The sequence below is a fragment of the Magnolia sinica genome, chromosome 4 (genome assembly GCF_029962835.1).
Source record: "Magnolia sinica isolate HGM2019 chromosome 4, MsV1, whole genome shotgun sequence".
Lineage (NCBI taxonomy): Eukaryota > Viridiplantae > Streptophyta > Magnoliopsida > Magnoliales > Magnoliaceae > Magnolia > Magnolia sinica.
This window is the reverse complement of record NC_080576.1, coordinates 96,351,846-96,496,024: the sequence shown is the minus strand read 5'-3', so window position 1 is coordinate 96,496,024 and position 144,179 is coordinate 96,351,846. Positions and strand designations below refer to the sequence as shown.

At 40.5% G+C, this 144,179-nt stretch overlaps 3 protein-coding genes across 6 annotated transcripts; all 3 read right to left on the bottom strand.

Annotated features, from left to right (window-relative positions):
- Positions 1–8,247: 8,247 nt before the first annotated feature.
- Positions 8,248–11,595, bottom strand: LOC131244223 (probable LRR receptor-like serine/threonine-protein kinase At3g47570). The gene is made up of 3 exons (XM_058243866.1): positions 11,438–11,595; positions 9,452–10,477; positions 8,248–8,702 (listed from the first exon to the last, which is right to left on the bottom strand). Exons 1-3 carry the CDS (start codon positions 11,478–11,480, stop codon positions 8,263–8,265), a joined length of 1,509 nt encoding a protein of 502 aa, XP_058099849.1. The 5' UTR covers positions 11,481–11,595; the 3' UTR covers positions 8,248–8,262.
- Positions 11,596–25,614: 14,019 nt separating this feature from the next.
- On the bottom strand, positions 25,615–28,105 carry LOC131243434 (putative receptor-like protein kinase At3g47110). The gene has a single exon (XM_058242802.1). It carries the CDS (start codon positions 28,092–28,094, stop codon positions 25,761–25,763), a length of 2,334 nt encoding a protein of 777 aa, XP_058098785.1. The 5' UTR covers positions 28,095–28,105; the 3' UTR covers positions 25,615–25,760.
- A 47,825-nt stretch (positions 28,106–75,930) lies between these two features.
- LOC131243433 (tRNA-dihydrouridine(47) synthase [NAD(P)(+)]-like) lies at positions 75,931–134,784 on the bottom strand. Of its 4 annotated transcripts, none has more exons than XM_058242799.1 (10): positions 134,394–134,782; positions 132,603–132,719; positions 132,248–132,481; positions 131,447–131,708; positions 130,658–130,914; positions 110,267–110,539; positions 89,259–89,540; positions 89,043–89,094; positions 76,449–76,618; positions 75,931–76,355 (listed from the first exon to the last, which is right to left on the bottom strand). In XM_058242799.1, the coding sequence occupies exons 1-10, from the start codon at positions 134,646–134,648 to the stop codon at positions 76,257–76,259; spliced, it is 2,001 nt and encodes a 666-aa protein (XP_058098782.1). In that variant the 5' UTR covers positions 134,649–134,782; the 3' UTR covers positions 75,931–76,256. The 4 variants fall into 4 exon arrangements, with proteins under 4 accessions (XP_058098782.1, XP_058098781.1, XP_058098783.1 ...); XM_058242798.1 differs by having other exon boundaries at positions 88,974–89,094; positions 134,394–134,780; XM_058242800.1 differs by lacking the exon at positions 110,267–110,539 and having other exon boundaries at positions 88,974–89,094.
- Positions 134,785–144,179: the final 9,395 nt, after the last annotated feature.

Genomic DNA, 144,179 nt, shown 5'->3' with positions numbered 1-144,179 from the left:
CGGGTGAGCTTTTAGAAATATGGTTAAACTCATGTCATGCATCTCATGATTGAAATGGATTTCATGTACACAATAGGTGGGCCCACCCCAGCTCTCCCAGCCTTTCCTGCCTGTCCACGTCCTTGTGCATGCTGACTCTTTCAGCAGCTACCTCCTGCTGGTGAGTACTGAAAGTGTTATGTGAGCCCCATTATAACATGTGTTTTATCCATATTATTCATCTATTTTGCTGGATTATTTTATGTCATTAGATCAAGAACAAGGCAGATCCAAAGCTTAGTTGAACCACACTATAGGAAATAGTGGTGAATGAACGCCACCATTAAAAATTTCTTTAGGGCCACAAACGCTTTGAATCAAGCTGATATTTGTGTTTTCCCTTCATCTAGGTCTACATGACCTAATCAACCGGTTGGATGACAAATAAATATTAAAATGGGCGATAGAAAGGTTTTAATGGGGGTCATTCAGTAACCATTTTTTTTTGTGGTGTGGTTTTACCTGCATCATTTTTTAAAACAGGTCATAAAATGAGTTGGCAAAATAGATGGACGGAGTGGATATAGAGTACATACATCAAGGTGGGCCCATGGTAAGTGTGGCATCCTCTTGGGTCAGTCCCAGATATCACCTAATCCACTCCTCGACATGTAGAGGTGGGCATGTCTGACCCGATCTGGTAGATCCAACCCAATCAAACCCGTTCTGAACAGAACCGATGGCCTAGATTGGGCCTGATTGAGTTTGTCCATCCAGATTCGATCGTTTTTTAGGTCAAGTTCGGATAGTGGTCTATCTAGACAGATTCGATCTGAAAACCCGAACCGAAATGATCCAAACCGATCCGATCCGACCTGACCTGGAGTGGATAGTCGGGTAGTATAAATATTATTTTTACCCTAAACCCTAACCCACCCAAATCATTTTTACCCCTCCCTCTTTTTTTACCCTACCCTCTCCCGTCTTGAACGAACGACCGCTGCCTTGCCTGCCCGATCTTCTTCCTCTCCTCTTCTTGTTGTGTCTCTCAGCTATGTCGCGGTTTTGTCGATATTTCACGCCAATTCCTCCCAAAACTTCGAACCCGAGAATCGGCCAGTGTCGTCATGTAGGACGTTCGATATCCTTCTCTATCCTTGCATACACGAAGATCCACTAAAAAGAGCTTTTGTAAGGACCTTTTATCTCTCTAATTAAATTTGATGGCTCCAACTGCGGAAACAGCACCGACGCAGGAGAAATGATCAGATGCAGTGCCTATACCATAAGATACGATAAAGCCATTATTTTCCGCCAATATGTCTTATAGATAGACTATCCTATCTGTAGAAAAGGTGGGCCACATTATCATCATTAGTCCATTGTATAGCAATGTGATAGAACCTTACGGTGGGACACATTATTACTGCAGACCATTAATATCATTTCATGTGCTGATGTGGCGTACCCAATACATATATAGTTCTAATTTTTCACAGGAGAAAATCACCATATTGTTTCTCATTTTTTGTACAGATTTGATATTTATATCAGTAATCAGTTGACGACGAAAAGATATATGTATCTTAGGTTACGATACAGCCACTGTATCTTGACCATTTCTCAATCCAGCATGTCTTCAGTAATAAATACCACCCACAGGTTTCCTCTTCAAAAGTAGTTTTTAGCCTTAGGCCTTATATGCTCCTCGGGAGCATCGAAACCTAATGTATGGACAAATAAATCACTAAATCCATCGATTGGGTGGCTGTGATTATCCCAACAAATCAATATTCGTTCAATTACCTGCACGTCGTGTGGGCCACACACGAAACCCGAAAGATAACAAGGAGAGCTATGGATAAATTTTTTTAATCTAGACCGATCTGTATCGTGCCCAATCCGATCCGACTTGGTTTTCTTGACTAAATCGGAGTCAGATCGGATTAGGCCATATATAGTTCGGAACGGTTCGATTCACGTAGCCTAGACTCGGTCTCGGAACGGATCAATTTCGGGTCAAGCCAATGAGATTTCAGATAGGATCGAGTTGGACCGAATCCGATCCAACTCGGTCCGATGCCCAGCTCTACCAACATGTAACTCGCCGGTCTTGTTGCAGCTTGCTAACAGGGTGGGGCCATCTTAATGTGTGTGTGAAATCCATTCTGATAATAAGATGTGTGACAATAATTTATCAATAAGGTTAAAAAATCACCCACATTCATAATTTAATTGGACCATATAAGCAGAAACAATGAAGGGAACGCCCACTGTCTAAATTGTTTGGCTTGGTATGGCCCACATAAATCACATAAAGATCTAAAATTTGATCCCTATGCATATATTTTCATGAGGTGTCTAATGGTTAGAGTAGATTTCATATAAAAGTCATTGTAGGCCTTGTAGAAATTCAACAGTAGGCATATCCTTCTCCTAGTGTTCCTCTTAGCATGGTCCACTTGAATCATGAACCTATCTGTTCTTTGGACCTACCATTAAATTACTATAAAAAATAAAAACTTAATGATTAGAGTGGATTTCACCAACACATCATTGCAGAGCCCACTCCAAGCCTACTCGCTCACACTACATTAGCTTGGTGCGCACAAAGGTTTCCTGCGGTATGTGCGCAGGAGACCATTCCTCTCTCTCTCTCTCTCTCTCTCTCTCTCTCTCTCTCTCTCTCTCTCTCTCTCTATATATATATATATATATATATATATGCTGCGCACTCGTTCTCGTACGTGAGAACTTTTTGAAAACTTTTCATACATACTGTGAGCCCAAAATCTGAACGGTCTACGTGAGGAAGCACCCCATGAAACCTCTGAGGCCCAACTTTTATTCTGATTCAAAACTTTGGTGGGCCATGACAAAAGAAAACAGTTTCCTTGCTTGATTTGCATCTCTCTTTGCTATGACCGACCAAAGTTTTGGATAGGGGTGAAAATTTGTCCTCAGGAGTTTCATATTGTGTAGCATCAAATAGACTGTCTAGATTTGGGATCCATGACATGCGTGCAAAGGTGTGCATGTGTGCATGCCACACACACACATATGGGAAAAGGTTCTATGCCGTCGAGTTCATGGGAACTTCCCATGAGGTTGATCTGTGTGGCCCCACCGTGATGCGTGTCGAGCATCAACCCCGTGCATTTGATGGGTCCCTTTTAAATTATGGGATATCCCAAAAATCAGCCGTATACAGAACTCAGGTCAGCCATACCATCTAAAATTATGTGAAGACATGCCTAAAACATATAAAAGCACTTAGTGGGGCCCAACTGAAATTTGGATCCATTTGAAACTTGGTCCGACCCCTCATCTAAGTGGGACACACATAATGGAAGGGCTGGATTTGTGAACCACATCTCGGTGGACCCAACAAATGATTATGAATGTTTTAATGGAGGGTAGCCCCTCTCAACTTTTGTGTGGTGTGGCCCACACAAGTCATGGATTGACTTGATTTTTAACCCCTAGGCCTATCATGGAATGATGCATCTAACTGATGGGGTAGATGTTCAACATGCATCACGGTGGCCTATATCATATATATAAGTCATGGTCACCTGCGCACCTTTGCACATGTGTCATAGGAAAATAATCTAAAAGGTCCATGTGATGTGAGCCATGACAAGGAAAAATGCAAATAAAGGGAGGAAATTGTTTCCTTTTACAATGGCCAGACCAAAGTTTCGTATCGAGCTGAAAGTTGGGCTTGTGTGGTTTCAAGGGGTGCCACATCACGATTAAGATTCTGTGCCCATGATACATGATTCTGTGCCCATGACACATGTGTAAAGTTGCTCATGGGTGCTAATGTAAGAAGGTGCGGAGGTGAGCATTCCTCTCACACACATGATGTGAGCCCAAAATCTGAATGGTCCACGTGATGCAGCACCCCATAAAATCCTCAATGTCTAACTTTTACCCAAATTTTGGTGGGCCATGACAAAAGAAAACAATTTCCTTCCTTGATTTGAATCTCTTTGGTATGGCCCACCAAAGTTTTGGATAGAGGTGAAAATTGGTCCACAGGAGTTTCATGGTGTGCCACATCACATGTACCATTTAGTTTTGGATCCATGACCCGTGTGCAAAGGTGTGCACCTATGCGTGTGTGCGTGTGCGTGTGTGTGTGTGTGCGTGTGTGTGTGTGTGTGTATCAACTATACTAGTTCTTATAAGAACTTGTGAGCATTTTTTTTTATACTTGATGTGAGCGCAAAATCTGAACAATGCATGTAATGCACCATCCCATGAAGCACCTCAGGGCTCAACTTTCTCGGGGCTCAACTTTTCCAAAACTCTGGTGAGCCATGGCAAAAGGAAATAGTTATCTCCCTTGATATGCCTCTCTTTGTTATGCCCTTCAGATTTTTGGATCAGGTTGAAGGTTGGGCTTTGGGCCCTGAAGGTTTCATGAGGTGCCGCATCACATGGACCATTCTGATTTTGTGCCCATGACACGTGTGCAAAAGTGCACATGAGTGCTCACTTAAGAAGGTGCGCAGGTGCCAGGTGAGCATGACTCTCTCTCTGTATATATATTGCTTTGGCTGCGGTATTGACAGGTAAGATCTTCCGATCTAGGAGATTTTTGGGCTATAGGTAGGTGTGGCAATGGGCTGGGCCAGAGCCGGAGCTAGTTCCCTCCAAAATGTGGCTGGCCCATCCGGGTTGAAAAGCCTCTATCTTATTTAAATGATCAAGGCTATAAATAGCCAAATCTTAAATTTTAATTTTAATTTTTAATTTTTTTCCCCCTCTTAAATCCTCTGCCTACGATGATAACGATATGTCCCAACATATAAACATTTCTATCACTGACCCCTGACCCAGAGCCACCCAGCACCTTCCTACAACGCGTGCACTAAGAATGGGAACTGCTCACAAGGGATGCGAAGGTGGCGCCTACTTCAATGCATGCATTGTCTATATACACCGGCAATCCTTTTTCCGGCTTATTTTAGGGCATGATTCAAAAAATGAAGGAAATAAAAATCTTAGGAGGACCACGCCACAGGAAACTGTGCTCATTGAACACTCACAATTAAAAACTTGTTAACGTCCAATGGTAATGATTATTTGCCATCCATCCTGTTAGTAAGGTCACACAGACCTGGATGAAGTGAAAACACAAATATCAGCTTGATCAAAACTTTTGTAGCCCACAAAAAAGCTTTTAATAATCAATGAACACTGTTTCCTGTGGTGTGGTCCACCTGAAATTTTTGAGACTATGCCCTAAAATAAGCTGGAAAAACGGATGAATGGCATGGATATACAATACATACGTCAGGGTCCCATCCAATCTCTGGTTCCAGGTTGCAGCTAAGCAGCGTCCGCTCAAAAGTGTCCTTGAACCATCCGTTCTTTTTAAATAATGGCAGCCCACATGTGATGATTGAATTAGGCCAACAGGCCAGTCTGGACCATTCATCATTGTCCCAGCCCATATAAGGGGCTAAATTTCAATCCCAGGCCCGCCCTTCGGGTTAAAAAAAATTAAAATTTCATCAGATTGGATCTATACATGATGGTAACAGATCAACATGCCTTTTGCACAATGGGATGATTGGATCTACTTCATCCAGCCAACAATGAGACATATCAACAGATCTGAACAGTTCACTTGTTGGAGAGCAAAGGTCACATCTAAGAGACTCGTTCCAGGATGATGACTAATGGATAGATTTTTGGACGGGTTGGATGTCACACACATGATAAAATATAATAGACTGTATATGATCATAGATTCCTCTCCATAGTTTTGGCCAATCTGCTGATGATGAAATTAACCAATGAGAAAGATCTGTGCACCTTTGGAAGCACCCAAGAGGTACATGCTATCACTCGTCATTTTTCCAACTATTACCCAACCTTGTATCAATCTAAGCTTGCCATGGTCCAGAATCATAGGACCCATCTCCAACTTGGCTAGAAAAAGCTACGAAAGTTAGCCCAAATCTGCCATTTACCCTACCCAAATCTAACCTATTGGGCCAAGCTATTGACCATCCTAGGCCATAGGCCTTTTGCAATTGGGCTTAAAAATCAACGCCCAAGCCCAAACCAAACTTAGACTACTTTCTAGGTGGGTTGGAAATCAAAAGCCGATTGGCTCCTGATCCTGCCTCCATGGAAACAGTGATGTACGTGTTTTATTCACGCTGTTCATTTGGATGAACGGAAAACAAAAACGTTAGCTTCATTCAAAACTTCTGTGGCCCTCAAGAACTTTTTAATGGTGGGCATTCAATCCCCACTTTATGGTCCACTTGAGCCTTGTATCTGCCTCATATTCGGGCTTGTATCCTAAAACGATCTGAAAAAAATGGATGAACGGCGTGGATAAAACCCATACATTACGGTGAGCCTCACATGGCCCCTTCCTAGACCGATTCTGTCCAGGAGGGATAGGACGGATATAATCAGCGCCGTTAAAGAGTTGAAGTCTTTATTTTATGTGTAATTTGTAATGCAGCATGAAGATGGAGTCAAAGTAATGTTAATGTTGATACCATAAGAGCAACCGATTCTTTATTTTTATTTATTTATTTTTCTTACTCTCATCCGTGTGAAACGGAAATTAATGGAAATGGATTGCACCTCAGAATTTATGTGGGGCCCACCATGATGTATGAGTTATATCCACACCGTCCATCCATTTGGAGAGATCATTTTAGATCATGGAAGCAAAAATGAGATAGATCCAAAGCTCAAGTGGGCCACACCACAAAAAGCAGTGGGAATTGAGCGTCTACCACTGAAAACTTATTGAGGGTTATGGAGTTTTTGATCAATCTGATATTTATTTATTTCTTCCCTTCATCTAGGTCCATGTGACCGTATGAACAGTTTGGATTGCAAATAAACATCATGGTGGGCTTTAGTAAGGTTTCAACGGTCAGCGTCATTGTCCCACTTCTTTCTGTGGTGTGGTCCACTTGAGCTTTGGATCTGCCTCAATTTTATTCCCATGTATTAAAATGATCTCACAAAATGGATGGATAGTATAGATATAACATATGGAGACGATGAAGAAACAAAATACACCAACACTCCAGTCCATGTTCGACTTAAAAACATCCAATTTCGGTCACTAGAATCTTCCAAGTTGAGAGCATTTTGGGGGAATGATCAGCCAATGGGTCCCACACAGGTACAAAGGAATCCCATTTTAGGTCATTTTGGAGTCGAACTCTACAAGGATGTTAGCTTAGGCCTAAATTTTCACAAAACCTAAGCCCATCTACCATAGCTTTGGCTTCCGCCACATTTTTTGAAACGAAGCTATAGCAGTTGTGGAAGGCAAAAAAATTTCATCTTAGCTGTCCCAAAGTTTCCTTTTATCGCCAGATTTTCCAGAGTTGCAAATTCTAAAAGGGATATCCTCGGAGACTTTTGCTATTGTTGCTGATGTGGAGAATTTCTTTTCCTCGAACCTACAAGCATTTCACCAGAGCCATATCTCCCATACAATAAAACTGGGAGCCAGACCTCTTAGAACCTGGAAAATGGTAGAGTTTTTTCGCTCTAAATGTCCAGAATACCAATCTCTGGGCGATGGACTGGTTCCTTTGCAAATGCAAATCCCAAACCTCAGAGGCGATGAGTCCACTACAGAACAGATGGTCCAGATCTTCTACCTCATATTGAGGGATTGAATCCCTGAATATGAGATTGCGAACAACTGGATCATTTTATTTTTAACCGTACATTAATCAATCATGTTGAGATATCGGAACCAAGCTACCAATACGATCTTTAGCATGGGATCATGCGATCAAGATCATTAGCCACTTCAATTTTCTACTCATTCTTTCCTTCCATAATTATTTTTGGTGGGAAAATCGTTTCCAATACAATACAATCCTTTTCCAAGCATCTCTAAGAGATGAGGAACACAAATGTGAAAAACTAAATAAAACTCATAGTGCAACTTTCAACTACTAAGTATCTTCTCTTCTTCTTTTTCTTTTCCCTGAAAGGTGGGAGTAGGAGCACACTACTTGTAATTTTATTGATATGGAAAAAAGAAAAAACCATTTACATCTACGAAGGGGTGCCAAACCAACTAACCCCTCCAGTACACAACCACTAAACAAAGCAAACACATACCGAAAACCACAGAGAAGATCAAAACATAGAAAGAACCAACTTAACACCACCCAACAGCTGCTGGATGCATACAAACTTCACTTATCCCTTAGTGGGATTAGCAGCTCAATTCACACCTATTGTATCTTCCACTCCATGACTAGCCACAACTTGTTAATAATGACTAAGATACGATGAACTGTCGCCCAACAATCGTTCCCTATTTTGCTGATCTGGGTGAATTCCATCCCCAAGATACAAGTCCCTTATTGCATGCATTTCTTTGACAATCTCTCTCATTTGCATCCGCTCGTTTGGAGATTCTACAGAACAAGTGATGCCAATTTTGGCCACAGAAGACAAAAACTCTCTCATTTTAGTCCTTGCAATGCGTTGTCGTTCTCCATTGTTCAGTGCTTGAACGTCTTCGAGCAGTCGCGGGTCTACAATCTCCATCACCTGATCAGGTAAAGCCATCTTAACAAATTGATGGAGGCTTAGATCGTCTTTAAACATGTCATCGGTTGGTATTTTTCCTGTGAACATCTCTAAAAGAAGGATACCATAACTGTAGACATCTCCATTTGTAGACGCCTTTCCGCCCATTCCATACTCTGTCATTTACACATCTCGAATTTTCGAGATATAAAGGTTTCATGAATTCCAACAATTAAATAAAAATAGGGATTAGTTTTTGACCTAACACAAGTGACAATCATTATAGCATAGGAAACAATCATCGTATTAATTTTAAACTTTTGAAGCATGAAGTTATCCAGGTATAACTAACAAATTAGTCCTACTACAAACAATTAGTACTAATTACTTATCCATTGACCTTGTATGCAAAACTGTTCCATGCACCGTTAGTTGAAAATTATCTTAACTCAAATTAGAAAAAAAAAAAAAAATACTAAAATGAATTTTCCATCCTCCAATGCTTCATTCTTACTAGGAGTTTCATACAAATGATTTATTCTGAGAGTTATAGGGTGTGTTTGGCATCCACTGAAAAGCTGAGTCCATCTCAATTTATATAATCAGGGTTTTTCACAGGGATTAAAAATAGTCATGATAGCCAACAATTTATATAATCTCCAGCACCTAATTAATATTAACTAAAATAAGATGAACTCATTTTTCAGTGGCTCGGAAACAGGCCGACATTACTGTTGTTGTTATTTATGAGAAATGATTCATTTCTTACTGTGTATTCTTACTATAGCCACTATAACAACATTAGCTACACCACAAGCAATAAAAAGAAGTGACAATTCAAGCTTCATATTTAAAAATATTTGGAAAGCATTAAAAAAAGAAGAAGAAAAGATTAAAGAACAAAGAAAAAGCATGAAATTGTTACCTGGAGGAATATAGCCAACAGATCCCCTGATACCAGTTGTGCTGGTTTGATCTTGAGAGGTATTACTGGCAGCATTAGAAAGGAACCTTGCTAATCCAAAATCGCCCACATGGGCGCACATGTCATTGTCCAGTAGAACATTGCTTGGTTTTAGATCGCGATGAACGACCGGTGTCCCGCAATGGTGATGAAGATACTCCAATGCAGAGGCGACATCAATGGCTATATCTAATCTTTGAATAACGTTCAAGCTCCGCATTTCATATTGCCCATGTACATTTGGATGCAACCATTTCTCTAGACTCCCATTAGGCATGTACTCAAACAATAGAGCTTTGAAATCATCGCCTTTAAAATCGATGCTTGAGCAAGCAGTTATGATTTTAACTAGATTCCGGTGCCGGATATTTCTCAAGGCTTCACATTCAGCAAGGAAACTCCTTGAAGCTCCTCGTTGATGAAGATTGAGAACTTTCACTGCAACAAGTGTTTCATCTCGATCTAGAATTCCTTTATATACAGAACCATAACTTCCCTCGCCAATCAAATTATCTGAAGAGAACTCGCCAGTTGCTTTAAAGAGATCCTTGTAAGAAACATTTAAGTATTTACTCTCTAGGAAAGATGCAGGCAAAGGGTTCTTGCTGGCCTTTCTTCTCGCCCGATAAAGAGTAACAAAGATAGATGATAAAAGAATCAAACCTAAAACTGCACCGATCACTGAGAATATTACTGTAAGAGAAATAGACCTTCCATGTTTCTTAGAATCTTTCTTCAGGCACGCAGGCAGCTGTAATTGTGGGATACCCCCACAAAGCCTCTTGTTTCCAAGAATTGAAAATGCACTGGAATTTTTGAAAATCCCTTGCTGTGGAACTTCACCATCAAGATCATTGGATGACAAATCCAAGTATTCCAGGATCGGAAATTTCTCTAGAGCAACTGGAATATGCCCAGACAAGTTATTATGAGAAAGTTCTAGCAGTTTAATACTTTTCAAGTTCTTCAAATCCGGAGGAATGGCTCCTTGAAAGAAATTATTGCTCAAATTAAGGATTTTCAGGTTCAGACAATTTCCTAGCTCGCTAGGAATTTCACCCATCAATTTGTTGTTAACAGCATATAATTCTTAAAGTAGTTCCATATTACCAACTTCCGACGGTAAAGATCCAACTAAAAAATTATCATCTATATAAAGTCCGATCAGGGAAGGAATACTTAGAACCTCTTTTGGAATGGTACCGTTGAGCTCATTTGCATAGAGGGATAATCCTTCAAGATGACGGCAGTTTCCAAGACTTGAAGGGATTCTTCCATGCAAACGATTTCCAAATAAAGAGAGTTTAACCAATCCAGTGATGTTGCCAATGGAGGATGGAATTCGTCCAGAAAGTCTGTTGCTGTACAAAAACAAACCTTGCAAATTTTGAAGCTTCCCAACGCCAATAGGAATGGTACCCATGACAAAGCTCCTAAATATAGCTAGAACATTTAAGTTGAAGAGATTGCTAATATCTGTTGGGATGCTTCCGTATATCGGGTTTCCTCCTAACCCTAATATTGTTAAGTGGGTAGAGAGATTGACGATGGTGTCTGGTAGTGTTCCTCTTAGCTGATTGCCAGATGCATCTAAAAATTCCAAACGGCTACAATTAGTTAAAGAAGTGAGGAAACTCAAGTCATTGTCACCTTCTCCACCTCCAAACTTATTACCTATATTTAATTGACGAAGATCATGTAGTCTTCCCAAATTTTCAGGCAAGGGTCCACTAAAATAACTAGAACCAAAATCAACAGCAACTAGTCCTGAAGCATTGGGTAATGAAACTGGCATCGATCCTGTAAATGCATTTCCTCCTAGCAAAAGATATTTGAGATTAGGAAGGGTGAGACCCAAACTGGCTGGAATGTTTCCATAAAGTTGGTTAGCTCCCACTGAGAAACCAACGATGGATGAGAGGTTGTAAATCGATGGTGGGATCAGACCCGACAGTTTATTTGAGGAGAGCTGAAGATATTGTAACTTCATTAGATGGCCTAACTCATTTGGAATGCTTCCTTCTAAAATATTAAAATGTAAGCTGAGAGAAACAAGAGACGAGAGGTTCCCGATTGGTGGTGGAATGTTGTTGATGAGATTGTTACGACCAAGATTCAACGACATTAGCTTTGACAGAGAGCTAAGCTTGACAGGAATACGCCCCTCGAGCTTGTTACTCTCTAAAAGGATGGATCTGATTTCTGTGCAGTTGGACAGGTTCTCAGGGATTTCTCCTTGCAGTCCATTATAACTAAGATCAAGATGCCGAAGCCGGAAGAGATGGCCGATTTCAGGTGGGATTTCGCCATGGAAGCTGTTACTCGAGAGGTTGATACTCCTGAGGAAAGTGAGGTTTGATACGCGAGGTGATATGGACCCCACCAATCTGGCGGACACAAGATTTAAGGAGGTGACCCTTTGAGGATGACGTCTACTGCATGTGACTCCTTCCCAGTTGCAGAAATGGAGGGAATCGTTCCATGAGTTCAAGAACCCGAATGGATCTTCAGATATCAGATCCTTGAATGAGACCAAGGCCAGTCTATCCGTCTCGTTTCTTAAGACGGGGGATCCAATTCCAATGCCGTTCATGCATAGGAGAAGGAAGGCTGAGAGGATTAATGACCAAAATGGCCTTGAACGTAAATGTCCAAGCTCCATCCTCTTATTGTTGGGATGGGATTGGGAGGGTTTCAGAAAAAGAAACAAAAACAAAGGGCAATAGCTTGCGGTGGGGTGTTTTGCGTTCTAAGTTCTAACCTTTCCATATTTATCGTGAGAGTTGGCACTGCATCCGTCGTGCGACTAAGAATTCACCATGTGTTGCCACACTCAAGGACTCGTTCAAACCATATACATAACGAGTTCGGATCCTCTGTTTCCAGCGCACCCTGGCTCCCCGTATTCTGGAATTTAATTGGTCCACGTCATTCGTGCTGACATCAGCACAGCGCTTTAATGAAATAATGATCAGTTTACAAAATACTGCTCAATTAAGAAGAAAAGTTACGTTTCCCATGTCTGACTCAACAACGCGTAGCTGCCGCACGCACGTGCATTTCGGAGGAAGTTCCTGCACAAGGATCTTGGTTGGGACCCACCGCTATGATTTTGAGAAATCCACTCCGTCCATCTTTTTTTGCGAGCTCATTTCATGAGAAGAAACCAAAAATTAGTAATATTACAAACTCAAGTGGGTAAATAGTGGGTTTTTAGCGAGCACCGTTGAAACATTCTAATGGCCATAAAAGTTTTGCATCAGCCTAAATTTGTTATGTTTTAACTTCATCCAAGCCGGAATAACCTTATAAGCCGTTTGGATGACATATAAATATCAAGATGGAGCCCAGAAAGGTTTCAACAGTAGGAATTTCTTTTCCAAATTTTACTCTCGTGCAACCCACTTGAATTTTGAATCCTCATGATTTAAGTAATATAAAAATACCATGATTATGATTTTACTACTCATAAACTAAACATAAGAATCAACGGTTAAATGCAGATTTTGTGTGAGGAAACAAGTAATTAATTTAGAATCATTAAACATTTTTCTTATATTACATAAGCAACTGGTGAAACAAACACACCATATCAATGATCTTTGGATCATTGTACTATAGGAACTAAGGGTACAACATAAATGTTTGGACTGTCCACTGTATTATCAATGGTTTGGATCACCAGACTACGGGCCCCATCGGTGCATACTAAAAATCTAGACCATGTTTCATAATCTCAGTGGCTTGGATCTTTGTACTAGGGCCCTATGGGTATAAATTAATAATCTAGAACATCCACCATAATTTCAACGGTCTAGATTACTGTACTATGTGCCAATGGGTACAAACTGAAGATCCAGGTTGTGTTCCTTAATATGAATGGTATGGATTTGTTGAACTAGGGTCCCCAAGAGTGCAAGTTAAGTATTTGGATCGCCACCCAAATATCAAAGGTTTTGGATCATCATAAAAACCATGGACCCATGCATACAAATTACAAAGTGAAAATCTAAGGGGTTATTTATTTATTTATTTTTAATCAGCAGTCTAAGTCTGATTTGCGTCATGTGTATCGTCTCAGGTGAGTATTGCATTATTCAAATGTGATTATCAGTGACTATAAATAATTTAGTTATTTTTATATTTTATATGGCTTTTTGGTTATTTTAGAAGGTAAAGGTATCAAGTGGACCACAAGTGTGGATAACTTCCAACCTTTAATGTGCTTTATCCAATCCATGCATAAATAAGATCGCAAGAATCTCCTTATCTAAAAATCAGCCACATCTACTAATTGAGAAGGTGACCCTTCTATTTTGTTATTTATTAATGGCTAGACTTTATTTTTTAAGTGTGGTCCATCTGATGAAGAGATGGAGCTAATTTTTGTACTAGGTACTTCTCATGTACTGCGGCCTAACTTATTGGAAAGGGATGGATGACGCATTAACTTAATAGGCTGGAAGTTATCCCCCAGGTGGGTGGACTATAGCGTGTGGTCCAACCAGTTGTACTTAAGCATTCTCTAAGTCAAAGGAGGGATATTTTCATCATTTTTAAAGAAGGGATATACACAGAGAGAGATTGGAATGCTCAGCGCACCCATTCTCAACAGAACTCATGGGAACTTTTTCACAACTCATCACACGTGATGTGCGCCCAAAATCTGAACCGACCATGTGATGTAGCACCCCATGAAACCCGTAGGGCCTTACTTTTACTTTGATCCAAAACTTTGGTGAGCCATAGAAAAAGAGAGACAAATCAACGGAGGAAACAATTTCCTCTTTCCATGGCCCAATAAAATTTTGGATTAGAGTAAAAGTTAGGCCCTGGGGTTTCATGGGGTGCTGTATCACATGGACTGTTCAAATTTTGGGCCACATCATATATGATCAGCTGTGAAAAAGTTCACACCAGTTATCGTGAGAACTGATGCGTAGGTGAGCATTCATCTCTCTCACCTATGCACGTGTGGATGAGTGTACCTTTTCACACGTGTCATGGGTGTCTAATTCGAACGGTCCATGTGATGCGGAATCCCATGAAACCCCATGGTATTAATTTTCACCCTGATTTAAACTTTGGTGGGCCATAGGAAAGAGAAATACAAATCAAGGGAGGAAACTATTTTATTTTTTCATGGCTTACCAAGTTTTGGATAAAAGTATAAGTTGGGACCAAGGGCCTTCACGGGGTTCTGTATCACATGGACCGTTCAGATTTCGAAATGACATAGCATCTGACGAGTTCTCAAAAAGTTTGCACGAGTCATGTACGTACTGGGGTACATATATGGGAAATGGTTCTACGCGGTCGACCTCATGGGAAGTCCCATGAGGTTGTGGGCCCCACCGTAATGCATATCAAACTTCAATACTGTGCATTTGATGGGTCCCCTTTAAATTATGAGATATATCCTAAAAATCAGCCATATACGAGAACTTAGGTGGGCCATACCATCTAAAATCATGTAAAGACATGCCTAAAATATCTTGGTGGGCTCAACAAATGATTATGAATGTTTTAATGGGATGGTAACCCCCCTCAACTTTTTTGTGGTGTGGCCCACATAAGTTTCAGGTGACTTGGCTCCATTTCTTGTTGAGTCGAGTTGACCCGTCTGAGATTTGAGTCAGATCATCGAGTTTTAGAACCATGATATTTTCTTTTTTACTTACCCATTTATTAATGGGCCTGTGATCAGACTCTTGGGATCTTCCAATCTAAGAGATCCCCAATCAATAAACCGCCGGCTCAACTTGTAGGAATGGGCCCATCTCTCCGGAGCATGCATCCCTCAGGGCCTACACAAACAGTTAAAACAGTAACAAAAGGCTCATGTGCATGATCAACTGACCAAAAAAGGTCCATGTCTATGATCAACTGAAACAATAATGACGACCCTTCAGTATTCATTGATATAGGCCCCACATGAACCCTATTAATCTACTTTTTGGACTTCTAAACCTTCCAAAATTACTATCACAAAAGCAGATTAGGGTACCTAACCTTGTAGTGCACGTCATATTTCTTGATTCAGATGGGCCTCACATGAGACATGTGGGCCGTCTTTATAAGGGTGAGTTGGAAAGGGTCAGTCATACCCAAACCATTGATGCCAACTTATAACTCTCCAATCTGACTTTAGAAGCAAGTCATGAAGTTCCCAAATCTGGACATCAACTTGCATTTCAAGATTGCTGAAAGATCACATCCAAAGGAGTTATGGCCCACCAAACTGTCAAATCTATCGCTATGAATGTCTTACCTATGTAGAATGTTAATATTAAACAATAACTATATTACCCCTTACACACTCTTTCTAAGTACAAAAATTGGTGACTGCTATGAATAAACATAGTACATCTTGTGTGAAAAGAGGAATTATAGGATCCAGGGTCTGAGGCATTGTGCAATGTACTCTGGTTTTTTCAGCTGTGGCAAGTGGGGTCCACGGTTTCTTAATCTTGACCACTGGTTTGTCTGGTCCCACTGTTGGTGGACCAAGCTCGGAGATCTCTGTACGAATTTTGTGTGTGTGTATATAAATAGAGAGAGAGAGAGAGAGAGAGAGAGAGAGAGAGAGAGAGAGAGAGAGTAACGGTCTCCTGCACACCATACTGCATGCGATCTTTATGCGCACCAAGCTATTGGAGTGGGAGTGAGTAGGCTTGGGGTGGGCTTTATGGTGATGTTTTGTGAAATTCACTCCAACCATTAGGTTCTTGACAGTAATTTAACTAGAGGTTTAAAGGAATAAACAGATTCGTAATTCAGGTGGGCCATACCAAGAGAAACAGTAGTACAAGGATATGTCTACCGTTAAATTTTTACGGGGGCAACTATGATATTTATGTGAAATCCACTCAAACCATTACCTAATTCCTAGAAATACATTCACGAAGACAAAAAATCATGCCCATCCTAGATTTATGTGGGGCCATACAAGTGAAATAATCTGAATGGTAGGCGTATCATGCACTATTTTCACTCATATGGCCCACTTGAATTGTGTATGCGGGTGAGCTTTTAGAAATATGGTTAAACTCATGTCATGCATCTCATGATTGAAATGGATTTCATGTACACAATAGGTGGGCCCACCCCAGCTCTCCCTGCCTTTCCTGCCTGTCCACGTCCTTGTGCATGCTGACTCTTTCAGCAGCTACCTCCTGCTGGTGAGTACTGAAAGTGTTATGTGAGCCCCATTATAACATGTGTTTTATCCATATTATTCATCTGTTTTGCTGAATTATTTTATACCATTAGATCAAGAACAAGGCAGATCCAAAGCTTAGTTGAATCACACTATAGGAAATAGTGGTGAACGAACGCCACCATTAAAAATTTCTTCAGGGCCACAAAAGCTTTGAATCAAGCTAATATTTGTGTTTTCCCTTCATCTAGGTCTACATGACCTAATCAACCGGTTGGATGACAAATAAATATTACAATGGGCAATAGAAAGGTTTTAATGGGGGCTGTTCAGTAACCATTGTTTTTTTGTGGTGTGGTTTTACCTGCATCATTTTTTAAAACACGTCATAAAATGAGTTGGCAAAATAGATGGACAGAGTGGATATAGAGTACATACATCAAGGTGGGCCCATGGTAAGTGTGGCATCCTCTTGGGTCAGTCCCAGATATCACCTAATCCACTCCCTGACATGTAGAGGTGGGCATGTCTGACCTGATCTGGTGGATCCGACCGGATCAGACCCATTATGAACAGAACCGATGGCCTAGATCGGGCCTGATTGAGTCTGTCCATTCAGATCCGATCGTTTTTCAGGTTAGGTTGGGATAGTGGTCTATCCGGACAGATCTGATCCAAAAACCTGAACCGAAATGATCCGGACCGATCCGATCCGATCCGACCGGGAGCAGATAGTTAGGTAGTATAAATATTATTTTTACCCTAAACCCTAACCCACCCAAATCATTTTTACCCCTCCCTCTTTTGTTACCCTACCCTCTCCCGTCTTGAACGAACGACCGTTGCCCTGCTTGCCCGATCTTCTTCCTCTCCTCTTCTTGTTGTGTCTCTCAGCTACATCGCGGTTTTGTCGATATCTCGCGCCAATTCTTCCCAAAACTCCGAACTCGAGAATCGGCCAGTGTCGTCATCTAGGACGTTCGATCTCCTTCTCTATCATCGCATACACGAAGATTCACTGAAAAGAGCTTTTGTAAGGACCTTTTATCTCTCTAATTAAATTCGATGGCTCCAATTGCGGAAACAACACCGACGCAGGAGAAATGATCAGATGTAGTGCCTGTACCATAAGATACGATAAAGCCATTATTTTCCTCCAATATGTCTTATAGATAGACTATCCTATCTGTAGAAAAGGTGGGCTACATTATCATCATTAGTCCATTGTACAGTAATGTGATAGAACCTTACGGTGGGACACATTATTACTGCAGACCATTAATATCATTTCATGTGCTAATGTGGTGTACCCAATACATATATAGTTCTAATTTTTCACAGGAGAAAATCATCGTATTGTTTCTCATTTTTTGTACAGATTTGATATTTATATTAGTAATCAGTTGACGACGAAAAGATGGATGTATCTTAGGTTACGATACAGCCACTGTATCTTGACCATTTCTCAATCCAGCATGTCTTCAATAATAAATACCACCCACAGGTTTCCTCTTCAAAAGTAGTTTTTAGCCTTAGACCTTATATGCTCCTCGGGAGCATCGAAACCTAATGTATGGACAGATAAATCACTAAATCCATCGATTGGGTGGCTGTGATTATCCCAACAAATCAATATTCGTTCGATTACTTGCACGCCGTGTGGGCCACACACGAAACCCGAAAGATAACAAGGAGAGCTATGGATAATTTTTTTTAATCTGGACCGATCTGTATCGTGCCCAATCCGATTCGACTTGGTTTTCTTGACTGAATCGTAGTCGGATCGGATCAGGCCATATATAGTTCGGAACAGTTCGATTCATGTAGCCTAGACTCGGTCCCGGAACGGATCGATTTCAGGTCAAGCCAATGAGATTTCAGATAGGATTGAGTTGGACCGAATCCGATCCAACTCGGTTCGATGCCCAGCTCTACCAACATGTAACTCGCCGGTCTTGCTGCAGCTTGCTAACAGGATGGGCCATCTTAATGTGTGTGTGAAATCCACTTTGATAATAAGATGTGTGACAATAATTTATCAATAAGGTTAAAAAATCACCCACATTCATAATTTAATTGGACCATATAAGCAGAAACAATGAAGGGAACGCCCACTATCTAAATTGTTTGGCTTGGTATGGCCCACATAAATCACATAAAGATCTAAAATTTGATCCCTATGCATATATTTTCATGAGGTGTCTAATGGTTGGAGTAGATTTCATATAAAAGTCATTGTAGGCCTTGCAGAAATTCAACAGTAGGTATATCCTTCTCCTAGTGTTTCTCTTAGCATGGTCCACTTGAATCATGAACCTATCTGTTCTTTGGACCTACCATTAAATTACTATAAAAAATAAAAACTTAATGATTAGAGTGGATTTCACCAACACATCACTGCAGAGCTCACTCCAAGCCTACTCGCTCACACTACATTAGGTTGGTGCGCACAAAGGTTTCCTGCGGTATGTGCGCAGGAGACCATTCCTCTCTCTCTCTCTCTATATATATATATATATATATATATATATATATATGCTGCGCACTCGTCCTCGTACGTGAGAACTTTTTGAAAACTTTTCATACATACTGTGAGCCCAAAATCTGAACGGTCTACGTGAGGAAGCACCCCATGAAACCTCTGAGGCCCAACTTTTATTCTGATTCAAAACTTTGGTGGGCCATGACAAAAGAAAACAGTTTCCTTGCTTGATTTGCATCTCTCTTTGCTATGACCCACCAAAGTTTTGGATAGGGGTGAAAATTTGTCCTCACGAGTTTCATATTGTGCAGCATCAAATAGACTGTCTAGATTTGGGATCCATGACACGTGTGCAAAGGTGTGCATGTGCGCATGCCACACACACACATATGGGAAAAGGTTCTATGCCGTCGAGCTCATGGGAACTTCCCATGAGGTTGATCTGTGTGGCCCTACCGTGATGCATGTCGAGCATCAACCCTGTGCATTTGATGGGTCCCTTTTAAATTATGGGATATCCCAAAAATCAGCCCTATATGGAACTCAGGTCGGCCATACCATCTAAAATTATGTGAAGACATGCCTAAAATATATAAAAGCACTTAGTGGGGCCCAACTGAAATTTGGATCCATTTGAAACTTGGTCCGACCCCTCATCTAAGTGGGACACACATAATGGAAGGGCTGGATTTGTGAACCACATCTCGGTGGACCCAACAAATGATTATGAATGTTTTAATGGAGGGTAGCCCCTCTCAACTTTTGTATGTGGTGTGGCCCACACAAGGCACGGATTGACTTGATTTTTAACCCCTAGCCCTATCATGGAATGATGCATCTAACTGATGGGGTAGATGTTCGACACGCATCACGGTGGCACATATATATATATATATATATATATAAGTCATGGTCACCTGCGCACCTTTGCACATGTGTCATGGGAAAATAATCTAAAAGGTCCATGTGATGTGAACCATAACAAAGAAAAATGCAAATAAATGGAGGAAATTGTTTCCTTTTACAATGGCTGACCAAAGTTTTGTATCGAGCTGAAAGTTGGGCTTGTGTGGTTTCAAGGGGTGCCACATCACGTGGACCATTAAAGATTTTGTGCCCATGACACATGTGTAAAGTTACTCACGGGTGCTAACGTAAGAAGGTGCGGAGGTGAGCATTCCTCTCATACACATGATGTGAGCCCAAAATCTGAATGGTCCACCTGATGCAGCACCCCATAAAATCCTCAATGTCTAACTTTTACCCAAACTTTGGTGGGCCATGACAAAAGAAAACAATTTCCTTCCTTGATTTGTATCTCTCTTTCGTATGGCCCACCAAAGTTTTGGATAGAGGTGAAAATTGGTCCACAGGAGTTTCATGGTGTGCCACATCACATGTACCATTTAGTTTTGGATCCATGACACGTGTGCAAAGGTGTGCACCTATGCGTGTGTGTGTGTGTGCGTGTGTGTGTGTGTGTGTGTATCAACTACACCAGTTCTTATAAGAACTTGTGAGCATTTTTTTAATACTTGATGTGAGCGCAAAATCTGAACAATGCATGTAATGCACCATCCCATGAAGCACCTCAGGGCTCAACTTTCTTGGGGCTCAACTTTTCCAAAACTCTGGTGAGCCATGGCAAAAGGAAATAGTTATCTCCCTTTATATGCCTCTCTTTGTTATGCCCTTCAGATTTTTGGATCAGGTTGAAGGTTGGGCTTTGGGCCCTGAAGGTTTCATGAGGTGCCGCATCACATGGACCATTCTGATTTTGTGCCCATGACACGTGTGCAAAAGTGCACATGAGTGCTCACTTAAGAAGGTGCGCAGGTGCCAGGTGAGCATGACTCTCTCTCTGTATATATATTGCTTTGGCTGCGGTATTGACAGGTAAGATCTTCCGATCTAGGAGATTTTTGGGCTATAGGTAGGTGTGGCAATGGGCTGGGCCAGAGCCGGAGCTAGTTCCCTCCAAAATGTGGCTGGCCCATCCGGGTTGAAAAGCCTCTATCTTATTTAAATGATCAAGGCTATAAATAGCCAAATCTTAAATTTTAATTTTAATTTTTAATTTTTTTCCCCCTCTTAAATCCTCTGCCTACGATGATAACGATATGTCCCAACATATAAACATTTCTATCACTGACCCCTGACCCAGAGCCACCCAGCACCTTCCTACAACGCGTGCACTAAGAATGGGATCTGCTCACAGGGGATGCGAAGGTGGCGCCTACTTCAATGTATGCATTGTATATCCACGCCGCCAATCCTTTTTCCGGCTTATTTTAGGGCATGATTCAAAAAATGAAGGAAATAAAAATCTTAGGAGGACCACGCCACATTAAACAGTGCTCATTGAACGCTCACAATTAAAAACTTGTTAACGTCCAATGGTAATGATTATTTGCCATCCATCCTGTTAGTAAGGTCACACAGACCTGGATGAAGTGAAAACACAAATATCAGCTTGATCAAAACTTTTGTGGCCCACAAAAAAGCTTTTAATAATCAATGAACACTGTTTCCTGTGGTGTGGTCCACCTGAAAATTATACCTACTTAATTTTTGAGACAATCTCCTAAAATAAGCTGGAAAAACGGATGAATGGCATGGATATACAATACATACGTCAGGGTCCCATCCAATCTCTGGTTCCAGGTTGCAGCTAAGCAGCGTCCGCTCAAAAGTGTCCTTCAACCATCCATTCTTTTTGTATAACGGTGGTCCACTTGTGATGATTGAATTAGGCCAACAGGCCAGTCTGGACCATTCATCATTGTCCCAGCCCATATAACGGGCTAAATTTCAATCCCAAGCCCTCCCTTCGGGTTAAAAAAAATTAAAATTTCATCAGATTGGATCTATACATGATGGTAACAGATCGACATGCCTTTTGCACAATGGGATGATTGGATCTACTTCATCCAGCCAACAATGAGACATATCAACAGATCCGAACAGTTCACTTGTTGGAGAGCAATGGTCACATCTAAGAAACTCGTTCCAGGATGCTGACTAATGGATAGATTAGTAGATCTGAGTCGTCTGTATATGGTCAAACACATGATAAAATATAATAGACTGTATATGATCATAGATTCCTCTCCATAGTTTTGGCCAATCTGCTGATGATGAAATTAACCAATGAGAAAGATCTGTGCACCTTTGGAAGCACCCAAGAGGTACATGCTATCACTCGTCATTTTTCCAACTATTACCCAACCTTGTATCAATCTAAGCTTGCCATGGTCCAGAATCATAGGACCCATCTCCAACTTGGCTAGAAAAAGCTACGAAAGTTAGCCCAAATCTGCCATTTACCCTACCCAAATCTAACCTATTGGGCCAAGCTATTGACCATCCTAGGCCATAGGCCTTTTGCAATTGGGCTTAAAAAGCCCAAACCAAACCTAGACTACTTTCTAGGTGGGTTGGAAATCAAAAGCCGATTGGGTCCTGCTCCTGCCTGGATGGAAATCGGTCCACGAAGGGCTTTGTGGGACTGACAGTGATGTACGTGTTTTATCCATGCTGTTCATTTGGATGAAGGGAAAACAAAAACGTCAGCTTGATTCAAAACTTCTGCGGCCCTAAGAACTTTTTAATGGTGGGCATTCAATCCCCACTTTGTGGTCCACTTGAGCCTTGTATCTGCCTCATATTCGGGCTTGTAGCCTAAAACGATCTAAAAAAATGGATGAACGGCGTGGATAAAACCCATACATTACGGTGGGTCTCACCTAGCCCCTTCCTAGACCGATTCTGTCCAGCGGGGACAGGACGGATATAATCAGCGCCGTTAAAGAGTTGAAGTCTAGCATGGTTTTTATGTGTAATTTGTAATGCAGCATGAAGATGGAGTCAAAGTAATGTTCATGTTGATACCATAAGAGCAACCGATTCTTTATTTATATTTATTTATTTTTCTTACTCTCATCCGTGTGAAACGGAAATTAATGGAAATGGATTGCACCTCAGAATTTATGTGGGGCCCACCATGATGTATGAGTTATATCCACACCGTCCATCCATTTGGAGAGATCATTTTAGATCATGGAAGCAAAAAGGAGGTAGATGCAAATCTGAAGTGGGCCACACCACAAAAAGCAGTGGGGATTGAACATCTACCATTGAAAACTTATGGAAGGTTATGGAAGTTTTTGATCAATCTGATATTTATTTTTTTTCCCTTCATCTAGGTCCATGTGACCTTATGAACATTTTGGATTGCAAATAGACATCATGGTGGGCTTTAGTAAGGTTTCAACAGTCAGCGTCATAGTCCCACTTCTTTCTGTGGTGTGGTCCACTTGAGCTTTGGATCTGCCTCAATTTTATTCCCATGTATTAAAATGATCTCACAAAATGGATGGATAGTATAGATATAACATATGGAGACGATGAAGAAACAAAATACACCAACACTCCAGTCCATGTTCGACTTAAAAACATCCAATTTCGGTCACTAGAATCTTCCAAGTTGAGAGCATTTTGGGGGAATGATCAGCCAATGGGTCCCACACAGGTACAAAGGAATCCCATTTTAGGTCATTTTGGAGTCGAACTCTAAGCCCATCTACCATAGCTTTGGCTTCCGCCACATTTTTTGAAACGAAGCTATAGCAGTTGTGGAAGGCAAAAAAATTTCATCTTAGCTGTCCCAAAGTTTCCTTTTATCGCCAGATTTTCCAGAGTTGCAAATTCTAAAAGGGATATCCTCGGAGACTTTTGCTATTGTTGCTGATGTGGAGAATTTCTTTTCCTCGAACCTACAAGCATTTCACCAGAGCCATATCTCCCATACAATAAAACTGGGAGCCAGACGTCTTAGAACCTGGAAAATGGTAGAGTTTTTTCGCTCTAGATGTCCAGAATATCAATCTCTGGGTTATGGACTGGTTCCTTTGCAAATGCAATTCCCAAACCTCAGAGTCGATGAGCCCACTACAGAACAGATGGTCCAGATCTTCTATCTCATATTGAGGGATTGAATTCCTGAATATGAGATTGCGAACAACTGGGATCATTTTATTTTTAACCGTACATTGATCAATCATGTCGAGATATCGGAACCAAGCTACCAATATGATCTTTAGCATGGGATCATGCGATCAAGATCATTAGCCTCTTCAATTTTCTACTCATTTCTTTCGTTCCATAATTATTTTTGGGGGGAAAATCGTTTCCAATACAATACAATCCTTTTCCAAGCATCTCTAAGGGATGAGGAATACAAATGTGAAAAACTAAATAAAACTCATAGTGCAACTTTCAACTACTGAGTATCTTCTCTTCTTCTTTTTCTTTTCCCTGAAAGGTGGGAGTAGGAGCACACTACTTGTAATTTTATTGATATGGAAAAAAGAAAAAACCATTTACATCTACGAAGGGGTGCCAAACCAACTAACCCCTCCACTACACAACCACTAAACAAAGCAAACACATACCGAAAACCACAGAGAAGATCAAAACATAGAAAGAACCAACTTAACACCACCCAACAGCTGCTGGATGCATACAAACTTCACTTATCCCTTAGTGGGATTAGCAGCTCAATTCACACCTATTGTATCTTCCACTCCATGACTAGCCACAACTTGTTAATAATGACTAAGATACGATGAACTGTCGCCCAACAATCGTTCCCTATTTTGCTGATCTGGGTGAATTCCATCCCCAAGATATAAGTCCCTTATTGCATGCATTTCTTTGACAATCTCTCTCATTTGCATCCGCTCGTTTGGAGATTCTACAGAACATGCGATGCCAATTTTGGCCACAGAAGCCAAAGACTCTCTCATTTTAGTCCTTGCAATGCGTTGTCGTTCTCCATTGTTCAGTGCTTGAACGTCTTCGAGCAGTCGCGGGTCTACAATCTCCATCACCTGATCAGGTAAAGCCATCTTAACAAATTGATGGAGGCTTAGATCGTCTTTAAACATGTCATCGGTTGGTATTTTTCCTGTGAACATCTCTAAAAGAAGGATACCATAACTGTAGACATCTCCATTTGTAGACGCCTTAATGCCCACTCCATACTCTGTCATTTATACATCTCGAATTTTCGAGATATCAAGGTTTCATTAATTCCAACAATTAAATAAAAATAGGAATTAATTTTTGACCTAAAACAAGTGACAATCAGTATAAGCATAGGAAACAATCATCCTATTAATTTTAAACTTTTGAAGCATGAAGTTATCCAGGTATAACTAACAAATTAGTCCTACTACAAACAATTAGTACTAATTACTTATCCATTGACCTTGTATGCAAAACTGTTCCATGCACCGTTAGTTGAAAATTATCTTAACTCAAATTAGAAAAAAAAAAAAAAATACTAAAATGAATTTTCCATCCTCCAATGCTTCATTCTTACTAGGAGTTTCATACAAATGATTTATTCTGAGAGTTATAGGGTGTGTTTGGCATCCACTGAAAAGCTGAGTCCATCTCAATTTATATAATCAGGGTTTTTCACAGGGATTAAAAATAGTCATGATAGCCAACAATTTATATAATCTCCAGCACCTAATTAATATTAACTAAAATAAGATGAACTCATTTTTCAGTGGCTCGGAAACAGGCCGACATTACTGTTGTTGTTATTTATGAGAAATGATTCATTTCTTACTGTGTATTCTTACTATAGCCACTATAACAACATTAGCTACACCACAAGCAATAAAAAGAAGTGACAATTCAAGCTTCATATTTAAAAATATTTGGAAAGCATTAAAAAAAGAAGAAGAAAAGATTAAAGAACAAAGAAAAAGCATGAAATTGTTACCTGGAGGAATATAGCCAACAGATCCCCTGATACCAGTTGTGCTGGTTTGATCTTGAGAGGTATTACTGGCAGCATTAGAAAGGAACCTTGCTAATCCAAAATCGCCCACATGGGCGCACATGTCATTGTCCAGTAGAACATTGCTTGGTTTTAGATCGCGATGAACGACCGGTGTCCCGCAATGGTGATGAAGATACTCCAATGCAGAGGCGACATCAATGGCTATATCTAATCTTTGAATAACGTTCAAGCTCCGCATTTCATATTGCCCATGTACATTTGGATGCAACCATTTCTCTAGACTCCCATTAGGCATGTACTCAAACAATAGAGCTTTGAAATCATCGCCTTTAAAATCGATGCTTGAGCAAGCAGTTATGATTTTAACTAGATTCCGGTGCCGGATATTTCTCAAGGCTTCACATTCAGCAAGGAAACTCCTTGAAGCTCCTCGTTGATGAAGATTGAGAACTTTCACTGCAACAAGTGTTTCATCTCGATCTAGAATTCCTTTATATACAGAACCATAACTTCCCTCGCCAATCAAATTATCTGAAGAGAACTCGCCAGTTGCTTTAAAGAGATCCTTGTAAGAAACATTTAAGTATTTACTCTCTAGGAAAGATGCAGGCAAAGGGTTCTTGCTGGCCTTTCTTCTCGCCCGATAAAGAGTAACAAAGATAGATGATAAAAGAATCAAACCTAAAACTGCACCGATCACTGAGAATATTACTGTAAGAGAAATAGACCTTCCATGTTTCTTAGAATCTTTCTTCAGGCACGCAGGCAGTTGTAATTGTGGGATACCTCCACAAAGCCTCTTGTTTCCAAGAACTGAAAATGCACTGGAATTTTTGAAAATCCCTTGCTGTGGGACTTCACCATCAAGATCATTGGATGACAAATCCAAGTATTCCAGGATCGGAAATTTCTCTAGAGCAACTGGAATATGCCCAGACAAGTTATTATGAGAAAGTTCTAGCAGTTTAATACTTTTTAAGTTCTTCAAACCCAGAGGAATGGCTCCTTGAAAGAAATTATTGCTCAAATTAAGGAGTTCCAGTTTCAGACAATTTCCTAGCTCGCTAGGAATTTCACCCATCAATTTGTTGTTAGCAGCATGTAGTTCTTGAAGTTGTTCCATATTACCAACTTCCAACGGTAAAGATCCAACTAAAAAATTATCTTCTATACGAAGGCCGATCAGGGAAGGAATGCTTAGAACCTCTTTTGGAATGGTACCGTTGAGCTCATTTGCAGAGAGGGATAATCCTTCAAGATGACGGCAGTTTCCAAGACTTGAAGGGATTCTTCCATGCAAACGATTTCCAAATAAAGAGAGTTTAACCAATCCAGTGATGTTGCCAATGGAGGATGGAATTCGTCCAGAAAGTCTGTTGCTGTACAAATACAAACCTTGCAAATTTTGAAGCTTCCCAACACCAATAGGAATGGTACCCATGACAAAGCTCCTAAATATACCTAGACTATTTAAGTTGAAGAGATTGCTAATATCTGTTGGGATGCTTCCATATATCGGGTTTCCTCCTAACCCTAATAGTGTTAGGTGGGTAGAGAGATTGACGATGGTGTCTGGTAGTGTTCCTCTTAGCTGATTGGCAGTTGCATCTAAATATTCCAAACGGCTACAATTAGTTAAAGAAGTGAGGAAACTCAAGTCATTGTCACCTTCTCCACCTCCAAACGTACTATTACCTATATTTAATTGACGAAGATCATGTAGTCTTCCCAAATTTTCAGGCAAGGGTCCACTAAAATAACTAGAACCAAAATCAACAGCAACAAGTCCTGAAGCATTGGGTAATGAAACTGGCATCGATCCTGTAAATGCATTTCCTCCTAGCAAAAGATATTTGAGATTAGGAAGGGTGAGACCCAAACTGGCTGGAATGTTTCCATAAAGTTGGTTAGCTCCCACTGAGAAACCAACGATGGATGAGAGGTTGTAAATCGATGGTGGGATCAGACCCGACAGTTTATTTGAGGAGAGCTGAAGATATTGTAACTTCATTAGATGGCCTAACTCATTTGGAATGCTTCCTTCTAAAATATTAAAATGTAAGCTGAGAGAAACAAGAGACGAGAGGTTCCCGATTGGTGGTGGAATGTTGTTGATGAGATTGTTACGACCAAGATTCAACGACATTAGCTTTGACAGAGAGCTAAGCTTGACAGGAATACGCCCCTCGAGCTTGTTACTCTCTAAAAGGATGGATCTGATTTCTGTGCAGTTGGACAGGTTCTCAGGGATTTCTCCTTGCAGCCCATTATAACTAAGATCAAGATGCCGAAGCCGGAAGAGATGGCCGATTTCAGGTGGGATTTCGCCATGGAAGCTGTTACTCGAGAGGTTGATACTCCTGAGGAAAGTGAGGTTTGATACGCGAGGTGATATGGACCCCACCAATCTGGTGGACACAAGATTCAAGGAGGTGACCCTTTGAGGATGACGTCGACTGCATGTGACTCCTTCCCAGTTGCAGAAATGGAGGGAATCGTTCCAAGAGTTGAAGAACCGGAATGGATCTTCAGATATCAGATCCTTGAATGAGACCAAGGCCACTCTATCCGTCTCGTTTCTTAAGACGGGGGATCCGATTCCAATGCAGTTCATGCATAGGAGAAGGAAGGCTAAGAGGATTAATGACCAAAATGGCCTTGAACGTAAATGTCCAAGCTCCATCCTCTTATTGTTGGGATGGGATTGGGAGGGTTTCAGAAAAAGAAACAAAAACAAAGGGCAATTAGCTTGCGGTGGGGTGTTTTGCGTTCTAAGTTCTAACCTTTCTATATTTATCATGAGAATTGGCACTGCATCCGTCGTGCGACTAAGAATTCACCATGTGTTGCCACACTCAAGGACTCGTTCAAACCATATACATAACGAGTTCGGATCCTCTGTTTCCAGCGCACCCTGGCTCCCCGTATTCTGGAATTTAATTGGTCCACGTCATTCGTGCTGACATCAGCACAGCGCTTTAATGAAATAATGATCAGTTTACAAAATACTGCTCAATTAAGAAGAAAAGTTACGTTTCCCATGTCTGACTCAACAACGCGTAGCTGCCGCACGCACGTGCATTTCGGAGGAAGTTCCTGCACAAGGATCTTGGTTGGGACCCACCGCTATGATTTTGAGAAATCCACTCCGTCCATCTTTTTTTGCGAGCTCATTTCATGAGAAGAAACCAAAAATTAGTAATATTACAAACTCAAGTGGGTAAATAGTGGGTTTTTAGCGAGCACCGTTGAAACATTCTAATGGCCATAAAAGTTTTGTATCAGCCTAAATTTGTTGTGTTTTAACTTCATCCAAGCCGGAATAACCTTATAAGCCGTTTGGATGATATATAAACATCAAGATGGAGCCCAGAAAGGTTTCAACAGTAGGAATTTCTTTCCCAAATTTTACTCTCGTGCAACCCACTTGAATTTTGAATCCTCATGATTTTTGGTCGAATGTCATGAAATGATCTCGCAAAACGGATGGTCGGAGTGGATTTCTTACAAATATAGCAGTGGGTCCCACCCAGCATCCTTGCGCAGGAACTTCCTGCCAAATGCTTTTGCAGGAAATCCGCGTCCCTGCCCCACCCAGGATCGCTGACGTTGGAAGCGGATTGCATAGTGAATTTACTGAGTAGACTCAGTGACGTCCACCTTGATTTATTTATTTTATCCGCTCCATCCATCCATTTTGCCAGATAATTTTAGTGCTTGAGCCCAAAAATGAATCATATAAAATGTTCAAATGGACCACACCACAGGAAACAGTTGATTTGAACATTTACCGTTGAAAATTTCTTAGGAGCCACGGAAGTTTTGGATCAAGCTTATATTTGTGTTTACTGTTCATCCGTGTCTTTATGATAGCATGAACAGGTTGGATGACAAATAACTGTTTATTTGTATGCTGGGTGGGAATCATTATACCCACTGTTTCCTGTGTGGGATGATCTACTTGTTCTTTGGATATGCTTCAATTTTAGAATCAGCCCCTTAAATTAGATGAAAAAATGGATGGACGGCATGGATAGTCCATATACAGTCAAGGTGGGCCCAACTGAGTTTACTCAATAACTCAGTAGGCAATCCGATTTTGGTGACGTTGGTGGGACCTGACCGTGGCCCCCCTTAATGTATTCTTTATATATCTACACCCTCCATACGTTTTTTTTTTTTTTACATTAATTCTCCAAAAAATAAAGAAGATACAAATCTTAGGTGGACCACATCACATGAAACATTGGTCACCGAACAACCACCAGAGAAAACTTCCTAATGCCCATGGCTATGTTTATATGTCGAGGCTTGCGTCTGTTTCATTTTTTTTTTTATTTCTTTTTTCCTGATCTTTAAAATGAGCTGGCAAAACAAATATATAACATAAATATACACTACATACATCAAAGTGTGCCCCAAGATAATGTCCCACTCACATCCTGGTACCTGGGATTACAAAAAAGCTGCATTACTTTTCCAAGACGAGATTGCATGGTGTAGCAAGCAGCACCCATGTGATTTGTTGTGTACTAATACACAATCTCCATTGGCATACCATGATAGATGTGTCTTATCCATGGTGTCCATACATTTGTCCACCTCATATGAGGGCATGAGGCTAAAAATAAGGTAGATCCAAATCTCAAGTGGATCACACCAAAACAAATAGTGATTAAAAGTTCATCGTTTAAAACTTCCTAAGGCCCACTTTAATGTTTATTTGCCATCCAACCTCTTGATAGAGTCACAAAGTCATGGATGAAGAGAAAATACAAATATTAGCTTGATCCAAACTTTTGTAGAGCCACCAAGAAGTTTTTAATGGTGGGCGTCCAATCACCAGGTTCTTGTGGTTGGTCTACCTGAGATCTAGATCTATCTCAATTTTGTGCTCATGCACTAAAATGATCCATAAAAATGGATGGACAACATGAATAATATGCATACATGATGGTAGGACCTACAAAGTTTTTTCGGTAGCACGCAACCCTCCACGGTTCATGCTGCCCTAGGCAATCTAAGTATCATCCCTCACAGCCACTTGCAATAGCAAATGGTTAATTGGTGTATCAAGTTGGACTCAATGTGATATTTATATAAAATAAACCTCAACCACTAGGTTTTTGACCCCATGTTAGGCCATGAGCCCAAAAATCAATTCCATTTAGCATTCACAATGACTTAGATATAATGTAAAGGGCTCTGCCAAACTATTTCCATTGGTGTGGCCCAAGTGATTCATGTCCAGTTACAATTTTTAGGGCATAGGCCTTTTTTTTTTTTTTTTTTGTTCCGCAATATAGTGGTTGGAGTGAATTTCATACATGTATCATGTTGAACCCTTTAAAAATCAAGGGTGTACATCTCTCTTGCAACCATTTCCTTTAGAGTAGCACACGAAAATCACATGTCACTATGATTTTTTGTCTTTAAGCCCAATAGGAGACTTAATAACAAATGGTTATAGTGGATCTTACAAAAACATTATGGTGGGCCCTATCTAAGTCAATAGTTATGTCCATAAAAATATTTTTTTGTAAGTAAACTCCATATACAATTGAAGAAGTTCTATTAGACAAAGTAATGAGTACTAGATAAGGTGATTGGATTGCCGAATAAAGTGATGAAGTTTCATTAGACAAAGTGACAGAGTTATCGGACAAGGTGATAAGATTCCATTAGACAAAGTGATGGGATTCTGCAATACAAACTGATGAGGTTGTTGGATAAAATGATGGAGTTTCACTAGAAAAAGTGACAAGGTTACACTAGACAAAGTGGTAGGATTATGGGTTAAAGTGATGGAGTTCTACTAGACAAAGGAACAGAGTTTCCAGACAAAATAATGTGGTTCCATTAGACAAAATGATGGAGTCTTACTTGACAAAGTGGCATGATTCATTAGACAAAGTGATGGAGTTGCTAGACAGTTACAAAATTCTCCTAGACAAAGTGATAGGACTGTGAGATAAAGTGGCATGGTTGCAGTAAACAAAGTGATGGGGGAAGTAGAAAATGGTGGGCCCCATGGTGATTAGTCGACCCATCCGATCCATCCAGAAGCATTAAATCTGAAGATGGGACGATGCATAAAAAGTTGTCATAGTTGGCGATTTCATTTTCTTCATTCGAGCGAAAGACCCATCGTGATGAATTAAGCCCCATTGCTCGACTTGAAGCATTCATCCGATAGACCCTACTACAAGGAGTCTATGCCAAACACTGGATTAACCCCATGCAAGTAGGATATTAGCTTACTCCCCTTAACGCAAGACATAAAAAGCTCAAGACCATTAAACTAATCCCTTAATTAGTTACAATTATAGCTTTGAGAAGGAGTCCGAGAGCTATCAAAGCTCTTTTTTTTTTCTATTTTTTCCATTTTAGGAAATCATCCCCTCCTCCATGCAAGTCAAGTAAGTATAATTGTAAGCTTTGATTTGGAATCAATGTCCTAACATTTGAATCGACTTAAATTCAAGCATTGCTTGGGTCTAGTTAACTCATTCCCAACAATTGTATGAGTTATCTGAGTAACCTTCAATTTCCTATTGGATAGGAGAGCTGAATTCAACTAATAAATTATCAACAATCGTCTATCCAAGCCTGATCTGTTAATTGTGCTCCATTTCGCCAAGAAATGGTCGCAATCGATGCTGGTGTTTTTTTGAGATTTTAAAAAGGATTCAGTCCATCGAATCACAAATCGACGGTCGTGATCGATGTTGGTTTTTATTGGAAGATCTAGTCCATGGGATTGGGAGTTAACGGTCGCAATCGATGCTGGTGTTTTTTCAGATTTTGGAAAAGATCTGCTCCATCGAATCGTAATAATTGGTTAGTGGTGACTCTAGCTAAATACCCTTTTTACTCATAAACAAAAGCCCTCAAGCGAGGTAACTAGTGGAAAGAAGAGAGTCACTCTCCCGTCCCCTCAGAAAATTCGCCCTCCAGTGTACACAGTATTGGTACAATTTTTTGGCAACATGCCTTTAAAAAAAAAAAAATCCAAGTGTTTGGAGTGGATTTTATATATAGAAGTTTCATAAAACCTCATCATTTTACTTAGGAGAACCCGACCACTTTATCTAATAGAACTCCGTCCATTTGTTAAATGGAACCATATCACTTTTCCAATAATCCCATACTTTGTGTAATGGAATCCCATTGCTTCGTCTAATAACCTTGTCATTTTGTCCTGCAACTCTGCCACTTTATTTTGTGGAACTCTGTTAGTTTATTCGGTAACTCCGTCACTTTACCCAATAAAACCCCGTCAAATTGTTTGGTAAAACCTCGTCATTTTATCTAATAAAACCACATCACTTTGATTAGTGTAACCACACTACTTTGTCTACAATTCCATCACATTATCTAGTGAAACCCGTCACTATGTCTAGTTATTCTGTCATTTTGTCTAGTTGAATCTCGTCAATTTGTCTGACAACCCTGTCACTTTGTCTTATGAAACCACTACACTTTTTTCGGCAACCCGCCAGTCACTTTATTTAGTAAAACCTCACCACTTTGTCGAGCAACCCGGTCACTTTTTCTAATAAAACCCATCACTTTGTCTACTGTAACCACGACACTTTATCTCATAGTCCCATCACTTTGCTTACTGTAACCACGACACTTTATCTCATAGTCTCATCACTTTGTCTGATAGAATTTTGTCTATTTGTCTAGTAACTTCATCACTTTTTCTAGTGAATCATGTCACTTTGTCCACTAATCTCATCACTTTGTTAAATAAGATCCCATCTCTTTGTCTGGTGGAACCACATTACTTTGTCTGGAAACCCCATCCCTTTGTCTAGTAGAATTCCATCACTTTGACCCATAATCCTGTCACTTTGTCTAGTGAAACCTTGTTACTTTGTCCAACAATCTCGTCAGTTTGTCTTGCAGAATCCCATTACTTTGTTTGGTAGAATCTCATCACTTTATCAGGTAAGCCTGTCACTTTATCTAATAAGCCTGTCACTTTGTTTAGTGGAACTCCTTTGTTTGGCAATCTAGTCACTTTGTCTAGTGGAATCCATCACTTTGTCTGGTAGAACCTCTTTAACTGTATAATGAATTTACTTAGAAAAAAATATTTGTATGGGACATACCTATTGACCTAGATAAGGCTTACCGTGATATTTTTGTAAGATCCACTATGACCATTTGTTATTAAGTCTTATATTGGGTTTAAGACAAAAAATCAGATCGTATTATGATTCTCGTAGGCTGCACTAAAAGAAATGGTTGGGAGAGATGTATACCCTTGATTTTTAAAGGCTCCACCATAATACTTGTATGAAATCCACTTCAACCACTAAATTGCAAAAAAAAAAAAAAAAAAACACACACACACACTTAGGCCTGTGCCCTAAAACTGTAATTAGACATGAATCACTTTGGCCACACCAATGGAAATAGTTTGGCAAAGCCCTTTACATTATGTCCAAGTCAACGTGAATCATAAATGGAATTAATTTTTGGGCCCATGGCCTAACATGGGTAAAAAACCTAGTGGTTGGGGTTTATTTTTCATAAATATCACAGTAAGCCCCACCTGATCCACCAATTAACCATTTTCTCTTGCAGGTGGATGTAAGGGATGGTACGTAGATTGCCTAGGGTAGCATGCACTGTGGACAGTTGTGTGCTACTGGAAAAGCTTTGTAGGCCCTACCATAATGTATGTGTATTATTCATGCTATCCATCCATTTTTATAGATCATTCTACTGCATGAGCACAAACTCAAGGTTGATCGAGATCTTAGGTAGACCACACCACAAGAAACTGGTGATTGGATGCCTACCATAAAAAACTTGGTGGCTACAAAAGTTTTGGATCAAGCTCGTGTTTGTATTTTCTCTTCATTCATGACTTTGTGACTTTATCAAGAGGTTGGATAGCAAATACACATTACAATGGGCCTTAGAAAGTTTTTAATAGTGAGCTTTCAATTACTTAATGGTGTGATCCACTTGAGATTTGGAACTACCTTATTTTTGTGCTCATGCCTTAATATGATGTGAAAAATGGATGGACAACATGGATAAGACACATCTATCATGGTGGCCCCATGGAGATTGTTTAGTAGCACACAATACTGACATGGGTGCTACTTGCTAGACTATGCAATCTGGTTTTGAAAAAGTTATGCAACTTTGTTGGCAATTTGGATGCAAGTGAGACCTGAGCATGGAGCACACTTTGATGTATGTATCATATATTTACGCTGTTTATTTGTTTTGCTACTTCATTTTAAGGAAAAAGAGAAAAAAAAAAAAAACAAAATTGATGCAAATCTTAGGTTGACCACACGGCAAGAAATGGTAGTCACTTATTGTTAAAATTTTTCCTCGGGCTACCGAGGTTCTCGATCTAGCTGATATCTGTATTTTCCCTTCAGGTGCTCTGTGTGACCTCGTCAACAACAGGTTGGATGACAAATAAACATAGCAGTGGACACCAGGAAGTTTTCAATGGTGGCAGTTCGGTGACCAATGTTTCCTGTGATGTGGTCCACCTAAGATTTGTATCTTCTTCAATTTTTGGACAATGAATGTAATAAAAAAAAAAAAAAAAAAAAAAAAACAGGATAGAGGATATAGATATATAAAGCATATATCCAAGTGGGCCACGGTCAGGTCCCACCAACTTCACCTATCCTGGGTGGCAGCTACACGCCCTTGAATCCGCGGATTAGCTAATGACAGGTTGGAGCAGCGAGAGACTCCCTGCTGAAGTGACGTCACCAAGTTATGTGGGCCCCACCATGATGTATGTTTTGTATCCACACTGTCCATACATTTTGAGAGATCATTTTAGGGCATGATACAAAGAATGAGGCAGATCCAATGCTGGAGTGGACCCCACCATAGAAAATAGTAGAGAGAGTGACGCCCACCATTGAAACCTTCGAAAGGTCCACCATGATGTTTAATTGAGATCCAAACTGTTTATGTGTTAAAGCAGACATGAAAGAAATAAGGGAAAACAGAAATATCAGCTTGATCGAAGACTTTTGTTGCCTTTAGAACTTTTTAATGGTGGGCGTCACTCTCCCCACTGTTTTCTGTGGTGGGGTCCACTCGAACTTTGGATCTAACTCATTCTTTGTATCATGCCCTTATATGATCTCTTAAAATGGATGGACGGTGTGGATACAAAACATACATGATTGTGGGGCCCACAGAAATTGGTGACGTCATTTCAATAGCAAGTCTTGCTGCTTAACCCGTCGGTAATCCGTCCCCTTGAATCAGCTGCTGGAAACCGTAACCTTTCTTCCTAGACAGGCAGTATTTTGTAAACTGTTTTTATTTTATTTAAGTGCTGTGTTGATGTCGGCATAAATGACGTGGACCAATTAAATTCCAGAATACGGGGAGCCAGGGTGCGCTGGAAACAGAGGATCCGCACTCATAATGTGGTCTCTTCCCAACGCGTGAGGCTAGTGCCAAAACAAAAGTGACTCGCTGTGGCGACGACTCATACGTGTAAAACGGGAGTGGGTTAGGTGAGACCTCGGACTTACCGGAGACGGCTTACCGTGGGGCATGTATGTACTTTGTATCAGTGTATATATATACACACACACCTGCACCCAAACTCACGAGAACTTTTTCAGAACTCATCACAAGTAATGTGGGCCCAAAATCTGAATTATTCATGTGATGCATCCCCCTATGAAACCCTTGAGACCTGACTTTTACCCTTATCCAAAACTTTGGTGGGCCATAGCAAAAGAAATAGACAAATCAAAAGAGGAAACTGTTTCCTTTTTCCATGGCCCACCAAAGCTTTGGATCAGAGTGAAAGTCAGGACCTAAGGATTTCATGATGGGGTGTTGCATCACATGGATGGTTCAGATTTTGGGCCCACATCACGTGTGATGAGTTTTAAAAAGCAGAGGTGAGCATTCCTCTCTCTCTCTCTCTCTCTCTCTCTCTCTATTATATATATATATAGTCATGCCCACCGGCGCACCTTTGCACACGTGTCATGGGTGTCTAATCTGAACGGTCCATGTGATGCGGAATCCCATGAAACCCCAAGGGACAAATTTTCACCCTAATCTAAAATTCTTGTGGGCCATAGCAAAGAGAAATGCAAATCAAGGAGGAAACTGTTTTCATTTTTCATGACCCATCAAAGTTTTGAATCAAAGTAAAACTTGAGCCCGGGGGGTTTCATGAGGTGCTGCTTCCCATGAACCGTTCAGATTTTGGATCCACATCCCGTATGATGGGTTCTCAAAAAAGTTCGCACCAGTTCTGTGCGAATTGGTGCGCAAGTGAGCATTTCTATATATATATATATATATATATATATCACTTATGTACCGAGAATGCTCACTTGTGCACCAATTCTTCTCATGAGAACTCATGAAAACTTATTGAGAACTTATCACCTATTATATGAGTGCAAAATCTGAACCATTCAGGTGATGCAGCACCCCATGAAATCCTCAGGGCTCAACTTTTACACTGAAAATTCTTAAGAAAATCCACGTCCCCTCTGCCTCACTAGATTCGAGGATAGCGTACCTACACCAAGACCTAGCCAGAGACAGACAATCAAGAGCTTTGTAGGGCCTACCATGATGTATATATTTTTTCCACATCGTTCATCCATTTTTCTATATCATTTTAGAAAATAAGACAAAAAACAAGGCAGATATAAGGCTTAAGTGGGCCACACTACAAGAAACAGTGGAAATTGGGTGCCTAATATTGAAAACTTCTTGGGGCCACAGAAGGCTCTCATCAAGTTGATTTTTGTGTTTTCCCTTCATCCAGGTCTGTGTTACCTTACGAAGAGGTTAGATGGCAAATAAGCTTCACGGTGAACCTCAGTAAGGTTTTAACAGTAGTTGTTTCATTCCCACTACTTTTTGTGGTGTGGTCGACTTGAGCTTTGGATGTGCCTATTTTTTGTGATCATGCTTTAGAATGTTATAGAAAAGTTGATGGGCGGTGTGGATGTAACACATAAATCATGATGGGTCCATAGAAGTGTCACACGTTACAAGTTGGGTTGTGTATTAAGTAAAGAAGAAAATCTTTGTCATATAGGACAATTTTGGATTTTATATATATATAAAAAGTTTGTGGAGCACATTATGGCTTCATCATTAAGTTGGACCTCGGTCATAGAAAAATTTTGGCATAAAATGACGGAGCGCTTTCCTCATTCAGCGTTAACAAACACCACTAAACATCAAGCGCTTTCCAGGTTCCGCATTAAGTAAAAAAATTCAGTGAAATTAGCAATCTGAAGTCTGAATATGAAGTTTGAATATGAAGTCGAAAAACTATTAATGAATCTAGAACAACCGCTTTGTTAACTAATGTATGAAATATTTGAAATATATTAATTTGACATATTTACCCATATGAAACAATCGTGATTGAATCTCTACCATTAAAAACTTCATGGATTCCACCGGAATGTTTATTTGCCATCCAACCATTTGATATGCTAGGTGGGGCTCACCGTGATGTTAGTGAGAAATCCACCCGTCCATTTGTTTTACGAGCTCAATTCAAGACACATGACAAAAAATGAGGCTGATCCAAAACTCAAGTGGGCCACATGAGAGGGAAAATTGGAGAAAAAAATGCCTACCATAGAAACCTTTCTTGGCTCCACCTTGATGTTTATATGACATCCATACCATTTATAAGGTCATGAACATTGGGATGAAGTGAAAAGATAAATTAATTGGGCAGATACGAAACTTTTGTGGCCATACTAATGTTTCAATGGTGGTCATTGAATCTCTACTATTTCCTCCTATGTGGCCCACTTAAGTTTTGGATCCACTTCATTTTTTGTATTATGGTCTAAAATGAGCTTGCAAAACGTATGAACGGGGTGGATTTCGCACAAACGTCATGGTGGACCCCACCTAACATCTAGTGCAAGTTCCTATAAAATTGTATGGCATAAATTCGTGTCCACCGGGAGCGGATTAGGTGGGACGCGGATTTCCTGCGAAAGCCTTTCGTAGGAAGTTCCTACGCTGGGCTGCAAGGTGGGGTCTACCGTGATGTTTATGAGAAATCCAACCAGTCTATCCATTTTTCGAGCTCATTTTAGGACATGCGACCAAAAATGAGGAGTATCTAAAACTCAACTTGGCCATATAAGATGAAACAGTGTGGAAATGAATTCCTACCATTCAAACCTTCCTAGGATCTGCTTAATGTTTATATGCCATCCAAACCATTTATAAGGTCATTTTCACTCAAATGAAGTGAAAACACCAAAAACTTAGACCAATACAAAAATTGTGTAGCCATATAAATATTTCAACGGTGGTCACTAAATCCCCACTGTTTCCTCTCGTGTGGCCCATTTAAGTTTTGGATCCACCTTATTTCAATGGGTTGGATTTCTCACAAACATCGTAGTGAGTCCCACACAGAATCCTTGCACAGGAACTTCCTGCGAAAGCCAGTGTCCGATAAGGTGAGATCCTGGATCCACCGATGCCTGTAAGACCCTGACTGTGGGGCTCACAGTGATGTGTGTAGCTTAAATCCACACCGTCCAACCATTTTGAAAGTTCATTTTTGGACGTTGTCCCAAAAATGAAGCTAACAAAAATTTTAGGCGGACCACGCCATGGGAAACAGTTTGATTTAATCTTCACCATTAAAAATTTCATGGATTCTACTAAAATGTTTATTTTCCATCCCACCCGTTGATAAGGTCACAAACAACTAGATGAAGAGACAACACAAATATCATCTTAATCCAAAGCTTTTGTGGCCCACAAGAAGTTTTAAATGGTCAATCACCATTGTTTCCTGTACTATGGTCCATCTAGGATTTGGAGCTACTTTATTTTTTAGATCATACCCTAAAATGAGCTTTCAATATGGATGGACGGTGTGGATGTAGTCACATATATCACAGTGGGCTCCATAGTTAGGGGTCCCACCCACCTCGGTGGATTGGGGGTTGCACCTATTTCGCTCCCCCAGATCCAGGATGTGGATTTCCCCTTTCGTAGGAAGTTCATGTGTTGGAAACCTTAGTAGGGCCTGAAATTGCGGCTTTACCGCTACAAGTGAAGCTTGGAAGTATGTTTAATGTCTTAAAGGGGGGTGAATAAGACTTTTCAAAATCATCGAAACTAATAACATGCACTCACTTCTAAATACACAAGTAAAGAGTTCTAAATGATAAGAAGTGCATAATCATAGTCTAATCAATGAAATACATCATTCATGCATTATGACAAACATGTTTGCTGTAGAAATTAAACATAGTATAGAGTTCAGCCAAACATCACAAATATGGAATTAAAACATTCACCATAATGCACACGATGTATAATGGTTCGGTTACATGCCTACTCCACTCCTAGCTGACCCACTCTCTCCTAGAGTATACCAGATTTCATTATTCAAATGGTTTTAAATGAGGTTCACCATAAACCTTTACAACCTATATAAGGTTACTGTTTTCCATCCGTCGATGGCTTACACAAGGTCTTATCAAGTCCTACACAAGAACTTGAGACGTTCTACACGAGGACATAAAATGTATTCTCCCGTCGGAGGCCTACGCAAGGACTTATCGAGTTTGGGATTACAAACTCTGAAACCCAATCCTACACAAAGAAAGGTTTTCAGACACAAATGGACTCCTTGTACTTACCTAGAAGTGAGTGAGCCTCATTAAGCATTTAGTGAAGATCTTCTTAGATAATGAAGGATCTTCAGCTCCCTTAGTTGATTCCAAAATTAAGTTCATTTTGTTAATATTCAGTTAGAAAAGTTTTAAACATTCATTGAGTCATGATTTCACATTTCACGTCTAGCTTACATTTCTAAAGTCTAAGTGTGATATTGTAGTATTAGCTTGATGATTATTTAGAATGCTAGGAACCAAGTCTGAGGAATTTGTCCATCATGTTCATGTTTTATTTTTTAAAAAAGTAATACTTGCCTAAAAAAATAGTTGTCATAAAAAAGGGTTACATATTGATTGTCCAAGTAAAGTTTTGGTATGTGAAAAGAGAGAGAGAGAGAGAGAGAGAGAGAGAGAGAGAGAGAGATGAAAGTATGAACAACAAAAAAACCACAATATTGTAAAAGTCGTCGATGAAAAAAATCAAAAGCTGGAAGGGTAAAGTGATAAACTATAAGACAAGTTTCTTGTTAAGGTTTTAGTTGATCCAACTATTCCTTTGATTACCAATGGTAACATAGAAGTAAAGAGCTAGACCTTTGGTTGTGTTAAATCTAGATTCCACTATGCATGCATGGAATTAGGATCTTTACCAAGTGTTAGGTTTTAGGTGGAAGTCATTTACAACATTAGTATACTTTGGATCTCTACAATTTAGATTATTTTTAAGGATTACTTGAGTTTATAGAGACAATCCTTTTAAGAATTTCTATTTGAACTTTATAAAATCTTTCATATGTTTTGATCGGAACTAGCAAACTGTTGGTTGGGGTGTGTTAAGACTCAAATATTGTATATTTATCCTCTCAATTGAATGTGTTTCCCATGCATTTATGTGCTAAATTAATATACTAGTGGATGTTTTGTGCATGCGAGGTAATTTGGAACGTAAGGATAGAAATGTGCTTAAAACAATGAATTAAAGCTCAAAAGAGGACACAATGAAGAATTAAAGCTTCCAAGGTCATGAATAAAGATTTAAAGTGATAAGAGATTAAGGAAATCAAGTGTAAAAAAATAGAGAATGAAAGATCAAATGAAGAAATGAAGAAAAAGAAATCTTGAAAATTCATGGCTATGACAATAATGTCCTAAAATTACAGGGTCAGAAAGATAAAGTATAGAAACAACCCTTCAATTCAATCGAGAGGACAATTTTGATCCAATCGAAGATGGCTTCGATATGATGGAGAAATTAAAGAATTTTCAAGTTTAGTTGTTGGACAAACTCTATTTCCAAATCAATCCCATCGACACTTATCAATGATCTGTTGATTAGATCGAGCTCCAATTGACAGAGGCAGTGATTGTGTAAGTTCCTGAATTTTTTGAGGCATTATGAAAGTTAGATCTCCAAAACTTAAAATTAGGTTGTTTTAGATGCCCGAAATCATTTTCTAGGGTTTGGGGAGAGAGAAGGCTTTGGTGCAGCACCGACAACGTCCTTCCGCTTCGATTTCTTTATGAATTCTACTAGATCTTTAGTTTTTCTTTTGTTCTTGAGTTAGCCATGCTAGTCTAATATCTTAGCTAAGACTAAGAGGTGAAGCCTTCTAGTTTATTTCGATGTTTTAGGTTATGGATTCATACTTTTGAATTTGAATGATAATAGTTAATTGAAATATATTTGAATTTACTTTAAAGCTTTTGTGTTGTTTCATCTTCAATTTATTATCGACTCGGGTTACTTTGGATTCTTGGAAGTACAATTACAATTGATTAGAGAATGAATCAATCTGTAAAATTTATTGATCTATTATAGACTCCCAGCTTAATAGATTGTTGAATTCCTTGTGATTGATGTTCGAGTGCTTCATGAGAGAATCATTCAATTAAAATTGTATATTGTTATATGTTTGTGATTGGTTTAACTGCTTGATCTTCCGATTAGAACAAATTGGAATTTAGTTCTAATTGAGTTATAGAAGAAAAAACGATGAATTATACATTGTAATTGCTATAAGTAAATCCATGAATCCTTAGTGCTTTGTTATTATTGTTTTCATCCTCCCTTATTCACTGGATTTTCTTAAGTTCTAGACCTTAATTGTAGACTATTTCTAGTTGTGTTTCACCCTCCTCGTGGATCGACCTCGGTCTCACCGAGTTATTACTACATTACAGTCATGCACTTGGGGTTGTCAACCCTTAAGTTTGATCAACTATAGGAACGAAGAAATTGGCTAGTGGTGACTCTTGTCAAACTTAAACTCTCTTAAAATGTAGCCCCAGAAAGCCCTCGAAAGAGGCACCGATAGAAGCAGTAAGTCAATGTCACCCGGGATCCAACGTCCACAGAAAGTTGATTTTACTGGGGATGTGCTAGCCACATTAGTTGTGATCTTACTTGAAAAACAAGAATTCACTTGTTCTTGAGGTTGATAGTTTTCAAACACTTGCATCCTCATCTGCATCCATTTCAATTTTAATATTAAAAAATATATATAAATCTAAACAATTGCGCCTCTACGAGTTAGGTGCTCTCGAAAAAACCTTTCCTTTTGAAGCATCATCCGTACCAGGTCACAAACAACCATGACCAATCATGAGGAAGAAATCTAAGTCTTCCTTGTCCTCGATATGACAGAAGACTAGCTTATATAGCTATAGAAAGCAGAAATTACGCTAATTGCCTACATCCAGGAATTGACACAAGGGATGAAAGCAACGTAGGAGATGCTCTTGCAATTCATGCCAGCACAAGACACTGCAGCCAGTAAACAAGTTGGCCTAGCATAACAACAACAACAACAGCCAGCTCAAAGACTCTTCCCATCTTCCAACTCCAATCAAGAACAACCATCAGAATCTTCATAGGACTACCGACACAGCTAGCACACCCCTCGACCATGGGACATTTCTTTTAATATCCTCTCACAATTTGAAGTCATTTTCAGAACAATCCATGAACATGGGTTCTCAGTCAATTTCAAAATAGTTCCACAGCTGTGACTTCCTGTAATAGCTCATGCCCACACTGTATGATATTGTCCGCTCTGGGCACAACCAGCACAGTTTTGTTCTCGGAGTTTCTCCCAAAAGGCCTCATACAGTATAAGGTGGCAACTCCACATATAACCACCACAACTTCAAACAACTCTTCCGATGTGGGATAAGGTTCTACCCCCACTGTGTGCACAGTAGCCTGCCAACCACTGGTAGCTCGCCCAGGCCTTTAGGCCCCGCCCACATCAGCGTCCGCCCACGTGTGCCCGCCCACATGTGCAACAGTGATGGGGCGTCACACTTCCAGTCAACCTCGCATCCGGGGTTTCAAATCAACTTCAAACTGATCATGCAGCCAGGACCACCAATCAATTTCCAGAACATCCCACAGCTAGGATTTCAAACTAATTTCAAGCAGCAACTTCCCAGATCGAAAGCCCACCATCCCCTGCTCATGAGTCTTGTGGGCTGTACATAATAATTAGAAGTGGGCGCAATGGTCTCAGGGTACTTCGGGTTCATACAGGCATGATCAAACATGGTCGACTTATAGTCAATATGCCCTGATGGGCTGAACTGTAGCTAATCGGCCTGAGAACACTATCTCGTGTAGTCCAACTACGATCAACAACCTATAGTTCAACTATTCGGGTTAGATTCACCCACGGACAGGTCCAATAAGGACCGCCCAAGAAATTCCAGGTAATTGGATAATTCATAGGGGAATATGCAACAATTCACAACAAAACATGAAATCCTTAGATATAATTCATATATGACAGATGCAATTTTAGTATAATCAGTACATGGACAGTCACACACAAAGTTCTACTCAAATTTACAGGTTCTACATAACATATTCCAGTCTATACAATTATGTGGACAACCATATAGCAATGTACTAAAATAAATCTTCCATAGGTCAACATACATCATATAATTCCGCCATACATTGAAAATCCAGACAAGTGACTCAACCCAATCAGCCAATCCTTATCATTACATGCCTACACTCAAGCATATTCTATCACAAATTCAGGAAATCAGGGAATCAAACATCAAATAGCAATTCATGTCTTATTTCCAAGCAAATTAACTCTAAATCAAGGAATCAACGGTAAATCAACAATAATTTGGGAAAAATTAAATATTTGCATCCTAAATGACATGCAAATCATTTAGTCATATGATTAGGATATTAAGGTTTCATCCATTTTCATAATTTTAGTAATTTATAGTCCCTTATCCTAGTTATGCAATCCAAACATAGATTCAGCAACATGCACTAACAATTCACCAATCACACTCATTAAACCTACTCTAGGCGTGATAATCGGTCACCTAAAGGTAATGGTCCGCACCTATTCTTGGTCGGAGGTTGCTGAGATTGTCCTAGCAACGCCAGGTCCGCAAGCTCGAAGTGTCGGGGCCCTGCATTGCATAGAACAGATAAAAACTTGATATACAACATAGCACTTACAGTCTCCTCGACCAGTCGAAGGTTCCTCGACTCGAAGTCCAGCAACCAAAATTAGTTCGGATTCAGCTTGCTCGACCAGTCAAAGAGGTTGTTTGACCAGTCGAAGATCACCTTCGACCAGTTGAACGAGTCCTTTGACCAACCGAAGATCTGTTAGATCTTATCCCACTAGAATTTAAAAATTTGTTGGAACTGAATCCGGTGCTTCGACTAGTCGAAGACTGCCCTAAATCAGTCAAAGGAACAAACTTTTTGCCTATAAATTGAAGTTCTTTCTCAATCCGAAAATACAATTCAAGTCTATCAAAGTCCTTATTCAAGAGAGAGAGAAGCCTCATTTATTGTCAAGCTATTAAGCGGTATTTATAATTTTTTAATAGCTTTTTCATTAATTCCTTCATCTTAAAACTCTGTCATTCTGATTCTAAAAAGAGTGTTTACTCTTATTGAGAGTTAAGGGAATTAATGCAAGTAACCTTTGGATTTAAACTTCATTAAAATTAAATAGAACCCTACACCTTTTCTATTGGACTGAACATTGAATATTCATCATTCAAGAAAAGCGTTCTACAGCTACAACATCTTCTATGGTGAAGATAAGTATCAATTTACTTTATGTATTTGGTTTTTTATGAGATAGCCAGAAAATCTCATTATAGGGTTTGTCTGAGATAGCTTGAAAATCTCAGAGAGGAGTTTCTTTATATGTAATAGCCCATTAAAATCACAACTGTATCAGGTTTTAAGGTGACCCTGTGAAAAACTTATTCATAGTGAAAGTCGAGATTATGTAGTTAGTAATCTTGGCAGTAGAGCAGGTGTGGCTGTTTGAAAACAGTTGTTGACACACCAAACAACTATAATTCTTGGTGTTATGGTGAATGTTTTTATTGCTTTTGTGGTGAATGATTATAATTTCTTTTATACAAAAGTGGAAAATGTTTGTAATAGATAGTTTTATTTCCTCTTGCTCAGTTTGAGATTTTGATTCTTATCAAATTCGTGAAATAAGGTTGTCCTGCCTAAACTTGTTTGGGTGAAGGTTGTCCTACGAATCAGTTTGAATCAACGTTTCAATACTAGTGCAATTGAGATCTCTGATTTCTTTACTTTTTTTTTGGAAGAAGGTGGATCGTGGCCACCATGTATATATAAAAGATGAGATGTACAGCCTTTCGGGTGGTTCCAACAAAAAGAACCGGAGCTGCCTATCATATGGAGCAATTACAGTACAAGTGCAAAGGAAAAGAAGAAAATCTGGAGGCCATAAAGTGCCCAGGAGAGCCGGCAGCTAATCAAGACAGGGGAATCAGCGGAGTGGGAATGGTCCAGGTAAGGGGGTGGGCAGCAGCGATTGGGAAGGGCCCAATCAGGGAGAGGGAGGTCATCTATCCAATCCCTGTCTTGGGATTGCAACGTCTTAGCGAACCCACTCCCACTTTGTCTAGGACCAGAGACTCTCTCACGTGTTTGGGAAGGAGGTGAGGAGAAAGGAACAATCTGTCAGGAGCACCGCTGTTAGTAGCGTTGGCGAGGCCATCGACTACGGAATTACCTTCCATGTAGGAATGATTGAATTGAATGGTGAGGGTTTGAGCCAGGAGGTGAATGGTTTGAAGAGTGCACCAAAGCTTCCATCCACAAAAAAAATAATAAAAAAATAAAAAAATCTGGGGTCAAGACTGCTTCAAAAAGCATCTTGGAATCAATTTCCACAACAACGGTTGATAGGACCATTTCTTTGCAGAATTTTAATCCGTCAGCCAGAGCGCGAGCTTTCATTATCATGTTGGAGAGGATGCCGTGGTAGGAGTGGAATGCAAAATCCCGGAAAAGCCTCATGCAAAGAGAGCGGCCCATAGTGGTACGAATGCACATAAACTGAGAGTTTAACTAAAGTAATGAAACTCTTAGTCACTTAACAGAACGTGACTTATATCGAGCACCCGGTAAAGCTCAAATGCCATGCATTGATGTTATGCATCATGATACCCATATACATTCCTTAGGATTAACTAAATCACTTTCATAAAAATGGCCAAGTTCATGGTCTTATAATAGGATGTCAAACATTCTAATGTGAGTTCAATATAATTCCATATACCCTTTCCAGGATAAATGAGGCCCATAAATGTGGCATATGGAATGTAGTTAAGGAACTTATCCTACATTCCTCATGGAAGATAACTTCATACATAATCTCATCTAGTGAAATGAAATGCCATGATTCTTATCAGCACTGGTAGTATTATACCCAAAGTCAAGCAATTTTTAAAATATTATATAAAACACAAGACTAAGTCTAGATCTCATAGATATAGGATATGTGAAAAATAGGAAATGAGGTATAGATTCACGTTTATCGCAGAAAATGGAAATAGAAGGAATAAGTCCCCATGCATATTATTCCAAGATTTAGAACACATCAGATTCAACTAAGAATGAGTCTAGCATATTTAAGGTGAAATGGGAAAATTCTACTATTTAAAACATGATTAGGAATAAGATCTCTTGCCACATAATTAACGGAAAGAAATGTTCATGTAACTATGCAATCTCGAAAATGTCTTATGGAGTATGATACAAGTCCTTAAATATACAAGAGTAACAATTCTAGGCATTCACTCATAATTGATTAATGAACAAAGGAATGAAATCACAGCTTAAATATTTCTACACATTAGGCTCAAAATTAGTTTAGAGTTCAATGAAATGAATGAAGCAATGTGAGACATCCCTCACCTTGAGTGAATGCTTCACTTGATTCGAGACGTTCCTATAGGTTGGATGTATTGATCTTGTTTTGGCAGATTGGAGGAAGGAGTGTCTTCCAAGGCATCCAATTGTTGGTTGTGCCTAGATGAAGCATTTCAAGACCTCGGTGAGTTACGACCGAGTTGACTCGTTTGGGGTTTTTAACCAACAGCGAGTTGGGTTAGTTACAAGGGTTTCATCTACTATAAGGCCAGATGCAATTTATCCAACATTGTTCGGATCATACACAGGCGATTGGAGTTCCCTGATTTAGTCGGAAACACTGACCGAGCCATCTTGTTAGTGAGAACAGAGTCGACTCAGTCACCTGATCGAGTCAGCCCGATATTGTGCATCGAGTTGGCTCAGTTCGGGAAACCGGTTGGGTTAGCCCCCCCAATCGGGCAAACTTCGATTGCCCCCGACTCTGTTTCAGGTTAAACAGGGCGATCAGCTCCCCGGGCCCAACTGAGTTGGGATCTGTTCTCAGGCACTGTACCTGAGTCGCTGACTCAGTAGCAACTCAAGTGCAAATGGCACTTCCACTCCCTGTTTCTGGCGAACCAGAGCTCGGCTTGCAGCGCCGGTCCCGGCTCCAGGAAAACCGACCACTGTCATGAAGGCAGATCGGAATTTTCACGCTGACATGGGGCTGAGTCACTCAACTCGTAACTGAGTTGAGCCGACTGTGAAATCAGTTGGTCAGTGGGTGGAATCTGTCAATGACAGAGGGAAAACGGATGGATTTACCTGATCGGAGACTGATCTTGGATATTGAAAGGATCTGGATGCGGCGTGCTCTGCTCCAGGTCTGTCGGAACTTGAACCTGAGTGCTGTTTTGAGGTGAGACAGCCGGCTGGAAACTCGTTCCAGCAGCTGCTTCATCTCATAGGCTCCTTTGCTATCTCTCTTTCTATCTCCTCTCTTTTCTCTCTATTTCTTCTCCTTCCCTCTCAATCTCACTTCTCTCTTTCTGCTCTTTCCGATATCAGAACGGCTCAGGCCGAGTCGGGTTGCTACCGAACCAGCAACCCGCCCAAACGGCGTTCCAACTCTCCCACTTTCTTTCTCTTTCCATTTCTTTCTCTAATTTCCCTTGGGATTCGCCCTAAAATCAGGCTATTTATAGCCCTTTCTGTTTCTAGAACTATCCACAGCTAATCCCAGTGATTAGCGTGTTGATATCGCATAGCTACCGAGAGAAAACTCGTCATCAGACTTCTCTTAAACCTCTGAACGTTGATGAGGTTTAGGTAGGATGGGACACACGATGGACGTTTCAGATCAGGGGAAGGGTGGCTATCACAGAAAGTGGGTCCCTCAGTCGTTTTTGGGGAAGATGGCCTGCTGATAATGGCGATTTCGCATTGGAGACGGTCCTGATCTGTCCTAACAGCAGCGTGGGTTCCATCTTATGGTGGATAGAAGGCTGTATATTGAACGCGTTTAGCCGCAATGAGGCGGTTTTGCGCCGATCCGACGTTTCAACAACTTCTCCCTGATTTCTCGGCAAGCTACGAGATTTTCAAAAGCCCTAAGACCGACGTCCAGGATCGTCCAAGAGAACCTTCCAGATGGCGCGGAATGGTTGAGATCTCGCTAGCCTAAAACGGAAATATTCCCTCCGCCTTTTGGCTGGGAATATACATATATGGTAATAGGTGACTCGGCCTATTACGGGGCGTGCGGACGCGGCTCCGATTATTTCTGAGGCGAAAGAAATCGCCAGCAGAGCAACGCGACGTGGTTTTTCTCCTCCATCAGAAGCTACGTGCGCTAGTCGAGTTCGTCCCTAGCTCGTGGTTGCAGGCGTGACTATCGCCGGTGGTTTCCACCATGAGTTTGGTCGGTGATCCCTGTTGAGTATGATGGACGGTTCAGATCTTGCGAGACGGTCATGATGGTGGGCCAATATCAGCAACAGATGAGCCATCTGTTTGAAATCCTGACGGCGGGAGAGGATTTTTAAAAAATCCAGAGTTTTGGTTTTCTATCGGGTCAAAGCTCGTTTGACCCGATACTAAGGCTTTGTGCACGGCGTGTGCACGGTATCTGTGCATCCGCACAGATCTGATGTGGGGTCCACGTCGTGATCTGGGCCAATCAGCACCGTCCAATTGTCTCGGAAGGTCCACTAATGGCCCTTGATTAGAAGTTGGTACGCTCTAAAGGTTAGGTGGGTCATACTTCTCCTTTTGTGAGCCTAACTATACATTTACTAACTGTTTAGCAGTCATATCCTTTCCGGCCTGGACATCAATGGTTCGATTTATCCTAGACTTCATTTTGAGTGAGAAATAAGTGGTGTATTATTAGGTTGAGGGTTCTAGGTATTGTGGATGGTGGATACAATGATTTAGCCCCAAATATTAAATGTTTTGAGGTCTAATGGCACACTTGGGTGACGGTTTGGGTCATTATGAGATATCTGTAACTTCCCTATCTAATTCGGGTGGTTTGGACTTGTTTTAAATGTGATTTGATTTTCCACAAGGCTTTACATGATATAGACGTGAAATGCACTAGTCAAATTTAATGGTTGGATTGTGATATTGCTAGGCAGATGTGCACACTATGATGCAGATATCGAATTACATGTTCATTTTATATTTTCTTACTTTATAAAGTGGTTGGTGAGTACGATTTGTCTTGAGTTTCAATGAACTCTTAGAATGATCTTAGACCTGACTCGATAAGAGTTGTACTAATGAAATTTTTCTAGAGTTATTCATGGTTTACAAAGGTGGCCTCTTTACGAATTATCTGAGGATGATAACCTGGATCCCGACACGCCTAAATACTTCCTACGGTTTAAGGGTAACACCTGAGTATAGAAAATACAAGGTGTTACACCTAATGTATACTCGAAGTCACTATGAGATGCTCGTCACCTGATCATAGGCCGATAGCTCGAATACAGTGTCTCATACCACCGTATTCGGCTCATGAGTTTGGTTTGCTCATTGGACACTACAGGGAGGCTCGTCACCCCAGCGTAGGCTGACAGCTCGACCACGGTGTCCCATACCACCATGCCCGGCTCATGAGTCTTAGCGGATCGTGGTACCAAGGTTAAACGGATTTTTCACTGGTAAGTGGTACCTTAGATTCAAGCAGTAGCGTCCATATATGGTGAACATACATTTTGTCAATCAGGTTACTTGAAAAGTTCGACTAGTACGAGCGTACGTTGAATTGATCAACATGGAGCGCATACGCACTCCTCATGGCCTAACCACTATTGATAATCACCGTACGACTTGGATTCATCGAATGTATCCATTGTAGCTAAAACAGTTCAGCCACCGATTGTAAACCATTACCGATTGCCTAGACTAGATCGTAGCCCCAATCACACTCCAAAACAATAGCATTCACATGTGATAGTCAAGACAGCATGTGACAATCAATCCAAATATAAATCTTATTTGAGCATTTTAACAAACACATAGTGTATATGTTATCATACATAGGCATTTCAACCATAAAGCACGTAGTAGCGATATAGGTTACATGAAGGAAACTATAACTATAGATAAGGTAATTGAGAATTCTATCTCAACACTCTCATTGCATACATTTCAACAAGCATTTTCTTATTCAGGCATTTTATCAAACACTTAGACTACACATATCACATACATGTAATAAATTAGTTAAAACACATATTATAGCAAATCCTTCTACATAGGAGTTGTCACATATACAATAATCATGTATTCCCAAACAATAATCATGACAAGCACAAATCATAATTTCATATTCATACAAACATTTAAACAAACACATGGAATGCATTATTTTCAACATAGTTCATATATATGTGTAATACGCGGAAACATCGTATCTAAGCATATGTGATAGCAATCAAGTCAGTCATAAATCATTAACTGACATTGAAAGTCTTGAAAACCATAACCTAAATGTTTATAGTCCGCACCATTCGTCGATATACTCATATCAAACTCAATTTGAATCCTTTGCCTTCGCTTACTGCACAATGGCTACCTATAGCATGAAATAGGTTAGATATTTCACCGATCTACCTATTAAGATACCTAAAACAAATTAGGGTTAGGATTTCTTACTCAAAAATGGATTTGGATTCACCGGTGTAGCGATACAGGTGGGATAATTCGGCACGTGGAGCGGTGGGATCAAATCCTGGCAACTATCTCTCACTCTCCCTCACTTCTCCTCACTCTTTTCTTCTCTTTTCTCTCTTCTCTCTCCTAGGGTTTAGGAATTTCGTATGGAATGAGAGATGGGTGGATTAAAGCCCTTATATAGGCCCAGAACTGATGTCAATGGCCACAGGACCATAGTATACTTAGGTTGTAGCCAAAGAGTAGTTGTTTCGGTCCAACGGAGCTCATTTGGAGGTCCATTTTCTATATACGGTCCAGAGAAAGCCCCCTAGCAATGGATGTATACCAGGTTAAAGTTTTGGTACGATCGGATTAGTGGATAGACCGCGGAGGACCAGTTTCAGTTCAATGGTTATCGTTGCTCGATCAGGGCCACAAGTACACCAACCTGTGTTGGAAAATTTTCCTGATCCTAGGGTGTAGTTGGGTCAGAATCTGACGGTCTAAAACTTTAAATTTGGCCTGCAAACAAACGGCCCAATTCACTTAAGTTTGAGTCTATTTTCTAAAGAAATTTGCATTTCTCATGCACTTCGCTCCGGGCTCAAATTGTATGTTTCTAGATACTATTTGGATTTGATTTCCGAGATGGTTGTCAAGCTCAGTTAGGCGGTCATAATCGTATAGCTTTGCGTCAATCGGACTTTTGACGCGCGGTCTAAGTCCGATACGGAATTTCAAGATGCTCCCGAAAGCAACCGGGTTTTGAGATTAATCATAGGTTTTTAAGTAATGTAGCGCTAGCGATTCTACTAATTTTGGGTCTTGTAGTTCGTATAGAAAGCGATTCGAGCTAATTTTCCGATTAACTCAGTTTAGTACTTAATTAATTTTCGTCTAATTTTCGAAAGGATTCGGTCCTTAGTGATTTCTGTCTGATGTAGTACTCGGGTCTTTGTACGGATTTTTCCGAGACGTTACAAAATGTTTTAAACATTCATTGAGTCATGATTTCACATTTCACATATAGCTTACATTTCTAAAGTCTAAGTGTGATATTGTAGTATTAGCTTGATGATTATTTAAAATGCTTGGAACTAAGCTTGAGGATTTGTCCATCATGTAAAAAAAAAAAAGAAAAAAAGAAGTAATTCCCATCTAAAAAAATAGTCGTCGTGAAAAAGGGTTACATATTGATTGTCCAAGTAAAGTTTTGGTATGTAAAAAAAAAAGGAAAAGAGAGAGAGAGAGAGATGAAAGTATGAATAACCAAAAAACCATAATATTGTAAAAGTCATCGATGAAAAAAATCAAAAGCTATAAGGGTAAAGTGATGAACTATAAGACAAGTTTCTTGTTAAGGTTTTAGTTAATCTGATTATTCCATTGATTATCAATGGTAACATGAAAGTAGAGAGCTATACCTATGGTTGTGTTAAATCTAAATTCCACTATGCACACATGGAATTAGGATCTTTACCAAGTGCTAGGTTTTAAGTGGAAGTCATTCAGAGCATTAGTATACCTTTGATCTCTATAATTTAGATTATTTTTAAGGATGGCTTGAGTTTATAGAAACAATCCTTTTAAGAAGTTCTATTTGAACTTTATAAAATCTTTCACACGTTTTGATCAGAACTTGCAAAATGTTGGTTGAGGAGTGTGTTGAGACTCAAATATTACACATTAATCCTCTCAATTGCACTAGTTTCCTATATATTTATGTGCTAAATTAATATACTAATGGATGTTTTGTGCATGCGAGGTAATTTGGAACTTAAGGATACAAATGTGCTTAAAACAATGAATTAAAGCTCAAAAGAGGACACAATGAAGAATTAAAGCTTCCAACGTCATGAATAAAGATTTAAAGTGCTAAGATATTAAGGAAATCAAGTGTAAAAAAAATAGAGAATGAAAGATCAAGTGAAGAAATGAAGAAAAAGAATCTTGAAAATTCATGGCTATGAAAATAAAGTCCTAAAATTGCAGGGTCGGAAGGATAAAGTCTAGAAATTCAAAGAAACGACCCTTCAATCCAATCGAGAGGACAATTTTGATCCAATCAAAGATGGCTTCGATATGATAGAGAAATTCAAGAATTTTCAAGTTTAGTTGCTGGACAAACTCTATTTCCAAATCAATCTCATTGAAACCTATCAACGATCTATCGATCAGATCAAGCTCAAATCGACAGAGGCGGTGATTGTGTAAGTTCGTTAATTTTCTGAGGCATTGTGAAAGTTGGATCTCCAAAACTTAAAATTAGGTTGTTTTAGACACCCCAAATCATTTTCTATGGTTTAAGGAGAGAGAAGGCTTTGGCGGAGCATCGAAAATGTCCTTTCGCTTCGAGTAATATTTAGGAAACCAGAGTCGCTGATCTTCAAGAGCAGGACATTCTCCTTATCATGGATAAGGTCAAAAGGTGAAAATTCATGTCCAGATCAGTTGGCAACTCCCCCTTAAGCTCCAGGGAGGTTAATGTAGCCATGGACAATGACCCATATTAGATTCCAGCTCGAGCAGATGTGGAGTCCTCCCCACATCCCCCTTTTCTTCCAGAGTTAGATACAGATGACAGTAGAATGGATCTTCAAGTGGATATATCTCCATATTTCTCCAGAAACTTTTTCTTCGAATTGCAAGAGGAGGACGTAATGATCTTAGAAGCAGCAGGCCCTGTTCAACTCAAGCAGCTTGAGGTCAGGCCAGTTCCTTCATTAGTAGAAGTCGACATATCCCTCTCCTAGAGCCAAAATGAGAACAGGAAATCTCTGGAATCTCAACCAGAAGCATACACAACACATAAAAATAGTCAATTACACACAGTCCTCAGGAAGGCTAGACAGAAGAAGCTTCAAAAGCAGGCCTTTAGTGCCACCGACTCGGGCACATGGAACTCAAGGCTGCGAAGACTGAAAAGAAGGGTCATGAATACAGGAGCTGTTACTGATGGATAAGGTCCTAGTGTGAAATGCCCGAGGTATTGGTAATCAGCAGACTATTAGAACTGTTAATAGGCTAATCAACACTCATAGCCCCTAGATTGTAGCAATCCTCGAGCCAATGCTCAGGGAGGTTAAGAGAGTGGGTATTGGCCTGAAATTATGTTTCCACACCTCCTTTTCCAATGGAAAAGAGGGTGGCAAGATCTGGATCTTCATCAGCAGCCTGCTCTCTATCTCAGTTTTAAATCAGTCAAACTAATCCATCTCTTTACTGGTGAGTTTGCAGCACTTCCAACTCCCCCTTAACGTAACTTTTGTCGATGCTAGCTGCATGAGGAATCAAAGAAGGGCTCTATGGGAGGATATCGCTTCTATCTGTAGAGTTGTGCAAGGGCCATGGGCCGTCAGTGGGGATTTTAATGCCATTGTCGAATCTTCTGAAAGGAGAAATCTTAGAAGCCTCGACAATGCCAGCTCTACAGAATTATCAGATGTAATCAACAACTCCGGGCTCCTAGACACAGGTTTTTCAGGAAGCAAATTCACTTGGAGTAATTACCAAGAGGGTATTGCCAGGGTGTGGGCCAAATTGGACAGGGTGCTTATAAATGCTAGTTGGAGCAGTCGTTTCCCCCGTTTCTTCGTGGAGCATCTGCCCCACCTAAACTCTGATCATGCTCTGCTACCGCTGGTCTTCCCTCGCCAGTCTTCCTCCTTGCCCAAGCCATTCAGACTCCAAAGGATGTGGTTCCAACACGAGTCCTTCCTGTAAGTAGTGTGAAATGCCTACGACTCGGTGGACTCTCCTCAGCCTATGTTCAATATTCTTATGAAGCTCAAGAATGTCAAGCGTGCTCTCAAAACCTGGAATCAGGAGGTCTTTGGCAACATTTTTGTGCAGTTGCGGCAGGCAGAGAGGACCTTTCAACGCATCAAAAGCTACATGCAAAATCCAGATACTTCCTCTCTATCTGATAGCGATATCCAAAATGATTTTATTGCAGCTAGGGACAACCTCAAGCGCCTAGAACTCATGGAAGAGATCTTCTGGAAGCAGAAAGACAGGGTCAACTGGCTGGATGAGGGTGATAGAAACACCAAGTACTTTCATGCCTCAACAATAGAGAGACAAAGAAGAATGGTAATTAGGACCATTAAATTAGACTCGGGGCAAAAGGTAGAAGATCTCGTAGAAATTAAAGCAAAGGCGGTTAGGTTTTTCAAGGCCCTTTTCAAATCGAACAGTTCGTCCACTGATTCAATCCTCCTCTCAGTTATTCCCTTGCTAGTTTCGTCATAAGAGAATGCTCAGCTGATGGCCATGCCTTCTCTTCTTGAAGTTCAGCAGGCCATCAGATCCTTCCCTAAGGACAAAACGCCCGGCCTAGATGGCTTCTCGACAGCCTTTTTCTTGGGCTGCTGGAGCATTGTAGGTCAGGACTTATTAAAGGCAACTGAATTTTGTTCCAAGGCAGATCTCTCCCTAGGGAAGTCATGGCCTCGCTCATCTATTTGGTCCCTAAATCAAGAGCCCCAAATAAATTCTTAGATTTCCGTCCAATAAGCCTCGGCAACTTTCTATATAATTTTTTTTCAAAAATCATAGTTGCTAGGTTGTCAATTCTGCTTCCCAGGCTCATTTCTCCTGAGCAAGGGGCCTTCATCCAGGGTCAATCCATTGTCAAATGTGTTGCCCTCGCACATGAGGTGTTTAGGGAGATTAATAGGAAAACTCGGGGAGGCAACATTGTCTTGAAGCTTGACATGGAAAAGGCTTATGATAGGGTGCATTGGAATTTCCTAAAGCATGTGCTATATCGTTTTGGGTTCAACAGTACTTGAGTTAATTTGGTAGAAAATTTTGGAATAATAGCTGGTTCTTGATGCTTGTCAACGGTGAGGCAGCAGGTTTCTTCAAATCCTCTAAGGGGCTTCGTCAGGGAGATCCGCTTTCACCCAGCCTCTTTATCCTAGTAGCAGAGGTGCTTAACAGAGGGCTTAATTTGTTGGTCGAGAAGGATTTTTGTCATCCTTTCAAGCTTTGGAGGGTGTGTCCTTCGATCTCCCATCTTTTGTATGCAGATGATACCCTTGTATTCCTATATAAGGGCCAAAATTCACTTTGTGTTACATTAGATTTCTTGGCAGCTTATCAACTAGCGCCTGCTCATAAAATAAATCTTGTTAAAAGCTTGTTCATCTGCTCGAACAAGTTTCCTACCGCTAGGATTAGGTCGATTGAAAGATCTCTTTAGATCCCAAGAGCTGCAGCTAGTCTCATATACCTTGGAGTCTTGGTGGCCTTAAGGAGGATAAATTGTGCAGCCTTTCAGCCCCTGCTGGACAGAGTTGTTGGTCGTATTCATGGGTGGCAGGTCAGATGTCTTTCACAGGCGGGCCGAGATATTCTGGTTCAGCATGTCCTAGGTAGTATTAATCTTATGCACCCGCCGGCGACTACTCACACCCCAAAGGCAGTGCTTGCGTCTTTTGAGTCCCTTGTTGCTAATTTCTTCTGGAGATGGGCAGAAGGTAAGAGGAAGCTTCATTGGAGGAGTTGGAAGGAGATTGCTTTACCAAAATGTGAAGGGGGCCTTGGCATTTGGAAGCTCTTGGAAGTCATGAAGGCCCTCCATCTTAAGATGGCTTGGGCGATTCAGTATAGGAGGGAAGGTAGTCTTTGGGTTTCTTATATGAGGGCAAAGTATTACCAAGATCTTTCCTCCGATCGTTCAGGTTGTTCATTTTCATCAGCCTCCCCGTTGTGGAAAAGAATTCTTGACCTGTTTCCCTTGTTGAATTCGCATGTGCAGTGGCATATCGGAAAGGGTGATTGCAGCCTATGGAGAGATAACAGCTTATGGAGAGATAACTGGTCAGGCCTTAGATAGTTAGCCCTTCGGACAGTTAGACCAATTCCATAAGAATTGCAGGCGCTTAAGTTGAGATATTTCCTAGGCTCAGAAGGCCCCCTCCCTCCTTCTGTCGTCTTTGATCTCCCGCCCCAACAGGTTGTGGATTTCATTTTCCACGAAGGCTTCTGTGTCTCCGAGGGCCAAGACAGATGCTTCTGGCCTCTTGATCCCTCGGGAGAGTTCTCAATCAATTCTACTTGGAAAGTGAGCAGAGTCAGTCATTCCTGCAGAGAGTGGTCTCAATGGGTGTGGCACTCCAAGCTGTCCCCTAAAATATATTTATTTGTTTGGAGACTCATCCAGCAAGCTATCCCGGTGGATGCAGTGGTCCAACAACGTGGAGTTTAGATGGCTTCGTGTTGTGTCTATTGTGATGGGAGTCCAATCCAGAGGTCGTCCGCAGAAACTATAGCGCACTGTTTCTGGATAGTACTCTAGCTGATGTGATCTGGGATGATTTATGTGGCCTGTTTGGCATCCCTGCTATGAGGGCCCAATTAGTTGAAGGCAGGCTTCGAAAATGGGAAAAAAATTAATTCTATAAGACATCTAAATTGAGAACTATAACGTGATTTGTGGAAACTACAATCCGTTCATACACGAATACTAGGGCAAAAGATCAATGCCGACTCGTTATTGACCACTAAAAACATGGTAACAGTTTCAGTTAAAGACAAGCAAACACCAGAAATATTTGATGGACCGTGTGAAATAAGATATCAGGATGGCCTACAAATAGGGCTCTACACAAGCCGAGCTAGCTAGAAAAGCTTGCTCGGCTCGGCTCGATCTTGCTCGGCTCGGCTCGATCTAGCTCGGCTTCATACAATCCAGCTCATTTTGAAAACGAGCCAAGTTCAATCATAGCTTAAAAAGCTTGATTGGCTTGGCTCGACCTGAATATTTTATATATATATATATATATAATTGAATATTTGATTTAGGAGTTGGGTCGAATGGTTGGGTTGAATTGAATGTGGGTTGGGTCGGGTTGCTGGGTTGAGTTAACTCGCCTCAAGATTGACTCGAAAGGTTTGGCAAATAAGCCAACCTCCAATGGTAAGCTCAAGGAGAGTATGGACAAATCAAGCCAATCTTAGCCCACCTCGGCTCGACTCGGCTCCATTTATAGCCTTACCTTCAAAGATAAGGGTTACAGGACTGTTAGTTTTACACACAGTTTTCAACAAGCAAAGCTTCTTGGTGTTTTTATTTTTTTATTTTTATTTTTTTATTTATTTATTTTTGCCTTGAATTGGGAGTTTGATGTGGATTAGCAATTTTCAAGACAAATGAACTTTCAATTCGAACTAATATTTATTGCAGGTAGGATGCTATGGAAGTGCCTTCAGATCGAAATTGATGCAGGGATAAACGTCATGAGGATAACTACTCCGAATCCACAGAGCTTCTCTGGACTCCTCACAGAGACTTCTCGAATCCACAAGGAAAGAAAGCAGAAAATAGAAATAAATTCTAAGAAATTCGAAATTGATTAATTGATGACTAAAAACGAGTTCACAACCCTTTAAATAGGGGTACCAAGCAATGGGAAAGAAATCAGAATCAAACTACAACTAAAACTCCTGGAATCCCTGACTTACTATAAATAGTAAACTTACTATTTATAGACGGTTGTGATGTCTACTAGTGCGCAAGGTTTTCGGCCAAAAATAGTGTCCTATTTGGCTTCACTAAACCGTTCCCCTAATTATTTTAAGCTCTTTTCACGTTGGACGCAACTCCTAAAGCCCAACGGATGAAGAGTTATAATCAAACTAAAACTTACTATTTATAGTAAAAACAAAATTAAGGCAGGGAAACGACCGTCGATTCAGGGGTTTTCGCAATTTCGGGCTGCACAACCTGGCATAGCCGGGTTGGTTGGCTAAAGTAGCTCGTTCTACCCCAAAATCATATATTTTACGTCAAGTAACTCATTTCGGATTGCGAGATACGCCCAATCTAAGGTCCGACGGTCCGGATCACTTCTGTCGTCGACCAGGCCTTTTCTGATCCTTCTTGGCCATGAAACTATCTGCAACCTGCTCTACATCAGAAATAATCTAAACACGAAGTTGCATAAATTGAGAGATAGTAAATTCAAACTAAATTGCACATGTCAAACTCAACTAAGGACTGGGATTGCTCAGTCTTTCAAACTCGATTGTAGGAAATTCTTGGAAATTGGCATCCACATGCAAATTTGATTCACTATCTCTTTGTACCCAAAAGTCAAGCTGATTCCTTTATCTGGTGGCCTACACACAGAGGACAGTTGAGATGTGATGTTTCCTGTTAAAATTGTGTGGGTCCATCATGGTTTATAATGTCATGATTCAATCTGTTCATATGATGCACCCCATGGAGGGATTCCCTGATAATCGAGACATTTCCTTAGAGACTCCCATTGGATATGCTAACCTTCGTGGTCAATGGACTTTTGTAGAAGCCCTTTGGAATGAAGACGCTCAAGTTCATATTTCAAAAGAGACGGCCGCTACTTGTTTAGATGCGGACTTGATCCTATGCCATTTGCCACCTTACACACGGCTTGGTGAATTGACGCAGTCAATTTGGTGGGCCTATCCATAAAAGCCCATAGTTACATAAGGGCTTCCACTAAATGATGATGACCTTATGGTTAATTGACTTTGATGAAGTTCACATGTTCGATATCCACAATTACATCACTGATTCATTCTAGAGATGCCCGAGTTCCTCACCCATGATCTATCTATAGCAAGAAAGAAACTGGATCTTTCAATGTATAAATAAAAGCCAATTAAAAATAAATAAATAAATTTTCATCTACGCAACTTGTGTAGCACTTTGTATTTATCAAACAATGATTGTAGGAAATTCTTGGTAATTGGCATCCACAAATTTTGTTCACTCTCTTTGGACCCAAAAGTCAAGCTGATTCCTTTCTCGGATGGCCTACACATAGAACATAGTTGAGATGCAAGTTTTTTGGCTAAAATTGTACAAATTGTGTGTGGGTCCATTATGGTGCATTATATCAACTAATCTGTTCATCTGATGCCCTCCATTATGGAGGGATGCCTTGAAAATCAAGGCATTTTCAAGACTCACCTGGGCTTTAAATAAGCTCATTTGGTAAAATTAGGTTTTCAAAATCAAAATAAGCTCTAATATGAAATAAGTGTGTTTGGTAAAATAAGAGATTTTTCTAAGGGTAGTTGATGTCATTTTTAAATATTATAACAACTTAATTATAAGAGCAATCCAAACGGTTGTTTTGGTGGACCTCATTATAGATTGATCGCGCCCCAAATGGCAAAAGAATGGGTGGCTATAACCTTCATGTTTTAAGACGTTTGGGCCGTCTATTATGTTGAATGTTGGATGCAAATCCTCCATTATATGGAGCCCACCTTTGATGTGGATCATCCATCGCGTGAGCCTAGAGGTGTACACGAGTCGAACCGAGTCGAGCTTAGCACAACTCAACTCGGCTTGGCCAATAGCTGACCCTAGCTCGAACTCGGCTTGGTCTTCGAGCTTGAATGGCCAGCTCAACTCAGTTTGGCCAGCAGCTTAGGCCAGTTCAAGCCAAGATAGAGCCTGTGCGGTATTTTCACAAACACATGGAGTGCACTTTCAATTTCTTACTGTATGTAAAATAGCAGTATTTCATCAAACACCTTGTATGCAACATCAATTTTTTTATTAAAAAAAATGGGTATTTGTTTCATATACATACCTTCCTTGCCACCAGCTGAAACTTTGTTGTGTCATTTCATCAAACACTTGGTGAGCAACATCAATATCAAAGTAACCGAGTCACCAAACTGGTTCGATCCGAGTTTGATTCAAATCGAGTCGAGCTCAAACTCGATTCAAAATTTCTTCGAGCTCAAAAAATCAACTCGACTCGGCTCGAACTCAATTTCCAACCGAGTCGAATTGAGCTTTTTCGAGTCGAGTCGAGCGAGCTAACCAAGCTAACTCGGTTCGTGTACAGCACTACGTGAGCCAAACATTCAAAGTGGGTCGGTGATCATGGGAAGCTTATCTTGGATGTGGACCATTCATCATTAGGGGATTGACCTTTGACGTGGACCATCCATTATGTGGGGACCACCTTGATGTAGGTCATCCATCATGTAGGGCCCACCATCAATGCAAATTGTCCTTTATGTGGGGTCCCTCAATGTCCACTACCCACGATGTGGAATCTGCATTTGGTGTGTCCATTGTATGGACCCCACCTTTAAAGTGGGTTTTCCATCATGTGGGGCCAACTTTTAATGTCCACCATCCATCATGCAGGGCGCACCTTCTATATGGATCATCCATTATATTGGGCCATTTTGGATATGCGTCATCCATCATCTGAGACCTTGGATGTGGACCGTCCATCAGGTTCGGCCCACTTAATGTGGATTGTCCATCATGAGGGGCCACACTTTGATGTTAGCAATCCATCATGTGTGGCCCACTCCATCCAATATGTGGGTCACCTTGATGTTGACCATTCATTATGTGTGCCCCCCTTCAATATGAATCATTCATCATGTGGGCCCACCTTTGATGTCAACCGTCCATCACTTGAGCCCACCTTTGATGTCCACCATACATTAATGTGGATGGTCCATCATGCTAAGCCACACTTTAATGTGGGTCATCCAACATGTGGAGCCCTCCTTTGATGTGAACTGTGTATTATGTGGGCCCACCTTGATGTGGACCATTCATCATGTGGGGGGCACTTTCAATATGGGTCATTCATTATGCGGGCTCACATTTGATGTCCACCATCCATCATGTGGGTCCCACCTTAGCTATGGACCATCCATCATGTGGGGCCCACTTGATGTTGATAGTCTATCATGCGGGCTACTTCTTGATATTGGTCATCCATCACATGGGACCCACCTTTGATGTTCACCACCATCATGTGGGTCCCACCTTTGCTATGAACCATCCATCATGGGGGGCCCAACCTTCAATATGGGTCATTCATCATGTGAGCTCACCTTTAATGTCAACCTTCTGTCATGTGGTCCCACCTTCAAAGTCAAGAATCAATCATATGGGTCCCACCTTTGATGTGAGTTGTCCATCATGTAGGGCCAAACTTTAATGTGGGGCATCCATCATGTGGGGTCAACCTTTGATGTGACCATGCATTATGTGAGCCACCTTGATGTGAACCATTCATCATGTCGAGCCCACCTTCAATATGGGTTGCTCATCATGTGGGTCTACCGCAGAGAGATTGTAAAGAGAACAAAGGGTAAGATGGGCATTACTTAAAAAGCTTAAAGACAAATTTATCCAAAAAAATGTCCACTTGCTTAGAGCCAAATAAGCTTTAAAAGAAAAAGTGACCTCCCATCACTTATTTTTTAAGAGCTTTTTAGCTAGTTTCTATTAAAAGGAAAAAAAAAAAAAAAAAAGCATGGTCACATCAAATAGCTTTACCAAATAATCTTTTTTTAAAAGAGGTTTTATTTATTTATTTATTTATTTATTTTAAGAATAAGAAAATAATCTCTTAATAATAGAGATGAAACAGCCCCATAGCATTAATTTAGTGTAAGCTAGGATCTTCATGTTCCAGAGCCTAGGCTATTGTTTTCCTTGTCAAAGGAATCCACGAGCATGCACGCAGGCTAATGTAAAGCCCTTGGAACTACTCTCTCTCCCAGTAGGATGAGGAAGAGAAGAAATAATCCGAAGATCATATCAGAGATCTTTTTCATTTTATTTTTATTTATTTATTTTTAATCCATGACTCTCCTAGTTACAGAAAAAAATTAAAAAAAAATGAAAAAAAATTTAGTTTGGGCTTATTGTATCAAGATTGCCATGAACCATGTGCTCATGCCCACACTAGGCCAGGTTGTGGCGCAGTGTGGTATGATGTGGTGTGCAAGCATGATTATACTTGCTAAAAACTAAATTTTTTGTTGCCTTTTGAAATTTTTATTTTTGCAAAGGTTGGCCAAAATGGTCAAATGTCTGTTTATTTGAACAAACATATTTTTCATTCAAAAACCCAACAACCATGGCTATTGGCAAAGAGTGTTTCTACACCCTTTCATGGAAACCACTGAAATCTTTAAAAGGGCTTCTTTAGTTCAATTTTTTAGCATATATTCAAATGTATCCGCTCTTTGTTTTCGGGGTTAAACATACATCAATGGTTTTAGTCTTTGTACATTGAGTCCACCGGTGTAGCAAGACAATAATTGAAGGTATCCTGGAGATTGATTGTCCAGTATTTCTATTGTACTACGGACATCGTCTAAAGAAGGGCAAATCAACTTCAATTCGAGTGGTTTAATCAAACCTCATTCATCCTTCTATTTATTTTCTTTCATTATTATTATTTGTTGTTTCTGAATTTCCAAAATTACATATTTATAGACACCAAAGTATAATAATCTTAAAGTTGATCTTCTAATTTGTACATCAATAATTATAGCCAACATAACAGTGAACAAAAAAACTAAAGTTATCAAAATCGAACTATTTTCTAGATGCCATTTTAAAAGGTAAAAACAGAAACTTGCATTTGCTTTTGATACACTGAAATTATCACATATATTGTCGGATACTTTCTAATATGATATGAACAAGGAATCTGGTGTAAGTGATGACCGCAATTGCAAATTTTACATTTTAAATTTTCTTCCGAAAGAATTGCATGATGTTTACGCATTATATTCAAAAGCCAAAGATATTTGGTATGTGTTGGCAAAGAAATATATATTAGAAGAAGCTGATGTTAAAAAAAGCATATTATTTCAGTTTTTCCAAACTTCTCTATGACAGATGATAAGCCTGTCTTTGATCAGATACTAGAGTATCAAAATCTGGTGCACCAGCTTATATCTGAAAGACTGAAAATGGATGATGCTTTTCTTAAGGTACTCTGGAAAAACTCTCACCATCTTTAAAAAAATACAAAAACAAGATGAAGAATAAGAAAAGTGGGGTGGCTATGAAAAATAACATTGTACATATCCAAATAGAAGATGCAAACAAAATATGAGATTTTTTTAAAAAAAATGCTATTAGGAGTGCTTCAAATGCCAATTTCGTTGAAACAAATCAAGAGAACGAAAGAATCAAAGGATCCTATTTTTATTGGTCAAATTATCATATTGATCAATGCAATTACTTGAAATGAACTTGTTTCCATCATAGAAAACCATATCATCGTATTGAATAGTGTAGGCTTAAAACTAAGAAAAGAGAACCAATACAAAAATAAAGGAAAATGGTTTCATCTTAGTAAACCCATGCATCATATTGAAGAGTGCAAACACAAGAAAAAGACTTCCAAGGCTTAAGCTAATGTGACAGAATGAGATGTCCACCATCATATTGAAACGTTTAAGGAAGGTGTTTGGTTAAGATGCATGATAAATTAGTTGGGAGTTCAGTAGGAAGCTGTGTCGGCTAATGTGATAGCGAGAACGCTATCAATTTGACTAAAAATTATGTTCATTACTCTCGTACTAAACATATTGATATTCGTCACCATTTTATCCGATAGGTGCTTGAGAAAGGATGCGTAACTCTAGAAAAGATTCACACCAGCGTAAATCCAACAGACATGCTCACCAAGATTGTTCCTATAGAGAAGTTCAATTTATGTGTAACTTCTCTAGGCTTGGTGATGTCGTAATAAGAGGTCGGAGTGTACACGAAAAGCATTGATGAAACATTGATGAGAGAAAAAGATAAGATAGGAGAACAAGAAGCTATATATTTGAAGATTGAGGACATGGTGGAGATTATTGTTTTTGATATCTTAAATCTAATCAGATTATACGTAGGTTTTTTCACAAACTGCGAAAGTGCGGGATTTGTTTTCGATTTCGTTTAGAATTCTTTCCGATTTTATTTGGGATCTTTTCTACAACTATATATATGGGTGTAAACGGGATTGGGAGGTATTCTAAGGAATTTTAAGGCTTTCTAAAAGGGTTCTAGGATTTCAAAGGGTGGAGCAAGGTTGAGATTCAAGGTTGTTCGAATCGAGTAATCCTTCTCGCTTTGTAATTTTTGCTTTCATAGTAAAGATATGTCACTTTGTGCCATAGTTTTTTCCCGAAAGAGTTTTCCACATTAAATTTTTGTGTTCTCTTATGTTTGTTTGGTGCTCTTGGATTGCTATCCTAGATCCATCTCTATGTGATTTCGCAGTACAATCCCCAACACTGATTCCTTTCTCGGGTGGCCTACACACAAGGGACAGTTGAGAGGCGATGTTTTCCTGTTAAAATTATCCAAATCGTGATGAGTCCAGCATGGTGCATAATGTCATCCAATCTATTCATATAATGGTGGATTCTAGCTTAAATAAAACCGTCCAAATCATGTAGGCCGAACAATCCTGATTCCTGATTGGCAAACAAATGTTTGCTGAATTCAGATAATTGTTTTTTATATTCAGATAATTGGTTATTTATCATTTCAACCATCTACCGAAAAATCCACCGATTGTATAGATAGTACTTGATCAAGTATTGTACTTTTTGGTTGATGATCCAAGTCAAGTCCGATAATTTGGTATGGCTTGATTTGATTTATTTTGATGCCTCCTCTGTAAACTTTTCAATGCCTGCATATCAACAATTACACTATCCGAGTATTAAAGTTGAACTGTTATCATGGGCTCGATTCGCTATGTGAACCTAGAGGCCGTGGAATATACTCACTAACTCAGGCTTTTATTATTGGGTGTTGGTTGATACACTGGCTGCATGTGAAGCTTGATACACAGGCATTTCGAATGTGCCGTACATATACTCAACTTACTGTTGCCAGCTTATGGTCTAACAATCGGATTGGTTGCACAAATTTATCCTCTGATTTTTCAACACTTATAATGAAATTAATATGACTATATGATATTTTCATTTTGAACCGTCCAATAATTGTCCACTAATCTGATAGTTAGATAATCATCAAAGTGTGGCTTCTAGTTCATGATACTTCTATACTTATAATACACAATTTAGACAAACTAATTTGTATTATTTATATGTTAATCATTCAATTTCTAAGTAATTTACATATGCATGCAAATCATCCTTCACACTTCTTTTTTTTTTAAAATTTTTTCCTCTTTATTATCTCATCAGAAAAGATGGTTAGAATTTGTGGAGATGCAATTGACCACCTACGTACTACGTCTGGTGGGTCAATGAAAACCCTTAGTTACGGAATGAATCCCATTGGCTGATGCTAACCTTATGATCAAAGTCTATCCCACTGGCTGATGCTAACCTTATGGTCAATAGACTTTGGAAGATGCTCAAGTTCATATTTCAAAAGAGATTTCCACCACTTGTTTAGATGCGGGTCTTGGTCCTTTGCAATTTGCCATCTTACATACGGCTTGCTGAATTAATGCAGTCAATTAGGTAAGGACTCCAGCTGGATGATGCCGACCGACCTTCTGGTCAATAGACTTTCATGGAACTTCACATGTTGGATAGCTGCAATTACATTACTCTAGCGAAGCCCAAATTTATAGGTGGCTATACTTCCTTAGCTATGATCCTATCTATCACAGGAAAGAACTCTGATATTCCCATGTATGAATAAAAGCAATATTAATAATGATCTTCCAATGTATAAATAAAAGCAATTAATTAATAATAATAAAATAAATTTTCAAGTATGCAAATTGTGTAACATATATTATTTATCAAATAATGGTGCCAACCTGCTGGATAACTTATTACAAAGAAATTAATAATCATTCATTGTTCCAAAATGGGAAATTTTAATTCTATAAGACATCTAAATTGAGAACCATAACTTGATTTGTGGAAACTGTAATCCGTTCATACATGAATACTAGGGCAAAAGACTAGTGCCGGCTCATTATTGGCCACTAAAAACATGGTAACAGTTTCAGTTAAAAATAGGCAAACACCAGAAATATTTGATAGACTGTGATATAAGATATCATGACAGCCTACAAATAGGGCTGTACATGAGCCAAGCTAGCTCGAAAAGCTCGCTCGGCTCGGCTCAATCTAGCTCGGCTTGAAGGACAACTCGAGGCGAGCCAAGCTTCATATAACCCAGCTCGTTTTGAAAACGAGCCGAGTTCAATCATAGTTGATCTTAACTCGACTCGAACTCGAGCTCAACTCGAAGCTTGAGCTCTGCTCGACCTGAATACTCCACACACACATACACACACACACACACATATATATATATAAAGAGTTAAAAGTTAAATCCTATCATATCCGTCCATTCCTTTCTTACCATTTCCATTCCTTCCCCAACTCACCATGCCCAAGCTCCATAGTCCCTCTCTCTTAGCACCAACAAGAAGGTGCATCTATGTTTTTACACAAAGTTGCATATATTGAGAGATGGTTAATTGAAACGTTTTTCAGTCTTTTTTTTTTTTGTTAACTTGTTAGTATACCCACTGTCAGTTCACACTTCACTGTTAGCCACCCCCACTAGGGAATCTACGTATCTTTCACTCAGTCTACCACTTGAGTTATGGATCTAGGTGTGGTAAATTCAAACTAAATTGCACATGTCAAACTCAACTAAGGACTGGGATTGCTGAGTCTTTCAACCTCGATTGTAGGAAATTCTTGGAAATTGGCATCCACAAATTTGATTCATTATCTCTTTGTACCCAAAAGTCAAGCTGATTCCTTTGTCGGGTGGTCTACACACAGAGGACAGTTGAGATGTGATGTTTCCTGTTAAAGTTGTGTGTGGGTCCATCATGGTTTAATGTCATGATCCAATCTGTTCATATGATGCACCCCATGATGGAGGGATTCCCTGATAATCGAGACATTTCCAAGAGACTCCCATTGGATATGCTAACCTTTATGGTCAATGGACTTTTGTAGAAGCCCATTGGACTGAAGACGCTCAAGTTCATATTTCAAAAGAGACGGCCACTACTTGTTTAGATTTGGTCTTGATCCTATGCCATTTGCCACCTTACACATGGCTTGGTGAATTGACGCAGTCAATTTGGTGGGCCCATCCATAAAAGCCCTTAGTTACACAAGGGTTCCCACTAAATGATGATGACCTTATGGTTAATAGACTTTGATGAAGTTCACATTTTCGATATCCACAATTACATCACTGATTCATTCTAGAGACGCCCAAGTTCCTCAGCTATGATCTATCTATAGCAGGAAAGAAAATGGATCTTTCAATGTATAAATAAAAGCTAATTAAAAATAAATAAATAAATTTTCATCTACGCAACTCGTGTAGAACTTTGTATTTATCAAACAATGATTGTAGGAAATTCTCGGTAATTAGCATCCACAAATTTTGTTCACTATCTCTTTGGACCCAAAAGTCAAGCTGAGTCCTTTCTCGGATGGCCTACACACGGAGGATAGTTGAGATGCAGGTTTTTTTCGCTAAAATTGTTCAAATTGTGTGTGGGTCCATTATGGTGCATTATATCATCCAATCTGTTCATCTGATGCCCTCAATTATGGGGGGATGCCTTGAAAATCAAGGCATTTCCAAGACTTACCTGGGCCACCCCACATAAATTTAGAGGTTCATGCATGATTTTACGTAATTGGGTTTGGTGTGTGCCACCTATGTCTTGGATTGGACTGATTTTTAAGATTCATAATCAGATTGTGGTGACCCACATGATGGACAAGATGGGCCTGATGCATGTTCCTCCTACGTAGGGCTTGTTTGGCATCTCTACTCAAATCTAATAAGAGATTTTTCAATAAGAGCTATTATAATAACCTCTTTTATTCTAGCTTTTATTTTAAATAAGTTTGGTAAAATCAGGTTTTCAAAATCAAAAGAAGCTCTTATATGAAATAAGCATGTTTGGTAAAATATTTAAATATGAGATTTTTCTAAGGGTAGCTGATGTCATTTTTAAAGATTACAACAACTCAAGTATAAGAGCAATCCACATGGTCGTTTCAGTGGAGTGGATATCATCATTGATTGACCGCACCGCAAATGGCAAAAGAATGGATGGCTATAACCTTAATATTTTAAGACATTAGAATGTTGGATGCAGATCCACCATTATATGGAGCCCACCTTTGATGTGGATTATCCAACGCATGAGCCAAACCTTCAAAGTGGGTCGGTGATCATGGGAGGCTTATCTTGGATGTGGACCATTCATCATTAGGGGGTTGACCTTTGACATGGACCATCCATTATGTGGGGACCACCTTGATGTAGGTCATCCATCATGTAGGGCCCACCATCAATGCGAATTGTCCTTTATGTGTGGTCCCGCAATGTCCACTACCCACGATGTGGAATCCACATTTGGTGTGTCCATCGTATGGACCCCACCTTTAAAGTGGGTTTTCCATCATGTGGGGCCAACTTTTAATGTCCACCATCCATCGTGCAGGGCACACCTTCTATATGGATCATCCATTATATTGGGCCACTTTGGATATGCGTCGTCCATCGTGTGAGACCTTGGATGTGGACTGTCCATTAGGTGCAGCCCACTTAATGTGGATTGTCCATCACGATGGGCCACACTTTGATGTTAGCAATCCACCAAGTGTGTCCCACTCCATCCAATATGCGGGTCACCTTGATGTTGACCATTCATTATGTGGGCCCCTTCAATCCGGATCATTCATCATGTGGGCCCACCTTTAATGTCAACCGTCCATCACTTGGGCCCACTTTTGATGTCCACCATACATTAATATGGATGGTCCATCATTCTAAGCCAAACTTTAATGTGGGGCCCTCCATTGATGTGAACTGTGTATTATGTGGGCCCACCTTGATGTGGACCATTCATCATGTGGAGGCACTTTCAATATGGGTCATTCATTATGCGGGCTCACATTTGATGTCCACCATCCATCATGTGGGTCCAACCTTAGCTATGGACCGTCCATCATGTGGGGCCCACTTGATGTTGCTAGTCTATCATGCGGGCCACTTCTTGATATTGGTCATCCATCACGTGGGACCCACCTTTGATGTTCACCACCATCACGTGCGACCCAACCTTCAATATGGGTCGTTCATCATGTGAGCCTTCCTTTGATGTCAACCTTCTATCATGTGGTCCCACCTTCAACGTCAACAATCAATCATGTGGGTCCCACCTTTGATGTGGGTTGTCCATCATGTAGGGCCAAACTTTGATGTGGGGCATCCATCATGTGGGGTCCACCTTTGATGTGACCATGCATTATCTGAGCCCACCTTTATGTGAACCATTCATCATGTGGAGCCCACCTTCAATATGGGCTGCTCATCAAGTGAGTCCACCACAGAGAGATTGTAAAGAGAATGGAGGGTAAGATGGGTGTTACTTAAAAAGCTTAAAGACAAATTTATCCAAAAAATGTCCACTTACTTAAGCCAAATAAGCTTTAAAAGAAAAGATGACCTCCCCATCACTTATTTTTAAGAGCTTTTTTGCGAGTTTCTAATATATATATATATATATATATATATATATATATATATATATAAGTTCTAAAATTAGAGCTTTACCAAATGATCTAATTTTATTTTTTTTAGAGCTTTTTTAAAAAAAAAAAAAAATAGAATAAGAAAATAAGCTCTTAATAATAGAGATGCCAAACAGCCCCATAGCTAGGGCTGTACATGAGCAGATTTAGCTCGGTAGCTCGCTCGACTCGACAAGACTCAGTTCGAAACTGAGTTCAAGCTGAGTCAAGCTGATTTTTTGAGCTCGAAAAAGTTTCGAGCTGAGTTCAAGCTTGCCCGAGCTCAACTGACTCGACTCAGTATTAGCTCGAACTTGACTCGGTTCGACTCGAATTGAAAACCAGGTATATTAATAATATAATATATTATAAATATAAATACTTAGGGTGCTTTACTCTTTTTTTAAAAACACTAAATCCCTAAATCCCCAAATCCATCCAGCGTCCGACTCTCTCTCTCTCTCTCTCTCTCTCTCTCTCTCTAGTGTCCAGCGTCCGTCGAGAAATCTCCTCAATCATATAATACTACAGATCCAAAAATCTCTTCTTCTCCAAAGACACCGAGAAGAGAGAGAGAGAGAGAGAGAGAGAGAGAGAGAGAGAGAGAGAGAGAGAGAGCAAAACCCTAGATTCACAGTAGAAAAAGCAAGGAGAATGTCTTCTACTTTCAGCGACGACAAAACTGCTCCCTTCTTCGGCTTCCTCAGCGCCGTTGTTGCCCTCTTCTTCTCCTATAATTTCTTTTCGATGGGTATGCATACCTCTCATTGGGGCTTGTTGGGTTGTCAGCCAGTATGGCCAATAAGATCGTCGCTGATGCTAGCATCCGGTTATTTATCCCTATCTATTCATTTTCTTTTGTAGATCTGGAGGTAAAGTATGGTGACTAAGCAGTTAGCAGTTTTTCAATTTTTTTTATTTATTCATTTGGATTTATGAGTTGTTGTTCCAAGCTTGAAGGCCAAGCTGAGCCGAGCACGAGCTGAGACTCAAGTTGTCCAAGTCGAGCACAAGCTAGGCTCGGCTCGGCTCGTGTACGCCTCTACCCTTAGCATTAATTTAGTGTAAGCTAGGATCTTCATGTGCCGAGCCAAGGCTAGCGTTGTCCTTCTCAAAGGAATCCACGAGCATGTACGAAGGCAAATGTAAAGCCCTTGGAACTACTCTCTCTCCCAATAGGATGAGGAAGAGAAGAAATAATCCGAAGATCATATCAAAGTTCTTTTTCCTTTTATTTTTATTTATTTATTTTGAATCTCTGGCTCTCCTAGTTACAGGGGTAAAAAATAGTTTGGGCCTTTTCTATTGTATCAAGATTGCCATGAACCACGTGCTCGTGCCCACACTAGGCCAGGTCGTGGCGCAGTGTGGTATGATGTGGGGTGCAAGCATGATTATACTTGCTAAAAGCTAAACTTCTTGTTACCTTTTGAAATTTTTATTTTTGCAAAGGTTGGCCAGAACAGTCAAATGTCTGTTTATTTGAACAAACATATTTTTTCATTCAAAAACCCAACAGCCATGGCTATTGGCAAAGAGTATTTCTACACCCTTTCATGGAAACCATTGTAGTCTTTAAAAGGGCCTCTTTAGTTAATTTTTTAAGCATGCATTCAAATCTATCTGCTCTTTGTTTTTTGGGTTAAACATGCATCAGTGATTTCAGTCTTTGCACATCGAGTCCACCAGTGTGGCGAGATAATAATCGAAGGTATTCTGGAGATTGACTGTCCAGTATTCCTATTGTACTACGGACATCATCTAAAGGAGGGCAAATCAACTTCAATTTGAGTGGTTTAATCAAACCTCAGTTCCAATAACTTTTATCATTCATTTTACTGATTTTCATCCTTCTATTTATTTTCTTTCATTATTATTATTTGTTGTTTTCAAATTTCCAAAATTACATATTTACAGACATCAAAGTATAATAATCTTAAAGTTGATCTTCTAATTTGTACATCAATAATTATGGCCAACATAACAGTGAACCTAAAAACTAAAGTTATCAAAATCAAACTATTTTCTAGATGCCATTTTAAAAGGTAGAAACAGAAACTCAGTTTTGCTTTGGATACACTGAAATTATCATATATATTGTCAGATACTTTCTAATATAATATGAACAAGAAATATGGTGTAAGGAATGACCACAAATGCAAAATTTACATTTTAAATTTCTTCCGAAAGAATTGCATGATGTTTACACATTATATTCAAAAGCCAAAGACATGGTACGTGTTGGCAAAGAAATATATATTAGAAGAAGCTGATGCCAAAAAAAGCATATTATTTCAGCTTTTCCAAACTTCTCTATGACAGATGATAAGCCTGTCTCTGATCAGATACTGGAGTATCAAAATCTGGTGCACGGGCTTATATCCGAAAGACTGAAAATGGATGATGCTTTTCTTAAGGTACTCTTGAAAAACTCTCACCATCTTATAAAGAATGCAAAAACAAGAAGCATAAGAAAAGTGGGGTGGCTATGAAAAATATCATTGCACATATCCAAATAGAAGATGCAAACAGAATATGAGATTTTTTTTTATTATTATTTTTTTAATGCTATTAGTACTGCTTCAAATGACAATTTTGTTGAAACAAATCAAGAGAACAAAAGAATCAACGGATCCTATTTTTATTGGAGAAAATCAAATCATCATATTGATCAATGCAGATGCTCGAAAGGAACTTGTTTCCATCATGGAAAACCAGACCATCGTATTGAATAGTGTAGGCTTAAAACTAAGAAAAGAAAACCAGTAAAAAAATAAAGGAAAATGCTTTCATTTTAGTAAACCTAGGCATCATATTGAAGAGTGCAAACACAAGAAAAAGACTTCCAAGGCTCAAGCTAACGTGACAGAATGAGATGCGCAAGATGAAATAACCCCTAGGGTATCTAAAGTAAACCTTTCGAAAAAGAAAAAAGAAAATGAGTCATTATATTAAATGGGAGAAAAACTGTACAGAGCAAACTTCTGGGCAGGCCCATAGCAAGCTAAAGGACTTGGCCCTGCTTATCTTATACCCCCACACTACCCGGGACCTCAGTCCTCCCCGATGGCACCCAGACCCACCTAGTCCAGAAATAGGGCCCGCGGATAGCCGGGGGAAGAGCTGACGCAACCTGATATTCACATCCCGATTGCGACTCACTGCCCATGCAGATCAACCCATCCACCACATTATTGCCTTTCCTCGGAGCATAGACTATACACATTTGGGCTAAGTGAATGAGCGATTCAACACGAGACTTCTAATATGAAAGACTCCAAGGGCCACTGCCTCCCTCAGTGAGAAAATCCACCACTGATTTCGACTCGCTCTCCACTACAATTTTAGGGAACCCACGATCCACACAAGAAGAAAGGCCCTCTATCACCGCCTTGACTTCAGCTCGAAAGTTGGAGTCCACACCGTAACCTCTTGAGAAGGCAAAAAGAAACTCACCTCTCTCCTCTTCAGACTCCGCTTCCACCAAACGAGACCAGGTTACCACGTGAAGACCCATTCACATTCATTTTGACCCAGCTCTTATTGGGCCTTCTCGACTTCACCAAAGACAAGACAGGCCTGATGGGAGGACTTGGGGGAATCCCCAAATCCCAAAGAGCATCCTGATGGGCTCGAAGGTTACTAGTCGAACCCAGGAGAAGAGAGGAGATAACTGTGAGACACCTCCGAATCCTGATGATAGTTTTCCTGGGTTCTACTTAGGACCCTTCTAAGTGCTGTCCATTTCGTTTAATCCAGATTTTCCAGAAAATGAAGCAAGGGGTGAGGCTTCTCAACAAGCTAAAATTGTCCACAGCAGAAGCCACCATCCACCACTGGGAAGCATGACTTGCTGCTGACTGACCTTCCAAGAAAAAGATAGTAAAAAAGGCGGAAAATTACTTTGTAACTTTACGCTACATGGATAGGTGGATTCGTAAGCTTTTGCTATGTTTATGGAATGCGCTATGGTTCGTAGAGCCCTCCCTCCCTATCTACACACACACAAAAACTAGCAATATGCATTCATCCAGAACACAGTGGTATATGGTACCTCCAGCATAGATCAAGTCCTTAAACACAGTCCAAGAACTCGGTGACACGACTCAAAACTCAGCTGAGTCAACTTGACTCCATGAGATTTTGAGCTGAGTCTCTTGGAAACTCATTTACAAGTGTGACTCCGATCAAAACTCGACAATCAGAGTGACTCGACCAAGTAACGCACCTGATCCACAGTACTTTGTTATCAAAGAAAAAACTGTGAGATGAGATTTGAACTAGTGACCTCAACAAAGCAAGAGGCTGCTACCAGTGCACCATACAATACGTGTTATATTGAGAGTAATTTATTTACTTTATGCATCTGCAGGAAATTTAAATTATTCTCACCACACTAAATGCTGAGTTTATTTATTATAATATCAGGTCAAGTCACATATCAGTCGAGTCATCAAGTTGACCCCATCCAGCAAGATGTCAAGATCACAGCTTTCACGTTTTTGAACTATGCTTAAACATGCCAATAGCAGCAAACCAAGGTAGTGATGAAAGCATATGGAAGTATCACCTCTTTCATTTATAGCATAGCGCCTATAGTTTCACGAAGCTTGAAGCGAAGCAGCACAGATTCGGTGCAGGAAATAACAAGCAGAAGACATGGTTAAGGGTGTCTTCGAATGCAACGTCAAATTGAATTACAATAATTAATCTAATAAATGGAAACAATCAATGTTGTGTTTTCCTTCCCTAGCATTCATATTGAGGTATTAACACTTTCCAGGTTGGGACTAGAAAGAGATGGAATTGAAATTCTCGTGCTACTTTTTCATTATGAATCTAGGATACATCATTTATTTCTTCTCTTTCCTCTATATATTAAACCCAATGTTCACAGAATCATTTCACTTGTGCATCCAAACACAGCCTAAAAAAGTAGACTGACCCACCTTGAGACGTCAATTGCAGCTTCACCCACAAGAGAAGACAATAAAGATTATCCATTTTCCGCTCTGTCATATGCATTTGATTTGTGTTTTGGTGCAAAAGTGAAACCTGACGGTACTTTGCCAAGCAACATCTCAGATAACCGTATCTGCATTGATAATAAGTTGAAATTGATATTCCACTAATTAGTAGCCGACTAATGGTTTGATATCCCAGAGACAAAAATATTGGAAGTACATACCCAGTCAGCTGCAGAATCTGAGGCCATTAGGGTCTCAAGATCATCACGGCCAAAGTAGCAAGGCGGCCGCCAATTTAGCCGTTGTGGAATAACATCCAGTATACCAACAGGAACATACCTGTATGTATAACTAAGCCACTCCAACAGAAAATGCCTGGTTGTCTCCACGCCTGCAGACACGTGAATATTTAGAAGTCAGAAAATCATTTTTGACCGATCTGCTGTCATAAATACTTAAGTCATTATTTTTAGATTATATCTAAACAAGCATGAGAAATTATACGAAGGAATGCTGATTGTGGCTTATTGCACGTGAATTCACATGGAGACACAATGCAGGTATGTGCACAATCTGGACCACATCCAGTATGGCCCCACCACATACAGGTCACCATCGTCAGTGTCGTCATCATAGCCTTGTTCCAACTATTTGGGGTTGGCTTTATGAACAAGGGTCATTGTCTTGATAGCTTGGCGAAGTTTGATAACCAGTAGCCTATTCCTAACGCCAACCATCTTTTACACGGGCTGGGGAATGTAGGTGAAATCGCTGCCAGGCAGAATTCCACCATATACGAGTCATGACCCACAAAAATCAGGCCATGCGAATGATCCCAACCACCCAATCAGAACAGGACTCTGAAACAGGCATGGTTTTCTCCCCTCAAATCAACTGGTTAGGATATCCCACTGCCTTGATTACCAGGCCATGACTCATCCATATTTTGGCCCACCAGTTTTTAGAATCATGAAGGGTACATTAGGATTGACCATAAGCAGATGCCTGGCGTATGTCCCCATTGGAACTTATGTAATAAGGTCTCAATGAGCTGTGTGCAATTACTTTTCCTCTATAGCATTGAGGGAAGAATTAGCTTTGCTATTCATTCATGATAATGGAAAAACAAGAGTAGTATTTTGTCATAGGTTACCATCTAAGCAAGATACTGTGCATCAAACATAACCTAAATGCAGTAACACTAACAGAAATACAAGCAAGCACAGAAAATTACATCTAACATCATATAATACATAGCAAAGCATTAATCATTAAATCCACTCATGGCTCAATTGTAGACTCACAAGAGTTTCAACACTGAGGTCATGGGTTCGAGTACCCATTGTGGTGTGTGGGTGGATGTGTGGGTGGGAGGGTGTGTTAAAAAAAAAAAAAAAAAAAAGTTTCCGGTGGTTATGGGTCCTCATCAGGAGGTCAGCATTAAACCCTTGGCTTTTTGCACTTGTTATAGATGAGTTAACTGCTAGTACGGGACAAGATCCCTTAGTGTAATGTTGCTTATGGATGATGTTTTGTTTGTCGACGAGAGCAGATCGAGAGTAAATGCTAAACTTGAGGTTTAGAAGAAGACTTTAAAGTCAAGTGGCTCAAAATTAGCATAACCAAGGTGAAGTATTTGAAATGAAACTTCAATATAAAAAGTTATAGAGGAGAGGCTTTAGTTAAAATCAATGATTAAGGGATCACGCAAATCGATATGTTTCATTATCTTGCTCTATTATTGAAAGGACATGAAGAATGATGGGAGTGTTTCCAATAGAATTGGAGTTGGATGAACGAAGTTGAGGTGTACCTAAGGAGTGTTCGATTACCATATGCCTAAATTGGTGGTTTGGAAGAAGGCTCTTGAGCCTGGCGTTTACAATTAGCAGAATTGAGATAGATTTTAGAAAGAAACTTTAGAATTAATAGTGACAATGGACAACCACACTTCACTCGCCCAGTGTAAGCAAAGATGCTCAATGGATTCTGCACTGTTCTTACAGGGAAGACAAATACTGGGGAGGATCATGCCACAGCATTGTAAGCTATCCACCTCCCACAAGCAAGAAGCAAGACGAAAGCTGCCACCTCGGGGGGAGCTCTGAAAGTCCAGATGGAGGAGGGAAAAGCCGCGACTGGACCAGAGGTGCCACTGATGATGGTTGATACAGAGGAAAGACTTGGAGGAGAAGTTCCCTGAGGGGGAGAAAGACCAATGGAGAGAATCCTCCATTTTGCTTCAGAGGGCTGAACACCTTGGAAAGCTTTAAACAATCCAGAAATGCCTCAGTTTTCAGCACTCTTCTGCACGGCAGACAACACACCCCTGAGCTGGCAGTAGAAAAGCAACTAGCTACAAATGTGGACATATTAGAGGACACTCTGGCCAAATCTGTGAAAATTGAGGACAGAGGTCTTTCTGAAATCCATTGACCTAACCAGAAATTAATCCAGGATCCGTGGTCCAGGCTGAGAGAAATTCCTTCTCGGAATTGGGGCAGAATACTAGCAATGGCTTTCCATATCGAATAGGCTCTGTAAAGGGAGGATTTAGTCAACCAACCTCCCTCCTCAACCCCGTATTTGGAAGTACTAATTTCTCTCCACTAATTTCTAGTTTTTGTTCCAAAACACCGAAGCCATTTTCCAAGGAAGGTCGAATGACATCAGCTAGAACTCTAATATTTGCTCTCCCTTCCAAGTAAAGCTTGCAAACTTTGGTAAATTACAAAATAAACCCTGTTTTATGACTTTTAACCAAAATAACCCTACTCTAATGAAAAAACATATAAAACCACTCATAAAGTGTCCAAAGCATAAATCCAACATAAACTAGATCCTAAAACATATATGTCCTATGATGAAAAGCATGGTTCACGATCAACAGTCCAATCATGTAATCCATGTGATCCAATGACTCGATCACCACGTCTCTCAAATCCAACGGTCCAAATCGCTCCCTAAAGCAACTAATGTGCATCTTCCTAGTGTGGAGTCTTCTAGATGCTTGCACGTGCACTATGGGGTCTTCAACACGGATACTTGCCTAGCCACAGAGAAACCGGGGACCGCCTCCTCCTTTGATACGTTCACAAAGGCGTACGTGATGGGATGCCCTCATTAACTCTCCTTGGCTAAGAAGAGTTTACCTCTGGTGGACTAAAAGTCCTATAACGTTCCAGGATATCAGGATCCAAAGTCTGTAGCTCTACCTTTGAAATCCTTAGGGGTGTACATCAAGTCGAACCAAGTCGAGCTGGCCTCAGCTCGACTCGGCTCGGCCGCTAGCTGACCTCAACTCGAACTCTGTCCTCGAGCCTAACTGGCCAGCTCGGCTCGGTTCGGTCAGCAGCTCGGGCCAGTTCGAGCCGAGTTCGCCATTGCAGCATTTCCACAAACACCTGGACTGAACCTTTAAAATCCCACTTAATGTAAAACAGAAGCAATGGTTTTACAGGCATTTTATCAAACACCTTCTAAGCAACACCAAAACCAAAAAAAAAAAAAAAGGGTATTTGTTTCATGTACATACCTTCCTTGCCACCAGCCACACTTCGTTGAGTCGTTTCATCAAACACTTGGTGAGCAACATCAATAGCAAAGTAACCGAGTCACCGAACTGGTTCGATCCGAGTTCGATTCGAGCTGGATTCGATCCGAGTCAAGTCGAGCTGGGGCTAGCTCGAACTCGGCTCGAACTCATTTTCAAGCTAAAAAAATCAGCTCGACTTGGCTCGAACTCAGCTTCGAACCGAGTCGAATCGAGCTTTTTTTAGTCGAGTCGAGCGAGCTAACCGAGCTAGCTTGGTTCATGTACACCCCTAGTAATCCATGTGTTATTTGAAATCGGCTTGTGCTTCCACTTGACGAGGAATTTCTGAAATCTCCCATGGTGAGTGCAAACCACATGCGTATCCAGTATATCTTCGACTTGTTCACTTCAAGCAAGCAAGGAGGGTAAGGGTGGCAAAAGCTGGGATGATGGGTCAGGTAGAGACCATAGGTTAGGGACTAGATCATGGTCCATGGGAGGGTCTGAAAATGGATAAGAAGACGAAGTAGCAGGATCCTTATATCGTACTAGATCTTTCACATTAAAAGTAGAACTAATTCCATGGTAGGTGAAAGGTCTACTACATGCACATTAGGACCCAATTTCAGCAATATTTTGTATGGTCTTGCATTATACGCTTGCAATTTTTTAACAACCTCATGTAGGAACCATTCTAGCCTCATACAAACCATGACATAATCTCCTAACTGGAATTCCTGAAATCTGTGATGAGAATCAGCAAAATATTTTTCATTACTTAAGTTAATCCGCTTCTTGATCTCACCATGCAACTCATGTATGTGACATGCAAACTCATGTGCTGACTCAGATGGCCTATGGGACACAGACATAGGTATGAGATCTATTTGTTTCCTAGGTTCGTAGCCATGCACAACCTCAAATGGAATCATGCCTATAGACCTATTAATCAAACTATTATATGCAAACTCGGCTATGGGAAAAATAGTATCCCAAGTTCTGACGTGATCACCCTCAAAGTATCTAGGCAGATTTCCAAGACCATGTAAATGCACTACCTCCCCAAAGAAAAGTTTAGCCATATTAGAGGCATCTAACTTCTTCGAGCACAAAATGAAATGGGCCATTTTGGAAAAAACGGTCCACAACCACAAATACGGAATCGTGTTTCTTAATAGTCTTAGGTAAACCCACCACGAAATCCATACTGATGTCCTGCCACTGAGAATGGGGTATTGGCAAAGGCATATACAATTCCATATTTTTCTTTCTCTGCTTCGCCAGTTGACAAGTCCTGTACTGTCCAACTATCTTAGCTACATCTCGCTTGAGACTTAGCCAATAAAACCTATCCTCCACAAGGGCAATAGTCTTGTCCTTCCCCAAGTGACCAGCTACCCCTCCTGCATGAAGTTCCTAAACTAGGAGATCACGGAGGGAACTACTGGGAATGTAGAGTATGTCACCTTTAAATAGGAACTCATCAATGATGACAAACCCATTACTTTCGCGCGACTGACCATCTCATAGTGACACATACAACTCACCAAAGTCTTCTCTTAGCTGCTTAAACCCAGTCACTTCCACACTCATACTCTGGAGTAGCACCACACAACGACTAAGGGCATCAGCAGGTTTGTTCTCAACCCCAACCTTATGTTTAAGAACAAAAGAATATTCCTGAAGAAATTAGACCCATTTATCATACCTAAGATTTTGCTTCTTCTGAAAATAGAGGTAACGTAAGGCCTCGTAGTCAGAAAACAAGACAAATTCTTGCGGTAATAAATAATGTCGCCAATGGCAATGCATAAAACTCTATCATAGGTAGAATACCGTTGCCTTATATCATTCAACTTCTCACAAAAAAAAGCAACGGGGTGTCATTCCTGACTAAGCACTTCATCTATACCTACCTCAGATGCATCACACGCAACTTCAAAGACTTCAAAAAAGATTGGAATGCGCATGACGGGAGCTTCGCTCATCTTCCCCTTAATCTCCTTAAATGCTCTAGAGTCAGCTTTAGTACATACGAAGTTCCCTTTCTTTATGCAATTAGTGATGAGAGCCATGATGGAACTAAACCCTCTAATAAACAGGCACAAGATGTATCCAACATCCATGGGTAACCGGTACTTGATTGTGATCTTGTTGATGGCTCTACTGTCCACACACATGCACCACGTGCCGTCTTTCTTGGGTGTAAGGAGCGCTGGCACGACACACAGATTCAAACTCTCTTGAATGAAACCCTTCCTAAGGAGCTCATCTACCTGCTTCTTCAACTCTGCATGCTCTGTAGGGTTCATTCGATAATGATGAAGGTTTGGTAGAGTTTCCCCAGGGACAAGATCAATGGCATCCTGGATGTCTTACACGGGTGGAAGCTCATCTGGTTAAGTTCTCTGGGACAACATCATGAAACTCATCCAGAATCAGATTCACCTCAGGGGGTTCCTCTACACTAACCTTGGGTGTAACTTCTCTAACTGCTAAGGTGTACACTATCAAATCCACCTTAGCCTCTCTCTCGAACCCCTTGGCATTGATAACATGGAGAGACTTAGGTTGAGATCTCCTCGTATCCATTGGGTTACTTGACTTCTCCTCGGCTTTCTTCTCTGTATTGCTTTTTGGTGGGAGAGGAACGAGAGGGATTTTCTTGCCCTGATGCATAAATAAACACGCATTTGAGCGGACATATATCATCACATCACGGTAAAATAACCAAGGCCACCCCAAAATGATGTATCCAGCATCCATGGGCAAAACATCGCACCACCGCAAATCTGAATAGGATCCAAAGTGAACGGGCACAAGACATCATTGGGTAACAAGCACAGAAAATGCATCAACCCACGAAACTCTAAGGGCGTGTTTGGATTCACGTATAGGACTGTATTGCGACGTAATATTGTACAACACATATACTCTGACATTGTACACTGTATCCATGAGTATTATCATTGATCAGTAGAATGTTTGGTATAGAGTGCCCTTGGAAATGTAATCAGCGGATATACCTAATTCAATGTTTGTTGAAGGAACGGACTCCCTAGTGCGAAAAGTCCATAACGCATCTCTGTATTAAAGTCTATTCTCATCTGCTTTTGGCTTCTAAGGGTTTCTACTTCCCTCAATCCGTCCATCGTCTTACCATTTCTTTGTTTCATCAATGGATCGGTGAGTTCTTCCTTCATTTCTATGTCAGATTCGATGGATTTGAGGCTTTCTTGCGGAATTTGATGAAATCATCATGTGTCTGCATTAGATTTTTATCGTGTTGGATATCTTTGTTAGCACGTGAATATTGGAAGGATTTTACCGCTTTTCCTGTCAAAATCTGGATTTCAGCTCCCGTTCTGTTCGATTGCTGAGGACCAGGTCGTTTTTTCATCTGTACTGAAGGTTTTGAGCATTTTCCTCTTGCGAAATTAGGATTTTTGGTCCCTGATTTGTCATTGAATGTTTAGATCGATGAAGATCTTCTTCTATTTGATTACTTCTAAATATTTAAAGGATTTTACTGCTTTTTTGTGGCAAAATCCTGATTTTGGCTCTTGATCTGTTGTCGATGTCTAGATAGATGAAGATCTGCTTCTGTTTCATTAGTCCTGAAGAACATCCATCATCCACTGAATATTTGTTTCAGATTCGAGCTCTAAACATGCGATTTGTCAAGATTTAGATTTTTGCTCTAGATCTTGGTCCTCACAAAAGAAATATGTGCCTCTCTCTCTCTCTCTCTCCAAAGTTTCTTCATTGCGGGGTCTGTGGAATTCCACCATCATTCAATATGGAAACGCTTGTTGTATGGGAACAGCATCGGAAACGGTATTACAGCAGAAACAAGCTGCAGATCTCTGATCGACTAAGTTCTCCTTCTAGGGAAATCAATTGCAGAACCTTCCAATCTGGAGCAGGAATTTTGCCTTCCCCTTCCTCTATTCCTGTGAAAATATCAGTCTCATACCACTCCTCTCTCAAAACACCAGAGAGGAAAAGGGGATTTTTCTTCGAAGGCTCTGCAACGCAATGAACGCGTTGCACTACCCCATGTGAATAGACTTTAATACAGAGACGCGTGCCCTTCCGTTTCTGGTTCCGAGACGTACATGGGGCGGCGAGTGTATATCGGATTTCAAATCTAATTCAAATGGAAGTTAATGTATTATTTTAAAATAAAACAACACAGTACGTTCTGGGCCTGCGATCCAAACACGCCCTAAAGGGTTGAGGGTGTGATTCGGGATAAAGTGCTAGTGGAGACCACATTTGTACAACTACCACTATCGACGATCACCTTGCAATTCTTCTCCCCACATTTTGCATAGGTGTTAAAAATCATAGTCCGACACCAGTCATTAGTCTCCTAGCATTAGTCAAGGCGCACCTAACTACTGTAAGTGGTGCGGTCTCTTCTTCCTCTACTTCCTCATCACTAACACTAGTGATATTAGGCTGATAAACTTCTTCTTCAAAATCACCCTGTTCATCTCCCCCTTCCTCACATTCACCAATCACTAAGGCTCTGTTCGTCTCTTTCAAGGGACACTGATGCACAAAGCGACCAAATCCATGGCAATTGAAACATTGTGTTTACTCACCTCTCCTAGAGTTAGCACTTGTTATCCATTTTCCTTTAACATCTCTAGGGTTGGACTGGGAACCAACTTGGGGCTTAGATTGACTTCCCACGTTAGACTTAGTCCCTTGAGGATCAGTCTCAACACTTGAATCCCAAGAGTCAAAACACCTCCCAACTTGTGCTTTGAGATAATACTTGACGTCTTGCGCCACTTGGTACATGTGCTCCAAGGTGCTAACGTCGCAAGAATAAAGTTCTCGTTGGATCTCGAATCGGAGGCCCATCCTGAATTTGGACAATATAATCATCAGGTCCTCCTCAACATCACATCGCATCATGTATTCCTCGAACTTGGCGATGTAGTCTGACACAGTTGTGGATCTTTGGTGCAAGGTCTGCCACTAGTCTAGGAGTAGGGTTGAAAGTCGGACGTGTTCAACCCGACTGACCCGAGATCGACCCGACATTGGGTTGGGCTTGGGTAGGATGTATCAGGTTCGGTCTCGGGCTTGGGCTATACAAATACCAACCCGATAAAACTCGGGTTGAGGTCTCGGGTTGCCTGACCCAACTTGAACCCGATCGATATATAAGTTCCTTATAAATTATAATTGAGTGCAGATCATCTTTGTTGAAGGCATAGGAAATTCTAATGCCGTCGGGTTTCATTGGCCCACGTCATTTCCGATGACTCAAGCTAACAAGATACATCAGATTTCTCTCCCAAATAGATTGCGTGCTACACAACACGACTTTTAAAGAAGTAGTTGTCCTATATTTTAGCTTGTTTGTTTAGAAAAAATGAATTTCTTTACGATAAATAACTACGTATATAATTAATAAAATCATAGGTACAAAAAACAAGACATGTATTGAAAATATAATAGATTAATGTAATAACGAAAATATTAGCATATATCCACTTGACCGAGCCCGCTTGGGTTGGGCTTGGGTTGAGAATTCCCAACCCGAGGTTGGGTTGGATTGGGTTAGGGTTGAGGTATAGGAACCTTGGGTTGGGCTAGGGTTGAGCACCAACCTGACCCAACTCACCTGACTTTCAGCCCTATCTAGGAGCCTCTGGCGATAAGAGAGAGAGAGAGAGAGAGAGAGAGAGAGAGATACTTTTCTTTAAAGACCTCCTTCATCTCAACGTAGTCGCAATTAGGGGTTCTCCACTCTCAATTTTGCGCTTCATGTTGGTCCAAAAAAGTTTGGTCTAGCCCACCAACTTCATCTTTACAAATCTCACTCGACGAGCATCGGACATATCATACCAATCAAAATAGTGGTCCATGTCTGCCACCCAATCAAGGAATGCTTTGGGTTCCAAGCAACCATCAAAACTAGAAGCCTCAACTTTTACACCCTTCATGACTTATGCGTCTGAATCATGACGGTCATGATGTTCCTCACGTTGTGATTGCACGTGTGCTCAACCACGGCCAATGCCCTGGCTACGACCATGCCCTCACCTATCAACTTGATCTCCATCTTAAGATTGAACATCTTCCCCAATGTCGGGGTTTTGCCTATAGGTAAACCTCAAGTTGATTGACGCACGCATTGGTCACGGTCAATTGAGTAGCGGTGGTTCTATTGTGCACTTCAATGGCCGTCAGGCGGTGGTTGATAGCATTAAGTAACTTGCCAATCTGCTCTAGATTCAGTGAGATGTAGACCAAAGCCACGTCCATAATGAGTGGGCATACACATGGGAACTCTAAAAGGGAAACCTAGATCCTAGGATAATGTTATGACAAACATAAAACCAACCTAAAGATCAAACTGGACACTAAAAACACTAATTTGAAAATTTAGCAAGCCGTCACCCTCAAATATTATATTGAAAATTCAACAAGACAGTAATCTGAGAGTACCAAACTGAAAATTCAGCAAGTGTAATCTGAAAATTACAATATGAAAATTACAAACTGAAAATTAAGCAAGGTGACAATCTGAAATTACTATGCTGAAAATTCAGCAATGGTATAAGTGGAAAACAATACTCCAAACAAGGAACAATAGTCAACAATATGATCCTAGATCTTATATGCAATGTATGCTCACTAACCCTAGATGTGAATCTAACCAAAGTGCAGTACAAAAATCATATGCTAAACCTATGGGCTCTAATACCAAATTTGATACATGACCCATGCATGAACACAAATAATGTGAGTGATCAATAAGAAAATTTAAATTAATTAATGAAAACTACAAATCTTGCTACCATCATATCAGGATACTAAGAGGAAAATATGCATAGTTTAAGCACAAGTTGCCAAGCATCATCCTACAAGACCATTAAACGTGAGAAACTAGGATCTAACGGATGTAGAAACATCCAAACAGCGTAGGGTTAGGCCTATTGTAAAGGGAAATGTCTAATACTACTTACGATTTACTAGATTTGGGTGTGGGTGAAGTTAGGGTTTAGCGAAATTGGGGAAAACTTGAAATTAGGGTTTAATTGGGTAAATTAGTTAAATGGATTGCTTGTTTAGGCTTTAACTAGAGGGGAATTAGAGTTTTGGATAGTTGGTGGCTAGGGATTTGAGATGAATAAAGGGAATTTGGAATGATTGCTGAAATTGGGGATTTTTGGAATCGGGCACTAGGGTTTGAGTTTGGATGAGAGAATGGAGAGGGTTTTGATGGGAAGAGAGAATAAAACAAAAGGAATGAAGGGGGACAATATGGCCAGCCCTATGGGCTCACACGTGTAGGGCTAAAAGTCGGGCAGGTTGGGTCGGGTTGGTGCTCAACCCTAGCCCAACCCAAGGTTCCTATGCCTCAACCCTAACCTAACCCAACACAACCCAACCTCGGGTTGGGAATTCTCAACCCAAGCCGGCTCCGTCGGGTTGGTCATGCTGGTCGGGTGGATACATAATAATATTTTTGTTATTACATTAGTCCATTATATTTCAATACACATTTTATTTTTTGTACCTATGATTTTATTAATTATATATGTAATTGTTTATCGAAAGAACTTCAGTTTTTCTAAATAATCAAGCTAAAATATAGGACAACCACTCCTTTAAAAGTTGTGTTGTGTAGCACACAATCAATTTGGGAGAGAGAAATCTAGCATATCTTGTTAGCTTGAGTCATCGGAAATAACGTCGACTAATGAGACCTGACGGCACTGAAATTTCCTATGCCTTCAATACAAACGATCCACACTCAATTATATATCGATCAGGTTCGGGTTGGGTCTAGCAACCCAAGACCTCGACCGAAGCCCAACCCAAGTTTTATCGGGATGGTGTTTGTATAGCCCAAGCCCAAGACCAAACCCGATACATCCTGCCCAAGCCCAACCCAATGTCGGGTCGATCACAAGTCGGTCGGGTTGAACCCGCCAAACTTTCAACCCTACACATGTGTGGCTATACGATCTCAAGAAATTTCAAAAATTACAAAATAAACCGTATTTTATAATTTTTAACCAAAATAACCATAGTCTAATGAAAAAATATATAAAACCACTCATAAAGTGTCCAAGCATAAATCCAACATAAACTAGATCCAAAAACATATATATATGTCCTATGATGAAAAGAATAGTCCACAATCAACGGCCCGATCATATAATCCATGCGATCCAACGGCCCGATCGTCACGCCTCTCAAATCCAACAGTCTGAATCGCTCCCTAAAGCAACCCATATGCATATTCCCAGTGTGGGGTCTTCTAGAAGTTCGCACATGCACTATGGGATCTTCAACACGGATACTCACCTATCCACAGAGAAACCTGGGCCTGCCTCCTCTGATATGTACGCAAAGCCATACGGGATGTGATGTCCTCATCATAGAAAGGTTGTGGCTATAGTGATAGGACCAGAACCAGATACCAAAATTGATTTTCATGAATACTTCTTGGTGCAAATCTTGTACCATGAGTAGAACAAAGAAAAATACTACAGAGATGGAATGACACGGCAAAATATAGGGAGAGCAGCAACAGCTGAAATAACATGGCCCCAGCCTATAAAGAAAACTGCTACAGAGATGGAATGACACAGCAAAATATAGGGAGAGCAGCAGAAGCTGAAATAACATGGCCGCAGCCTATAAAGAAGATCATTTGTGCTGATACATTGTATTCTGATAGTCAGAGTGCATTACACAACTCAGTACATTATGGATATTGTAATCATATGAATCATAAGAGTTAGCTATTAATTCATAAGTTACAAAATCTTAGCTGAAAAATCGAAGTCATATCCTATTACAGTCAAACGGATTAGATTGCTGAAATGATTACTGAAGTAACATGATGATAACAGTAAATATTTCTATTTCTATTACAAGTGTTTGGAATTGGAGTATATTCGCACCACTCTATTTTACAACTGTCAGAGTTAAGCAGATTATTTTCACTAATACTTTATATTGTAAAATAAGAATGTGTTGTAACTTTCCACACATCAAGAAAAGCTGTAAACATCAAAATTTTTAAATAGAAATACAGCATCACTTTAACACAACAAATGCCTTACGCTCTTCATAAACCATGATAAGAATCATTTCTAGTAGTGCACAAATATAATAAAATATTGTACATATGAAGATAAGGCATCTCCTGTTGGTGGTGGTCATAACATACCTTTGGTATCAGAGCCCCAATGTTCAAGGCCGTAATGTACAAAATCCTTTAGAATGTTTAGTCGCTCACCAGAAGTGATGTCCCAATGCCTCTGTTCCTTGATCTCGGTAAATATCCATGGCTGCAATGGAGCAACGCACATCATTCCCAATGCCAAAATCCGTAACTTCATCATAAAAGAGAATTCAGTGCAAAAAGTGCGAACAAACCTCAACCGGTACAGACTATTCAAACATAGGCCAGAGAAATGCAAAACCAAATTAAGTTGCTGTTGGGGGAAACCACCTTAATTAGTGCTCCTCGAGCAATCATGCATGTAGAGAGCTCAGGACATTCAGAAATGTGATTGTTCCAGTCAGTGTATGAGAATATGTCTCCATTCCCCAATACTTGCAAAACATCCGGGGCCTTTTTTGCACACTGGTAGATGTAATCCCAATCAGCAAGCTTGCTGTAGCGCTGCTGTCGTGATCTGCCATGTATCGTTACTGCACTGGCTCCCCAGTTGCTAATATCTGCAATTAATGAATCAATGCGATTTCTCCCTTCAAAATAACCTGTCCGTACCTAGAACAAGCAAGGATTGCAGCATTTTGAACAGCATGATACAACCATGAAAAGCCAATTAATATTTTGACTGAAAGCATGTTCATCTGAAATCTTTTTAACTGGAGAAATGCTTCTTAAATTATAACAGATCACCATGAATAAACAATAATAATGCAACTTCTTCATGTCACTGATAAAAAATTAATTAAACAAATGCATTTTTCCATACCAAGAACATAAGATACTACAATTCTCAATGCAAGAATTCACCCTCGACAGCTATGTATTTCTATACACTATATGTGACATATAAAGGGAACGCATTTACTGGAGAAATAATTCAGAAGTGACTGCTACCAAGAAGAAGCAATAAGAATGCAACTTTCTGCTAGCATCAGAAGAAACTCCACCTATGGTGCTAGTCAGTAGTCACTATAAAGGATACATCATCCTTTACAGCTAAGCATCAATATCCTTCCTATACACAAAAGGCCTCATTTCGGACAACAATCAAGATTTGAAGTTATTCTATTGAGAATCTACTATAACACTACCCATAATCTATTCAGGCCGAGGAAACTATCGATCATCTCTTCATTTCCTGTCACTTTACTGCCTACATTTGGTCGCACACCATTTCTTCTCTCATCCCTGCTTGGTCTATGCCTAATGAGATGAAGGAATTATTGTGGGCCTGGCACAGAGAGGGTTCAGGCTTTAAGGTCAGGATTCGGTGGCACATAACCCTTCCAGCGGTATGGTGGGTGGTGTGGATCGAGAGGAACGGGTGCTACTTTAAAGACTCCTATTCTTCTGTTGACTCAGGTCTCTTTCAAGCCTCAGCTCTCATCTCGGAGTGGGCTTCTCTTGTCAAATCTCTTGACAGCTAGCCCCTCCTCTTTTTTACTTTTGTTTGTTTTTGTTTTGCTCCTGTGTATTCAGTTCTTGCTGGTTTTCGGTGAGCCATTAATAAAATTCCATTATCCTTCAAAAAAAAAAAAAAAAACTATTCAAATTTAGAAAGAGGATTAGTGGTTTGGCTGTGTTGCCTGATATTTGAATTTTGTTGGTGTCACATGTAAATTGGTGCTCATATGGAGCACCATACCTATGTAAATTGGTCATTGGTGCTCTTTTGCAGCACCGACTTTATCTCAAATCATGTATCTTCATCTCCTTTTCTTCTTATCTCCTGTAAAAAGTACGGTTATAAATAACAGATTAGAGAGAGATTGCTTAAGCCGTCCTATTTCTCCATTTCTCCTCTTCTCTAAATCTTCATGAAGACAAGGTATCAGAGACCAATCTTGGGCAGGGTTTTCTAAATCTTTAAATAAAAAATAAATAAATAAATAAATAAATAAAACATTAGGGTTTTCTAAATCTATTACTAATTAAAGCATTTTAAAATTTATTACTTACTTCGGTTCACCGTTAAGATGACCTTATGCAGTGATTGGTCAGTCCAGCTGCCGTTAAGTTGAGCTGCAGTTAAGATGACCTTATTACTATAAAGGGCCCAGTCACCAATTTGGATGATCCATCGTTTGGGCCCCACCTTTAGTTAGATGCTGGGTATGAGCCTGAGAGTGTAAATGTTTCGGATACTATCCAGAGAGAATTTCAGGGTTGTAACTCAAGGAAGAATTCGAGCTGGGATTAAGAGGCAATTTGCGGATTGGTGTAGAGTTGCTTGAAGGTGGAATTTTGGACAGATCATCAGCTGCACTTGCTTATCGTTGCATGTGCCAGAGATTTAGCCTGAATTTGGAGGCTGATTGTGTACAGATTTGGTGGAATACACAACACTAATGGCAGCAGGCTTTTGGGCTGGAAGTGGACACATTTTGGGACAGGTAATTAACTCGGTTATAGGTTGCTGTCAAGAACTTGGATGAGTTTGAAGGCTACGCTTGGATTTTGGGGGACAACTATGGGTTTTAGGTTAGGGATATGGATAGGAATAGGCTGGTGTTTGCTCGAACAAGATGTATGAGAAATTGATAAGGACATCAGAGCAACATCCTATCGCATCTACCAAGGGAGGAGGAATACCCCGACTGGGGGCCCAATTTCATTATGGCTAGACGATTGCTACGCGGGGCCCAGCAAGCTGCATTGAAGACCCCACATGCATGGTTCGTGCATCTAGAAGACCCCATACTAGGAAGATGCATGTAGGTTGCTTTTATTGGAGATTTTGACTATTGGATTTCGTACGCTGGCCCATCGGACCATCAGATCTTGGTGATCGGACCATTGGGTCTTTCGGACCACCTGATTTTGGACTCTATGAGTCCCCTTTTTTTATTTTCTAGTTTATTATTTATTTTGGACATATTGAACGTTTTAGATTCGTTAATATTAGGTGGACCATTTTATTTGAACTGGAGTGACAATTTTGTAATTTTTGAATCTGAGAATATAAAAGCTAGAGGGGAGGGCTTTCAAGCTCTAACCTAGATTTGGAGAAAAGAAAAGAGAAGAACTCTCTCATGGCTTTGTTAGAAAGCCCCTTGCATCTCTAGAGATTGGAGAGGGAGTGAAACCCATGTGGAGCGATTCCACAAGTATCCTTATTTTGTTCTCTTCGATTCAAGGTAAGAATCTCATCTTTCTCTTTTTTCTTCTTCTCTATTCATACTCTTCCTTCTTTTTCCTACAACAACCAACCCAACCCATCCATTCCCCTCCTTTTACATGCACACCCGCACATCCGTACACACGCAAGTGCATCCGTATGGACAGCCACGTATGGGCCCGCATTCCTTTGATCCTTTCCCTCATTCCCTCTCTAAAACCCCCTACATTAATCCCTAACCCAAGGATTCCGACTTTGCCCCAATTCATCAAATCCCTAAATTTCTCCAAATCCCTAAATTCTCATCACTCAAATCATAACCCTTACCTATCCAAAATCTTAATTCCCCCATCCTACATCAAAACCCCTCAATTTCTCATTCACAATTTCAAACCCTAACCCTAAAAGCTTAATGTCTCAATTCTATCCTTCCTAAACCTAGCCATCCCAACCCTAATTCCCTCCAATCCTATCCCAATCCATTTAAACCCACCCTACAATATCCGGACAGCCCTACCTTTAAATTTCTTAACTTGATGCATGCCTTTCGTGTGAATGCGAGTGAACCCTATGCTAGATGGGAGTTCTACCTCCCATAGGGCCATTCTTAACCCCATTTTATAATTAAGTGCATTGGGGGATGTTTATGGTCTAAATTCACGCCATGGTATAAATCTGAATTTTTGAATTTGTGATGGAAAAGCATGATTTTCATATTCTAATCTCTTGAGTTGAATTGTTTTATGATCATGATATTGCATTTTAGTCTAGACCATTCGTCCTACATCAATTAAGGTTTGATAATTTGGGTAAATAAATAAGGGCCTGAGTTGGAAAGATTTGCAATGAAATTTGAATGGTTGGGATGATTGAAGTGGAGGGTCACAGTTGGGGACTGGAACTGGATTAGGGCTTTGAATAGGGTCATGGGGTAAATGAAATGGGCAGGATTAGATTCAAGTTAGAATTAGGGTTTCAATTTTGAGCTCGCCACTCAATGATGTTACAATACTGAGGTCTTGGGTTCAAGCACAACCTACCAATCAGAAAAAGAAAAAACAGGCCTCTAGGGTGTATGGTTAGGAGAATCATAGAAAAAATTGGGGATAGGGTTGGTTTACGTTTAGACTAGGAACTAGGGTTGGGATGGGATTCTGGGTGTACAGTGGGGAAGAAGTGGGGAGAATTGGGTGAGGGTTTGGGTTTGAGAAGTGGAAATTATGAAAATTAGGGCTTTGGGGTTGAATTAGGGAAAAGTGAGGAAAGGGTTCTAGTAAATTAATGATGATTTGTGGAAATTTTTTGAAAGAGATAAGGTGAAAGAACAAAATTCCGAAGAGGGAACTTGCTTTGCTACCAAATTGATGGGGCAAAATAAGATGGGTTTCAGTCAATTGAAAGTGCATGCACCTATGCAGATCTAACAGCCTTCTAGTTGAATTTGACACAATATTAACAATGGAAGCCCAAATCATGGACCATGGATGCAGATCTAACAGCCTTCTAGTTGAATCAACTAGAAAATAAAGGAAGCAACCTTCCAATAAAGATGATGAGCACTCTAGGAGATTGCAGCCACCTTCTAGGGTTGGAAACACTCCCAAACCAAGAAGAATCACTCTTCCAAATGATAATAACACAGATAACTAACATTATTTAATAAAAACTTCAACTTAACATATTCTTTTGTTCTAACATTTACAAAAAAAAAAAAATGTTCTTTTGTTCATAAGAATGACTACATATAGCCTAACACTCACAAAACCCTATTTTAATGAAAAAGACAAGGCTCCCCATTGGTCCAACCATTTCTTTCCTAAATTGTCTAAACTAATTCTATAAAGAATTGTAACAACGAAGGAAAGCAAATAAAGAAAAAATCTTAATAAATACTCCATATCTCCTCAAATACCCTATGTATACTAAACCTACGGCTCTAAAGGGTATATGGTTGGTAGAAGAGCCTCTTTCATGTATATGTTTCATATATAAGGCCTAAATATATGGTTGGACATATGGGCCCTACAGTCCAACCAGTTGACAATATAAGCAATTTGATTGGATATGTAGGCCCCACGTTCCAAATGGACCTTTGATTTGGTCCAAATCTTCGATAAGGACCATTGATGTGTTCCAGATCTTCAATCAAATAAATATGGATCCTTAATGTGGTCCTCTTTGGACCACACACAACAGAAGAATTTTCACTTGCAACCAAATATTGTGCAAGCCCAACTCAAGTGCCAACATGCCACATTTCTTGGACATTTGACCATGCATAACCCAGGTCACACCGAGCAAGGTGACCTAACACAAAAATCAGACAATCCATGATGAGGACATCATGTCACGTACACCCTTGCGTAATTATCAAAGGAGAAGGTGGGCCGCACCGATCATGCTAAAGACCCCATGTGCATATGCAAGCATCTGGAAGACCCCACACTAGGAAGATGCACATGGGCTGCTTTATGAAGTGATCCAGACCGTTGGATTGGAGCGACGTGACGATTGGGTCGTTGAATCACATGATCGAGCCATTGATCGTGGATCATTCACACTAGTTTTTCTTAGATTTTAACAGCTTATAGGATTTAGTTTTATTTATGTTATATTGGGACACCATTATAAGTGTTTTTAGTTGATTTTAGTTAGGCTATTTTCGTCAAAATTCACAAAACATGGTGTTTATTGTAATTTTTTAACTTTCTTGGAGCTTTAAAAGAAGGTGGGCGTGTGACCCCTCTCCCTCGTTGGATTTTGTGATAATAAAGAGAGAGAGAGAGAGAGAGAGAGAGAGAGGGGTTCTTGTTTTCTTCTTCTTCCATATTCATGAGATTTGAAGATATTTCCATGTGATTTGAAAGGGAGATTGGTGTGAGGCTAATCTTCATCAACGGATGTGTGAGGTCTCCATTTATCCCCACATCATCAACTATTTTCCCCTCCATCAAGGTATTTTCTTCAAGTTCTTCGATTCTCCCATCCTAAGTCTTCATCTTCTCCTAAACCCATCTTTCCTTTACCTGTCTGCAATCCCAAACCCTAAAATCCATAATTTTTCCTACTTTCCCAAATTTCCAAACCCTAATTTTTCTCATTCTTCAATTCACCCAAAATCCCTACACCCATTCTATCCAAAACTCTTTTTCCCACATCCTAATCTATAAACCCTTTCATCCATTCACCCAAATTGATCCCATAAACCTTAATTCCTATATTTCCCCAATTCCCCTAACCCTAATTTTACCCTAAGTTCTATTAGGCCTTTTACTTTGAAATAGACTATACCCTATGCTAATTGGATGTCCCTACATCCATTAGATCCTAATTTCCTTTTATTTAATGATCTTGTGTGACGATATTGGTAACTTAGGCTAGGATTATACATGATGTTCTTTTGGTTTTTATGGTATTTGTGATGATTATGGCAATGTTTGTGTTTTTTGTTAATTATCTTAATTCTGCTACTTGATCTCACATGTTATTTGGTTCATGCATCGGTCCTACATCAATCCACCCATTCGATGGGTCACACGTACACATTAAATCAGCCCATTGGCTTGTTTTCTAAACCTTCAATAGCTTTTTTTTTCAGAAGGGTTGCTCACCTGATTGGTGGACCGACAATGGGTTATCTTCAAGGTGGAGCTCACCTTATGGACAGGTCAAATGTCCAACATATGACACTTTGGCATGTGAGCTGGGTTGCACAAGAGCAGTTGTCGGTGAAACTTCGGTATAATCTGTATGTGGATCAACGGAAGTAAAATTGTGACAGGAGGAAACCCCAAATCATAACTGACAAAATCTCACACAGAATCTCTTGCAGTTTAACCCTATGTTTAAAAAAATTATTCTAGATATATCAACCCAATGTTTGCTAAGCACACACGGGAGTACACCTCTGCCAATGCACACACCATTTCATGTGTCAATGCGACACCTATCTACAATATCTGAGCTGTGCATGTGATAGGGCACATTTTGTAGATCATCAGGTCCAAAAATCAGTAAAACAGTATATGAAACAGATTGAAGGTCAAATGAATTTTTTTCTAGCTGTCCATTTATTTTGTACATTATGGCCCATATTAGGAGCAAACCAGAACATTATGGAAAGCTCAGATCATGCACATATGTAACATGTTGGCAAATGTGCTGGCGTGTACATTAGTAGAGATGTATACGCATGTGGGCTTACAAAAGCTCACAATAACCCATTCAATAACATTATTCAGTTTGACTAGAGATAATTTCACCATAACAGTCCATTGCAGGGCCAAAACATGTTTTTCTCATTTTATTTTATTTTTAAAAAAGGAAAAGAAAAAAAAAGGCTACTATGGCCGTTACAGCCCGTATCATTATGGTAATGGCAATGGCCGTCACGGCCGCCGTTACCATTATGGAATACCTTGCCCATTTTAGTTAATCATAATTATGTAATAGAGAGTATCATTGTTATATAGAAAAGCTGCAATAAAGAACCATCCTGATAAGGGTGGAGACCCTGAGAAGATCATGATCATCATAGCCTTGTCAGCTTTAGGAATCCTATCTAGTTAATTACAAAGTGAGCTGATGGGATCGAAGCAAATTATCACAGAAGAGGATGATGGAGAGATCTGGAAGGTGGTCTCGCGGAAGGAGAAGGGCAAGAAAACACACTTCCAAAATCGATCAGCCACAATCCCATACCCAACATTGTTCGTCAGGAACTTCCCAGAAGGGTGGGCTCCAATAAATTTTGCCAGGGTTTTTGGGAGAGCGGGGTCGGTAATGGATGTGGTATTGCCGAGGAACAAATCCTCAGGCGCATCAAGGGGCTTTGCGTTTGTAAGGATGAAATCGGAAGAAGAGCTTTTCAAGGCGATCAAGCTATTGGATGGTGAAGGCTTTGGAGGTATCAAGCTACAGGTACAAAAAGCTAAATACGACCTTGAGTTTATACATTCCAATAGAGTTGGTTTCTCACAGAAGCAGAAGCGGTCAACGCTCATCCTCTTAGATGGCCAAGGGCAACAGAGTTCATCTTTTAACACCGGCCGTTCTACCTTCAAGGAAGCCCTACTAAGCTCAACAGAACCCAGTTCAGTATTTCCATCCCAAGAAGATAGAGAAGTTCCAGGCCCTCCCTCTAGAGGGAGGTCGACAAAGGAAGGAGCGAAAAAGCGGGAAAACAAGTGCATCAACATATCGAAAGAGCTTCTAGACCGGTCCAAACAAGCCTTACAGGAATCGGTGGTGGCAACCACCATTCCAGGAGCGTCGATTCCTCAAGTCAGGTCCTGGCTCGATGACTGCTGTAGATTTCCTCCGGAAACTTACAATATCAAACCAATAGACTACAACGACTTATGGATAGAACTGTCTCCAAGGACAAACCCAGATGCTCTGATAATGGCAGCGGCTCTCCACCGAGGTGGTCCAATATCAACGATCAAGAGATGGGAGGAGTTCTCACTATTCGGGATGGAAGATGTGTGGATTTTGATTTGGTCGGTTCCGTTAGAACTGTGGAACGACGACTTCTTTCAAGTCACAGCCTCTCAAGTGGGTCAGTTGATCGAAGTAGATCGTAAAACAAAGACGGGAGGAGGCGAGAGTTATCAGAGCCATGGTCAAAAGGCAAAAGGGCGACGCTCTGCCTCGTTATATTCAGGTCCGGGTTGAAGATAGAAAGATTTTCTTGCCGGTCCAAAGAGAATAAAAAAACGATCCTATTCTCGATGGGGAGACTTTTGGAGGGCAAAGATTCTCCCTTCTCCTCCTCCAGCACCGATACAGTCGGCCAGGGAGCAAATTGCGGGAACACCGATTGCGTTCTCCTCTAGAGCACTTTCCCTTTCTGCAGAGACGTCTCATACGACAACTAGAGAGGGAAGTGCAGGCGTCAGAAGATTTTCGGATCGTGGGACACGTGTCAACATCCCTCCACGCACGGTCACGATCATTGCGTCGAACGATCGCTTTTCTTCGAAGCATCATCTAGTCACTTTAAGTCAGGCTCGGGGCGAGGGAGTCGAGGAGGCCTTCACAGCTGGTAGCATGGGAGGGCTCAACGGGTCAATCAGGGAAGGTCGGGAGGGTTTTCGTGGCTCGGACTCTCCTACCCTACCTGGGTCGGTGGGTGCAGAGCTACCAAACTTGCCAGATCAGTCGATACATGTCAAGTCGACTCCCGATCCTATTTATATCGCTCCGAACCTATTAGGTCGGGATTCCGACGTAGCCCTTACAATTAGTGCGTCAAAATCATCGAATCCTCACCGTTCTTTCGACCCGGGGTTGGTTTCAGGATTTTCCACACGTTTGCCAGGAATGTCTTCACGTGCGAATGCTATTCAAAAGTCTAACCAACTAGGTATCTCCTTTCCTGTGCTAGATCCCGACTCTCTACCGCTACTGCTTGAGGACGAATATGGTAGCGAGGACGCTATCGACTCTCGCTCTTGGTTATCAGACGCAGCTGTCTCACCTAATCCCCCGACCTCTCCCTCAGGGTCACATGTAGATTCAATGTCCAATCATATGTTAGCATTTCTCTTCCAAGAAGGCATGAATAAAGATATCATTGAAGCCAAACCTCTTCAGATCAGGGTGGGGTCGTCATCAATAGAGGGAGGCAACTCCAGAGGGCAATTGGAGGGACCAAATCATAGGGCCAAGCTAATTAAAACAATACAAAAGAAGAAATGGATCAAAGATGCAATGGGTCATGTTGGCAAAGCGATTGGAGTCTATTTCAGCGACCACCCAGAAGATTTCTTAACTTTGTTTCATTGCATAGAAGATCGTGGAAGACAGCTATCGAGGATCAATACACCCAGGAAACGGGCCTATAGATCCAACAGCAACAAGGAACTCCAGAGTCTCACTCAAAGTCCCTCTTCCATTGCTCGACCCGATTTCAAAGGCAAGACTAAAGTCGCAGATGTGATTTGCTTGCAGGAAACGAAGGTGCAAAATTTTAATGACAAGCTTATGGGAACACTCTGGGGGGCTAAAGATGCGAAGTGGGTGGCTCTAGATGCAATAAGTAGATCTAGTGGCATTCTAGTGGCTTGGAAATCGTCTAGATGGGTCCTCATGGATAGTTGGACAGATGTTTTCTCAGTTTCGGTGATTCTAAAAGACTCTTCCAATGATTTTTCCTATCTTATCACGTCAATCTATGGTCCTAATTAGGATGTTTTCAGATCCGAGTTCTGGGAGAATCTGAATGTGTCCAGGCAGAGATTCAGTGGCCCGTGGTGCGTAGGAGGAGACTTTAATATTACGAGTATTGCAGAAGAAAGATCCCAAGGAGGTAGGGATTCTGCTGCAATGCGTCTTTTTTCAAAGTGGATTAAAAACCTAGCTCTGGTTGATCATCCTTTGTCTGGTGACAGATTCACTTGGTCTAATGGTAGGGATAATCCTATTATGTCAAGACTGGACAGATTTCTTGTCTCGCCCAATTAGTTAGACAGTTTCTCGCGAGTCGCGCAGTCCTTTCTTCCCAACCCTGCCTCGGATCATAGCCCTATTCTCCTTGCAGTGGATGAACGAAATTGGGGCCCTAAACCTTTCAGGTTTGAAATATCATGGCGGCAAATTGATGGGTTTCATAAGAAGATTACATATTGGTGGGCAGAGTTCAGTGCGGAAGGCTTTGCAGGATTCAGACTCAGTTCCAAATTCAAAAAGCTGAAACAAAAGTTAAAGACTTGGAAAAGTCAAGAGCTTCGGAAAAGAGATGAGGAAATGAACTCCATCTTGAGAGAACTTCAATCTTTAGATCAAGAGATGCAGGATGGTTCAAGAACTACAGTCTCCACATCCAGAAGAATTGAGCTAATCCAAATTTATTCGGCTGGAATTATGGAAGACGAAGTTCAGTGGTGACAGAGATCCCATACAAAATGGATCAAAGGAGATAAAAATACCAAATTCTTCCATTCTATAACCAGTGCCAGAGCAAGAGTCAATAAAATCAGGAGCATTTTGGTAGATGGAGTTCGGCTAGAAGAGCAAGACACAATTTCAGAAGAGATAGTTCGTCATTTCAGTTACCAGTTTCGGGGTGATAATTGGGATAGGCCAAAACTAGATCAGCTTCCTATGGCATCTCTATCTGAAGAAGACGCAGGTGTGTTAGAATCCCCTTTCACGATGGACGAGGTGAAAAGAGTGTTGATGGATATGGGAGGGGATAAGGGCCCTAGCCCAGATGGTTTCCCAATCCTCTTCTTTCAAACCTTTTGGGAAATGTTAAAAGGGGATTTGATGGATTTTGTTAATGAATTCCATTATAGAGGTCGTATCTCTAAAGACATAGGGGCTTCCTTCATTGCGCTCATTCCCAAGATCCCGAGGGCAAATCAATTAAAGGACTTCAGGCCGATCAGTCTTCTGGGCGGACCGTATAAAATCCTCGCTAAGGTCATGGCTTCCCAGTTAAAAGGAGTCATTGGAGCTCTCATATCAGATAATCAAAACTCCTTTATCCCGGGGCGTCAAATTGTCGACAGTGCTCTCATAGCCCTCAAATGTTTGGACTCCACTCATAGATTCAAATCCAAAGGTATTATTTGCAAGTTGGATATTGAGAAGGCATATGACCATGTCGATTGGGGATTCCTTCAGTATATGCTCAAGCGGATGGGGTTTGGTGATAGATGGAGAAGATGGATAGGTGAATGTGTGAGATCGGCTTTTTTCACAGTTCTTATCAATGGTTCCCCAAAAGGCTTCTTCAATAGTTCTTGGGGGCTACATCAAGGAGATCCCCTATCCCCCTTTTTATTCCTAATAGTTGGAGAAGCCCTCTCTAGAATGTTGAGTAAGGGTCAAACTGAAGGTGTGTTCAGTGGCTTGAGAGTGGAAGGTATGATGGCTCAGATTTCTCATGTTCAGTTTGCAGATGACACCCTCTTATTTTGCGAAGCTGACCAGTCCAAAGTGAGCAACTTGCGGACAATCATTAGATGTTTCGAGGCAGTGTCGAGCTTGAAAGTAAACATGGCCAAATCCAAGTTGTTTGGAGTCACAATATGAAGGAAAAAGAAACAAAGCACTTTGCTGAATTTTTTCGTTGCTCGGTAGGTTCTCTCCCATCCACGTTTGTCAACCTCCCTCTATGCATTGGAAAGCTCCCAAAGTTCTTATGGGACAAGGTCATAAACAGATTTGAATCATATCTTTTGAGATGGAAATGCAGAAATCTCTCTTTGGGCGGGCGGATGACACTCATAAGGGCAGCATTGTCGAATCTTCCCCTCTACTTTATGTCCCTGTTCAAATGCCAGACGTCGGTTTTAGGTACTCTTGAGAGGCTCAGAAGGGACTTCTTGTGGTACGGAAAGGAAGACAATAAAAAATTTCATTTGGTCAAGTGGAAGGAGGTCTGTAGTCATATTGATCAAGGAGGGACAAGTATAAAAGACCTTAAAACCATGAATAGGGCACTTTTAGGCAAATGGACGTGGCGTCTTGGTTCTGAAAGTGATTCTCTTTGGAACAAAATTTTTAAAAGTATGGTCATTCGGAAGGGGGATGGTGGACAAAGGATTCCTCTTCCTATAAAGCATCAGCCCTTTGGAAAGGAATTCTTTCTATGAAAGAGGAGGTTTTAAAAGAATCTCGCATCGCTATCAGCAGTGGAAACCGTACTAGGTTTTGGGATGATATTTGGGTTGGAGACGTCGCTCCTAGAGATGTTTTTCCCAGAATTCAGTCTTACCTCTAACAAGGATATCATGCTGGAGGGTTGTTACTCAGTTATAGGGGGAGAAGTGTGGAATCCGGAGTGCAGACGAAACCTTTATGATTGGGAGATCGAAGAGTTCATAGCTCTCTTAAACCACATTCAAAACAGCAACCTGGATCGTAGTTCCTCTGACAGTCTTTTTTGGCGCACAGACAAAGCTGGTCAGTTTTCCGTTAAATCCTTATACAATATCATTTCCAGTCAGCCCTCATCAGTGCAAGAAGATGTTTTCCCTAAAGTTTGGAAACTTCACGCTCCTCCAAAGATTGCGCCCTTTGGATGGTTGGTGGGTAAAAATAAGGTCCTCATGGTGGACAACTTGAGGAAAAGGTGTATGTGTATCACAAATATTTGTGTGTTGTATGGCTGATGCTGAAACGGTAGACCATCTCTTCATTCACTGTCCCTTCTTCCAACCGATTTGGATTTACATTCTATCTCGCTTTCACTTTTCCTGGGTTTTCCCAGCTGATGTCCATAGCCTCTTTCTAGCTTGGTGTGGTGCTTGGTGTGGCAAGAGGCGATCCAAAATCTGGAGAATCTCCCTTCTGGCAGTTTGGTGGTCTATGTGGGAAGAAAGGAACAACAGATGCTTCAATGGGAACTCAAAGTCGATAGAATGTGTAGTTCAAAGGGTGATTTATTTCATAGCGGAATGGTCCGCTTCTGTTGAAAAGTTTCAATCTTGTGTGCGGACACAGGTGCATTCAAGGTGTACCAACGAAGAAAGCGCCAACCACAAGTGCCGTCCTTGTGGATAGGCGAATATTGAGGAGCTGAAGACCTTTCACATGTGATTGGACATATAGAAGACCCCACTTAGGGAAGACACATGTGAAGGAAGATTGGAGAAAGAGGACCGAGCGCCCAAACTTTCCCATACTTATGTTATTTGCACGTTTTTTGACTTAGTTAGTGGTCTTTTAGTGATCTTATATCTTTATTTGCTTATCCTAGGGGTATTTTAGTAATTTTATGTCCTTATGTGCTTATGTAAGTGGGGTAAAGCCCTAAACACGAATTTGAACTATTGATGAATGAAAAGCAAACCCTTTGGTTGCCTCCTTCCTCTCTTCTCTCTAATGGTGCTTCTTCTCTCCCCTTGATCTTCTTCTTCTAATTTCTTCTTGTGCCCCTCCAACTTCCTCAAGGTAATAACTTTCTTTCTTCTATTTTTTGTTTTGGCTAATTCCTCTTCGATCAAAATCTTGAGAACCGATCTAAACCCTAAATCCCCAAATTCTCAAATCCCTAATCCGAGAAACTTCTTGGTTCTTCGGACTAGTGATCTTCATTGATCGATTGGGTGTGACCATGCAAGATCGGGAGGTCTCATCCCTCGCCGGATCCAACCTAAGTAGTAATTGAATTCCATACTCCATGGTTGTAGTGATGGCCCGCTCCATTGCATGTTTCCTTTATGATTTTCTCAGTTATGATGATTATTGTTAGAATTTTAGATCATTTATTCCTTTTATTTCCGCTGTTTAATTATCTCCATGAGCATGCATCATAATTAGGGCTGTCCTGCGTCAAATTTGGTATCAAAGCCTAGGCTTGCATGGTTTTTGTCTAGATCGAGTTATCAAATTAGGGTTTTGATTTTTAGGTTTAACTTAAGAAAGTTTTAGGTGTAGAAAGTTTTCAATTTTAGAAACTTTCCAATTTTAGAAAGTTCCTAATCTGGAAAATTTTCAGATTTGAGTTGTTTCCTGTTTCAACTTAATTGTGTCAGTTCATAGTAGTTTTGCATTCATCGCATTCATCTTGAAAGTCATAACACCTAGTAGTCTAGTTAGGTAGAGTTTGGTTCAAGTCTTCATTGTATGCCCACGAGAAGAGGTAGAGGTTTCGGACTTCAACCTACCATGAATAACGAGCAGTTATCTGAGCAAATTGCTCAATTGATACAAAAGATAACCGCCCTAGAAGCGGGTCAAAGGCGTGAGTTTGCCTGCCTTGAGAACCAAATTACCACCACCATGACTAAGGTGGAGCAAGGCATCCCAAAAGGAAAACCCCGCTGTAGGGGAAGATGCGCACTCCCAAGTGGAAGGAATCATTGAAGAACGTGCTGCCACACGTGGTGGTAGTGAGGATAGAGATCGTGGTAACGATCGTGGTGTGGTGCGAGAGGCACGAGCCACATGTGGTCATCAAGACCGTTATGATCCAGATGAGCGTGCGATGAAGAGTGTGAGAGTTGAGGCCCCGAGTTTTGATGGACGCTTGGATCCCAAGGCATTCCTTGACTGGGTTGCTGACATGGACCACTACTTTGAGTGGTATGGCATGTCAGAAAACCGTCAAATGCGGTTTGCTAAGATGAAGCTTGTGGGTCAAGCCAAGCTCTTCTGGACCAACACCGAGCGTAGGGTAGAGAGAGTTGGTAGAACCCCTATCACACATTGGTATGAGATGAAAGAGAAGTTGAAGGAGAACTACCTTCCTCTCTCATACCGTCAGAAGCTCCTTGACCAATGGCAATCCTTACGCCAAGGGTCAATGTCTGCCGCTGACTACATCGCTAAATTTGAAGAGTATGTGATGCGATGTGATATCCGAGAAGACCCTCTAGTAACGCTCTCGCGTTTTAAGACGGGCCTTTGTGCGGATCTTCAGTGCGAGCTTATCACTCGGCCCTTAACGGACTTAGATGAGACATATCAAGTCGTGCAGGAGTTAGAGCAGTATCTGAAGGCTCCTGTCGTTCGTCGTTTTGAGTCCCGAGACTCCAATACTAGATCTAGTTCCCAAGGAACTAGACCTAATATTGGTAATCAACCTAGGGCACAGGCGACCATTCCGCCTAGGCCTAGGGAGGACAAGGGCAAAGGGGTTCTTGGTGCCGGTCCTAGTAACATGAGCCAAGTGAGGTGCTATGAGTGTGGCAACCTTGGCCACATGTCTAATCAGTGTCCTACGAAGAGCCGTGGGAGAGCCTTAGTTATAGGCGAATCCCACGAGGGTGGAGATGACCAGGGTGATTATGAAGTTGAAGAGTATCACCCTGAAGGAAGACTTACTGATGAAGAAGTGGATGGAGAAGCAACGCTTGCAGTAGTCAGGCGTGTGTTAGCTCAGTCTAGAAGTAGTGCTGACTGGCGTCGAAGCACTATCTTCTACACTATTGCCAAGTGTGGTGAAAAGAATTGTAAGGTGATAGTGGACAGTGGAAGTTGTCAGAATGTGATTTCCACTAGCACCTTAGATCGCTTAAAACTGAAATCCACACCTCATCTAGACCCGTATAAAGTTTCTTGGGTTGACAAGACGTCCCTACCTGTCACCCAGCAATGTCTAGTCCCCCATCGAGTTTGGGTCATACAAAGAGTCCCTGTGGTGTGATGTTTTACCTATGGATGTGGGGCATGTTATCCTAGGTAGACCGTGGCTATTCGATAATGATGTCACGATCTTTGGCCGTTCGAATGCGTGTACTTTTATGTATAATGGTAAAAAGATCAAACTTAATCCCATGCCACCTGAGAATACACTAGGAAAGAAGAAGGATGAGAAGGCAAGTGAGCCTAGAGAAATGAGGAAATCCAAACCTAAGTCTTTACATATAATCAACGCAAGAGAGTTTGAAAAAGAGGCTAAGGAGGATTCTATGGTGTATGCCCTTGTGGCTAGAGAAATTACACCTGAGGTTCCATCAGAGTTGCCCTGTGAGGTGATCTCGGTCCTGAAGGAATACAGTGATGTATTTCCTGAAGACTTACCGAATGAGTTGCCACCTATGAGGGACATACAACATGCCATTGATCTTGTCCCAGGGTCTACTCTACCGAACCTTCCTCACCACAGGATGAACCCTGCAGCGCATGCAGAGTTGAAGAAGCAAGTTGATGAGCTTCTGCAAAAGGGTTTCATCCAAGAGAGTATGAGCCCGTGTGCCGTGCCTGCATTGTTGACGCCAAAGAAAGACGGCACGTGGCGCATGTGTGTGGACAGCCGTGCCATAAACAAAATTACTGTCAAGTATAGGTTCCCTATACCTAGACTTGATGATATGCTTGACATGATGGCCAGGTCCACGATATTCTCTAAGATAGACCTCAAGAGTGGATATCACCAAATTCGTATACGCCCAGGAGATGAGTGGAAGACGGCGTTTAAGACGAAAGATGGGTTGTATGAGTGGTTGGTCATGCCCTTCGGCTTGACTAACGCACCCAGTACTTTCATGCGGGTGATGACCCAAGCTTTGAGGCCGTTCATGGAAAAATTCCTAGTGGTGTACTTTGACGATATTCTTATTTATAGTACCACTAAGGAATCACACCTTGAACATTTAAAGAAGGTCTGTAGTGTCCTTAGGGAGGAAAAGTTGTACGCTAATCTTAAGAAATGTGCATTCATGTCTAGCCAAGTTGTGTTCTTAGGATTTATAGTATCATCTGAAGGGATGCAAGCAGACCCTGAAAACGTCAGGGCCATAGTTGAGTGGCCAGAACCAAGGAACATTCATGAGGTGCGAAGTTTTCACGGCCTAGCAACTTTTTATCGTCGGTTCATTAGGGGTTTTAGCACGATCATGGCTCCCATTACCGAGTGCATGAAAAAGGGAGAGTTCGTGTGGTCTAGAGCCGCCGTCAAGGCTTTTAAAGAAATTAAGGGCAAGATGGTGGAAGCTCCTGTCATGCGTCTACCTGACTTTTCTACAGTCTTTGTAGTAGCGTGCGATGCGTCTGGTGTCGGTATAGGTGGAGTGTTGAGTCAAGAAGGACACCCAGTGGCCTATTTCAGTGAAAAACTAAATGAGGCAAAACAAAAATACTCCACTTACGACAAAGAATTTTATGCGGTAGTGCAATCCCTGAGACATTGGCGACACTACCTCCTACCGCAAGAATTCTTTTTGTTTTCTGACCATGAGGCTTTGAGATATTTGCATTCTCAGAAGAAACTCAACCCAAGGCATGCCAAGTGGGTAGCGTTTCTTCAGGAATATTCGTTTGTTTTGAAACACAAGGCCAGGGTTGAAAATAAACCAGCGAATGCCCTTAGTAGGAGAGTGGCGTTGCTCAACTCCTTGAGTGTAGAGGTAGTCGGATTTGAGCAACTGAAAGATGAATACGCCATATGTCCTGATTTTGGGGGTACTTACACGTCGCTCTCTAGTGACCAGCATATTATGGGTGGATATGTTCTTAAAGATGGCTTTCTTTTCAAGGGAGACAGACTTTGTATTCCCCGTATGTCCCTTCGTGAATTCCTCATCTAGGAGCTTCATTCAAGATGGATAGCTGGCCATTTTGGTCGTGATAAGACCATTGCCCTCGTGGAAGATCGTTTCTATTGGCCAAGCCTCAAGCGAGACGTAGCCAAAGTTTTAGGGCAGTGTCGAACATGTCAGCTGGCAAAGCAAAGAAAGCAAAATACTGGGTTGTACACGCCATTGCCAGTGCCACATGCTCCGTGGCAGGACATTAGTATGGATTTCGTGCTCAGGCTTCCCAAGACTATAAAAAAGCACGATTCCGTTTTTGTCGTTGTGGACCGTTTTTCTAAAATGGCGCATTTCCTCCCATGTTCGAAGACGTCAGATGCGTCTCATGTTGCTCGTCTTTTTTTTGATGGTGTGGTGCATCTCCATGGGTTACCTAAAACCATAGTGTCTGATCGTGATGTTCGATTTACTAGTTATTTTTGGAAGACACTGTGGCACATTATGGGAACTCATTTGCAATTTTCTACTGCTTACCACCCACAAACAGATGGTCAAACTGAAGTGGTAAACCGTAGCCTTGGAAATCTTCTACGTTGTCTAGTGGGTGAACATGTTAAGACTTGGGACCTAATTTTACCAACTGCTGAACTTGCTTATAATGGGTCAGTTAATAGATCTACAGGGTTGAGTCCTTTTGAAATTGTAAGTGGTTATAAACCTAGAATGCCCATAGATCTCTTACCTATGTCTGTTACCCAAAGGTCTTCTGAGTCAGCCGATGCATTCGCACGCCATATTCATGATTTGCATACACATATTAGACAGCGGTTAAATAAGAGCAATGATGATTATAAAGTTTTAGTTGATTCTCATCGTAGAGTGCAAGAATTTCAAGAAGGAGACTATGTAATGGTGCGAATAAGGCCAGAGCGATTCTCTCAAGGATCTGAAAAGAAATTACAAGCGCGTAGTGTTGGACCATTCAAGATATTACAAAAGGTTGGGTCCAACGCGTATCGGGTTGACCTTCCATCTGAAATGAGCATTAATCCAACTTTTAATGTGGAAGATCTAGTCCGTGCCCATACTCCCATTGTTGATACATCGTCCCTTTCATGGCCTTTTTATGAGTTTGCTACCCAACCCCTTCCACCCTCCTCCACCCATTACCCATAAAGAAGCAATTGAGGAAATCTTGGATGACGAGATAGTATCCACGAGAGATGGGGGTTTCCAAAGGTATCTTGTCAAGTGGAAGAACAAACCATCGTCTGAATCTACGTGGCTGTCGGGCGACGCATTGCAGGGTATTGATCCAGATCTACTTGAGCGCTACAAAAGTTTCAACTCGTCGGGGTCGAGTTTTTCTCACCCGAGGGAAATTGATGCGGACACAGGTGCATTCAAGGTGTACCAACGAAGAAAGCGCCAACCACAAGTGCCGTCCTTGTGGATAGGCGAATATTGAGGAGCTGAAGACCTTTCACATGTGATTGGACATATAGAAGACCCCACTTAGGGAAGACACATGTGAAGGAAGATTGGAGAAAGAGGACCGAGCGCCCAAACTTTCCCATACTTATGTTATTTGCACGTTTTTTGACTTAGTTAGTGGTCTTTTAGTGATCTTATATCTTTATTTGCTTATCCTAGGGGTATTTTAGTAATTTTATGTCCTTATGTGCTTATTTAAGTGGGGTAAAGCCCTAAACACGAATTTGAACTATTGATGAATGAAAAGCAAACCCTTTGGTTGCCTCCTTCCTCTCTTCTCTCTAATGGTGCTTCTTCTCTCCCCTTGATCTTCTTCTTCTAATTTCTTCTTGTGCCCCTCCAACTTCCTCAAGGTAATAACTTTCTTTCTTCTATTTTTTTGTTTTGGCTAATTCCTCTTCGATCAAAATCTTGAGAACCGATCTAAACCCTAAATCCCCAAATTCTCAAATCCCTAATCCGAGAAACTTCTTGGTTCTTCGGACTAGTGATCTTCATTGATCGATTGGGTGTGACCATGCAAGATCGGGAGGTCTCATCCCTCGCCGGATCCAACCTAAGTAGTAATTGAATTCCATACTCCATGGTTGTAGTGATGGCCCGCTCCATTGCATGTTTCCTTTATGATTTTCTCAGTTATGATGATTATTGTTAGAATTTTAGATTATTTATTCCTTTTATTTCCGCTGTTTAATTATCTCCATGAGCATGCATCATAATTAGGGCTGTCCTGCGTCATCTTGTAATCGTTCTTTTTTGGCCTCCTAGTTGTTCCACCTTCTCAGCGGATCAGCGGCCTCTTCTTTGTTTCAGTTCCTTTTTCTTTCAATGAAATTTATGTTACCTTTCAAAAAAAAGATTATCATTGTTAATGCTGAAGATTATTTTTAACCATCATCATCATCTAAGCCTTATCCCGACAAATTGGTGTCAGCTACATGAATCCTTTTCCGCCATTCCACCCTATCAAGGGCCATAACTTCAGTTAGACCATAGGTCATCAAATCTTTTCTTACTACATCCCACCCATGCTCTTTTAGGCCTTCCTTTTGTCCTTTTAGAGCCTTCAACTTGTACCAACTCACTCTTTCTAACAGGTGCAATACTTGGATCAAGATTATTTTTAATACTAGACAAAAAAAAAAAAAAGAATTATTATATCTAATAAATAATTATGATTAACTAAAATAAAATAAACTCATTTATAGGCATCTACCAAATAGGCACTTAGCCAATGTATACTTCAACTTTCAACGCAAAGTCCACCAGCAGCTTTATCCTTGATGGAAAAACCAGACAGGCAATGCCCATCTACAGTTCACAACTCCACAAGTGACGTTTCATAGGGAAACCATTTCCCAAAAGGAAAACATGAAAGAAGATGAGAAACTGTAATTTAAGGGGAAGAATTTTAAGTAGGAACCTTTTTTAATGGCAAAGTATAAACCTTATGATCAGGTAAAACAAAAAAATTGCTGCAAGACTGCAACACTTCCAAACATTTCATATTTCAAACAAACCAAAAAGCTTATGTGATCCCTTTCAAAAAGAAAAGAGAAAGAAGAAAAAAAAAAAGGGAAAAAATTAACAAAAAAAAAAAAAAAAAACCAACATGCTCAAGAGACGAAAGAAACTGATGTGAACTACTAATAAAACACCATTGCACAATCCACTTGACATATAGACCATCTTTATCTATATATTTAGGAGTGACAGGACTACAAAAAAGGAAGAATTACCTTAATGGTCAGAGGTTTGTCCACTGTGCAAGAAGCTGAGTGAATAACATTCTTCATCCTCAAAGGTTTCGTAAGAAGTGAGGATCCAGCACCTCTGTTAACAACAATATCAATTGGACAACCCATATTTATGTCTATGAAATCAACTGTGCATTCACTTTCTACAAGGTCAACAGTACGAGCCACAGTATCTGGATATGACCCACATATCTGTACCCCAAATAGATCCTCGGATGAATGTCGCCTTAATAATGCCCACTCTGAAGCTTGCCCCTAATGCCATATTCAAATTGCAGGCAGAGAAAAGTTAGTGATCTTTCCACCAAGGCATTTGACAGAAGCAACTTACTTCAAGATAGATCACAACATAGTTTGAGGATGAGTAAGTGAACAAAGAGAAAGCATCAAAGGATCCAACCCAAATAACGAATTTATGAATTTATGACATAAACTGCTGCTTCTTCTTCTTCTTCTTCTTCTTTGTTGAAAGGTGATGAATTTTAATAAAAGGCAAAGAAAGGCCAAAAACAAGCAAAGAGGAACTACAAAAGCAGATAAACAGAAAATAACAAAACAAACCCAGAGAAGGAAATACAAGAACACTAGTCTCAAACCCAAGCCCAACCCACAAACTTTAACCTGGAGCCAATTCCCTTATGGACTGGAACACTGTACACAGGACCCCACTAACTGAGCTATTGGCATTGTTGAAACAGTGATTGTTTCTTTCCAACTAGATGGCCCAAAGGACTGCAAGCAGGCCTAGCCTCCACCTCTGTTTTCCGAGTTTCCCACCAGCTCCAATATCCCAAGATCTGATATGAGCCTCAATCAAATAAGGGACCACCCAGGAGATCTCCACGTGGAGCAAAATCCCATTCCATACCACAGTAGCAAAGGGACAGTGCAAGAGAAGATGGGAGACAAATTCTGCATCCTGGAAGCATAGGAGACATGATTGGGAGGTACAGTTCCCTTTTCTGGAGGTTGTCTATAGTGAGGATACGACTTCTACCAGCCAGTCATGCAAAGGCAAAGACTTTCGGAGGGGGCTCATAATACTAGAGAGGGCCTGTGCAGCCAGTGTTTTCAGTAGCGTAGCATACGCTGTTAGTGTACGCTATGGGGTTGGCGTAGTGTGTAGCCCTAGTAGCATACGCTACCTTATACTCTTTTTCTTGTCTTTACGTGTGAGTCTATAAATAGTTTGGAAATGGTGGTAACTCATCTCCATCGCACGTGGCAATATATCAGGTCAATCTGGACCATCCAAAATGTGGTTCCTGTTGTGGATGGATTATATCTCGATTATTACAGCCGTCAGACAATCCTAACATCTAATTTTTTGCATTGAACTATACAGCTAGGGGTTTTTCTATGAACTAAATGGTAAGAGACTCACAAAGCATCTACTCTTACAAGACAAAAGCCAATCGACAGGGTTTTCAAAAACCCCACCCAACTCCAGCATTTGAACGTCTGGCCGTAAAACATTCTGAGCGTCGATTCTCTCAATCCGCTAATCCATCTGGAGAAAGATTTTAGGGCTTGGATCAGCTTACATCAAAGGATCCTGCAGCTAGAATTTCAGAGCCAATGGACCCGAAACAGAGGAGAAATCACAATTCCCTCGAATTGCATCCGCGAGGCTGTAGGCCTTCATTTTTTTTATTTCCGCTTGATTTCGAAGAAAGTAAAGGTATGTTTGTAACTATTCACTTCAATTAGTTATATTTATTTTAGTTTTATTAATAAACTGATTTATTTAGGGTTTTTTTCGTTGTTTTTTTTTCCTTTTTTTGTTGCCTTTCTTTTTGCTTTTTCTTTTTTTTTTTCATGGAAATCATTTTTTTTTTCATTTTTTCCCTCTTAGGGATGCCAGGATGCCAGTTCTGTAGAATAAGCATGTTTGAGATATATTTGTTTCGTACAAGACATTGTTTTAGTATATTGCATGGAAATGATCCACTTGTAGAGTATTTTACACGGAAATTGCCTGACTATAGACACTATTTTGCATGGAAAATTGGAAATGGCCCAACTGTTTTAGTGCAGCCACTATTTTACCTGGGAATGGCCCAACTATTTTAGTGTGACCACTACCCAATAGTTAGTTGCATAGTGTTTTAGTCATTTACATGTTTAGTCACATGTTTTCTATAGTGTTGCCCTACAAAAAATTATGTATATCTTTTAGATGTTATTCTTTTTTTTTTTCTTTTTTTTTCTGTTTCTTTTAGATGTTATTCATGAGCCTTGTGGAATTTGTGTTTTGTACTTGACAAACTTGTGGCTTGGGAGTTTGTGTGTGTGTGTGTGTGTGTGTGTGTTGTTCTTTGTTAGTGATCTATTTGACTGTCATGACATGCTATGCCTTTTACCTTAATTTTCTTTGCTATTTTTATATTTATTTATATCATGCATCCTATTTTTCTATTATTTTAATTAAAAAATAAAAGTATCGTGTAGCTTAAGCTACACGCTATAGAGGGTCGAACACTGTGCTCTACGCTATTTATAACATTGAAACTATCCATTCAGTCAGTAGAAACACACCCTCATCAGAATGGTGAATCGCAATTGGAATCAGAGAAATTTCCACGTCCGAGAGAAGATAGTTATCCCGCAATCAGAATCGCAATTGGAACCCCCTTGGATTGATAAGAGCAGCACGCTGCACGGCAGGGATGGGAGGAAACTCGTACTGAGAAAGTGAAATGCAAGATTCAAGAAAATGAATTTATAGGTTCCTTAATGGTGCAAGTAGAAGAGGGTTGGACTGTAGTAGCTAACAAGAAGAAATCGAGGGCAAAAATCCAGGGCTGTGCCTTGAGGAATTTCTCGACAATCTTCGTAGACAGCTTCCTGAAAGGATGGCAAATTGGCAAGTGAATAATTTCTATTGAAATTTTGCCATTTCGGTACTGTCATGGAGGTCGTCGTTCCTCAGGACAAGAAGACGAGAAGCTCGAGGGTTTAGTCAATTGGGATGACCTTTGGAGCAGAGGATGAAGATGTGCATGATTTTATTAAATTTGTAAAAGGGAAGCATTCGGAAGTCAAAAGGTGCTTTGGAGCAAAAGACTAAACCAAAGTTTCCGAGAGGATGGAGGGAACTGTTGAGCTTGGAAAGCTTTGTGAATTATGACGCCGGCAACTAAAGCAATGGCAAGAAGAGCAGGGGATTCTGAATAGGTTATCAATGAAGGTTCTTTGTTGGATTATCAGGGGGCTAGGAAGCCGTGACAAAAGAATGCAGGTGAAAGACGTATGTAAGAAATATAAAATTCAGATCCTAACTTTAGTCCCTCCAAGAAACTAAACTGTTGAGCTTGGAAAGCTTTGTGAATTATGACGCCGGCAACTACAGCAATGGCAAGAAGAGCAGGGGATTCTGAATAGGTTATCAATGAAGGTTCTTTGTTGGATTATCAGGGGGCTAGGAAGCCGTGACAAAAGAATGCAGGTGAAAGACGTATGTAAGAAATATAAAATTCAGATCCTAACTCTAGTCCCTCCAAGAAACTAAGTTGGAGGCTTTTGATGACAGTATTCTCATATCCATTTGGGGAGTCAAGAATAAGGGTTGGTTAGCATTGAACGTTGAGGGCTCAGCAGGGGGAATGGTGGTGGCTTGGAACAAAGACCACTAGTATTCGGAAGGTTCACGAATAGGGTCTTTCTCGATGTCGATTATATTCAGGAGGTATCATCTCAGTTTAAAGGGTTATTCACATCTGTGTATGGGCCGTGTATTCTGACCAGAAGACACCTGTTTTAGGCAGAACTGAATTTGGTTAGAACAATCTTCAATCTACCTTGGTGCATTGGGGGAGACTTCAACGTCACAAGGTTTGTTCACGAGAAATCTAACAAAGGAAGAGTAACGAGAAGCATGAGAGGTTTTGACGATTGGGTCAGACAAAATGAAATCGTAGACGGGCAAAGTATACCTGGTCAAATGGAAGGGGGACTCCAATTCTAGTTCTCTTAGGCAGATTTTTGTTGTCGGCTAATTGGGTGGATAAATGCCCTTTAATCAAATCGCAGGGTCCGCTGAGAACATGCTCAGATCATCATCCTATTCTGTTGAAAGTGGAGGAGGAAAGCTAGGGGGGCCCAAGCCATTTCGCTTCAAGCTAGCATAGTTAGAGGTGGAAATTTTCGCAGAGTTGGTTCAAACCCGGTGGCAGTCCTTTAAGATTTCTGGAATGGCTGGTTTCAGGCTGCCTCAAAAAATTTAACTTCTCAAAGCAAAATTATCTGTTTGGAAGGAGTTTTAGTAAACGATCTGAAAGTGCTAAAAACATCACTCGCAAAATAAACGAGTTGGATATCAAAGAGGGGCCTGATCTAACTAATGAAGAGTAGAATAGGCAATTGTCTTTATCAATAGAGTATTCTAAGTTCCTCGAAGAAGAAGAAATCATGAGGCAGAGATCGAGAGCTTTATGACTAAAGGAAGGAGACAGGAACACTTCTTTCTTCCATGGTATAGCGAGTGCACGGGCAAAGAACTAACCAAATCAGTAGCAACTTAGTTAACGAGCACAGAATAGAAGAAAAAGGTTAAATGTGTTCAGCCATTGTGGAGTTTTACTTTAATCTCCTTAAGAAAGAAGGTTGGAAGAGGCCATTGCTAGGCAACTTGCCCTTCCGACAGCTTTGAGAGGTAGAAATGAAGTCGCTAGAGAAGCCTATATTGAAAGAAGAGAACAAGAGTGCTATTGAGGCCCTGGGTAGAGGTAAGGCCCTGGGTCCTGATGGTTTTCCCATAGCCTTTTTTCCAAGTTTTGGGACACGATAAAAAAGAATGTAGTGGACTTTATTTAAGAATTCGGTGATAGGGGCAAGCTTGCTAAGGGGGTGGGGCCCTCCTCTATCACCTTGTGAATGCTTTTGCACGTAAGAGGTCACCTTCACTTCTGCTTATCAATTGCACAGACGGGGTGTAGATTGACTCAGACGTAAAAAGATATTTGAGCTTAAAATCTATGACCAGTTAGTCGCTTATGGGTCGCGGAATCGTGAAATTCCCCAACTCAAGTGACCCCTAGGGTTGATCTGCAATTGTTGATTCTAAGGGTCTCGGGCATAGAAGAGGAAAGGGTTAGGTACTCACTTTTGCTCGCACAACATGTGGTCTCTACTCTACGGGATTTTATGATTTTTTTGGAGGATTCAGCAAAATTTCAGCATTACATATCTAGCCATGCTTCACATAACCCATGAGGGGTCGAGCAAATAAAAAGTATAAGGATCTTAGCCTTACTTCACATAATCAAATGACTCCGGGTAGGCAAATATAATAAAGAAAAATAGATGCAAACAAAGGTAAATAAAAATGCAAGTTGATAATGTAGATATATTAAGAAAGTGTGGAGTGGAATGTGATCTGAGCTTAATTGAGATGTGAGAAGGAAAAAGAGAGACCAGACACCCATTTTGTTCAAAATGGATGGTCAGATATCCCCGATTCCAACCCTACTCTTGACTTTACTGGCTTCTTTAGTGAACTGCTTTCCCTGGAGGCAGCATCCTAAGTCGGGTAAGGCCTCGACATTAATCAGGAAATCTCCAAGGGGGCGTTTGGCGCATGGTATTAGATGGGATTAGGTGGGATGGAATTGCATTTGGTCCCGTGCCAATTCCACTCAATGTTTGGGAAGAATGGAAAAGCTTGGAATTAGATCAAATGGAATTGCATTGGGTCCGGTGCCAATTCCACTCAATGTTAGCAAGTTGTGTAGGTCCCACCATGATGTGTGGACTATATCCACACCATCCACCCATTTTTCGAGATCTATTTAGAGCATAGGCCAAAAAATCAGGTAGATCTAAAGCTCAAGTGGACCCCACCATAGAAAGTAGCGAGGATTGAATACCTACCGTTGAAAACTTCTTTGGGGCCACATAAGTTTTGGATCTACCTTATTTTTAGGCCCATGCCATAAAATGAGGTTACAAAACAAATGAACAGTTTGGATATAACACATGTGTTATTCTCAATAGTTTCAAATGATGGTGGGTATATCCATTCAATGTACCACCGTATTATAGACATGGCATGGAATTAAGCTTATCCCATGGTAACAGGGGACAATCCCTACCATATATAATAATTACGTTTTTTGAATCCCATCCCACCTAATCCTTCCCAATACCATGCACCAAACACCCCCCCAAAGTCTTTGGAGAGTAAGACCCACCCCACGTTTCTCTCTCACTAACCCTCTTTATCTCTATGCATCTCTACTCGCTCCCTTTGTCCTCAAAATGGCGGTTGTGGCATTGGATTTATAAAATGAGGTCATCGGCTCGTGGTGAGCAAATAGTGGACACTTGCCCACTCTTCGTGAATTTAGCATCTAGGAAAGGAGATCGAGATCTTGGTTAATTGAAAAGTGTGATAGGTGGCCGTCATCTTGCGGCAGGCCGACGGTCCATGTAGCACAATTTTGTTCGACAAAATAGGTTCCTTGATACCTGTGGGAGCGAAAAATGAAAGTAGGGATGATGATGTCACTATCAGCTCACTGTGAGCCTATGGTTTTATTTTGTCGATCAAATCTGTTAGTTTCTTTCGGGAGATGTCGGGGACACTTAATATGTGGTTCGCTTGGATTTGCGATGCTTTACGGGTCAGTCAGAGACAACTTTTATCGAAATAAGGCATAAACAAGGTTTCTGGAGAGTTTGGATGATCGGCCAGGATTTGATTTGTCAGGTTTTGGATCTGCCGATCAGGTCCATTAGTTGTTCTCGAGATATGTCGAGGGTCCTACCCTTTTGATCAATTAGATTTTCAACAGTCCTCGAATTGCCCAAAGATAACTTTATAGAAGATCAGTCGAAGTCTAAATAGTAGTTTAGTCTCATTTTGAGTGGGGTGTCTATAAGCCTTAATCCCTAAGAGAGATGGAGCAGAGTCACTTTCAACCTATTAGTCTTATTGAAAGCCCCTACAAACTACTGGCAAAAGTCCTAGTTAATAGATTCAGGTTGGTGCTACCTCGGTCATAGCAGAAAATCAAGGAGTGTTCGTAGCAAATAGACAAATTTTGGACAATGCATTGCTTGCTCGCGAGTGTATTGATACTAGACACAAGGAACCAAGGGATTGGTATGCAAACTGGACATAGAAAAGGTGTATGACTACGTGGAATGGAAGTTTTTCAAATACATGTTGAGAAGAACATGTAGTGGCAACAAATGAATTAAGTGGATGCAAAAAATGTGTATCGTCGGCATCTTTCTTGTTGTTGGTTAATGGCTCTACAAAAGGCTTTTTCAAAGGCTCAAGGGGTCTAAGGTAAGGGGATCCGCTCTTCCCTTTTTTGTTCATAGTAGTCGCGGTCGCGAAAGCCTTGAGAGGTATGCTAGTCAAAGGCCAAAATGTGAGCCTTATTTCAAGTTTCCATGGGTCGAGGACAGGGTATCCCAAATCGGTTACGTATCGGCCGTTACGGCCGATACGTAACGGTAACGGTGGGACCCGTTACGCGATACGGGGTCGAAACGGCCGTTACAGACCCGTAACAGCTGTTACGGGCCCTGAAAAAAAAAACAAAAACAAAAAAATAAAAAATAAAAAACCTTACCTTTTTTTCCTTTCTTCTCTTCTTCTTCTCTTTCTTCTTCTTCTTCTTCTTCTTCTTCTCGAGCAGCTACGGCTGCGGCTGCGGCATCTCGCGGCTTCTTCCTGTTCTTCTTCTTCTTCCTCTCTCTCTCCCACTCTCTCTCCTTCCTGTTCTTCCTCTTCTTCCTCTCTCTCTCTCAATCTCTTCTTTCCCCCTTTCCCTCTTTTTTTCTTTTCTTTCTTTCCCTCTTTTTTTCTTTTCGTTTCCCTCTCTCTCCATTTTTTTTTTAATTTCCAGCAGCTGTAGGTACGTGTCACACAAAGACGAGCGCTGACACTCCTCGAGGGGAACGGATTGGCTACTCCCCCTGACACCAGCCCCGTGGCTGGTGGTTGGTGCTCTGTGGGCCCCACCATGATGTATGTGTTTCATCCTTTCCGTTCATCCATTTTTACAGATCATTTTATGACTTTATCCCAGCAATGAGAGGTGTATAAGTCTCAGGTGGACCACACCACATGAAAACAATATTAATTGGACATCCATCATTAAAATCCTCCTAAGGCCCACTGTACCGTTTATTTGACATCCAATTGGTTGATTAGGTCATACAGCCCCAGATGAAGTGAAAAAACAAAAATCAGCTTGATCCAAAACTTTTATGGCCCCAAAATGTTTTTTAAAGGTGGACGCTCATTCAACATTATTTCCTGTAATGTGGTCCACTTAAGATTGGGATATAACTCATTTTTTTTCTCAGATCGTAAAATGATCTTTTAAAATAGATGGACGGCATGGATGAAGTACGTACATCATGGTGGATCCCACGGAGCACCGACCACCAGCCATTGGCTGGTGTCAGGGGGAGTAGCCAATCCGTTTCCCTCCTCGAGCTCCGAGTTGTACGAACGGTTCAAAGGAGATCAAACTTATATGGGCTCCACAGTGATGTATTTATCACGTCTACACCGTTCATCTATTTTCAGAGATCATTTTAGAGCACCAGCCAAAAAATAAATTATATCCAGAGATCATGTGGACCACGCCAAAAATAGCAGTAGAGATAATGATTTTCACAATTAATTCGTAGGGCGCACGGTAATGTTTATTGGGCCGGCGCACGGTAATGTTTATTGGCCCCATGTATATATTTTACCCATATCGCCCATCCATTTTGCCCCACGTCATTTTAAGTCAGGATTCAAAAAATTAGTAATATCAAAATCTCAGGTGGACCACACCATAGGAAATAACGATTATAGAATGCCCACCATTAAAAATTGCTTAAAGCCCACTGTAATGTTTATTTTCAATCTAACTTATTAATTGGGTCACATTGACGTGGATGAAGGGAAAACACACATGTCAGCTTGATCTAAAACTTTTCTAGCCCCCAATAAATTTTTAACGGTGAATGTTTAATTATTGTTGTTTCTTATGGTGCAATCTACCTGAGCTTTGGATGTGCCTCATTTTTGGGCTCATGTCCTAAAATTATTTGGCAAAATGGATGGATGGTGTAGATATAACACATTCATCACGGGTTAGGCCCAAAAAACTTTGACACGTGTGCTGCACTTTACATCCGAGTCCCTCATAATTCAAGCTTTAAAAAATTGTACACGAGACATATATTAACTTGAAATTTGACAATTAAATTATGGACTGTAATTGCTAACTCACAATGCCAAAATCAAATTATTTGAATAGTTTTAATTGTTAATTTGTGAACTTTTCTTTTTTAAAATAGGACCTTTTGATTTTTTTATTTTTTTTTATGATTCACTATCCAATAAATGTCCACCAATTTATAAGTGGGATAATGACAATAAATGGCATGAATTTGAGGCTGATTTGGAGAATAGATTGGTCCTCCAAGTCAGCCCCAAATTGGCAACGCCATCTACCTAAATTTAATTTCATTTTTTTAAAGAACTATTGGGAGAAATGATATCAAGTTGTTAAGTATATAAATTACATATTTAAAAAATTAAATATTTTAATTTTGTACTCAAATTCAAATTACCTGGTTAAAAAATTAATCAGACAGTCCGATACAACTTCTTACCAAAGAGTGGACCGTTACACCACTATAAACATGTTCCAATTTATAAATGAATGCATATTTGGAATGCTTAGAATATTTCGGATTTAATCCATATTTTTTCATATTTTTTTGGTAAAAAAAAAAAATTTGCACCGTTACGGGCCATTACACCCCTGTATCACCGTTACGCCCCCGTATCCGTATCGGTTTCGGAGGGCACCGTTACGCCAACCGATACCGATACGGGACACCTTGGTCGAGGAATGAGGCTAGAATTACCCATCTACAATTTGCAGATGACACATTATTATTTTTTGATGTGGATGAGGCCATGGTAGATAACTTGGAAGATTTTAGGTTTCTTTGAAGAAGTTTCGGGGCTTAAGATTAATACTCAGAAGAGCAAGATGCTTGGCATCGGGCTAAGGAAGAGGTAACACGCTATGCGAGAATATTTGGGCGTGGTGTTGGTGCTTTCCTCTCCACCTATTTGGGCCTTCCTCTATGTTTGGGCACTCCTAAGAACTTATGGAGTAGAGTGATAGAAAAGTTCGAATGGAAATCATCGAAATGGAAAAGGAGGCATTTGCCAATGGCGTGGCATATTACTCTTATCAAGGCAGCCCTTTCTAATCTTCTCGTTTACTTCATATCCTTATACAAGTGCCCAAAATATGTTTTGGATAGATTAGACAAACTGTGGAGGGATTTTTTATGGCAAGGAACTAAAAACAAACATAAGTTTCATCTCCTCAAGTGGGAAGAAGTTTGCAAGTCATGATTCCTGGGAGATGTGGGTATTAGAGTTTTGGAATCTATGAATAAGGCTTTGCTTGGCAAATGGCAATGGAGGTCTAGCTCCAAAGAAGGAAGCCTATGGAGGAAAGGTATTACACCCAAATACAGTCTAGAAGAGGTGGGGTGGGAGATCGGGATATCTTTTTGTTACCACATATCGGGAATCTAGAAAGTCATTATATCAGTGGCTCCTTTGGTAAAATCCAGGTTGTCTTCGCTCTTAGAACGGCAATTGGATTTGATTCTGAGAGGATCCATGGTTGAAGTGATAGACCTCGGAGCTGGACTTTCCATCTTTGGAAAGTTTATCTCCTTCAAAGAATATTTCCATGGCTAGTTGTATCTCTTCGGACGGGGAAGAGGGGTTTGGTGTCCCCCATGCTACAAGTCCTTATATGACAATGAGGTGGAGGATTTCGCAAGGCAAATGGCGCAGTTTCACAATATCCACCATCTCCGAGTTCCCCGAATTGCTTAGTTTGGAATGCCTCTCCCTGGGGTGCATTCTCGGTCAACTCCTAGCAAAAAATCCGGCCTTCCAAGAATTTGTGAAGGGGTGAACATTTCCACGGCTTTTGGTTTTATGGGGCTCCCCCTAAGGTTGCATCTTTTGCATGGTTGGTGGGGAGGAAGCGCATTCTTACCATCAACAACCTACATAAGAGAAAAATGATTCTTCCCAATATTTGCCTTTTGTGCATGAAAGACACTGAGATGATTGACCATATATTCATTCACTGCACCCTTACACAACAAATGTGGTCTCATTTATTCAAATCTTTCGGCATAGCTTGGGTGATGCCCTCCTCAATAGATGAGCTATTCTAGATGTGGCGTGATGTCCAGCTACTTAAGGACAATTGGGTCCTTTGGTGCATGTGTCAACTTGTGGTACTTTGGAATGTTTGGGGGGAACACAACTAATGCAGGACAATTAACCACTTGCTCTAAAAGCTCGCACTATTAGAGCATGAGGAATCAATCCCTTTATCTCATAGCCCAGGCCCCACATCTCATGGGTTAGGACCTCGGTCGAACACCCCTCGTGGGCCCCAAATCACATGGGTACCACCTCACACGGGTGGGGCCCGCCTAACATGGGCCGCCCACCCCGAGTGTGCCCCTACATCCCACAAGCAACCCCAATTGAGCCCGGTGTGAAAATACCCCTACATTAATCACCGCTAGTAAGGAGTCTCAAACACGAGACCTCCCGCTCTGATATCAATTTGATGCAGGACAATTAACCACTTGCTCTAAAAGCTCAAACTATTAGAGCATGGCGAATCAATCCCTTATCTCATAGCCCAGGCCCCACATCTCATGGGTTAGGACCTCAGTCGAAACCCCATCGTGGGCCCCAAATCATATGGGTACTACCGCCTCACACGAGCCACCCGCCTCACACGGGTGGGGCCCGCCTCACACGGGTGGGGCCCACCTCACACGGGCCGCCCACCCCGAGTGTGCCCCTGCATCTCACAGGCAACCCCACTCGAGCCCAGTGCGAAAATGCCCATGCATTAACAACTCATGGTGCTTCCATAACAAGTGGGGGCCTTGGGAAGAATCTGTTTAGAAAGTAAGGAGGGATGCTATAGAATGGGCAGCTGGATCTTGTGTTGTGGATATTCGTGTTGTGCATTCTATTTTGGGATTGTAATTATGTTCTTGTTTTGATGAATTGCTTGTTGTCTTGTAACTCTACAAGCAGTTCTTTAATAAAATAAATGCATCATCCTTCCAAAAAAAAAAAAATTTGTCATTTGAGTTACTTAGTAATTTTAACTACTCCCTGATTTCCACTCCTATGGTTATTGACTTATTGTAGCGTATACAGTCTTTAGTGTAGGTTGTTGCAGTATATTTGAGTGTGAGAATGGAAATATAAACAGTCGTCCCGTGGTACATCATATCTTTGGAGATAATGATGTATCTTTTATATTTCATTAGCATTTCTTTTTATCTCTTGTAACATTATAAATAAAGGAACCTAGAGGGGACATAGATAGAGATCCTCTCTCTTATCTTCTCTCCTTATTTTCTACGTGATATCAGAGCCACTTGGCTAATTATTCTTTTCTGTTTTGAGAGTCCACCATCCATACCTTTCTCTATTAGACCCTTTACGATGAAGGAGATAGATTTACACCCATCATAATCATACAATGTCCACTCCCCTTCCAATCATTCATCATTACCCATCATCATCACTGATCATCCACCATCTCTGCTACAACCGACAATCCTGTCAGAACCAGCACTTTGAGTCCACTCTGCGTAGTCAGAATCTAATCATCTATCATTATCATCTTCACACCTGCACCTGTTCCTTCATTCATCCAATTTGTTGCTACCTCTCTCAAGCCACTACTCCGATTTGTTCACCCGCATCTCTGCATCTCTGACCCATTCATTCATATCCAGCAGCCACTGCATCGGAAATCCCACAAATCCGACGAAACACCATCAATCCCGCACCTTAGAATCGCCATCCGGCTAGATCTAATGATCCAGATCTGTTCCCTGCCTAGAGCTCATCTCTGATTCACCGGACTACTGGCTCCCAATCATAACCACTATCACACCCACCGTCCTCTTTGTCACCAACAGCCAGATGCATCAAAATTGTCATCCAGCACAACAACCACCACTGCCAATCTCCATCACTGTTGAAGCCCTTTGCAAAGACCATCAGTCTCCGATCATTGTCCCGATCTCCAAACCCATTCCTAGATATGGATCGTGTTCTGAATCCATCTACAATCCAACTGCCATCACTAGTTCTGACACCATCTACATCAGATCCGGCACACAATCTTCATCAGTTCCAACACCATCTTCATCTACCCACCATACTGCAACACCGATCTGATCTACCTCCCATCACCATCTCCAGCGCCCAACACCATTATTGCTTCTAAAACCGCCGTTAGCCATGATCAATGGCCATCTCAAAACCTATCGATCGCAACCTGCAATTCCCGTATCTACAAACAGCACCCGTGCTCATAATCTCAATCAACCATCTTCAATCCATCATCAGTTTTCCCATTTCATGTTATAATACTATACAATCTTCGATGTATGTGCATTATAGCATGTTTGTGTGAGTGCAAATATAACCAGGCGTCCTGTGGTACACCATATTGATAATGGTGTATTTTTTATTCTATTAGCATTTATTTTCGCTTATCTCTTATAACCGATTATCATTATAAATAAAGGAACCTAGAGGAGGAAGATAGAAGTCCTCCCTCTTCTCCTCTCCTTATTTTCTGCAGTTACCAAAATTTGCATTCCATATATTCTGATCATAGAACTTTATACAAATATTATTGGCATTCTCACTCATGGTACTCTATTTGTTTTTATAATATCCAATTTCATTTTCTCTACTTTTGTTTAAACTAGTAAGAAAGATACAACTCTTAGTCTCATTGATAATATTGATAATAGATAAAACAAACAACGTCATTTAAAAATGAGAACATGAAAGAAAAATGTGATGAGTATTTTATTGTTAAGGCATAGGAAAGACTGTGAGGATGGGGTATATCTGGTACTCGATCTGATGCAGGACATGAAAATTAAATACGATATGCGAGATTTCAGGCTTAAGATCACGTTAGTTCAGAAACAATTAGACAAATTCCATATCCCACATGAAAGTCCAAATATTCAATTAAGGGGAATCTATGCAGGTCCAGGCCTACACATGATAGGGCTGGATCAATAAAAATTATGAACCAAACGATACTTAAAGATAAGAAATAATCATCCACACATGCGTAGTAATCAGTCCCTAATCCAAGGGATTCACCAATTTCAAATAAAGGAACCCTTGGGTAAGAAAATGGGCATAAAATTAAAGATTTAAGTAATTTAGGGTTAGGTTTATGGATTTTGGGTGAAAGCGGAGTGAAAGAGAGGAGAGAGACGAACCAGAGAAGTACTGCACGCGTGGACAACAACAATGGCTCAGACGAACATGCGTGTGATCTCGACCGCACGTGTATGGGGCCCACTATTTAGAAAAATGCCACCTTGGCCCTGGACGGCCAGGGATGGACTCCAAAACCCCCAACTCTCAGCTCGATCCGATGTGCGGTTTGTGCGTGGTGCTCCGCCGAAGTTTCAGCCCTCCTGTAGGGCCAGATTCTAAAATTCTACTTTGGGGAGGAGAATTATTGCCATAGATGATTGATTCAAACTGTAGATGATAGGGTGAGACAAGAAAACGGGATGGTAGAAGATGGGTAGTAGAGATGGCGATGGATGGGGAAGAATCGGGATAGATGTGACTTCGCACCACGGTAGTTAACCATTCGATGAAGGAAAGGCTTCGCACCCAATTAGGCTTCACAACTCAAAGAGTAGGAAAACGCAGAATTTTTATTAATCTTCGATGAATGAAAAAAAGCCGCAAGGGGTGCCGATTTATAAGAAAACCATATACCCCAAAACTCGCGTCATGTGCGCAACCTATTACTTGGTGATGAAGTAAACCAAAATAAAAACTAATCAAAGAAATCTAAGGCGTCCATGATGTTCTAAATAACATTAATAAACAAAACCTAAAATATGAAATCAATCTGACTAGTGGGCCATGATCATGAGATCCCATGATGGGCTTTTCTTGACTAACGGGCCCACTCTTTTGAATCAAAACTTCGTCTTCTAGCTAGGAGGCCCTCCCTGGACGTCGTCATCGATCCAGATCGACGGTAGGGCCTTCCTTCTTCTGGCGTACTTGTGTAGGGGGGCCGACGTGAGTACGCGTGTGCGCGTGATGTCCCCATCACGATCTCTTTGCAACTGAGACAAAAATTGGTAAAGGAAGCACTTGCGTAGTCATCTATGGGGAGTTCAAGATGGGCCCCATAAAGTTACACTTAAACAGCTAGAGTTGGACCACTATGATGTTGCTAAAGACAAGGTTAAGAATCTGATTGAATTTGAGATGAATTCAAATATTTCCCATGGTATGGGGATGAGAAGGATTCAAAGTTTATCTTGCACTAAAGAGATGCAGTTGCAACTTACAAGATTTGATTTAATTACATTCAAAACTCCTTCAAACACACAACTTATTAAAAACTTAGCTTTAGACATCAAATGCAAGTACGATATTGAGTTCCAATAACAACAAATATACTCCACCCCTATTTAGTATATGCAATGTTTTCAGTATTGACGAAATCGGCTGATATATCCCACGATATATCTTGTATACCACTTGTGTGATAAGAAACACAGGTAGTGCCGATATATCCCAATTGTTCAATCTACTGAGCATTTTCGATTTTCAATCCCTTTTTTCTGTAAATCATATTAAATCAGTGTCGAATGGTTACAAATTCATGACTCTTCATGTTTTGCATGAAAAATCATGGATTTGGAGCGGGCCGAGCTGCGGAAAATTGGGAAAATAGAAATTTTCCAATTCTCACAAATCGGTTGCAATTTGTGTCCAAACACAAAATCAAGTATGTATGTAATATGATCTAATGATTCTTGATAATTTACAGATTTTTTGGGAAATTTTCTATTTTTTACTTAAAAATTAATTTTAAATGTTAAAAAATATTTTTTTTTGGAAATTTCACTTCGATCAGCAGGAAATTGGCCCCCTTTTCAAAGTATTAAAGAATGTTTGATAAAATTATCATCACATACACTCTAATTTTGGGATTTGGGGGAAGATGGGTTCATTTGTAGAAAATTGGGAAATTTTCTCAAATCAATGAGGATGAGTGCTAGCATCATATTAGAGAGTATCTTTACTAGTATCTTTCTACTTTGACATGCGCATAGTATTGTTGGTTTGTGAAGCAACGGTACTATGCCCAGCCCCGTCGAGATGGAGATGATGATTTTGAGCCACCGCACAGCTCTATGTGAGTCTGAGCCACAGCTACACACATTATTCACAGGTATATTTCTAGTTTTCTACTTCTACTTTTGCTTTTGAATATATTGCTTGTGTTTCCATTCATGTCTTCTTACATTTACAAATTTTACGAATAAACTTTGAGTATACATGCATCAGTTCAGTCAGACAGTGCATAGATTAGGATCCCATACAAAGGAAAGGTATTATGTGCACTTGTTTTTTGTACTGTTTTGATTTCTAAGTGTGTATTGATGTCTTTTTTAACAATTCCTAAAGTTTCTTTGATAAATTCAATCAATTTCCCATCACTACCGCATGTTTCCCAACAAGAGCGATACATTACGCGATACAACCGATATATCCCATGCAATAACCGATATATCTGTATCCCAAAGGTGTGATACATTAAGCAATATAACAATATGGGAAACATTGATTTTATGCATTTTTTGTGACTTGTCTAACTTAACAAGCTAAGATAAAATAAAGAAAAAGAAAAAAATATATATATAGAAATCTCCATAACTAAAAATCTGCATTAAAGATTATGACTTTTGATATCTCCAAGTGGTGTCACCAAAAACCTTCCCCAATTGACAGAACATCCCACTACTTACACTTGAGAAAGTGGCTTTCAAGGTTTTGTCACTTCAATGAATCACTTGCGAGCTGATACATTTTCGGTGCCATGGAACTACACCAATGAATTACAGGGCTGGGAGAGGACAACATGCCGCTCCTATTCCTCTTTCTTCGCTTCATGGATGAAGGCCCTACAATACGCAATAGAAAAGGGAGGGCAAACACACCACTCAATCAACAAAGGATTACATGTTGAGAAAGATGAGGCATCTATGAGCAACTGGAATGGGATCTCACAGCTTAAATAAATCTCCAAGATCTACTAGATTAGGTATTGGAAAGGCTTAATCAGGTTGTTTTACAACTCAAAACGAGACCAATAGGAGATTAGATAAAAGATCTTGAAAACAAGTTTCTATATAGAAACTTCCTAAGGTGGATCTAAGCATAGATACATGCATATATAGCCAATTGCGCCAATTTTTTAAACATACACTTGAATAGTTTGAATATCAAATGAAAGTTGTTTTCTTAGTTTGATAGATGAGATTATAGCCTAGGAGACAATTTTTCTAGAATGTAGGGGAGCAATTCCTCCAGGTCCCTTTAGTGAGACTCCATAGGGTTTCCTTTGCAGTGTGATTCCACATATTTATCCTTTTTTCATTCAATTTATTCTATTTTCCACCACAAGTGAAGAGATCATCAATTTTGTGGCTCGGAGGATTTTATCTTCTAATTGGTGGTAACATATCCTAGTTACAATTCTTTCAACTTCTGACAAGTTGTCCCATTAGAATACTAGAGGATATTATTTGCTTGTGCCACTAGAAACTCTTTATGCATGTTTGGCATGTTCATTTGTTCAAGACTTGAAGAGTCAAAAGTTATACCAAGAGACATGAATTCTAACCAGTGTTCGAAATATCGGTATCGCGCAATGTATCGCACCCTTGGGATACAGATATGCATCGGTTATCGCATGGGATATATCGTTTGTATCACATAATTTATCGCACTTTTTGGGAAACATGGGGAAACATTGGGAAAATAGTTGAATTTTTCAATGAAACTTCAGGGATTATTAAAAAAGACCTCCATACACACTATTAAATCATAAAATCTCATAAAAGAATGGCACATAATAGGTTTCCTTTGTAGAGGGTCCTAAGCTATGCGTTGTCCGATTGAACTAAGACAACTATATCCAGTATCCACCCCGTCCATCTGTTTTTCTATATCATTTTAGGACATTATGCAAAAAATTAAGCAGATCCAATAATCAGGTAGACCATATCATAGGAAACAATGGTGATTGACCATTAGTGGGTCACTTGAACTTTGGATATGCTTCACTTTTTGGGCTAAAATCATAAAATTATATGGTAAAATGGATGGACAGAGCGGATAAAATACATGAATTATAGTGGCCCTACAGAGTTTACTCAGTACGTCATCAGCTTCCCACCCAGACGGACGCAGATTTCCTGCGAAAGCCTTTAGCAGGAAGTTCCTGCGCTGGGAACCCAGATGGGGCCCACTGTGATGTTTGTGAGAAATCCTCCCCTTCCATCAATTTTATGAGTTCATTTCAGGACTATGCCAAAAATGAACCATATATAAAACTCAAGTGGGCCGTGCTAAAGGAAAATGTGGTTAGGAAAGTTCCTACCATTGAAACCTAACTGGGTTTGATAGTGATGTTTACATGCCATCCATACCGTTAATAACTTCATTCCTACAGGGATGAACTAAAATCACAAATATTAGCATGATTCAAAACTTTCATGGCCCATAAATATTTCAACTGTAGACATTCAATTATCACGTTTTCGGCCCACTTGAGCTTTGGAAACAGTTCATTTTTGGCATCATGTCCTAAAATAAACTCACAAAACGGATGGACGGATATGATTTCTAACAAACATCACAATGGGCCCTGCTTGGGTTCCAAGTGCAGGAACTTCCTGCGAAAGTCTTTCGCGGGAAATCCGCGTCCGTCGTAGACGCTCCTCCCACTCAAGTTGTCTGAACGGTTCAAAGTTAAATGGGCCCCACAGTAATGTATTTATTATATCTATACCGTTCATGCATTTGGAGAGATCATTTTATATCAAATGAGTAATATCCAAAGCTCAAGTGGACCACACCACTAATAGCAGTGAGGACTGATTCTCACCGTTAAAACATTTGTAGGGCCTATCATAACACCCGCCAGAACGTTTATTTTTCATCCAATCCATTCATTAGGTCACACAAATCTGGATGAGGAGGAAAAACAAATATCATATCGATCCAAAACTTTTGTGACCCCAAAAGGGTTTCAATGGTAGACGTTCAATCTTCCACTGTTGTTTTCAGTGTGGTCCACTTGATCTTTGGATCCGTCTTATTTTTTGGCTCAAGCCTTACGACGAGCTCGCCAAATGGACGAACGGTTTGGATATAACACATACCTCATGATGGGACCCACAGAACTCGGTGACGACGTCAACACACCAATCGGTGGTGTGCAGTACACCACTCTTTTCCAAAAAAAGGTCCGGACGCCCTTTTTTTGCTACGCAGAGAGGGTTCCGGCCCCAAAAATTTCTCAAATCTTCAAATTCCGGCAAAGATTCTCCAGATTTCAACGAGGATTTCCCCCAATGTCGACAAATACCCAGATTTCTTCGGATTTTGACGGATTTCTCTCTCAAATCAAAGATTTTGCTTGCACTAGCCTACGAAAGAAGCTTCGATTGGAATGGCCCACCAAATGGAAGCTTTCGATGATGACGATCTCTTGTATAGGTACTGAAATCCAGTTTCTTGTTTTTTTTTTAAATTTTTTCTGATCATGATGCCGTCCGCGTAAAATTTTTTTACTTTCTTGGTCTCTTTCGAAGGATATCGTGTCGTTGGACTGCGATACCGATAATATCGGCCAATAGTATCAATATTACAAACACTGATTCTAACAACAGTATATACCTTATTTAAAGCGCAACAAAGGATAGGGGACTGTCTTAGAGAAAAATAATTGTTGCATTTTGCAAATCACAAAAACATGCCGAAGGTGAATGTTCCTAACCCAAACAAATCAAAACAAGTCAACTCATCCCCTTTGCCAATTAAGGAATGGTTTGTTGTCCAAATCTACTTTTCAAGAGTGACGCGCAAATACTTGTGCTAGAGTTGTGTGAGATCGGTCCTGTGAACTATGCAACCACTTGAAAATAAGTTAGCTTAAAAAGTTTGGCACCAAACCATGTGTATACTTCTTTCCAAAGAAAAAAAACCATGCATATCCTACTTTTATGATCAACAATGATGTTAATCGCATATTGAGCTGATGTTATGTACAGCAACGTCACAGAAGAATGAAAAGATAACAAGGTAACTGATTTATGCACCCCTTTACTTCTCCAAATAATTCATTTTGCAAAAAGCAGGCAAATTCCTTATTGCTGAATAAGAAAATGGAATGGCACAAATTATATACAAACCTGCAGGAGATTTGTACACATAGCCATCTCACCGCAAGTGATATCAGCTCCTAAGAACTTGCAAACCCTCCTGAAAGGAAGATTCCCGACTGTAGTCAGAGGCGCCAAATACAGCTTCCCTCTGAAATCAATGATCTTCTTTTCACGTGCATTTAATTTTAGACTCGAAACAAATTCTGGTGAGCAAGAAGGATCAGTAGTTATGTCCAGAGGTTCAGTCCGTGCAGCTTCCAATTCTCTTTCTGGGGGTGTAATTCCTGAATGATTATGGTCCATCTGATCAACAACTTGAAGTCTAAAATAGTTGCATACACAGAAGAGGTATCTTATCGCAAATGCTCAATTGAAAGAAATGGCATCGTTTCGTCCAACCAAGTTGTGGCAGTAGGGCCCACATTTCAGTAACCTGTTGTGCTATTGATCTGGCGCACCATTGGATGCACCATGCCTCAATATCTCCCCTATCAGATTATCTTCACTGCCTGATGAAAATAGGCAAGTACAACCACTGACCACATTTGAGGGGCGAATCATACAGTTAGGATCATCCAATGAAGAAGTTTTTGGGGGTAGTTCTCTCACCAAATGCCCACTCTCTGAACAGCTTGGATCACCAAAAGGTGGACCCCACATGCAGGTTTATTAGGCCAAGAAAGTATTTGGCCAAGCATGTATATTTACTCCTACAGAAAAAAACCATTCTATCTGAGCTATGTTGCATGAATGCATAGAAGAGGGGCAAGAATTAACACAACTTACAAAATACGTCCTACTGGAAAATTCACTCACCATTATCCATTTGACTGGAGCAGCTTTTTTCATCAACTGTATTCCTTGCCTTCTTCAAAGGTCGAGTATCGTCAATAGCAGAAGTATCATCCACAGAATCCTTTCCCGTGCTGCTATCTGCAAAGTCTTCTACTTCATTAACACAGTCACAGGTCATTTTGCTGTTATCATCCTTTTGTTGAGCATCCAATCCGTTTGGAATCACTCGACTACCTTCCTCCTGATCAACGTCTACCTTTCTTGCCTTTGCATTGTCCTTCACCTACAACCAGAATTAATAATCTTCAGAGCCGCTCAAAGCTCATCCAAATTCCTTGATAGAACTCCAACAAAAGAAACAGAGTAGCTTATACAAGTAAGAATTCTCCCACAGAATCAGCAGAGGAAATCAAGAATTGCGCCAAAGGAGAAAAGTCAGCAGCAACATCCCAGATAGACTTATTTTAGCACTGTCTGGCCATATTACTGAAAAAGTTTCAGAAGCCATTATCCAGAGGGTGTCAGACTGGCAGTTTTGCAAAGAAACCAGGAACCAATTCTTACAAGCCTCGACATGATTAGATAAAATGGGGAACATCAACAGATGGAACAGATTAGAATCCAAAGATACGCGGCTTCAAATACAGAAGATTAATAAGAAAAGTACACAATAAACTAAAACATCTCAAAGAAAAGCTTAGAAACAATGAAAGAGAACTTGTCAGATGAATTATCAGAAATAGTATGCTGATGTGTTTTATTCCATAGCATGAGCATCAAAAGAACTTCTAAGCTGAAAAGAATTCTGGTGACAGTGCTTACCGAAAGCCCAAGGCGTTTGAGCTCAGCATCTGCCCGAGGAAAACTCATTTTATTCTTCCATAAGAGTTTCTGCACATCTTTGTTCAGCCCGTTCATTTCAGAGATTTTCTTCTGAACGTTCGAAGTTTCTGTGGCAATACTAGTTTTATGTGTACCAGAAAATCTACATGCCATCCCATAAGGACATGACTCTTTGGAATTAAAAGGACAATCTCCTTGTATATCTGCCGGTTTCTGCATGTTGAGAGCCAATCCGTTGTGACCATAAGACATACTAGACATGACTTTGCAAGGAAACTAACAGAAGCTAAGATGAAAACCATTTGCAACAAAATAAGGATATGAAACACCACACCTGAGCAAGGAAGGCTTCCAAGTCATGGCTGAAACGGCATTTCCCATCATAACAACAAGCATTGACATTTCCAGTCTTTGCTATCTCAGGACAAATATTTAGCACAGATTTTTGTTCCTGAGGAATCAGAGCACCTCTCATAATTAATAACTTCACACAATCTAGAATAGGCAATCCCGAAATTCCAAGCTAAGAGGACATTTGCACATTCAATACAAAACAAACACGTCATTGGAAGTTCCAGAATTGCTAATCAGCTGAGTATACAAGTATTTTTATTTTTTTTTTTTTTTCTTTTTTCGGTGAGAGGCTGCGTATACAAATGTTCATAAACAAGGAAATAAAAAACATGTCGAAACAAAGCGGTGTTGCAGTGCCAAAGAAGCAGTGCTAGCTGGACACACTTAATTTCTAGGAATCTGCCATGCTAACACTTGGATTATGTCTGCCACAATTTTGCATATGTGGCTATGGATTATGTCCGTCAGTCTGATATTATGTCCCACCTGATTATTGGATTGACTTGATATTCAAACAATGCCATCTTCACAGCAGGGGCCCAAACACGTCACAGGTATCGGATATCGTGTCATCTAAAACCCCCAAATGATGTTCATTTGGCATTGAAATCAGGCCGATCCACTAACTGGGTGAGGCCCAAACATGCATTGACATCAAGGTTTAAAGTGTCGTCTGAAACCGGTACATATTGCGACACGCCTATCAGCATCACCCATGAACAATACGGCTGCATTGGGGCATGTCGGCTCCAAATAGCCTGATACAAGGGTGACACGGGGTGATTATACGGCCATATCTACCAATTTAAAACCTTGATTGACATAGCAAGAGCTGCCCATTGTTTTGATAGTGTACAGCCTGACAAGTGGATCTTCAAGGTGGGGCCCATATACGTGACTCTTTTATGGGAAAAGAAATGTCTCTTTCTCATTTTCTTCATTTTCCCCTGGCATTGCCCAGGGTCCCGCTAGTTACATAAACCGGATATTGAGGATGAACAATCACAGTACTATAGAGATTAAAGCCACCATTTTTTCACTTTGAATTATGATACTTTAAAATTGTGTTAGTAACAAAACTAAAACCAATAAATGAATAGCTAAATGCACAAAATCGTGTCCACTTGGAAATGATCCAATGCAAACATCTTCACCACAATGTGGCGCAAAAGGTTGTTGTGGGCCCCACCATGACGTGTTGATGACATCCACTCTGACCATCATGCACGCCTTCCCTCATTTGTCAATGGGCCCAGAAATTAGTGCAATCAATTACTCAGGTGGGCCACACAAGGAGGAACAGTTGGAAAGAGACAACCACCCTTGATTCTCGCTGGGGCACACCCAAATCTCGTAATGGCCTTATTTTTTAGGTATGCCATCTGGGGCAGATGTTTCATATCAATGAATTGGATGGCATATACACAACATGGTGGGTCCTCTATGAGAATCAAGGGTGGGCGTCCGCTCTCAACGCTTTGCTGGTGTGACCCATCTGAGTCATGGATTGACCTGATGTTGGGGGCATAGAAAAAATGAGGGAGGGCATGTCCAATGATCGGAGTGGATTTCATCAACGCATGACAGTGGGGCCCACAACAAACGTTTGCACCACATTGTCGTGAAAACAGTCGCTGGATAATTTCCAATTTCGGGGGAAACTGTAAAAAGAAATAATTCGTGATTTTGAAAGTTCTAATCTTATAGATTTTCCCAAAAAACTTGTGAGCTGAACAAACACGGCCAGAGGGATGGCCGTTGAAAATCTAACCTGTTGGCGCTCTCTCTTCAACTGCCTCTTGGACTTCTTCTCTTTTACTACGACGGCAGTTGAAGAAGATTTGTCATTGTTGGATGCGGTTCCGTCCTTCTCGTCGGACGGTAGAGAAGAAGAACAAGGGCGGAGAGGCGGAGGACGAAGATATTCCCTCTTGACGGGAGCTATTGCTTTGGCAACCAGCTCCTCTGGTTTTAGATGAGCGGAGGCCTTGGGTTCTCCCCCGTCTGTCGAAGTTCCTCCGTCCATAGCTGAAACGATGAGAAAAGCCACTCCAGGACGCTGTGATGTCTGTGAGAAGACTGTTAGAAGACTGTTTTAGGGCGTGGCTTGGTTGGGACCCGGAACCAGAGACGGACGTGGATTGCATCCTACCCCCGCCCGTCTCCAGCTGCGAATGGACAGGCACCGTGATGTATGGGTCTTATCCACACCGTCCATTCACTTTTTCGTATCATTTTAGGGTAGAAGCATAAAAATGAGTTAGATCCGAGGCTCAAGTGGACTACACAGTGGGGATTAAACTCTTACCGTTGAAAACGTCTTGGGAGCCACAGACGTTTTGGATGATGGAGCTGATATTTGTGTTTTCTTTTCATCCAGGTCAGTAACTTTATGAATAGGTTGAATGAAAAATAAAGTTTCGGGTCTTGAAAAAGTTTCAAGGGTGACAATCATTATCATCTTGGTGTGGTCCACTTGAGCCTTGGATCTGCCTCATTTTTGAGTTTTATCTAAAATGATACGAAAAAATGGATGGACGGTGTGGATAAAAACCATACATCACGGTGGCCGCTCAAAGCTCCTGACTGTTCGCAGCTGGAGACCGGGGACGTAATCTGCGTCCCCAGAGAGGTGGGTGTGTAAGCCTGACCGTTGGGCTCACGTCCATGTATGCGTTGTACATCGGAAGCGGTTTCCGTGCTCTTCGGAACCCGCAATGTATGTGTGTGACTTATCCAAGCTGTCCATCCATTTTTCCATAACATTATAAGACATGAGCCTAGAATTGAAGCATACTCAAATCTCAAGTGGACCACAACACAAAAAACAGTAGGAATAATGATGTCCATTGTTGAAACCTTCTAAGGGCCCACAGTGATGTTTATTTGTTGTCCAGTTTGTTCATTAGATCAGGCAGAGATGATAAAAGGTAAATACAAATATCAGCTTCATCCAAAACTTATGTGCCATTTGAGAAGTTTTTAATGATAGGCATTTAATTCACATTGTTTTATGTGGTGTGGTCCAATTGAGCTTTCAATATGCATTAATTTTGGGCTCATGCACTAAAACTATCCGGTAAGATAGATGGACAGCGTGGATAAAAGGCATAAACCACAATGAACCCTACAAAGTTGACTCAGTAGGCCTAGTTACAGTTAACCCCATGTGTCCTACTCATTTTATAATAAGAGCCTCTAAATGAAGCAAGTGGACCATGCTATAAGAAATAGTAGTCATTGAACACCTACCATTAAAAACTTTTTCAGAGGCTCACAATAATGTTTATTTGCCAGCCAATCTGTTAATAAAGTCACGTGAACATAAATAAAAGGAAAACACAAATATTAGCTTAATCTAAAACTTTTATAGGCTACAAAAAAATTCTACCAGTCATTCACTATTATTTTATCTTTTATTTTTGGACTTATGTCATAAGATGAATTAGCAAAATGGATGGACTGCATATATATATAGGGAAAAGGTACTATGCGCTCGACCTCACTAGTCTGTCCCATGAGGTCGAGCTGTGTGGGCCCCACCGTAATGCGTTTCGAACATCTACCCCATCAGTCAGATGCACCATTCCATCGTGGGCTTAGGGCTCAAAAATCAAGTCAATCTGTGACTTGTGTGGGCCACACCACATACAAAAGTGGAGAGGGGCCGTGCACCATTAAAAAATTCATAACCATTTTTTGGGCCCACCGAGATGTGGTTTGCAAATCCAAGCCATCCATTATGTGTGTCCCACTTGGAAGAGGGCTCAAACCAAGTTTCAGACGCATGCAAATTTCAGGTGGGCCCTATCAAGTGCTTTTATATGTTTTAACGGTGTCTTCACATGATTTTGGATGGTATGGCCCACCTGAGTTCCATATACGGCTGATTTTTGGAATATCCCATAATGTAAAGGGGACCCATCAAATGGATGGTGTTGATGGTCGACACGCATCACGGTGGGGCCCACACAGCTCGACCTCACGGGAGCTGATATATATATATACATATATATATATATATATATATATATATATATATATCTATATACATATATATATACATATATACATATATACACACATATATATATACATATATACATATATATATATACATATATATACATATATCCACACACACACACACACACACACACAATGTGAGCCCTACAATTAGGATACCACCCACATCTTTGGTTCTGGGTCCTAGTCAAGTGACGCCTTGTGTTTTCGGGCTGTCATCAGGTTGGGTTCTGATCAGGTCCCGGAGTACTCATACCGTCGCCGTATTGTGGGTCCCCTGTTCCAGTTACCAAGTTTGGCATTGGATCCAAATCAAATAACTGCATTTATATGGTCGGAACCACCATCATATGGATCCGACTGCATGCCCCTGTATGGATTCTCTTACATGCGCGTGGCTTGCTAGAGGAATTGGGAAAGTTTAATTAGAATTATATGCACTCGACACACAATCGATAAGTAATTCCCAGGAATTATGCTTTCAACCAATATGACTTATATTTATGTGATTTTATCTGCTGGGTGGGTGAAAGAGGATGTGGCTGCTTTCTTTAGTGCTGAAACTTTTCACTTATCAGTGAATTGTTATTACCCATTAAACCCAATATTTAGAGATTTTCTAATTTAAGGTTGGGTTTCTTTCACTAGTGAAACTTTAAGTAAAGAGTTTCAACCCCATCCATATAGATGTTGTCCTTACTACCTCTCTCGTTAGAGATTTAGTAAAAGGATCAGTCAAATTATTACTTAACTTTAAATATGAGATCGCAATGATTCCATCTTAAATCAATTGTCTTACATAGTCATGTCGCAAACTTATGTGCCTGTACTTCCTATTATAGGTACCGCTATAGGCTCTTGCTAGAGTAGCTTCACTATCACAATGAAGTGAAACAGCCGGTATAGGCTTCGCATAAAATAAGATTTCTAAAAGAAGATCTCTTAACCACTCAGCCTCTTTGCCTGTAGCAGCTAAAGCTATGAACTCAGATTCCATAGTTGAGTGCGTCATGTAACTTTGTTTCTTGGATCCCCAAGATACAGCTGCACCTCGTAGGGTGAATATCCACCCTATAGTGGACTTGTTGTCCCTTGCACTCGATATCCAACTTGCATCGGTATATCCTTCCAACACTGCTAGAAATTCTGAGTAAAATAGCCCTAGTTCTTTGGTTTCTTTAAGATAACCTAAAACTCTACTAATTGTTTTCCAGTGTTCAACACTTGGATTACCTGTAAACCTACTTAGTTTACTCACAGTGTATGCTATATTCGATCTTGTGCATTGCATTGCATACATAAGACTACCTATAGCACTAGCATACTCTAGTTGTGCAACTGTTCTTCCACTGTTTTCTTTTAATTTGATACTTGAATCAAACGGGGTTTTTGCCTCTTTAATTTTCAAGTAATTAAACTTGTTTATAATTTGCTCAATATAATAAAACTGGCATAATGCAAAACCCCCACTATGTTTTTTAACTTTGATACCTAATATGGTATCCACTTGTCCAAGATCTTCATTTTGAAAATCGAAGAGAAAAACTTTTTGGTTTCAGTTACACTTTCCATTTTATTACTAATTATTAACATATCATTTACATACAAGCATATGATTACAACATAATCATTACATACTTTTGAATATATGCATTTATTAGCAATATTGTGTTCAAAACCATAAGACAGAACTTTAGAATCAAATTTATCATGCCACTATTTTGGTGCTTGCTTTAATCCATACAAAGACTTAATAAGTCTACATACTTTTCTTTCATTTCCTGGTAGAACAAACCCTTCTTGTTGCTCCATGTAAAACTCCTCATCGAGATCACCATTCAGGAATGTTGTCTTCACGTCCATTTGATGGATATGGATATGAAGATGATGTATGGATACAAGAGCGAATAAGATCATAATCGATGTTATTCGAGCTACTAGTGAATAAGTGTCAAAATAATCAATTCCTTCTTTCTGTCGAAAACCCTTAGCAACTAATCTTGATTTAAAAGTTTGAATTGTACCATCTATGTGATATTTTTTTTAAATACCCACTTACAACCTATTGGTTTAGAACCTGGAGGTAGATCTACCAATTCCCATGTTTGGTTAGATATTATAAAATCCATTTCATCATTAATAGCTTCTTTCCAAAAAGCGGAGTCTCTTGAAAACATAGCTTCACTAAAGGTTTTAGGTTCACCTTTTATAGTCAAAACCATAGGTATTTTCCTAATCACCTTCTCTCTATCACCCTCAACTAGATGAAAAGAAAGTCGCTGAGAGTCTATTTGATCGGATCAAGACTCTTTTCTACTCTTGCTCTTTGACTCTTATAAGGTTCACTAGGAGTTTTCTCTTCTATTTGTGTTTCTTTTATATTTTCATTAGGAGATTGAATATCAGCATTCTTTTTCTCCGTGAATACAGAATTCTCAAAGAACTCTATATCTCTAGACTCTATGATTACATTGGAGTCTAAGTCTAGAAGTCTATAAGCCTTACTATGTTGTACATATCATACAAGGATGAACTTGATAGCTCTTGGTCCTAATTTAGTTCTTTTAGGTTCTGGAGTTCTGCAATATGCAAGATACCCCCACACTCTAAGATACCCTATGTTTGGTTTTCTTCCTTTCCATACTTCGTATGGAGAGGTCTTGATTTTCTTAGATGGAATTCGGTTTAAAACATGACATACAGCTAACAGTGCTTCTCCCCATAGGTTTAATGGCAATTATGCTTGTATTAGCATTGAGTTGACTATTTTTACTAACATCCTATTTTTTTCTCTCTGCTACACCATTTGTTGTGGTGTATAAGGTGCTATGCACTGATGTATTATGCCGTGTTCTTCACAATAGTTAGAAAATTCATTAGAGAAATATTCTCCTCCTTGGTCACTACGAAGGATTTTAATATTTTTATCTAATTGATTTTCTACTTCAACTTTATAGATCTTGAATGCATTAAATGCTTCACCTGTTGATTTTAACAGATATATATATACATATCTCGAACAATCATCTATAAATGTTATAAAGTACCTTTTCCCTCCACGGGTAAGAACGTCATTTAGTTCACATATGTCAGTATGCACTAGGTCTAATATTTGAGACGATCTTTCAACACTGGAGAATAGTTTCTTTATTATTTTAGACCGTATGCATACTTCACATTTATCTTTGTCACTATCATTGTATGATATTAGGCCGTTCTTAGCCATGAGTTTTAGGTATTGTAGCCAATATGGGCTAGTCTACCATGTCATGGCGTTACAGACCCAATCATGTAAGCAGAAGAATTCTTTTCATTTAAAGAGAGTTTAATCATCCCATTACAAGCGTATCCCTTACCCACAAAGTTTCCATTCTTAGACAAGATCAGCTTACCTGATTCAAACACAACTCTAATCCCAAGCTTGCTTAAGAGATCCCCTAAGACAAGATTCCTTCTTATGTCTGGGACATGCAGTACGTTGGTCAGGATTACCTTCTTTCCTGAGGTAAAGAGTAATTCCACGGCTCCTTTGCCTACAACTTTCGATCGTCCTTCATTTTCCATTTGAACCTCTTGACCATTGGTCTCATTTTCATAGGTTTTGAAATCAGATCGATCATTGCATACATGGACTGTGGCACCTGTAACATACCACCAACTAGGGATTTTCTCTTGAACTAGGTTCACTTCTGTGACCATGGCTACGATTTCATCGTCTACTGCATTAGCCTCTTTCTTAGGCTTTTTTCGGTCCCTACAGACTCGGGCGAAATGGCCGGTCTTGTCGCAGACATAGCAAGCTCCCTTAGGTTTGCCGTTTTTCTTCTTTTGGGTTTTCTTGAATTTCCCTTGATCTTTGTTAGGTTTAAGAGAATCAGCTTTCTCATAGGTATTATTTTGGGATGTCTTTTCTACTGCGTTCACCTTGGATGAGGATGCACCATTAGCGTCATCCTTTTTGTCTCGGTTACGAGATTATTCTTCAATACGAAGATACTTCTGGATTTGTTCTAGGGTGAACTCTTCGAATTTATGTAGTAGTTTCTTCATGTAGTCTTTCCAGCTCGGAGGCAACTTTGTGATTATAGCTCCGACTTGAAAGGATTCAGGAAGATCGATTTTTATGACTTTCATTTTATTTACAATAAGCTGCAGTTCTTATATTTGAGCAAGCAGTGGTAGATTGTCTACCATCGTGAAGTCGAAATACCTGACAACTAGAAATTTCTGTATACCTTCCTCTTCAGCCTTGTATTTGTATTCCAGTGCGCTCCAAATTTCTTTCGCTGATTTGGTCCTCATGTACAAATCGTACAATCGATCAGAGAGAGCATTGAGGATGTGGCCACGACACAGCAGTTCATCTTCTTGTCGCTTGATCCTAGCAGCGATCTGTTCTGGAGTGTCAGTGTCTTTTGCTTCAGGCAAAGGCTGGAGAGTCGGGTCCAGGATGTAGAAGATCTTCAGAGCGGTCAGCAGGAATTTCAGCTTGTCCTGCCATCTAGTGAAATTTGAACCATCGAATCGGTTCAATCGGATCAGATCCTAGTTCATCAGTTTGATTGATGCAATACTTTCAGTGTCCATAATCACGCTTTAAGATTGTTAGAAAAGTTTCTTTTGGATACAGCGAAAATAAAAAAAAAATAGAAAAATTAAAAATTATCACTAGGCTGAATCACTTATAAAATACGCTGTCCTTAAAGCGTGATTCGCCCCCTTATCAACTGCTGATGGGTTACAGGCGAATTGCTTCCAGGATAAGACAAGCCTTATCTGGATCCAGCGTGCAGCAATCACGATAGGTCCACTATGGAATAATTTAACGCAGTAGATTTATTCTGGCAGACTTAGACGATGGAGATGATAACAGTATTTTAAAATGAAGCTATGGACTGTATCTGATTTGATGGGAGAGATGGTATGTTGAGATGATGAAATCGGAATGGAATGGTCCAGTTTATATAGGCCTCAGGTTTAGACCCGTTGCTGTGTAGTATTCAATGGTCCAGAACGTTTGAAAAATGTTTCTAGCCGTTGTCCATTAATCTCAGACGTTTCTGCTCATTAGATCTGTAGATCTGACCGTTGGATCATCCTGGCCGTCCGTTTTCGGACCGTTGTGGCTTTTAAGGTAGTCATCCGTTTAAGAAACGGCTAGACGTTTCGGATTTTAAGATCCGACCGTTCTCAGTCACCTATAAAACCTAGGCTCATTTCCAACATTTCAGATCCACACTGTCTCATTGCCCACGCCCTCGCCCTCGCCCACGCCCATGCCCACGCTCGTGCCCGTGCCCGTGCTCGAGCCCGAGCGCGAATATGCTACTGATAAATAAACAACTGTTCCAATATGCAGACCAACTTAGACCACCATAATCAAGCTAACTGATAAATAAACAAAGGTTGATTAAGCAACAGAAAATACATGTCCACAGTTATTATAAAAATAAAAAATAAAAAAATCAGAAGTACATGTATGCAATTCTTAAAAGAATACATATACAATTAAGATGTGTTCCTATGATTACCGAACTAGATAACATTGTTCTAGTTCTTACTATAAATTGTGAAGCCAAAAGGTTTTCCGTATTTGAGACAACCCAATGGGGTTGAATATATAGAGATTACAACCATCCATACAAGGAAAATAATAAACTCAGAATTCTCTACCTATGGAAATAAACTATACATGGTATATTAGTTATACAAGGTATGTGAGCTGTCTAACATCCCCCCTCAAACTAATGCTAGTCATCGACAAGTAATAGTTTGCCAACTAGAAAAGAGTGACATGCAAAAAGGAGGGACTTGGTGAGAATGTCGGCAATCTGATCATGGGATGCAACATGTGGAAGAGAAATGAGCCCAGACTAAAATTTCTCGCGAATAAAGTGACAGTCAACTTCAATATGCTTCGTCCGTTCATGAAAAACTGGGTTAGAGGCAATCTGAATGGCACTGAGATTATCGACATGGAGTGGAGTAGGATTCTGTAGAGGAATGCCCAAGTCTGAAAGAAGTTCACGTAATCAGACGAGCTCACCACACGCAACGTACATCGCCCGATACTCGACTTCTATACTCGATTTAAAAACAGTGGCCTGCTTCTTACACTTCCACGAGATGAGAGAGGTGCCGAGAAAGACACAATAACCAGTGGTAGATCTTCGTGTGAGAGCGCAACCGGCCCAATCAGCATCCGAATAAGCACGAAGGTCCAGAGTCGCCGTGGAGGAGAAGAACAGGGATCGATCTAGAGTTCCACGAAGGTACCGTAGGATGCGCAACACCGCAGTCATATGAAGAGTCCGAGGAGCAGAAAAAAACTGACTGACGACTTGAACAACGTAGGTAATATCAGGGCGAGTTATAGTTAAGTAAACCAGACTCCTAACTAAACGGCGGTATAAGTCGGGCTGTGCAAGTAGATTATCATCGTCACAGTCATAGTGAAAGTTAAGTTCTAAGGGAGTCTGAACTGTCTTCTAATTCGTCAATGATGCCAATGAGAGAAGATCCTTAGTATATTTAGCTGGCTGACCAGGATCCCACGGTTCGAACGTAAAAATTCAAGTCCAAGAAAGTATGTTAGATGGTCGAGGTCTTTCATCTCGAAGGATGATTGCAGAACTTCCTTTAAAGCCGAAATGCCAATAGCATCGCTACCAGTCAGGAGGAGGTCGTCAACATAGACCAGAACAATGACAATTCCATGAGCAGTGGTGCGCAAAAATAAGGATGGGTCATGACCACTTTGAGTAAAGCCAGCACCCGTAACAACATCGTGAAAGCGTTGGAACCATGCCCGAGGTGCCTGTTAGAGGCCGTACAAGACTTTCTTTAGGCGACATACCTTATTGTCAGGGATTAGAGAGCCAAGAGGAGGTTTCAAATATACGGTTTCTTGGAGGTCTCCATGAAGAAAGGCATTTTTCACATCCATCTGAGCGAGTGGTCATGAGCGAACAGAAGATATAGCCAGAAGAGTACGAACAGCTTTCATCTTGACCACGGGAACGAAAGTCTCATCATAATCAATTCCGTATTCTTGTTTGTATCCCTAAGCGACAAGTCGAGCCTTGTATCGATCCAATGATCCATCAGACTTGAGCTTGACAGAATAAATCCATTTGCTACCAATTAGCTGTTGGTCAGCAGGTCGAGTGACAATGTCCTACGTATGATTATCATCCAATGCCGCAAGTTCTTCTGTCATAGCCTTCTTCCAACAATCATGAGTGGTTGCCTGAGAGTAAGAAGTAGGAATACAAACAGTATCCAAAGTAGCATTCATAGCAGACATAGAGAACATCAAGCGATCAGGCGCTCGATGTTCACGAGCGGAACGACGTATCGAGGTAGGTTCATGATCTGCAACAGGTACAGTAGGTTTGGGTTGAGTAATAGGTGGTGGATCTGTACGTGGTCGACGTGAGTAAACCTGTAACGGAAGAGGGAGAGTACTTGAGGCAAACGGAATTTCTGAAAAGGCGGTTAGACTAGGAGAGTTTGGAGTATGCGGAGGAGG

Bases quoted from the DNA above. Each gene is read 5' to 3' on its own strand.
- LOC131243434 (XM_058242802.1), bottom strand. From the start codon at position 28,094: ATGTCGTTGAATCTTGGTCGTAACAATCTCATCAACAACATTCCACCA.
- LOC131243433 (XM_058242798.1), bottom strand. From the start codon at position 134,648: ATGGACGGAGGAACTTCGACAGACGGGGGAGAACCCAAGGCCTCCGCT. The intron at 132,720-134,393 runs GTTAGATTTTCA...CTGATTCCTCAG, and splicing joins TGAAGAGAGAGCGCCAACAG to GAACAAAAATCTGTGCTAAA. The intron at 76,356-76,448 runs GTATGTACTTCC...TTATCAATGCAG, and splicing joins CAGATTCTGCAGCTGACTGG to ATACGGTTATCTGAGATGTT.
- LOC131244223 (XM_058243866.1), bottom strand. From the start codon at position 11,480: ATGAAGTTACAATATCTTCAGCTCTCCTCAAATAAACTGTCGG. The intron at 10,478-11,437 runs GTCTGATCCCAC...ATTTCTTTCAAG, and splicing joins CTCCTCAAATAAACTGTCGG to GAGCCATTCCTCCGGATTTG. The intron at 8,703-9,451 runs GTAACAATTTCA...TGTAAATGACAG, and splicing joins TGTTGGCTATATTCCTCCAG to AGTATGGAATGGGCGGAAAG.